Raw genomic sequence first — 126,524 nt, 5'->3', positions numbered from 1 at the left:
CCTTCCTTCCTCTCTCCCTCCCTTCCCTTCCCTTCCTTCCTTCCTTCCTTCTCGTCTTTCTTTCTTTTTCTTTCTCTTCCTTCCTGTCTTTCCCTTCCTTCCTGACTTTCTTTCTTTTCCTTCCTCCTTCCTGTCCTTTCCTTCCCTCCCTCCCTCTCTTTTTCTTTCCTTTCCTTCCTCCCTTCCTGTCTTTTTCCTTCCTTCCTTCCTTCCTTCTCGTCTTTCGTTCTTTCTTTCTCTTCCTTTCTTTCTTTTTCTTCCTTCCTTCCTCCCTTCCTATCTTTTCCCTCCTTCCCTCCCTTCCTTTTCTTTCTTTCTTTCTTTCTTTCTCTTTCTTTCTTTCTTTCTTTCTTTTCCTTCCTCCCTTCCTGTCTTTTCCCTCCCTCCCTCCCTCCCTTGCTTGCTTGCTTTTGCCTCCTTCAGCTGCTGCTCAGTCTCTCAGGGCCACTTTTGGCTCCAAATTGTGGCCCAGGAAGAAGCACAGTCCTCCTCCTCCTCCTCCTTCTTGACTGTGGGAAACGGAGCAGGTGCTCCAAAGGCAGGGTGGCCATTAAAACTCTGCCTGTCTCCCCTCCAAACCCTTGAAGAAACCCATGGAAAGCCCACTGAGGGGGATGATGGGCTATATAGTCCTTACCCCCCTCTCAAGGGGGCGCTGGCTTTGCTGCAAGGTGGCCAGATATGTCCTCTCACTGCCAAGGAGGATGAGGGCACTGCACAACATTTGTGAATTTTAAAGGGAAAGGGAAAGGCAAAGGTCCCTTGTGATGTGGCAGCTAAAAAGGCTTGCTCCCTCCTCAATATGACATCCCTTCAAGTATTTAAACAGGGCTTTCATATCAACCTCTTAACCTTCTCTTCTCCAGGCTAAACATCCCCAGCTCCCTAAGTGGTTCCTCATGGGGCATGGTTTCCAGACCCTTCACCATTTTGGTCGCCCTCCTTTGGACACATGGCTCCAGTTTCTCAATGTCCTTTTTGAATTGCGGTGCCCAGAACTGGACACAGTATTCCAGGTGGGGCCTGACCAAAGCAGAATACATTGGCAGACCAGGGTTGGATTCCCTGCTTGGCCATGAAACCCACTGGGTGCCCTTGGGCAAGTCACACTCTCTCAGCAAACCTCTGAACAGATCTCACCAAGAAAACCCCATCCTAGGTTTCCTTAGGGTCACCATAAATTGGAAACAACTTGAAGGCACACAACATGTAAACACATAGTGCTCTAGACCAGTAGTTCTCAAACTTGGGTACTCCCTAGGTTTTGGACTTCAGCTCCCAGAATCCTGAGCACTGGCAATGCTAGCCGGGAATTCTGGGAACTGAGATTCAAAACATCTGGAGAACTACTGCTGTTGAGTGTTTCAATAATGTCACAGCAAAAGCGACAAAATACATAAGTATTTCATCCCTAGCCTAAAAATGCACCCTGTTAGAAATGCCAAACTAAGGTCTGTTGGGATCTCAGCTTCTCCAGGTCATTCTCTCTACAAGGCGAGTCCCAAATTATTGAACAAAGCCTTCTTTATTTGCTGACCTTTGCCACCTGGCTGAGCTCTCCTGTTTCTGAGGCAGACATTCACTTTCATGCTCATTTAAGGAAAGCCAAAATGAGAAACCTTCCTTCAAAGCATCTCGTTCTTGTTTTCTTACTTAAGACATCATCCTACTCCAGAATGGACAGAGATGGAAACTCAGCTCTCCAGAATCTGGTCAGCTTTCTACCTTCCTTCAAAGTTGGAATGCTAAGGCTGTATCCGCACTTCAGAAATAATGCAGTTTGACACTGCTTTAACTGCCATGACTCAATGCTATGGAATTCTGGGAAGTAGTTTGTCAGACATTTAACCTTCTCTGTCAGAGAAGGTTAAATGTTCTGGTGCCACAACACACTACAGTTTCCAGGATTACATAGCATTGAGCCATGGCACTTAAAGCAGTGCCAAAGTGCATTATTTCTACAGTGTGGGATGCAGCCTAAATGTGATAGGAGAGGAAGGAATTACGTACAATTGGCCCTCCATATTTGCAGCTTTGACTTTTGCGGATTTGATTATTTGTACATTTGATTAATATGCTCCCTCTAGGAATCTCTTGGTCCTCCAGCAAAACTCTGCCAGAAGTTGACCATAGAGTTGTGCAGGAGGACCTAGAAGTTCCTAAAGGAAACACTTCTCTAGGCATTTGTAAGTCCTCCAGCATGATTCTATGATCAACTTCTAGAAAATGTTGACCATAAAGTTCCACTGGAGGACCTAAAGATTCCTAGAGAGGTGTTCTGTTAGGTAAAAAGAACTGTGATTTTGTATTTGCGATTTTTCCACATTCATGTGGGTCCTTCACCCCTAACCCCAGCGAATGTGGAGGGACCACTGTATAGAGAAGGTTAAATAGGGAGGCTGGTGATATTTCTCCCTGTATTTCAGCTTAGGCCCAGGACAGATGGGCCCTTTGTGGTGTGGCGGCAGCGCAACTAGGGTTAGGGACTGCACTGCAACCGCACGGTCCCTAACCCAGCATGGACTGGCGGCACTATAATGGCGGCGCCACATGTACACGGGCGCCACTATTATGATGTAACAAATGCATAGCATCCGCACGTCACGCTGCGCCAGTTATGTCACAAGTGCGCCATTGCTATTGGGGTGAGCCAGCAGAAAAAGAACCCATTTTTTCCAGGATCTTTTTGCTCTGGAGTGATGGCGCATGGTTCGGGGGCTGCTCTGTCCCTCCGGAGTAAAAACAGGCATCAGCAGGCCGCCATTTCTTGGTGGTCTGTACTGTGCCTTAGAATGCTAGATATCAATCGGATGTGTTACAACAGATTATAATAGGGCCCAAACAGACAGGCCAAAATAAGCCCAGTAACATCTGGAAGGACAGAGGTTCTCTGCTTCTGTTTTAATAAGCCTACAATGCCCAAAATTATTTGGGTGAAACAATGAGAAAATTGTCGTATACATAGTCTCATTGGGTGTCCATGGATACATGCGCATGGGTAAATGAGAAGCACACAAGAGATGGTGATACCTAAAAATACAGCTCTTATCTTCACACCGAGTGCTTCACTGGTGCTAGCTCACCTGCAATTTTGCAGTGCAATTAGCCTAATAAAGATAAGGCTGGCTAGCAACAAACCAAAGCTTGTGTAAGTTAATGAAAATGAAAGGCCTGTATAAGTAAGTCTTGTTCCTAAAGTAGGAAAAACACCTGGTTATATTCTGATGACTGTGGAGGAGGAGGAGGAGAAATGCAGGAAGTGAAATCTAAGGTTCTGCTTTGTGTGGCTGGATGGGTGGGTGAAAGCAATGTGAATTGGGCTGGGTTCGATTACAAAATGTACAAAGTGAAGGAAATGAGTTAAAAATACTGGAATGCTGCTGAGATCATAAATGGGCTTGTTTCAGAAGACACTGCATTCGGCACTAGCAAAATCCTTAAAAACTAAGGGAAGCGGGGAAGAGAACGTTTATTGAAGGTTCAGTGTTTTAAACAAATATTTGCCCTGTAATCGATCATTGGATTAACCAGCTCTGTTTCAGCTGATGTAACTGGAAGCCTGTTTTAATAAGCAACAATGAATGTCAATCTGTGGGACTATTGAATCTATTTTGCTTTTGGTGTATCTTGGTCAGGATGACCAGACAGCCTCCTTTTCCCGGACATGCCCTACATTTCAACCTTGCCTAGGACTTGAGTTACCAGAAAAAGCAGCCCTAAATATCAACGTATTTCCCTATTGTACATTTTACTTTGAACATATTTTAACTTCAAGCTCTTTGGGAATCCAGACTTGGAAAACAGGAGATAAATATGCTCCTAAATATTTGTATCGCCAAGCCAATAGATGGGTCAGCTTCCTCAGCCAGAGCAAAATCAAAACAAGCAAACTACTGTAATTTGGCTGTTAATGCTTTTAACAAATGGTCTATTCTGAGCAGAAGGGAAAACTATGAAAGGGGCCTCAAACCAGATGTCTAAAAATCTGGAGGGACTTTTTAAGTCAACACCCCTCCCACTACATACACACCTGCTTCCATTTCTTCTCGCACTTAAACAGGATTTCTTTCAAGACATACTTGGCCTGACATTTAATAACCCAGGGTTGGCTTTGTTTCCTACAATATTACATACGGTTGCTCAACACCATCTCCAAGAGGAAGGCAAAAAAAGCTTTTTAAAAAGGGAGTGATGCTGCCCAAACACTGCAAAACTATTTCCCTTTGACAAAGAGACCATCGTTCTTTACTTGGTAAGAAAGCCACAAGATTCATGCAATGTCTCCACTGCAACGTGACTTGTTTGCCACTCCAGCATGTGGGAAACCGAAGGCTGTACAAATACAGTTTTTGTCTGCGCGTAGCACTGTTTGTCAAGACGTTGCATGACTTTAAAGGTCTGAAATATTGGATATATTTGCCCCAACCATGTAATATAACTGTGAAAGCTGTATGAGAGCCAGTGTGGTGTAGTATTTTGGGTTTTGGACTAGATCTCTTGGGAGACCGGGTTTCAAATCCTTCCTTAGTCATGGATACCCATTGGGTGGCTTTAAGGCAAGTCACATTCTCAGCCTTAGAATAAAAGGAAACATCTGAATATATCTTTGTTCAGAAAACCCGAGTATAACGTCACTATAGGACATCTCGAAGGCACATAACAGCAACATTATAGCTGTAAAGGCAAGTTCTATGAACTACAGCTGCTGATCTACAGGGACTATTCTATCTCATTTCTCCCTTTTACATCTTAACTTGGAAATTAAATTTGAGCTCCTTTACAGCAATTTGGGACCAAGTTCAGAGATGCAGAATTAGCCTTATGAGGAGCTGGGTATGTTTAGCCTAGAGAAGAGTAGGTTAAGAGGTGATATGATTGTCCTGTTTAAATATTCAAAGGGATGTCATGTTGAGGATGGAGCAAGCTTGTTTTCTGCTGCTCCAGAGATTAGGACACAGAACAATGGATGCAAACTACAGGAAGAGATTCCACTTCAACATTAGAAGGAACTTCCTGACAGTAAGGGCTGTTGACAGTGGAACAACTCCCTTGGAGTGTAGTGGAATCTCCTCCTTTGGAAGTCTTTAAGCAGAGGCTGGATGGCCATCTGTCAGGGATGCTTTGACTGAGATTTCCTGCATGGCAGGATAGGGTTAGACTGGATGGCCCTTGAGGTCTCTTCCAACTCTAGGATTCTTTGCTTTTATCAGAACCATAAGTTGGTGCCTTGTACAAAAGACATGGGACCTAGAGTTAAATTCTGAGCTCAGGAATTTGTTCTGGGTACCAACATTACAACTGTGTCCTCAGACTACCCCCAAACAAAATCCCATTTATGGTTACCCAAAACTTTATTTCAGCCTCATAGTCTAGGAGAGACACAGACTGTTGTATTGCTTTCTTGGGAATGAGAAACTCTTACTTGTTGTGGGCAATTGGCTTACACATTGTAAAATAGGGAGTGCTAGTTCACTGATAAGCGGTATAGAAATGTACTTGCTATTGCTTTTGCTTCTTCTCCAGCTCACAAGTCAGTTGTTGGCACCACAGACATAATAATTTTTTTTAAAAAAATCTTTATTTGTATCCTACCCGTCTTGGACATAGAATCCAAGATGGCTTCCAACATAGATTAAAGCAGAATACAACGGAAATCAATATTAGAAACAAGTCAGTCATCATTTTAAAAAACAGCACTAAATGAAGAGGATTTAAAACACAACCCATGAAGAGATGATGTGCAGTCATTTGCATCAACCCAGTTCAAAAGCCAGCAGATGGAGAACAGAAATGGGGGCTAGCCTAGCCCTTTAGAGGAAGTATCTCCAGTTTGGGAGCAGCCATCAAGAAGGCCTCTGAATGCCTATGAAGGTGGTGGGTCTGAGACAAAGTCTAAAGTATGCATAATGTCCCTGAAGTGAGGAGTCCACATTATCTACCAAAATAGGCTTAATAACTGAAAGCAAAGGGCTCTAGCAAGCAGGAGCCCAAGTAATGATTCAGCAAAACAACTCCGAATGTCTGTGCTACGTAGATGAAACCTGGCGGTAAACACGGTGTCAACAGAATGTGTAGAAGCTTCTGTTTATCACCATTTGCAAACACACTGCTCCTAGGGAGAGAAATAGTTATCTCTTTAACCAGGAAGGTACGCCACAGAGAAACATGCTTGAGAGTTTTCAAAGAAACAGCCATGCTTGAGAGAGACCTTTTTATACATGCAGAATCTTTCTGCAACAGTTTGGAAGAGTAGGTTTACAACCCATGTTTCCGAATCTCACCATATTTCTCAACCCTTGAAGAATGGGCTAACTACTACTTAACTACAGGCTCCTGGAACTGATGTGTAGCAGAAATGGGCCAACACTGGCCTCTAGATGTTTTGGACTTCAAGTTACACTGAAGACCAATAGTCAAGGACTCAGCGAGTCACAGGCTGTAATATGTGGAGTGTCAAAAGTTCCCCATCCTTTATTTATTACATTTCCCTTACTCCAGCCTTAGCACCAGTATTATGTGATAGTCTGGACATGTGGAATTGGTTAGTAAAACAAAAAGGTGGGATGGGGAATCGCATGCTCTTAAATAAAAATAGATGTCATGAATGATAAACACTGTTGTGTTGAAACATTTATTTATATATAGATATATAGATATTTCACAAAATTTTCACAAAAAAAGTATTGAAAATCAAAAAAAAGATTGGACTTAAGTTGAATACAGAGATGAAATGTACAAGATAAATGAGAAGGCAAAACTTAAAAGGTCTCGAAAGTTTTTGTTTTTTTACTTCAGGTTGAAAGAAAAATAGGAACAGTTCAACTGTTCGGTTTAAATAAAGATTTGCTAGATATACAGTGTTTCATGAATACAATGCTGGTTATTCGAGGCAAAGTAAATACCTCAGTTTTTCCTTCATGCTTTGTCTTCAGCTTCTTCTGTTAGAACGATAACTGTTTACAAAAAGAAACTTGAGCAGTCCAGGAAAAGTTATTTTTCCATTAAAATTTATGAAAACCATAAATTGAGGCAAACCTAAGATTCCCAATGGAATCAAGATTATCTTCCCGCTACCACCGCATTAAAATAATCAGATACTCATTGGAACACCAGTCTCTGCATCCCGACAGAACATTTGTTTCCAACAAAGAGGGTGATTATTTGGAGAAAAGAACATTAAATAAAAGGAGCCTTCAGTGTGGATAAGTAATACAGATTGGTGTATTACACATTTGTAACAGCATTCAATAACAGCAGCTAGTAATACTGGATTAATATAATTTAGAATTTGTTCCCAAAGCAGTGAAGGTAGTCCTACACAGTTATAAAACATATTTAAACTCAAAAATAAATACTTTGATAATGCATAATGTGACAGCCTAGTTAACAAAAAAAATGGTTGATTAAAAAAATCGAATGAAACGTGTATCTAAATTTAACACTATTGTCAAGTTAACGTCTCCCCCCCCCCTTAAGTTTAGTGTTCTTAAGCATTATGGTGGCTAAGATTCATTCTTTCCTCCCTTCTTTAAGAAATCAAAATGCTTTAGTATCTAGTGTTTTATTGGTTTTCATTCATGACAGTTTTTGGTCGTGTTGCATTATTTTACTTTAAAAGCTTTTGCACTTGATCAGTGCTCATTAAAGGTCAAGTTGGTCTGCAATTTTTTTAAAAAAGAAACATCTAAAAGCTATTATTACTCCTCAAAGAAAGGATCATCATCATCATCATCATTCTCCGGACTGAACTCCCCAAACACATTCTTACATAGAGAACAAACGCGCACACATGCACACACACACTTTCCTCTTCAAAGAAAAATGTTACAGTAATGTCACTTTACATTCTATCAATTAAAGTGCTCCAAATATATATATCTATATCTGTATATATATATTTGCAAAACGATGCAAGTGACTACAACTCTACACATTCCATTTTGCATTTGTAGCAAGAACTTTTTCTCCAGTCTTAAAAATCCACAGCACTGGACTGAGTGAGGAAATGTTCAAACTCCCCCCTGCAAGAGACTTGGGTGAATGGGAGAACTAAATGAAGAAACGTATGGATATGAAAGGTTTCGCCTCTTTACAGACAGCAAATACAAAATTATTTCCATTATTTGAAGACTGTTTAATTCTGTTGAAGGGTAGATTAAAAAAAAAATATCTTAAAGGGAATGAAATAACACCTGGGTTAAAAAAAAAAGCTGTCAACCGTCTTTAATTGTTCTATTTCTCCTTACTTTTTTAAAGAAGGAAAGAAGACACAGCGTTGCAAGAAAAGGGAGAAAAAATAGAGATAAGGATGAAGGCACACATAAAAAGGCATAGGATTTACAGCCGTTCTCTTAACCTGGTTTCTTGTAGATGTGTTGGCCTGTAACACCCATTAGCATTGCCCATGCTGGGTAAGGATGATAGGAATTCCTATCCAATACACATGGGAGTTTATTCATTTCGGGAAGGATGGTTTAGAGCAAATTGCAAAATTTGCATATAACCAAACGTCAGTTGGTTCTTTGAACACAGCTACGTTTGCTCCTGCAGTTAAGTAGCAGGTTTTCTTGTTTTAAAAAGAAAACCTGATAAAAATTAAGCTGGAATAATTGGCTAAGATGATGGCACTTTAAAAACAAGGTGAACAGCCCATTTTTTCTCTCCAAAAAGGGGATTACAAGATTAGAGTTGACACAGGATGCATTTGCACACTTTACAAACAAAACTGTTTTCCCCCCTCCAAAGAAGCAACTTGTGCAGAAAATTAAATGTGCTATTAAATTATTTCAAGGCTAAAAGGAAAAAAAACCACCACAATTCCTAGCCTATGTTTTTGTTGGATGAGTAGCTGACAATTCAGATTAAAAAAATAATAATCCTGAGTTGGGGGGGGGGGGGGAGAGGTGTTTCTACAATTTAAACAGTAATGTTATGTAAAAAGTCTTAACAAATCCACAATTACAAATGTCAATTCTCCTATACGGTCATCTATAGATACACAATAAAATGGCAAATATATGCAAAAATAATTAAAAATTTATCATGCGCAAATTTAGTCTTTCTGGTTTGAGCTTTGGGTTTCCCTCAAAATATTTCCCTCCCCAATTTTTCTCTTTGTAGTTCATTGCCAACCCCTTAAACACACTGAATACTACCCCTACATTTCAGCACAGAAGCTGATGGGAGATATTTATTGTACATTCAAGCTTTTTATATCCTAAACAACCCTGTTGTAGCATATGACTTATCGGATGAGCAGCTTCTTCCTCCCCCCTCCCAACACCCTCCTTTTTTGCAGTTATCAGTCTTCATGATCTGTTCCGTGGCGAGCTGGAAAAGAAAAACTAAAATGTGTTGCTAATCAACATTTTCAACAGTCTTGAGACTCCGGACAAGATCTGAGGAGTCACTGTCCAACTTGTTCTTGTAGCATGAGATCATTGCACACAGAAGAAGAACAGTCACATTTTCAGATAGGAAAACTATCTACAAAGGTCTGAAAGGACAGCGTCCCTCTTGTGTTTCCTCTTTTTGCCATGGTAAAACTGGTGAGATTTGCTGCCTTGGTGCTGTTTGTTTGCCACCAAGGTGCCATGGCTTGAATTTCCTGGACCTTGAAACCCTTTGTTGGAAGAAGTGCGGAATAACCTCGTAGAGCCATGCTGCAAGACAAAAAGAGAGAAGCGGGAAGCCAGCATGAACATAAACTATAATTCATTTATAAACTACCATTCATTTTTTACTGTTACTTGGTCACAGGCACAGAGGCAAGCAGCATGTTTCCTCCAAAGGAGCTAAATCCAATGTTAATTCCACCTAGTACAGACCCACTGACAAAAATGGAACAGACATAATTTCGGACAAAGAAGTCTGATTCTTTTCAATGGGTCTGCTCTGTTTGGGACTAAGATTAGATTTAGCCTAAGGGACGAAATATTTCTGGGCTGTCTGTATTTTTTCTTTAATTGTACAAAAGTCTTTCAAAACTTTAAATGTGATTATGTGTTTGCTTCCATATTACAAAGAAGAAATAAGTGACAACGTGAGGTTTTAACTCATTTTAAAATAGTTTCTGTAGTTCTAATATTTTAATTAAAATAACTTTGAACTGCTGTTGCACATATTAATCTTTTTAAAATTTAGGTGAAAAGGCAACAACAACGAATAAGATTGGCTTTTAATAATAGCTAAAATGATAGCCAAAGGAAATAGTGAAGATGTGCTGACGTTGTGGGGCTGGGAAGTTACTTTTTTGGATGACAAGTTCCACATTGGGTTTTAAAAAGTAACAGTTCCAAGTTCTTGGGTGTGATAGGTCCATTCTTGCTATGCATCACTTCACTTATCAAAGGCAGGTCTCTAAAAATAAAAATGGAGGAATAGCCCAAAGGTCAGTTACATCTGTAGGAACTGTACTATCCTTTGTTTCATTCCTTTTCAAAAAGTTCTGAATTAAAAACAACACTGACAGAACAAAGGAAGAATGCAATTTGATAATGATATCTTATAGATTCTCCTTCGGTGAAACAGAGCGCAGATGCAGCAAACACTTACTGTTCTAGTACTCTAGGCTATACTATTCTGCACATGGGCATATTTCTTTTTCCTAGTATATCTTAAACTTTCCAGTGGCTCATTGAGTATTTTCTTTTTAGTAGCAGAAACAGGTTTCTCCCTATTAGCATCAAATACTTGAAGAGGGAGGGAGAGACCCATATTTATGGATTTCAACCTTAAGGCAAAATACACTACTTCATGTTTAAACTCAAGGTTACAAAATATAACTTAAGGCGCTTATGCAGACTTCAGAAACTGTAGGGAGGAAGGTTACCAAGATACTTAAACCTCATGCTTTACCAACCTGGGATTTGTTTCCAACACTGGAAGTATTCACTGTCTGGCTACTTGGTATTTTTCCGCTCATCTGTGTAGAACCTAGTGATATGTCCTGAGTTGTCATTCTGTTTGTTGTAGTTTGGCGACAGCCCAGCTGTTTAGAGGTTTTGCAAGGAGTTCCATCAGACTCCTGTGAGGAAAACAGGTATCATAATTAAAGGGAAAGGCATGAGATTAAAAAAAAACCTTGTTACTTTCAGATGGGCAGCTACTTCAAAATTACAAGTAAAAGATTGCTCTCAAAACTTAGATAATGTCAGTTCCAATATCTGAACTTGAAAAAGTTACTTCTCTGGATTATAACTCTCAGACTCTCAGAGTGTGCCAAATGGCGATGCTGGATGAGTGATTCTGGCAACTGTGGCCCCAAAGAAAAACATCTTCCCAAATCTGGCCCACACTTCCTCCTTGAATAAATCATAACACTCTGAGGCACCGATTGCACTATCTGGATCCTATAATTTTGAAAAGGCCTCTTTGTCTCCTATCCTCACTATTTAGACTTTTAAATGCTGGGGCCTTTGTTTTATTTAAAGTGAGCCCAGAAATGAAATGGTAGCTAGTGAGGACAACACTAGCATAATGTGGTTAATTGTCAGGGCTTCACCAGACCATATTCAAGCTGCTGTATTTGGAGCTAATGAAGCTTCCTGACTGCCTTCAAGGGCTGCTATGCATGCATTAGTCATCCAGTCTGAAAGTGATAATCAGGGCACAATACTTACTACATCACTGGAGCTGGAAAGTGTAGAAGATGATGATGATAAAGGGCCTGATGAAGAATTGGATGAGTGCTTGCTTGGTGTTTCTGAGGTTTTACTTCTAGGTTTCCCTAGTGACTCACTCTCTTCAGAAAGATTATTGTTGCATTTGTCCAGCTGCTGGTTATCTACGATCAAGGTTACACCATTGCCTGGAACAAAAACAAAACAAAACAATGCAGGATAACTTTCACAACAAAGGAAATGTTCATTACCGGAGAGATAGTATTCAAATACACAATCATCTTAGTTTGCATAAAAAGGTATAAAAATGAAAAGATATAAAGCACCTTTGCAACTGAGAAAAATAAATTTCTGGTTGTATAAGCTTTCATGGACTCTAGCTCGCTTCATCAGAAGTGCTGCAGGATTCCTTTTACATCTTTTTTTTAATAACTATAGTGGGTTTGACTTCTGTTAGTCTGACCACTATGCACAAACGTCTCACGGTTTATCATAGAAATCAATTCTCACTTTTGTACATTCTGCTTACATAGGAACAGATCTACTGCAAGGTCAGCTTAATTTCTTTAACTGACATTCATGGCAAAATTCTGAAATGAGACAGTGGCTTTGAACCAAATAACTTTGTCATGGCTAGATCTCACTGAAACCTATGGAACAAGTCCAAGAATCACAGACACACACACTCTAAATTCTAATAAAACAGCCAATGCTTAATAGCAGTGACTAAGTGATTACTTCTTTTGGAAGCAAATCTGTGCATCTTAATAAAGGGGCAGCCCTAACTTCCATACATTCAGCACAGTCCTATGTATGTTTCCTTGTAAGTGACAACTACTATCAAGGGCATTTACTCCAATGTCAGTGGGCACAGGATAGTCACCTTAACTTGAACAGCATAATTTGAATGGGTCTCTTTCTGTCACCTTTAATACGGTGTTATCCTTTTCCTTTTAGTATCTGCCTGTGATGTATAGTCTGGAATAGCAAATGTGTAGACTTCATACAGGTGTAATGCTGTTCAGAATATCTGCTTCAGTCTGCCTTGATTTAGTAGGAGTGTTTTATTGTAGGGCTTTAGATTTCTTTCAGTTCAAATCAGTCTATAACGTTTGTTAGCAAAATGCCAGATCAGGCCTTTAGCAGATGCCTACAATTTATGCAAAGCAACACTTTGTTTTAAAATGCAAACCAAAAATCTTGTATTGCTGACCGTACAGTGTGACGTCCACAAATCCTATATAACACCACAACCTTTTTTTTTTAAAGCATCACACATGGCTGAAATGATTTTAAGTTGATATATATCTTACCATTGCATGAAGTCTCTGTGCTACTCTGAATTCCCCACTGCTTTGATATCCAGTCTCTGTATGTTGCCACTTCTTGTGTTACTCTGATTATTCTTCCCAATATACTGTGAGCATTTAAAAACAAAGAAAAGATTATTGGATTTTAAAGGGGAAAAATGTGACATCAGTAATAAATCTGATTTGGATACGTTGTTTTTACCTTTCACTTTCATTGTTGGGGTAATATTTAGCTATTGGTGATACTGCATGGCTCAAAACGACATATGCATAATCAAATGCCTGTTTTACTTGCATGGCACCATAAGAACTCCTTCCAACATCATTACCTGAAGAGGGAAAATGTGTTCATTAAAAAAAGTCTTTCTGCTAAACACCTCCATATCTGCCAAGAGAAACAGCTACCAATACAAATGATACAAAGCTAACTATAATCTTAATTCACATGTATGATTTCAGGATTTGTTTTTCTTTAGCAGGAGAACAAAGGAGAGGAAGGACAAAGGGTACATGTTTCTGAGCAATGAATGACTAGAATCAGTGTAGATCTATGCCATTTTTGTTCTCTGACTGAAACTGACCTTTAAAAAAGGCCCACTCCCAAGCAAAGAAATAAGAGGCCAAAATAAAAACAAAATGTAATAGCATAGGTGCCATGTATTCTTTGTCACATTTCCTTTTACGTAATTTTTGTATTGTTTATAATATCCACATTCTTTACGCTAAATAAGATGGAGATGAGACTGCCATTTGATGGATGGTTTACCCATAAATCACACAATAAAGGTCTGGTATACTCACCAAATTCACCCCACTCATATTCTCTAAAGCTATTATTATTAATACAGTTGAAATGAAACTGATTTGACAATTTTGACAATGTTTCCTAACTATCATTCCAGTAAATATAAGAAGATACACGAAGAATACTGTTTTTGATTTTTTACTTCCTTCTATTTTGCATCCTTGGCTTTAATATCTTCTTTTGGCACAACTGAAAAGATTTAATACCTGGTTGTAATGGGTCTTCAATGTATAGCATTGATGGCCTATAACCATCCAGCATATTTTTCTGCACTTCATCCTTGGCTACATAAGAACCACCATCTTTTATTCGAATTCCTGTCTTCAGATAGTTGAAATGACGTCCATATAACTCAAAAAATTCTATTAAAAGGACACCGTAGTTGGCATTGGGGTTGCAAGCATCTTCTCTGGGATGTAGCTATTGGAAAAAACCCAAAGGAACACTTTAAGAATACTTCTGATTTCTTTACAGTCTACTTAAAAAGAAATTTGTAATGGTGAAATGCAGATACACCAGTTTGACAGCTGCAAGGTCAAAGTACTCCACTAATAAACATTTACGCATGCCCTGTAAAGTGGACAGACACGTGCAATACAAAATCCTTCAAACTTTAAAACAAACTTTTCCTACCTATGAATAAAGTAACAGAAGCCATGATGGATTTCTGCTCGTTTTTACAAATCCTGAGTTCATCTCTAACTATCTGTAAGTATGTGTGGGGAAATAATAGCCTTATTCTGGTCCTTGACTATAAAATGAAAGTATTAAATCAGCAGCCTTCACAAAACTACTAGGAAAAATGAATGAGAATTAAAACTAGCATACAGTCTTATCCTTTCAAAGACCTATGCATGCTGTTTCCTCTTCAAAACAGACTGCAAATGCAGCACATTGAACAAACCTAGAAGATCTGAATGCAAACTGCCAGCCCAACTGAGTAAGTACATCTTATCCCTAGTTTTGCATCTTAATAGCCACTTGTCTATTAAGAACCAGATCTGGGATCTGCATCTGGGAAAGTTTATGACCACACTTATAATAAAATAAATGCATACTAGGTAGAAACTGGTATAAAAGTAAATTAAAACAAATCTTAATTTTAAAGAGTCTTAATTGTGAAAGTACTAGAAGGGCTTATAGCAGCAGTGTTCCAAATGAATTATTTTCCCCCTCCATACGGGACTGATTTACAGTCTATATTATTGTGAGCAGTAATACTTAAAAGAAAAATGCCACTCACAAAATAATTTCAGTACATACCTGGAGGAAGCTGACAGCCATTAAAAAAAGACTATAAGATCCAATTCCACCTGTGAATACTTCATTGAGGTCCCTCTGCAATAAGAACTGTTTCAGTACTAAAACTAGATATGGCAATACGGGATACTTCTGCAAGAAAAAAAAGAGATGAGAATCAAAGTTTCACTGATACCACTTCTCACATGAAAAGCATCAGCACATGACTTATACTGATTTTTATATCAGTTTTCTATTAGTAGAAACCATGCATTTTGTCATGAAAAGAGAGCTATTGTTTTTGCTCTTACTGTTAAAATACATAGTCCATTGACAGACTATTTCTCAACTATAGGAAGTCATTCTGATTAGCATTTGATCTATAGGGGTGCACATAATAAAATTAACTGACTAACAGTAACTAACCTAGACACTGACTAGTTGTCAGTCAGTGATACCTGTGCTAGTCAAAGGACAAAAACAGTCAGACGTTGGGATTAAAGTATTTGTAAGAGTAAGATTTGCATTTCACAGAAGCTTCCAAAAGGATAGTTTTGCATGAGCCACCTGCACTGATGTAGTGCACCTAAATCATGCAAGAGGTTTCCAGTCTTGTGGTGATTTATGATCTCTTAAGACAACAGACTAGCAGGCATGCCATAATTCTTGTTCCTGAAGTTCCTTCCCGCTCCCAATTTGAGACGCCAGTTTAGCAGCAGCATGCTAAATTAACCCAGGAAGAACCTGCCACATGCATGTTCTGAAATCAATGGTCTACACTGACTATTTCAATGAAATTCCAACAACAATGGATGAAAGCTTCCTTTCCCTATCACATTATGTTCAGAAAAAGCTCACAGTTTAAATCCAAGATGTTAAAACTGGTTATGGAAAACAACCCAAAAGGTAAATTGTTTGCATGTGCTTACTAAATGCCTTACTTTGTGTCTTGCCTTCAGCTACATGCCTTTATCAACTAAACCGCAGAGTTTTGCCAGCCCATTTACAATTCACCTGAAATTTGTGATACAAGAATTTATTGCCAATGTGCAAATTATATACTAATTAAGGGACAGAGCTGATTTGGCAATCAGATGCAAATCTGAAAAATGGGCACTCTGGCAAACTGCTCAAAAACCTCCTTTACATTAGGAAGTCAATTTTAGTTTTGTATGTACACTGGTGCCTCGGGTTACGAAATTAATTCGTTCCGCCATTCCTTCCGTAACCCGAAAATTTCGTAACCCGAAAAGGCTTTCCGTTAGCACTGGAAAGCCTATAGCTGCACTTTGCAGCATTTGAATTTCGCGCCGAAATGAATTTCGTAACCCGAAAAATATTTCGTAACCCGAAACAGTTTTTGCCAATCCAACTTTTTCGTATCCCGGAAATTTCGTAACCCGATCATTTCGTATCCTGAGGCACCAGTGTATGTAGAATGCTTGCTTAAATAGAATGACTGTTATAAGTAGTTGTAAAATGATACTTGATAATTTGTATTATCATGCTGCGATAATGGTATTGCTGTAATTTTTTATATGTTTTATTATGGGAAAACCCAATAAAATATGAATTTAAAAACCCCATTTAAAATTGCTGAATGTATACACAAATCCATGCACAGCCTCTGGTGCCCTCTACAGGGGACAATTAACAGTAACAAGTGGGGAATGGACCTCATTAGCCTCAACTGCTCTTCTTACCAGTACATGCAGGCAGACAGTACCACTGACTTTGCTGTTACTTGATTCACTGCACCGGCAGTTGCCAACAGGTTCAAACTGTTTGTACTCCTATAAGAGAAGGGTATCCCAGAACACTCTCCCTACTTCACATATGCTCACAGGCTCCAGTCAGGATGATCTTCTATTTCCAAACTGTCTTTCACCAATGAGCAAGCTGCTCTTGGTAAACAAGTTATGATATGGAAAGGATGTTTCATTAGGTCTGACTACTAGGTGCACAAAACCTGAACTGTGTATTCTGCCTACCAGAGTCAAGAAAGGAAGGGGAGAAATATGTCTTAAGCATCTCCCAGACATTTGAAAGATCAGATGCTCATGCTGACACATGACTATTAACGAAGTTCTTGGATCTCCATCAATATCACATCTCAGCTTCTGACTACAATGAAACAGTGTTTGTTCTTTGCAGTCATGTGTACACTACCACTGCAAGGTAGTACACACAGTTGAGCCATGTCTAGCATTTCTCTCCACTGTTCTTCTCGTGTGCATCTTCTTTCTCAAACTGTAAGCCCAAGAGCAGGAACTCTTTTTTATTTTGCTTACTGCATTCTTATTTTTGTTAAGGATTCTTCAAAATTGAAAGCAAGAGGCCACTGGGTCAGTCACACAGTATTTGCAAATAATACCAGATGCTTAATTTGCATACAATACTAAGACTAAGGCCTGTTACAGACTGCCAAAATATAGCTGCTTCAGGTCTCTTTGGAGGTATGCTATTTAAATGATGCATGCATCCTAAGAATCCAGAAGCTGCACCAAAGCTGCACTCCAGTGCTTAGGAATGGAGTGTGGCTTTGGCGCGACCTCTGGACTCTTAGGACCCATGCATCATTTAAATAGCATACCTCCAAAGAGACTCAAAGCAGCTTTATTTTGGCCAGTCTGTAACAGGCCTAAGACTACAATTTAGCACAAGGAGAAAGGAGATTAGGCAAAGCACCAAGCATTTTCCCTTCCCCTCTCTTCCTGCACCAAAATTGGTAAGAGGAATAAACCAGAATTTACCATTTACCATTAGCCAACATTTTGCTTGCCTTTACATGTAAACAACAATTGGTTTATTTTAAACCACAATTCCTGGTATGTCCTCACTTATTCTTCCTCCTGGCTATGCAGAAAGTGAGGTAGGGAGAGATAGTTAGTGATCTCAAATCTTTACCCATGTTCCTTTTTGTTTACATGGCTTACTATTATCTGTCAATCTTCCCAGTATTAATGCCAATACTGGTTACAACTCAGGTTTGCCAAGCCACACCAAAAAGGTGCTTCAGTTTCTATCCCGTACGAGTAGAGAGATTTTAAAACACGGGAAACAGATAAATGCTTGATGATAAACGCTTGAAGGTGCTTAACTGTTTTATTGTATTAAACGTTTAAGGACAAAAGTGTATTTGGCATACACTTTTTAAAAGGATTTCTCTCACCCATGAGGGGAAAACCCAGATTGACACATACAAAAGAATGGGGAGAGGAACAGCTACAATTCTTATGCATGTGCCTCATGCTTGCTGTTGTCAATTCCTGCCCAAGCCTACCAGTGATTACAAACGGCAACTTTCTGTGTTGAGATCACAAGAGTTTACATGTATCATCTAACCTTGATAAAATCTCTGATGAGATCAGCAGCTTTTACACCGTTCTGTACATTGAAGCTGATATCAACTTTTACTTCAGTAAAGGAATCAGTCAGTTTAATTATAGGAACCTGGGAAAAGAGGGGGAAAACACATTTATTTCAAACCAACAGCTTTTTACTCTGCTTAGTCTTAGTCAACTGCAGCACCTGCTTAAAATTAAACAAAACCAATATTTACAAAACTTTTGCTGTAGACAAGAGGTTTAACATAACACTTGAGAGATGAAATTTAGCATTCCAAACACAAAGCAATTGGTTTTATTCATGAACAGACAGCAGAGGGAGACAGAAGGCCAAAGAATAAAAACTATTATTTGAACAAAGTCTTTAATAAAATATGAGGGGGATGCACTTCACAAAATTACTTCTCATGCGTATTTTGAAAGAAAAGTCTGCTCTCAGGAACTGGATAAGCAAACAAAGAACTGTAAAAACTAGAGTACTAATCATACTGAAATCTTAACGCTCAAATCAATCAAAGATTCAAAATACTTTCTGAATAAAAAAAAACATGTGTACTGAGATCAAGATCCAAAGAACCCCATATAAATATGGGCTTGGGAACACTTGGAGAAACTGGCCTTTGAAAAAACAAACCAGCAACGTACCACCACTAGTCCCCCAATCCCTTAATTCAAATTCTTTCTGGTTGTCTTCTCTACTGTGAAGAATAATCAATCTGATAATTTGGGAAACCCAACACCCATGAGGTATGTGCAACCCACTGAGCAAATGTGCACAGTATGATCAATCAGGAATCTGCAAGAATCTTAATTTGCTAATGCCTGATGCTCATCTGCTCTCGCTTGCAGTGGAAATGGCTAAAGAAACTATGGGCCCGAACAGACAAGCCAAAATAAAGCTGCTTCGGGTCACTTTGGAGGTATGCTGTTTAAATGATGCATATGTTCTAAAAGGCCGGAAGCCACACCAAAGCCATGCTTCTGGCCTCTTAAGATGTGTGTGTCATTTAAACAGCATACTTACAAAGTGACCTGAAGCAGCTTTATTTTGGCTTGTCTGTCCAGGCCCTATGAGATCTTTCTCCACAGGTGGCCTGGCATGCTGCCTGGCAGCAGACAGCTTCCCTTCTGTGCTTTGTTCCTTCCAAACAAAGCCAAAAACAAACTCTGGATTACATTTCTGGCAATACAGTAAGTCTAATGATTGATAATATTTGTGACAACTATGAACCTGGAAAAAGATGATACAGTTTGTGTTGTCTGTCCTAGTGGCTCCTCTGGAGAAAGAGGGATGACTCAATTTTCCTTGTCTCTTTTCACTAATGTAACTACTGGAAGGATTTGGTACTCCTTGCACTGAATTCTTTCAACCCACCAATTAACAACCCCCCCCCCCCCCTCCTCCCCATCTCAATCTTCTGCTTGGAAAATGTTTGCTGCCAGAGGAAGGATATACAATTTAGAGACATAGCTGTTTGGAATATCAGTATGCAAAGGAATATTGTAGCTTTTTGAAACCAACTATTCAATAGAAGTTATAGCACAGGCATCTGTAGACTTGGTCTACTTCCTCAGATGCATTGGTGAAATAACATCTGAGGAAATAGATCAAGTCTACGAAAGCTTATGCTACAACTTCTTGCTACAAGATCGTTTTGCATAATGGAAAGGTGTATACTTTTTCCATGACAATAAATGAGCTGAAGAGTGTGTGTGGAGGGGCATATTTACCCCTATTATTTCATAGAAGAATAAGAAATAACTTACAGTTGCTTTGTCTAAAACTTTTACTGAACCTTTATCTGCCACATTGTGCTTTCTGAGAGCTTCTTCCAGAGTCCACAGAGGCAACGTCTCCCATTTCCCAAAAACAACTAAGTCAATATCACTGAAATTAAAAGGCACTCAGTCAATCAAAAAGTATACTTTTGGAAAACTTTGCACCAGCCATCCTTATGAACCGATTTAACCGTATATTACAGAGGTGAAACCAAACTGTTTTACTAACAAAATACATATAAACCTCCTTGCTTTCTGAAATCTCACTGGACCACATAAACATTCTTGCAGTTGTTAACTGTTTACCTTATCTTGTTATTTGTATAGCATTATATATTTGAATAAATAGAAAGTCTATTCCAAATCAGAAGGGGGTTATTTTTACAGCACAGAACAAAGCTCTGAGATCTAAAAACTCTCGTGAGTGCACTGAGCCTGTTAAGCTGTGAACAGAAGTCCTTTAAGCATTTAAGAGTCAATTTTCCCAGCCATTAAGTTAGGGAAGTGTTGATCCACTGCCACTCCTTACATGCAAACTCTCATTCTTCACATAATACAGCCTCCATGGCTTTAAATTCCCTTGAAAACTATCTCCATCCCTCTGGCATGCATCTCCCAGGTCATAAGTTATGGGAAAGCTATAGGCTCCAAGAGTGACCCAGCTTCAGAAACTGAGGTGGGATGGCTAATGCTGACAATACCTGTAGCTTTCAAATCGGTTTTCTAATGAAATCCTGTAGCTCTTCAGCTCAGCAACATCATATTGGCTGCTATGCAACCTCAATGTGACTTACAAGTTAAAAAATATAAGCAGGGGGTAAAATCCATTTCAAGTGACACAAGATTAATCTGGTCTAAGAGTAACAAAAATGATGTGAGTCATCACATATGCTACCTTGAATTCCTTAGATCAAAGGGAAGATCAAAATGTAATAATTAAGTAACTACTCACCTAGTAGGTAAATATAAACCAGTCTTGAAACTTCCAAATATTTGCACCTGTCAAAAATAAAAATAATAAAAAAATCCACAAGCAGGAAGTTAAAAGCCTTGACCAAAAACATGTGTAATAAATAGTTAATATTGACTGTTGCTGCCCTCAACTGGTAGCTTTTGGGAAATATAATACTGTACAGCAGTGGTTCTTACCCCTTTTTTTCACCCTTTAAATATCTTTTGTTGCCAGGACCCATCAAAACTTAAGATCAACAACAACAACAACAATAATAATAATAATACAAGAACAACAAACCATAGCCCAAAAATACTTGCAAATGTTAATTAATTAATGAGAAAGCTGGTGCTGCATTTCACTTACAGGCCTTATTACAGTATATCAGGCCTAGACAACTGAGAGTTGGGGGTTTCTAGGAATCATAGTATAGAAAAAAAGGATGTCCAAGATCTGCTTGCCATTTTACACAAGTGATGTGAAAAGGATATAGCTCAGAGGTAGACCAGGTGCTTTGTTTGTATGAAGTCGCAGGGTTATTCCCCAATAACTCTAATTTAACGGATCCGGATGTAAGAAGCAAGCTGTTGTTAAATTATTTCCAAGGCACAATTTTTAGCATGAGCCTTGGATTCGTATTCAAGAAACTGGAAGGCATCTAATGTTCATACTAACTGTAATTGTTTGCTATTGTTTGCTTAAGAAGATTTACTTTCTTTTATAAAATTAATTCAACACTCTTTCCTTCCTTCTCAGCTGTGATGTTACAACCCCAAGATAATTAAAGCCTCTCTTAGCCACTCTTATGGTGAAGTCCAGTTGATGCCAAGAACAGTTCTCACTTACTAGGAATGTTTCCGTCTAAGCACATTCCCTGGAGCAATAGAACCAATGACACAATTGCTGGCTTCTATAAATAAAATTATAGTTTAAGATATGCTCAATTAACACCAATTTTGTTTTATCCTTTTCCTGAATAGGCTGATTTTATTTTTATTTTCTCTCTCTCTCTCTCTCTCTCTCTCACACACACACACACACACACACAAATAGCTTCTTTTAAAAAAAGAAAGACCCTCCCACCTTTAAAACAAATTCCCAAAACCTTTCTATGAAGCATTCAGGATCAGGAAGTCTGTCTACAGAATATGAGAAGACAACCATGTTTTAGTTTTCAAAATTAGTTGTGTAGAGCAAAGACAACTGCGTCAGATTACTATGAGAAGTCTGCACTGGAGATGAGGAAGAAGATTGTGCAGATGTTCTTCCTCCTAGTTAAGAGGGTTGTTATAAAGTTTTAGCCGGCAAGCAATTTGCTGAGTTTTTCAAATAGCATTTAGAGCAGGCAGCAACTGACTCGCACAAAACCAATTGCTATTCAGTCACCTAATTTTGCTTACTTAGTTTGTACATTGCCCTTTTTCAAATCCCTACAGTTAGAGAATGCAATTCCAAAGCTCACCATGGCCAAAATTCAGCCTTGTGTTTCCTTTAATATTATCCTGAGGAGTTTCCAGTTCACTTTCCTTTGACAGGGACAATTATGATGACTGTAAACTGTATGGAGTGAAGCAGAATCTGAAAGCTATATGGGAGAGATGGAAGACCTACACTCGCTGCCACATTCACAACATCAGTCTTGAGGAAATGGTCAACACCTGTCCATTTATCAGTGGTTTTAGTCCTTCATAAGAAACTATCAGCATCTTTTTTCTCTACTGCTTCCAATAATAAAGACTTGAAGGGGGAAATGTACAATGCATTGAACATAGTGTTAAAATTAAAAAGTTACACAAATCTGGTTTCATACTTTTACTACAAGATTTTCATTTTCTTGTTGGAGAGCTGTAGATTTTATTACTTCTAACTAATAATGCACATATATCAAGTGCATTACAGTGCAATAACTGTGCAAAGAGCAACACCACCCAACTACTCTGCCCCCATCACAAATCCAAAGAGTTTGTTAATCTTACATCTGCATTAGGCCAGAGTTCCTTTATCACATTTTCTATCCTATTCACCACCTCCATTCGCATTCGTTCTTCTTCCGGTCTGGGAGACATATACTTGTAGAAGTCATTGATCTCTTCATGGAGCCTGAAAAAAAGAGAGTAATGAGTTATGTAATAACTTATGTAATAATATGACCAAACACTGTGGTAACATGCATTTTTCATTTAGAAAGAAGTTGACCCTAGTTCAACAGGATTTACATCACAGTATTCACACCAGCCAGTCATGAAAACAACCATTTTTACTGTATCATTTCTTAGAAGCAAGTCACAGCTTGGTTGTGTTCCACATAATTATAACAACAATGATGGAGATATACAATTATTCCTATATGGCATAGAGACAGTAGGTAAGAAAAATATCAAGTTAAATAAAATATCCACGCCTACTGCATGACAACTGAAAACGTCCCTCTCTATGGATAGGAAGGAATGGCTAAATTTTGGGTCATTTGCTTAGGCCAGCCTTGAATTTAAAGACTAGTCTACTAGCCATAACACCTCAATACATCTATTCCTCCCAACCAGGGTTAGTCCCCTAAATCAATGGAATTTACATTGATTAACCAAGTTCCCATTTGTTTGCATGTTGCACCTCTATCCTGCCTTTCTCCTAAAATGGGATCCAGTGTAACTGATCTATCTGGGACTAACAACTGGATTTGGGTCATAGAAAAAGCATATAGGTGAGTGCAAGAAATTCCAGCAGGCAAGTGAAAAAGCTTCTGGAAGAGTCCTCAGCACAAAAGGTCAACAATTAAATCTCAAATCTGGAACTACACATAAATTATAATAATAATTGCTGCCATGGGACCATTCTACACGCCATGGCAGCGCAGTGGAGGAGTGGCGTTTTTGCCCCGCCACCAGAAGCTCCGTCTCCCCAGACCGGGTGACACCACTGCTTAGTAATACCCTTTTTCTGACTCCCTCCAATATGTTCTCCCATACAACTTCCCTCTTTTTCCCTGTCACATAAACTCACTCACACAGTCACACTCTTCATCTCTTTTTTTACATACTCGCATATACGCAAGTGAATGAATTGTTCTGTACGACTATGTGTGAGAGAGTAAATGAGTATGTGTATGTGTGAGTGAAAGAAAGAAAGAACATGAATGAGCGTGCACATATTTCTGAGCACTGGCTTAAGTGACACTGGCTGTGTATGAGACAGTATGTGTAAAATTTACACTTGCATTAAGTACTGAATTTATTTAAATAAAACTGTTCTAATTTGGATGGTGTTACTTCCATATAAAATGTTAAAATGTGAATATACATCAACGTACAAATAAAAATACACATACAGAACAAAGTATTTTTATTCCTATAACTACACTGAGCAGTGGGCAAGATGCCTGCATGTAGATGTGAAGGGCTACAAGGATAGTTTTAGAACCACTGTTTTACAGAGATGCTTTACTTACTGCTGTTTGGGGCCTTAGTTCTTAGGTCATAAGGCGCAAGTGTCAATTTCAACATTTAAAAAATTGAATGGCTAGTGTCAATGTGACTGAATGGGTACTTAACCAGGGGTAGTTGTGTTGACCATATAGCAAAGTATAGCATCATCCAAAATCCACAAAACAGTGATACTTTTATTGGGCCAACCAAAATGCACATTATACATGTTGCAAGCTACTGTAGGTACTGTGTGAGCTCTTGAACTGGCAAGTTCTGTAGTATATAGCCACACCTATATGTTGCTGTCAGTGTGAATACAGCCATTGTACTGTCTATTCTCCTCTATGGGTCTGAAACATGGGTCACCTATCGCCAACACCTACAACTCCTTGAACGCTTTCATCAGCGCTGTTTACGCACAATTCTAAATATACACTGGACTGACTATGTGACAAATGTTGCTGTCCTCGAGCAAGCAGGGATCACCAGCATTGAGGCCATGCTATTGAGGACGCAACTGCGCTGGGCAGGACATATTTCTAGGATGAAGGACCATCGCCTCCCCAAAATAGTATTCTATGGTGAACTTGCCACGGGTCAGCGTAAGAGGGGCGCCCCAAAGAAGAGATACAAGGACTCCCTGAAACAACATCTCAGGCTTGGCCAGATAGATCACCAACAATGGTCCTCCCTGGCCTCGCATCGGGAGACATGGAGACGCACTATCCATGACGCTGCAGCCATCTTCGAAAGCTCACGCCGAACGAGCCTCGAAGAGAAACAACAACGCAGAAAGAACCGCAACCTGGAAACACCCAAGGAGACTTTCTGCTGTGCTTTCTGTAACCGGACCTATTTATCCTGAATTGGCCTTTTTAGTCACCAACGCACTTGTACAAAGCGCGGGATGAGTCCTTCCTGAATCTTCGTTCGCGAAGCAAAGCCAGAGAGTGTCCTCCTTTTATACTAAGCCTGCAAGGACCTTAACGCACAATGAAAATTAGAAGGCTGCTGTTGTAAAAGCCAATAAATAAGGGGGTGTCCAAAGACAGCTAGAAATCTGGGTCAGGCACAGGCTTTTGTGCTTTGCTGCGTTTCCATAATTAATGGCAGCTGCTCTTTCACCTTCCCCAACTTAGGGCTAGAGACTTAGAAAGAAAACTCTTTGTGTATCTTTCAAGGCAGCACTATGGAATGGAGGAAGAGACATGAAGCTGACTTTCTATGTCCCTCTAGACTTAAGAGCTATAACAGAGAAGTAGTGTATCTTACTGTTTGGCCAGCTGGACAAACAGACTTTTCCATTAACAGAGAGAGAGAAAGAGAAATGAGAGACAAGAACAACAACCTGTAGACAATATTTTTGTACCACAGGAAATCAGGTGAGCATTCTGAATGAAGCATAGTCCCAGAGAGAGGATTCCTCAAATAGAAATCATGAAGCAGGATATCAAAAACTGGTCTTTAGACACACCTCTCTTAAACATGAAGTGCTGACTGGACATGTGTAAGCAAGTATTATCTTATTTGGTTTTTTGTGATTATAAAAAAATGCCTGGGTGTACACAGGATATGAAATGAAATTTCAAAAATGCCACAGACAGACAATTAACAAGAACCCTCATTCAAATAAATTAACTTACGGTAGTTGAAATCCATTATTCTAAAGTTGACACTGCACATTTTAAAAGAACTGGTTCTTGGGCTATTATACAGAACCAGGCGCAAACAATATCTTTCCCCTTTCATGTATGCCCATAAAGGATTCAAGGTTATGATAAATATTCCCTTATCAGCAAAGCAACAGAGTCAAATGAGGACTCACAGAGTCCTAAATCCCAAACTCTCTGAACCACATCTATTAGAGCATGATGAAATATTAATTTCATTTCCTCAGCGCTGTAATGGTCTCCTGAAATACAAAGTTGACAAATAATTCACACTATCTGTTTAAATAACAATGCAACAGTGATTTTAAAAAGTCTCATAGCAATGTTCAATAAAGAATTCCTGTCCAGTGAGGAATAACATGAGATTATACTTTTGTCTCTGCAGTCCACCCTTATTGTTTCAGATTATTTCTTCGTTTCTACATCTGTGGTTAAACATGGAATACAGATTATTTCTTAATTTCTACATCTTTGGTTAGACATGGAAAACTGAATCCTTGATAATATCAAACTATCCTCTGGTTTGTCTAGAACTGTACTTTTCTAAATGCCCCCAAATCCTTTAGTCTCTGGAAATTGGCTTCTCAGTGATGAACAGTTTAGGACTCAAATATCAGCAGATGTGAAGGAATATTTTTAAATGAATGACAGCTCATTGAGGTCATCCATCACTGAATGGAAAGCAAGTAAAATCTACATTTGGGGTAGAATCGTTCCTTAATCTTATTCAAAAAAAAGACTTAAAATAATTTTAAAAAGCAATTATTGAAGAAGCATTTGAAAGCTCTTGTATCTTAATTTACTGCTTTTCTATCTAAACAGCTTTATCACAAATTGTAAAAAGTTCAATATGAACTGAATAATATTATCTCGCAACCAACTGAACATGTCTATGGAAGGCATACCGGGAAAATGGGGACCATCCCAACAAGTACTGCCTTAAGCATCCATGCCATGTTATTTCGGCTATCAAAGATGAAAGCAATAATTTATATACATTGCCCACAGATACAAATCTACAATTATTTGAAGCTTTATGTGGATCTTTATAGCTTCAATAATGAAATTCCTGTTTCTTGGAAATTAGCAAATGGCCAGCGGAAGTGGATTTCTCATGCCCTTTTGACTGCTAAAAGATTGATACTTCATTACAAGTTGTCAGAATCTAAAGGAAAGTTGTTATAAAATTTATTTCATATGGTATCTTACACCAGAAAAATTGTGTAAAATCTATAACAATTTCAACAATAAGTGTTGGAAATGTGCGAAACAAAAAGGCACACTTTATCACATGTGGGGGACATGTGATAAAGCAGCCAAATATTGGAAGCAGATACATCATGAAATAAAGAAGGTTAGAAAAGAAGATATTGAATTTAAACCAGGAATATTGTTTGTTGAATATGTTAAATGAGAACTTGGGGAAGGAAATTGTTTTACCACAGTACATGTTATCAGCTGCAAGGATAATCTATGCTCAAACGTGGAAGAAAGAAGATATCCCAACATCAGAAGCATGGACTCTCAAACGTTTGGATTTATTGGAGATGGACAAGCTGACTAGAAGTCTGAAATATGAGAGAACAAATAAGTATCTAGAAGACTGGAACCCTTTCTTAGTATATTTTCAGCAAAATTGGGGAAATGTAGCAACTATGCATATGGGGGCAAAATAATGGGGGGGGGGGAAAGTTTGTTATATAGTTTACTAGTATAGGTGTAAGTATGTAATAATTTTGTCTGTTTGTCATAATAATGGGTGAACATCCAAACAAGAAAACAGAGAAAGAGAATAACCAGAACTCAATAAATGTTAGTGTGTTACTATCTCTGGGGGTAAGCAACTAGAAGCAGATTTGTTTAGTTAATATGTCTATGCTGAAAGAAAACAAGCTGTTTGTCTCCAATCTAGTAAGAGATGCACATTTGTAGTACAATACTAGAAAACTAGCTTGTTTCCGCCAATAAACTGACTAAAACAAATGTGATTATAGCTATTTGATTAAGTTGGTCATGTTTATTAAGTTACGTGAAGAAAAATGAAACTTTTTTGGGAACACATTAAATACATTTAATTTGTTTCTGGATAAGAATTACATTCAGGTATTTAGCCATCAATCATTTATTATGGCACAAACCTGTAGTTTAATCTGGACAGAAAAATCAGTGTGTTAATGAATAGATTCACAAACATTTTTATTGCACCAGTCTATATAAAAAGAGAACCACTATGATTATAGATACTATATTGCAAAGCGCATAAATGAAATAATTACTATAATGTGAAATACTTTCTAAATGTGAGATATTAGGCTATTATTAAATGTAAGATTTTGGTGTCTATGTTGATAGTCTTCTGCAAAAAATGAAGGAACACTAGAATAAAATTCTGATTATTTTCCTTGTTAAATTGTATAATCATATAATCGTATAATTCAGTGATCATATAAACATATGAACAACACTGGAGATTATCAGGCAGGGGGAAATCGGGGAAGAAAACTCCTTGGAGCACAAGCCCGAGATTGGGATCTTGTGTAATACAGTGTCATTCACTTTATTTGTAGACAACTAATAGACAGCATTACTGAGAAATCTTTGGAAACAACTCTGAAAGAAAGCTTTCTCATCTTGTCTCCATCTATTAATAAGCAATATCAAATGGGTTCCAATGCTCCTATATATGAACAGATATAGATATATAGATACACACACACATACACACGCAAATTGTTTTCAAACATGAACATTTCCGGATATCATCTTGCTAAACTTGATACTGTCTTGTTCTTCATTTGATTTAAAAACTGAAATTTATTTAGCAGGGTGGGATAAAGGAATTGCTGCATAAAATATTTTCAAAGACAAAAAAGCGCTACAAGATTACATGTCACCTAAAGTACAGATCTCCAAATGGTATATGTGACAGGGTTATGGCATACAGAATTCTATATTTATTCATATTGCCTTTAGTTGCTATAATTTTAGTTGCTATAATTTAAAGCTTGGCAAGACAGAGATAAATAGATGATGATACAATTGTTCTATCTCCAATCAGACTCTGCAGATTAATGGATGACCATGAGAAAGATCAGCTGAGCTAACTTGAGTGACCTAGTGAAACTCCACACTCAGAAAGGGACTTTTAACTGCTGATACCTGTAATAGATAAAGACAACACAAACAGGAGATGGTTCTTCTCCCTGTAAGAGACCACAGACCATATGTGCTGTATGAAGAAGCTCCTAATTTCAATTTCAAGCATGCCCACTGAAAAAAGATCGCAAGTAAGAGTTAGGCAACACCAGTAGGTCTGGGGGCCAAATTTCTGATCCTGGGGCCTTTAGATGGGGCTCCACAGGTTCTTTCCGCACCCTACAAGAACATTATACCAGAACTTCCCTAGAGTCAATTTCTAGTTACGAAGAACTTAGTTAGACAGCAAACATGGGCCCTGAGGTCTATAAAAAAATTGCACTGCTGCTTCTGGACACTTCCAAAGCAACAACTCATTATTGTATGCCAGAAACACAAGCCAATCTGGTAAAGGTAGGAGCCACAAAAACACATTTGGGGGACATGCACAGCCCCAACTTCGGTATACAACACTAGCTAGCTAGATTAACCAGCAGCATGTTTCAATGTTCAGAATCTATTATGTACTGCTGGGCCACAGGTATGAAAAATCATTATGCAACCTGGACAGCCAAGTTCACCTGATCTCGGCTATCGTGATGTTTGCATTAAATGTTCCGGGGCATAGCCTTCAAATATGACTCAGAACAATCTAAAAGGCGAAGTGGACAGCAATGCTAACACTACAGAGCATTTCACTCAAGGCATATATAATAGGATTAGGGAATTTATGTTAGCTACAGAAGTGACTAATCATACGGCTATACAAGTAAACCGTTTGGTTTACAAAACAGAAAAGTCATTAGTGATACAATAAGTGTAAGAACAACAGCAAATAACTATCTGATAAACAAGAATCAATAAATCAGCACCCCTGTTATCTCAAAGACAACAGAAATACAAAGTACTGTAAAATCCAAGTATGTTCATTACACAAGTCTTCAGAAGAAGCTACAGTTATCACTACCCCTCCTTAACAGACTAGCTTTCTAAGAGTGAAAAGCTAAGTGCAAAGTATTAAATGATTTACAAGTCATGTAAACTATGTAAAAACATTTTTAGAGAAGTAGTGAAACTGTGTGCTTCAATTTTATAAAGTTTATGTTGCTTTTTAAAGAGCATGAACCTCTTTAAGACTGTACAAAGGTAAATTATGTCATTATTAGTCCCATTTCAAAGATAGAAAAATATGACTGACAGACAACAATTTCCTCATGTATACAACATCAAATCCCTGCTAGCGAAAGAACCAAACCCAGTCCTTTTGGATACTCCATTCCATAGACTGACAACCTGTGGACCTCTAGATGTTTCTGGATTACAAATCCCATTATCCCTCCCCATTATCCAGCCTTATGAAATCAAACAGGAATTTGCAGCCCACCAACTTCTAGGGCACTCACCCAGCACTGCCCTGTTTGTATGTGTTTGGGTGTGCATGCGTCTTCAAGTCAACTGTTGACTTATGGCGACCCCAAGAATTTCACAGGGTTTTCTTAGGCAAGGAGTACTTTAGAGGTGGTTCAGCAGTTCCTTTTTCTCAAATGTACAGCTCCTGATATTCACTGATTGTCTCCTATCCAAATTCTAACCAGAGCTGACCGTACTTGGCTTCTAAGATCAGATGGGATCTGGTGCCTTTAGGATATTTGGGGCTTCCCTGTCCTGTTTATTAGAACCTAATTTCTATCATACTAAAAACAGTACTTTTGGTGGGTTTTTTTTTACCAACAATATGTTTTACTGCAAACTCTGCAAGTCATGACATGATGCAAGAAACTCTGTTCATGTTTCAGGATATAGGGCTAAGATTACCAAAATCAGCAAATGTCATTTAATATTTAAAACCCCATTAACAGGATGCAGGGAATCCAGGCTTATGGCTTTGATACACAGAGAAGTAGAGAGACCTTTTCCAGAGCTTCTTTTGAACTCTTTTAAAATCAAGTCAGCCAAGCAACCCAGTAGATGAGTGAAGTCAACCTCCAGGCTGGACATAAGGGATTAAGTCAACTCCATTTCCCAACGCAATGTATTTACAGTATTAAGTTCAGAAATAATTGCCTTTAAAATAAAAAGAAACATAACCAGCTAACCCAAGTTTACTGTCAGGCGCTAAAATCCTTAAAGAGTGGTAACTGCTAGAGTAGGAAATCCAAACTGATCAATCAGTAACCCGGGGACGTGATGATATGGTGCCCTGGTGATTTCTGCAGGGACCTAACTAACTGGGTGAAGGAGGATGTATTTTGAAGGGTGAAAGTTAGAATGGAATCTATAGCAAGAAACACAGAACTGGATGTTATTGCTGCCTGGCTGTGTTACTTATTCAAACATAGATCTAACAAGGACAGGGGAAATATCAGTGCGCAAAGTGATCATGTAGCACCTTTGAGACTAACTGTGCGAAAGAAGTTGTAGCTTAAGCTTTCATAGACTTGGTCTACTTCCTCAGATGCACAGTAGGGCAGGGGAGTTCAGGGACTGTAGGAGCACATGAAGGGATGTAGGTTCCCACCTTAACAAGAAAACATGTAATTGAAACAATGCAAAATAACCTAATCTGCTCACAGCTATGAGAGGAGAAATGGAGGAGATCACATGAGTCAAGGCCTGTGCATGAAAACCACAGTTTAATGTTTCAGCCAAAGCAGGCTTCTCTCAGGTATCAAACCAAATGATGGTTAAGGAACCATGACTATGATGGTGTGATGCTTGAATCGATAAACTATGGTATGGTGTGATGCCTGGATTGAAAAATGTATTACACCAAGAGGCTATCATGGTAAAGAAATGGAAACTAACAGTACATAACTAGTTCTTAAAAACCTTCTGTTTGCCTGGTGAAAGCAACACACTACTTGGGCTGCAAACTCTCTTTATTACTAACTGCTCAACCACTGAATTCAATGTGTATGAAAAACCAAGGGACAATACAAAGGATGAAAGATATCTCAGAATATAAGAAAGCAACATCTGACATACGGCACTTCAGAGATTATTATGGTCCAAAACACACTGGAGAAATAATCCAGTTTGAGGTTGCTTTAACTGCCCTGGCTCAATACTAGGGAATCCTGGGAACTGTAGTTTATTGTGGCACTGCAGTTCTCTGATAGAGGTGGTTAAATGTCTCACAAAACTACAGTTCCCACAATTCCCTAGCACTGAGCAAGGCCAGTAAAAGCAGTCTCAAACTGGATTATTTCTCCAATGCGGTTTGGACCTATAGCTCTCTTTTCCCTATGTCTAATTTTATTCTTTCCGTGTAGAATCCAGCTAGGCCACTCTTAGGTGCAAAACACACTTAAGAAATAATCCAGTTTGAAACTGCTTTAATTGCCCTGGCTCAGTGCTAGGGAATTCTGGGAAGTGTGGTTTTGTGAGACATTTATCCTTCTCTGTCAGACAGCTCTGGTGCCCCAACAAACTACAATTCCCAGGATTTCCTAGCATTAAGCCAGGGCAGTTAAAGCAGTCCCAAACTGGATTATTTCTGCAGTGTGTTTTGAACTTGAGCCTTAGGGTCATGGCACAAGCCTGTGGACAAAGCATTTCAGTTGAAGCTAGGTCTGCAATGGTACTGTTTATAAAATCAGAAGCAAGCTCCAGGTAAAACTTTCTGAAAAGTTTAAAAATTATCCAAGCACCTAAGATTCTTGATCACTTCCCAATGGACTTTAATACAGGAAAGTTAAAAAACAAAACTAACAAACAGGATTTGATGGAGGAACAAAAATGATGTAAGGGTGGCAAGGTATGCAGGTAGGCTATTTTAAGGCATCTTTAAATACCTTACAAATATTTATTAAGTTAAGTGTAACATGCCATGGAGAAGCTGAACATCAGCTGCAGAGAAGACTTTCTTCCACGCCCTCTTTGCTCTGCACACAAGCACATTTGTATTCAGAAAGGCACCTATCTCTGGGGATCCTGCATAATGAAACAGCATGAGTGACAAAGAATCTCTTCAGAAAATGTGGACCTCCACATTACAAAAAAAGAGGCTTTGCAAGAGCTGAGAGGAGGCGATTTCTATGCAAGATTATTATCTGATTCACGCCAAATGTATATTCTCTGTACCTTATGCTCTCTATCAGGCAGTCTGTGTGTAATGTGCTTCCTGGCCTACGCGCGTCCATGTGTCGGAGCACATGCTGCAACATCACAAGGACCACAAGATTCAAACCTGGGCATATCCCTTCGTACAGCCTGTATTTCATTACTGTGGAATTTAAGAATATATGTTGCACATTTACTAATCTTTGCCCTTCCCTGCAAAAAAAAAAGTGCACATCTTTTTCTCATGCAAAAATTAGCAAAGATAGGTTGAAGCAATGATAAAGCAGAAACGCTCCTTCAAATACAGTCTGCAGAAGATCTAAAAGTCCCCCTATACACACACAAAGTATACAGATACTCTACAAACGTGATGATATACTGACACATGAGCAATAAAGCCCTCACTTATCTGCAGCAAGGATATTCTCTTTAAAATGCTGTCTGGACATCTTGGCCCAGAAGCACATGGTGTAGGGAACAAGGACATTGTCCAATCCTCCTCTGAAAGACAAACCTGTCTCTCTGCCTTGACATGATATTGTGACACACACACACCCCTCTTCCAAAGACAGAGAAGTCTGTCTTTCAGATGAACATTGGGAACATGTTCTTGCTTCCCACGCCATGTGCTTCTGGGCCAAGAGTGCCAGACAGCGTTGCAAAGAGACCATCTCTCATTCAAATGCATCACTACACTGCAGAGTATATAACTAATGCCACAACATCCACATACAAGCATCTCCAAACTTGCCCCCCAGCTTCTTTCAAGCCACCAGCCACTCCCAGTAAGTACCAACCTGACTTTGTATTGCAAATTTGCCTAGAATCAATCCTTAGCTATTGACACAACTGGTTTCACCTCCAAGTACAGCACACTCCAAGCACACACAGATCTTACATACCTCTGCAGCATGAAGGCCATGCTCTCTTAGGCCTTCCACAATATAAAGAACTAAATCCAGACACCACTGCTTTGTGCAGCAATCGATTTATTACACAGGAGCCTCAAAGCAATATTTCTCCTCCCAATGTATTAATAGCCAAGAGTGGGGGAAAGACCTTATCACTGCCCACATGCAAAGTCCCACTGCTGCCACTTATACAACCTGAGTCAGGCTTGAATACAGTGGATCCTGGGGTTAGGAGTACAGGATCCCTGTGAAAGTGGGGAAACTGCAAATAACAAAACACTATTTTTTTAACCTGAGAGAACACTTTTCTATAAATCTCTAGGTCCTCCAGGGTCAGGTTCTGCTGGAGGCTGACCATGAAATTGCAACGGAGGACCTACTAACACCTAGAGAAGTGTTCTCTCTAGGAATCTCTAGGTCCTCCAGGGCAATTCTATGATCAGGATCTGCCAGGAGTTGACCATGAAATTGGGCTGGAGGACCTACAAGCGCCTAGAGAAGTGTTCTCTCTAGGAATCTCTAATTCCTCCGATATGACATTTGGCAGAAGTTGACAACAGAGTCATGCTGGAGGACCTAGAAATTCCTAGAGAGAACATATTACTCAAATCCATGAAAGCCACAAATGTGGAGGGCCAACCGTACTGGCTGAATTTCCACTCCTTTCCATTATTTGTCAAAGCATAGGGTTTGAGGGCTACTCTGGAGATATATTCTGGATCTCAAGGAATCACCCCCTATGTATGTGTCTCTGTGTGTTAAGTGTGTATGAAAGGGGAAAGGGTGGGGGACCACCTCTATTTACAAACCTATGTAGAGACACATGCATGTGTCTCGGCACTGAACACTAGGCATCCGGGATGAAACCCATGGGACCTCCAGGTCCAAAGGTATACCTCCCACGCAGGCAGCCATCTTTTAAAAGAATGAAATATATCAACCTTTGCCTAGACTACTTGCTCTCCCCAATCAATTAAGTACACACCATTCTGGAACAACCAGACTGTTTTATAACCTTGGCCAGAGGCTCCTCCTAGCTTCTCAGCTTCTAGTCTCTCAGTGTGCTGCCACACTGCAGAATTAACACAGTTTGACAGTGCTTTAATGGTCATGGCTCTTGGCTACGGAATCCTGGGATTTGTAGTTTGTCGTGGCACCTGAGCTCTCTGACAGAGAAGGCTAAGCATCTCACAAAGGCACAAATCCCAGTGGCAGCGTCAGTGTGCTGTCGTGGTTTCAGTGCTGGATTATGACTCTGGGGATCAGGGTTCAAATTCCAGCTCTACCACGTAAACCCACTGACTGGGTGACCTTAAGCAAGTCACACTCTCTCAGCCTCAGAGGCTGGCAATGGCAAATCTCCTCTGAACAAACCTAGCCATGTTCCCATAAGTGGGGAATGAAGGCACACAACACCAACAGTAAAAGCAGTGTCAGTCTGCTTTAATTCCTCCAAGCAGATCCAGCCTAACTCTCCCCCCCCCCCCGCCATCTCTACCTCCGAAAAGCATGTTACACAACAGGAAGCCCTTTACGCTGAGCCCCAGGAGGCTGAGGGCCATCCTCTGCCATTGGCCCCCGTCTCACCTGGGCCTCCCTCTGAGAAAGAGACACAGAAGGGGGAGAAGGAGGGAGGGAAAGAAGAAGGGAAGGGAGAAAAAAGAAAGAAGGAGAGAGGGAGGAAGGGATGGAGGGAGAAAAGAATGGAAAGATGAAAGGAAGGGAGGGAGGGAGGAAATAAGAGAAGGAGTGAGTGAGGGAGGAAAAAGGAGGGAAAGAAGGAAAGGAAGAGAGGGAGGGAGAGTAGGAAGGAAGGGAGAAAAAAGAGAGGGAGGAAAGGAAGGAAGGAAGGGAGAAAAGAATGGAAAGAAGAGAGGAAGGAAGGAATGGAGGGAAGAAAGAAAGAAAGAAAGAGAAGGAGTGAGTGAGCAAGGAAAAAGGAGGGAAAGAAGGAAAGGAAGAGAGGGGGAGGGAAGGAAGGGAGAAAAGAAAGGGAGGGAGGGAAGCAAAGAGTGTGGAAGACAAAAAGGAGAGAAAGAAGGGAGGGAGGGAGGGAAAAGAGAAGGGAAGGAAGGGAGGAAATAAAGGAGGGAGAGAGCCAAGTAAAGGAGGAAGGAAGGGAGTCTCACCCGAGGACCCCCTGTCCGTAGCCGCCCTTCTCCCGGCCGCTCTCCTTCTTCCAGGGGGTGCCTGCGTAGGCGGGGGGCTGCTCAGGCCCGGCCTGGGGCCTTCCGAGGGGGGCTCCTTCTCCGGGCGCCGGCCCCGTGCTCTCCCCTCCGGGGCCCAGCAGCAGCGTGTAATTGAGGCCGAAGGTGCTGGCCTTGTTGTCGCGCTTCCTCTTGTTGCTGGCGGCCGATGAGGAGGAGACGGCGGGGGCAGGCGAAGGGGCGATCGGGGCGGGAGGAGGGCCGGCGGCGGTGGCGGCGGTGGCCGGTGCCGAGGCGGGGGAGGCCCGCGCTGCCCAAGGCGGGGGCTGGGGCGAGGCCTGCCTGCGGTGGTGGCTGTGATGGTGGTGGTGGAAGTGGCGGTGGGGGCTGCTGTTGCTGTTGCTCTCCAAGGGGAGGAAGTCGGGCGGGGGCTCGCAGCGGGGCCCGCGGGACATGCCTCCGGGCGGCGAGGACGGGGACGCGGCCCCGGAGGAGCAGGGCTGCTGCTGAGCGGGGGCCGAGGCGGAGGCGGAGGCGGAGGAGGTCGGGGGCTGCTGCTGGAGCTGGTGCTGCTGGAGGCGCTGCTGCTCGTGCTGGAAGTAGAGGTTGCGCACCCCTTGCGTGGTCTCCCAGATCTGCATCCACAGGCGGTTCGAGGGCCCGAGCTGCTCTGGCTGGAACCAGGCGATCCGGGGATCCATCAAACGGAGAGCCGGCCCAAGACGAGGAGGGGCGGCTCAGCCCTGGCGGCGCCCGCCGAGAGCCCCCTGGGCCCCGGCGATAATGGCGGAAGGGCGCCTCTCTCTCTCGCTCTCTCTCTCGCAGAGAAGGAGGAGGAAGAGGAGAAACGAAACCCAGCCGGGCGGCGGGGCTCCCTCCCCGGAGGCGGCGGCGGCGGCGGAGGGCCTCCCTTCCCTCTTTCCTCGAAATGGAGGCCTTCCCCAAAGGAGCGGGCGGTGGGCGCAGGGTTGCCTTCCTCCTTGGTTCCCCTTCGCTGCCGGCCTGCCTTCCTTCTTCTTCCAGACTAGAGCCAGCCTGCCAGGGAGCGAGCGAGAGAGCGAGAGAGGCGGGGCCCTGTGGAAGGGGAGGCGGCCTCCGCCGCACGGGCCTCGCGTAATAAAGGCGGGGGAGGGAGGAGGGGGAGGGAGGGAGGCAGAGAGCGACGGAAAGAGACCCAGAGAGAGAGGGCCGGGAACTGGGCCTGGCCCACGGAGGAGGAGTAGGCCTCTGGCCCTGGGGCTCCCCTCCCTCCCTCCCTCGGGAAACGGCGGCGGAGGCGGCGACGCCCCCGAAGCAGGGCCCTGCTCCCCTCGGAGGAGGAGAAGCGCCTTGGCCGCTTGGCTTGGGCTCCCGGCCGGTTCCGCCATCATGATGAAAGCCACTGCAGGGCCTTCGGGGAGTCAGGCGCCCTCAGCCTGAGGCCAATCCTTCTGCCTTCATCGTAGAAACAGAGAGAGAGAGAGAGATGTTTATTTTATGTAAACAAATATAATAAAGATAATAATAATAATAATAATAATAATAATAATAATAATAATAATAATAATAATAATAATAATAATAATAATGGCGATGGAGAGCAAGGTTTGATCCCCAGCTCGGCTCTGAAACCCACTCTCTCGGCCTCAGGGGAAGGCCATGGCGAAGCCTCTCAGGGCCCTGGGACTCCCTGAGGGGAACTGTTACCCCCCCCACACACACACACACTACATATAGATACACACACACGCACACACTATATATATATTATATACACACACACACTATCGATATAGATACACACACTATATATACACATATACATACACTATACACACACACACATTTATTTTATACAAATAAATATACTGATAATTTACTATGGAGACCAGGGTTTAATTCCCAGCTTGGCTGGTTCCATGATGCGAGTTATTGTCCCCTCATAAAAGCGCACAGACATATGTATATATACACACACACACACACACACACACACACACACACACATATATATATACAACAACAACAACTGTGGAGAGCAGGGTTTGATTTCCAGCTCAGCTCTGAAACCCATTGGGTGGCCTCAGGGGAGCCACACTCTCTCAGCCTCAGGGAAAGGTTCCCATGTCTCCCATGAGGAGAATTATTATCCCCTCCTCTCATGTTTAGTTCCCAGCTTGGCTGCGAAACCCATTGGGGTCTCTCAGCCTCAGGGGAAGGCTATGGCAAACCTTCTCTGAGGTTCCTGTGTCTCCTGTGAGGGGAATTATTATCCCCTCTTATAAGCACGTATACGACTTTGATTTGATCCCCAGTTCGGCCATGAAACCCGTTGGGTGGCTTTAGTCGAGTCGCACGCTCCCAGCCTCAGGAAAAGGCCATGGAGAACCTCCTCTGAACTAAACTTGCCAAGAAAACGAAAAGCTAAAAACACTTGTATAAAGACAAATCCATTTCATGTGGTTTATTTACATTACAAACACTGTATTTTATTATGTACTGCACCATATTTTTCTGATGAACTATGTACAATTGCCTATTTTGGCTTGCAATACAGTTATAGAAGTCTTCCTAGCCCTGCTCAAAATGGAGGACATTTCAGATCTCCTCCTGGACAAGAAGCTTGAAATGTAGGACACATCCTGGAAAAAGAGGACATCGGGTCACAATGCCAAGTCAGAAAAAAACTTGAAGGCACACAATGCACAACAAACAGAAAATACGTTATACAGTATATCATAAGAACCGCATACAGTATAAGAAAAGCAGGTTTAGGTCCAAAACACACTAGAAATAATCCAGTTTGAGACCGCTAGGGAATTCTGGGAGATAAGTTCTGTGAGATGTTTAGCCTTCTCTGTCAGAGAGCTCTGGTGCCACAATAAACTACAGCTCCCAGGATTCCCTAGCAGTTGAGCCAGGGCAGTTAAAGCAGTCTCAAACTGGAGGAAGAGTGAAAGTAGGAGGAAGGAACACCAAGAATCTAAGATATGCGGATGACACCATAATACTAGCAGAAAGCATCACAGACTTGGAACAATTGCTACGGGAAAAAGCGCAAAGTTAGGCTTACTGCCGAACATAAAAGAAACAAAAGTAATGATCACGGAGGTTCTACATAAGTTCAACCTAAATAATGAGGACATTGAAATAGTTAGAGATATTCTGTACCTGGACCAAGCATTGACAAGAAAGGAGACTGCGGTCAAGAAATAAGACTAAGGATAGGAGAGGTATTATTATTATTAACCTTTATTTATAAAGCGCTGTAAATTTACACAAAAGACCTAGACAGCCTAAAATGTAAAGATATACATTTGCCCCTCGAAATGAGTATAGGTGGAGGGGCAACTTCTGCTGTTTGCAATGGTGCGCATGCCTGGCGCATGTGCCCTTACTGCATCACGGGGCAATGCTCCATTCAAAGCGTCCCATATACAACAGCCTCAATTTAGTCATCTTGGCTTTCAGGGAGAGTTCAGACTTGGTCGGATCAATGACCCATTTGTTTTTTGTTTCTTTGATATACTCACACTTTTTTCTCACACCTGTAGACAACTGTGGGGTGAAACAGGCCAGCTAAATAAAGTGGTTTCCAACTGCTTTGAAGGTGGGGCGTTTAGACGATGCACACTTTGAAAGCAGCTGGAAACCGGAACGAAGCCAAGCTCCGGGGCTAAAAACCAAAGCAAAAAGAAACCAGGATATTCCAACTTAGCCTGGAAAATGCACATCTTTGCTGCTGTATATAAATGCCCTGACGCAACTGTGGGGCTACAGCAATGCAAAGCAATGAAAGTGTGACAACTCTAATGAATGTAATCTCAACATATGCACACCAGACAATCTGACAGTGAAGAAGAGTGAAGGGGGCATGTGTAGGGGGCTTCCATGATTGTGGTAATGGTGAGTCCTAGAAGGCCACATGCAATAAGCCAAATGTGAGTTTCTAAGCTCATGTAGTAACCTGCCAATTTCTGATCATTCCTCATTTTTAGTTTAATTTTGGCGTCAGTCGGTACAGAATAAGAACAAAATAGCACCCAGAAACAATTCTTCTTGTGATAAAACAAGTAGTAAATGGTGACAGTGTTTTCATAGAAATTACTAATTTTTTATCTACAAATTCCTTTAGTCCTTGTTTTTACAGGGACAGGTATTGAGGGCAGTTTTACCTCCAATATAAGAGTAGTAGGCTATATTCAATTTAGTTTGGTCACACTCTGCAGATCAAGCCTGAAACACGGCTTCCATCACTTCCCAATATTGCTTTCTAATAGATTTCCCCCCCTTCGTGTCTTTTATTCTGTACATGGGTTAAAGAGCTTTCATTCTTTTTTGACTTGTAGTGTAGCAGTATGTCTTTACACTGCTCTTTATTTATAATTCAACCGATGTATCTAGATCTTCCCCAAGCTCTCATCCAATGTTTCCAAAGTATTCTGCTTTCTTAAATATTTGGTTGCCTCTTCTTTGTGCTTTGTGCCAGCTCTTATATGCGAAGGTGGAATGGTAGAAGAGTTGGGAAGATTAAGGGGAGATGTTTTTATTATTGATTATATAATTTGTATTTGAACTTTGCTGTTACCTGCCTCGATCCTCAAAAAGGGAGAGGCGGGATACAAATAAATCATCATCATCATCATCATCATCCCTTTAAAATCTATCCAAATAGTCCATTCATTTTCCTTACCAAATCTGTTTGCATCTAGCTATTATTTTTCAGCGTATAAACAATGTTAAAATCCACATAAAAGTGACGGAAGGACCTAGCCACCAAAAGCATCCCAGTGAAGCCATATTGTTTTCTTCAAAAGATATTTTTTATTACAGACGGACGGACTTTACCACAAGTAAGAGGACAAGGTGAAAAGCAGCAGCTTTGGACCTTCCACAGAACCCCTTCTGTTGGGTATATTAGTACCTTTTACCTTCCAGAAAAATACAGCAACTATAAGTTCACTTAAGTATAATAAACAAATGCAATACTGTTATTGAATTCTTGCCCCCGTTCCATCCCCATCAATGGTACAACTTAAAAATAAAAGAAGAGGCAGCCGAAATCTGTCTATATGCAAAGTCAAATAAATAGACCTTATTTAAGACAGAATTTCAGTAGTTGCTATATCCTTGCATTTAATAATATATCCAGCTGATTTTGCAGGGTTTTAACTTTTTCATCAAATCCAGAAATTCATTTTCAGAAGTCCCATGCTTGATATTCCATGTCTCTTCGGTTCAAGCCTCCCCCCCATAAATTAAGACATATATTTAACATTTCAAAAATATTTTTAAAATCTAAGGAAAGTAGCAAGGCAAGCACACCTTGGACTGTTGTGTAGAACATGACCATCCAAAGTCGATCGATATGACTACATGCAGAATCCCAAAGGTTCACGCAGGTATACTATACTTGTGTTTGGAAGAGGTGTAAATCTTGCACCTAGGTCCAAAACACACTGCAGAAATAATCCAGTTTGAGACCGCTTTAACTACCTTGGCTCAGTGTTAGGGAATCCTGGAAATCGTAGTTTATTGTGGCACCAATATTGTGACAGGCAAGATTAAATGTTTTACAGAATTACAGTTTCCAGGATTCCCTAGCATTGAGCCAAGGCAGTTAAAGTGGTCTGAAACAGGAATATTTTTGCAGTGTGTCTCTGTTTTATACCACTTGCTGGGCTAAAAGTAGTTGCAGATATGAAATTGGACACATAGTGAACTGGATAGTGCAGGGAGCAGAAGGCCAAGACAGAATCTGTTCTCTTTCCTGGAGTTTATTTATTTATTGACATATTTATGAAACTACCTCTGTCCAGAAGAGCCCCCAGGGCCACATTTAAAAAAAAACAAAACGTTAGAACAATCTCATGTAAGCCAAACAAACAAAAAACAAGACAGGAAATAAAAACCAATAAACCAGAGGCTCACCGTATCCTGGCCTGCATGAATGGAGTATAGAAATGCACTCTAACATATTGTGATACAGGTGTCTGTAGCAAAACTTAGTTCAACGGATGCTGCCAGAAACCCCTATCCCTATCCTAGTTTCCATCCATCCCCAGTTTTAAGCCACTTAACTGGCTCACAGTAAAGGGAACTAGTTTAGTGCCACCTATACTGAAAAAAATATACTATTTGCCAACTGTTCAGCAAACACATTTCAAGGTGGCAGGTGTAGGCAGTGTTGCAGAGTGACACCCACAGCTGTTGTTACTGCTCAGCAGTAGGAGCCAATGGTAATCTATCATTTATAGAGCCAAGACTGGAAAAACCCAGGCGACAAATGGCCTACGAAGAGGGTCTAGGATACCACATTTTAGCCACCAGAGGGGAATCCTAAAGAAGAAATAATCACAGGAGTGGGACTTAACTCTTTGAGTTAACCAAGTTCTAACAGAGGTAAAGCTTCTTTTTACTGAGACTGAATTTGGTGGGTTTGGCCTATATAGCACCTAAAAGTTTTTTTCAGATGAAAAGTACAAGGGCGTTTTGAGAAATTCAATGTTCTCGGCCTAAGAAAGGGGCAGATGGCCTCACCCAGGACATAAACAGCCTGGATCTCAAGAACAGCGACTTTTTCTTTTGCTAATGGAGCTGAAATTTTATTGCCTGGGTTTTATAACTCTTTGTCTCCCAGAGCCCATGTGGCCAAAGAGAGGTGAGGCTTCCAGCTGCATCGCTATCCCTCCAGAGCATCCTAACTGACAACAAAGGCAACATCTCAAGAAAATGTAAGCCTGTGAGTCTAACACTGTCATTTGTTTTCTTCTCTTGTACAATTTTCAACACCTTTGTCTGTTGAAGAATCCAGTGGAACTTTGAAAGCTTGCATAATGCAATCTATCTATCTATCTATCTTGCTGTTTTCCCAGGACTGGGATTCATTTTGTGCATTTTTGGTTGACCCAATAAAGGCATCACTGTTTTGGAAATTTTGGATCTTATTGTATATCCAATCATCTATGAAACATTTCATATTTGCCCATCCATGGCACCTACAAGACCAATGCTAGCTACCAGGGACTGGAATTTTCTTCCTCCTAGTTTAGAAAGTACAATAAATATATACTACGAGCTGAAAGAGTTAAGGTTTTTTTGTCCCCATGGACACTCATGGGCACATCACACTCTCTCAGCCTCAGAGGATGGCAATGGCAAATCCCCCCTGAAGAAACATGCCAAGAAAACCCCATGATATGAATGCCTTAGGGTCACCATATGAGGAAAGGACTTGAAGGCACACAACAACAAGAAGATACATTTTAGATTTTCTAATGTGGATAAGATCAGGAACATAACCCAGGTTTGCAAGCTCTCTTCCTTCTCTATTAATAATCATTACCATTGTCGTTAATTTGATTTATATACCATCTTACTTCTTAAGTTCTGAACGTTGTAATCATTTCTAGAGCTAATCAAGAGTACAGTAATGTATCTGCACTGTTTTAATGTTAACATTAAATTTCCTCCATTTACAACCAAGATTAATATTAATGTTAATTCTGGCTTGTACTAACTATGGCTACTAATTAAAACTAGTGCAGACCTAAATGTGCCATGATTAGCTGTAGAAATCAAATGAGGGAGTATCATGTGAAAAGGAGGAAGAAATAAGGGAAGAAGGGTAAAAACCTGTGAGATGCCCTTCCAATCCATGTATAGGTCTAAAACATTAGATGTGTGACAGGCTTTTGTCCATGAATCTCAAATGTTCATTCAATTTTAGGCAGGCAGGCTGCTAGATCTGATGCTGGTTTAACTGATTTATGAATTGAGTTTAAAAGTTTCCAATCATGATGTTAAGGCAACATTCTGGTGTTTGTGGATGCCAAATGCATCATTTATTTCAAATTTTACTTTTCATCTGTAAAAAAATTCTCAGCCAAAGCAAACATACCACACTCCTCTCCTCTTCACTACAAGTTGGTATATAATTCCAGGTCAAAAATGTTTAACAAATAATAACAAAAAATATAGCTTTATGGTCTTTTTATGCTTCAAAAGTTATTTTTTCTTCTCCAGTGTTTCCTGATAAGCAATGAATCTTCTTAAATTCAGCTTCACATTGTCCAGCACACATAACTGATCAGTGCTATATTGTCCTTTTCCTTCTTTCCGTATCTACAATTGAAAAAGAAATAAAGAGAGATCACTTTACTGATATTCTTCAAAGAGCAGCAACCTAAGTCATCTGACAAAAGCAATTGTCCCTTTCAACACCAGGACAAAGATATCACCTGCACAAAGCAATGATATACTTAGGAAGAAAACATTAATTTCCTTCACTCCTTCAGAAACTGTGATAGCTTGAAGATTGCAAACTTCAAACTGGGCAGTTAGCAAAGTGAGCATGTTCCAGGCATTACTTCTTTAACAGAAAACTTAACGTTAGTGCAGAAATGATATGGAAGGAATAGGAATATGTTTTAACACCCCCCAAAAGAAGAGCAGTTCAACACGTTTCAACAAACGTAGCATAAGCTTTCATAGACTTGATCTACATCTTCAGATGCAACCAAATACACCAGGTCTATGAAAGCTCATGCTACAATGTCTTTTGCTTAGTTAATTTCAAAGGTACTACAAGATCCTTTTGCATATTGATATTCCAGACTGACATGGCTACATCTGACTATTTCAAGAAACTTTTTATTAAAAACTGCACACTATGTGCATGTGAAACATCTGGATCAGTTAAGCCTTGCATAAGTAGAACCTTCTAGAGCACACACAAAGGCCTCCTCCAAAATTTATCCACGATGATATTTTCCCCCACCAGTCTCCAAATTTTTTATGATTTCCATTTTAGTAGTCAAAATTATAGAGCTATGCTATGGCCACCTTTGGCCATCTCAGGTTCAAGTGACTTATTGGGAGCTTTTTAATGTAGTTACTGTTAACAGTGGGTGCAACTATAGTTTCTGAGATTTGGGGCCCGACACAGTAAACCATATAATCCCCTCCATTCCTCCCTCTTAACTGTGATACAATACACTTACTCGTGATTTGAAAACTGGCTGGAAATCCCTAAGTACATGGAGCAGTCTTATTTGCTCCGCTGCCCTTTCAGCTTCTTTTCCATCAGCGAAAACGTCAAAGAGGGCATCCAAAGCTTCTCCCACTACCACAAGAGAAGGATCCTTTGTTGTAACATCAAGGAGGAATTTTCCTATCATCTGGAATGACACACACACACACACACATCAAAACAATACAACCATCTTGCAAGCAGTACCTCAATTGCTTTGATTAAAAAAATAGAAATAGAAAGGATGATCTCACCACCAAGTTTTACCTTTAGGGTTTCTGCAGTGTCTTCCACTTTTGCAAGCACACTTCCAGCAATTCCCAGAATGCTAACTACGTTTACACGGACACTAATGTTACTACTGTGAATACCAGCTTCACACAATGTCATCAGCTGCTCAGGTGTCATGCTCTGTTTAAAATAATAAGCATATATATATATTTAAAGTGGGGGTGAAAGAGAAGAATAAAGTGGGGGTGAAAGAGAAGAATAACAATGGAGAGGAGGTGTAATGGCTAGCCTTCCTATTTTTAAAGACTAAAACTTAAATCTTGCTGGAGGCTTCTATCTAAGTTTTTTGGGAGGGAAGGGGAGTAATTTCCCCCCATCCAAGTATCAAACTTACAAAAGAAGAAATATAGCACTTTAGAACTGTCTATGAACCCTTCCGTGTTCTTCTAGCACCAGAGACAGTAAAGAATATAAACTCGTTTATGTACGTGCAGCAGTGCTATTCTGCAGCCCAAGTGCACATTGTTAGAACAGTCTCGACAATGTATATGTATACATAATAATAACAAAGGGAATGTGAGAATCCTTTGGATAGGAAAGGATACTGTCATGCCCTGCCTCCAGGATCCTGGCATGTCCTCTGAGTCTGATGGCTCTGATGGAGAGGATGAGAGCCCAGGGGGCATGCCAGATCTGCAGCAACTCCAGGAGGTGAGCCTGCAGCCAGCACAGGAGCAGAGTTCCCAGCAGCTACAAAAGCAAAGTTCATGACAGCCACAAACCTCAGCTAAAGAAACAAACCTACCACAGAGAGATGCCTGGAAAAAGGAAGACGTTGATGTTTAAGGAAAAAGCACACCACTAATAAAAAGCACCTCCGAGACCCGGCTGGGCTATAAATATCCCAGCACCTCTCTCAGTCTAGTATGGCTGACAACCATCCACTTTCCTTGGGAGAAAGCCACGCTGGTGCCCCGTTCCTTGATTGACTGCTTGTTGCTTGGACTCTGACTATTCTTTCAGATTATCATTTGGACTGCTTTCCTGGACTGCCTATTGACTCATGAAGAACGTAGATTGGATTAGATCACACTGCTTTTCTACAGATGCCTTGGTGAGCTTGAACTCTCTCTCTTTCTCATGCCCTGCTTAAAATGCTGAGGCTTCAGACTGGGAGTTTGATTAGCTTCCCAAAGGCAAAACAGGACAGATATTGAGGTAAAGGGAGACCTCCCGATCATTCATGTCTGCTGTTTCACCTCAACTCTTACAACCCACCATCCCTGCCATACACACGCAGGCAGACTCTTTGCCTTAATATGAGTGTCCAATATCAGATCTCTTTCCTCCCATGGAGCACACAGACTCCTCTTGCTATTATGGATCTCACTTTACAAATACAGTTAAGCTGTATTCCCCTTTGATGTGTCCCTTAACCTACATATGCTGAAGAAGGTGCGGTGCATAGCTTCACCACACCCTCCATAGGCTTCCTTACAGATACGTGTTTGTGTGTGTGTGTGTGTGTGTGAGAGAGAGAGAGAGAGAGAGAGAGAGAGAGAAAGAGTCTTCTCACAGCTATCACATAAATTCCAACAAGAAAAACAGAATTGCCCTTCTCAATAAAAAGATTATGAGGAGGGAGACAAGGAAAACATCTCACCTGAGATATATTATTTGATGCCAACATTTGCAAGAGCGCCCGCAAAGCACTGGTTACGGCTTCCAGAAACTCCACTTGTGTTGAAAATTCTGCCCAACAGTATAAATACCAATAAAGTTAGCTCAAGGCTCATCCTGCCAAGTACGTTTACACACTTACTTAGAATCTAATTTCACTGAAATGAATATTAAATGGACTCTCCTTATTTGGAGGCCTTTGAACAAAGTTGGCTGTTCATCTTCTGGGGATGTTTTAGTTGTGTATTCCTGCATGGCAGGGAGTTGGACTAGGAAACAGAGCAAGTAACAGCAGAGGGATGAAGGGGAGCAAAAGGGAAGAAAGGGAAGAAGCAGAGCCAGCAGTGAGCCAGGTATAGCACAGATGCCCAAAACATACCTGGCTGAGAAAAAATTAACTGGGATAGGTGATGTGAGAGGGACTGAAGGACGGACGCTCCCCCAAGACAATCCACATCAGACACTAACAAGATGCTATGAAGGCAGGTTAGAGCTCTGTACTGAACCATGTTCAATCTGAAGTGGAAAAAATGAAAAGAATCAATATGTACTTTAATCTCTTCTTCTAATCAGCAAATAAGGGGCCTCCCCCCCCCCTTTTTTTTGGTTGATCCTTATATTCCCACATGGGTAATCTGCTGAGGAACACATATTGGTGGGAGGCAGAAACTGGAGAAAAGTTACTGCTGGGAACTACAAATCCATGCTGGCCATGGGACTGAGAGAGACGTAGACTCATCTATACAGGAGAATTAATGCAGTTTAACATCACTTTAACTGCCATTGCTAAATGCTATGGAACTCTGGGATTTGTAGTTTTGTGAGATATTTAGCAACTACTGTACAAATCCCAGGATATGGCAGTTAAAGCAGTGTCAAACTCAGATGGAGACAAAGACTTATGTTTATTCTACCACAGCAAGTTTCTGGTGACAGGGAAAACAAAACACTAAGTCAAAAGGAACTAGAGCTTGGTGACAAGATGTTTGTAGCATGTGCATCCAGCTAAGCGTCTATGCATGTGCACACACTCAAACATACACAAACGATATGTGAATGGCCCCACCTAAGCTATGGAATTTTTTGCTTGGGAGGAAATGTTGGCATCCTCTTTGACAGCATTTTATAGATGGCAAGAACCTTCTTGTTAAGGCAGGCCTTTGGTTTATGAATTTTATTAGAAGTTTTATCTATGGCATCTGCCAGTTTTTATTTTACCTTTGTTTTTGGATTTCATTGAATTTTATGACTGGTTTTGATAGCTATTATCCATCTTGAGTGATGTGTTAAATAAAATCCAACAAACCAGCACACAATTATTTTCATAGAAATGTTTTGCCTAGAGACTTTATCTACTGATTGGCTGAATGAAGTGAAGATTCAGCTTCATCTTATTTGTCCAGCGTATCCTGTGTTTGTAACATGATAACTCCAGCAACACTGAGATATCAGAATGGAGTTTGGTACACCTATTTAGGACACAGAGTTCTATGTTTCACATCAGAATGATCTTTTCATAGCAGGAAAGGGAACATACAATATGCAACTTAAATCAACGTAAACTGTGTGCATTATATGGATTTACATATAATCATTTAAACCACCGATGGGTAATTGCAAAGAAGGCAAGGGGCATTCACCAATGTACCCCCCGTGGGACTTCACCAGACATAATAGGAAGTCGCATCACATGACTACCTGAGTGTTCCCCCCCCCTTGCTCATTTTTGGCCATTCGCACGGGGGTTAAACATGGTTGGCGTACTGGGGGTGACACTACTGCACTTGTCAGTGGTTTTGAACTTGTTTGGGCAAAAAGGTTTTAAAAGACTGGGGTGGGTCTGATGGTCACATCTGCTCCACAGGCTACACTTTACCCATGCCTAATGTAAACCATTGTGTAAGCCAGCATGGTACAGTGGTTGGAGTCTTGGACTAGGACCCTGGAGACCAGGGTTCAAATCTCCCCTTGGCCATGGAATCACACAGGGTGACCTTGGGTAAGTCACATACTCTCAGTTCCAGAGGAAGGCAATGGCAAACCCCCTCTAAACAAATCTTGCCAAGAAAACCCCATGATTAGGTCGCCTTAGGATCTCCATAAGTAGGAAATTACTTGAAACTGATTATCAGAGTTTTCAGGAGTTGAATTCCATTGTTGGGTGGGACAAATGGGTAGGAACCAACAAACCCCCAAAGCATTTTAGCTTACAGCTAACTAGCAATGCTTTTGGAGAGCCATTTCAACCGGGGGGGGGGGGGAACCTAAACCAAAGCTGGGATGACATCAAATGATGTCATAGGGAAGAGGGTGCAGTCAGGAGGATTTAGCCTAAGAAGCCCTGTTGTGTGTGTTGCTTGCCTTCAAGTCATTTCTAACTTATGGTGACCCTAAAAGAGTTTGCCATTGTCATCCTCTGAGACTGAAAGAGTGTGACTTGCACAAGGTCACCAAGTAGGCAGGCATTCATGGCCAAGCGGGAATTCGAACCCTGGTCACCAGAGTCATAGGCTAGCACTCAAACCAGCACAACTCTATGGTCAACTTCTGGCATAGTTGTGCTAGAGGACCTAGAGATTCCTAGAGAGAACATGTTAATCAAAACTGCAAGTAATCAAATCCACAAAAGTCAAAGCTGCAAATATGGAGAGTGAACTGTATTCTTGTTTTCTTAAAAAAGAGAGAAGGTCACAGAATTGGTGACTACCAACCTTAAATGACTTCACTTATTCAGACAATACACATTTTCAGTGCCCTGGTTGGATCACACTAAAGCTTGATCCATTTCAAGTTCTCTTAATCAACAACAGCTAATAGGATATAGCCATTAATGGCGCATAGAGAAACAGTGACATCCTAGCAAGGCAACTAGCCACACAATAAAAATGAATTAACACCTACTTTTTAATCAGTGGCTTCCAAGCTGGGCTATGTGTGCAGATGTCAACAGCAGCATTGCTGGGAAAAGCAGTTTTTTCGAGTATCTAGGAAAAGAAAGAGGAAAAAATACTGTTATGCTTCAGCAAATTGGCAAGAGGACTGCTGTCAAAACATTGCTATTGATAGGATTCTGCAAGACAAGAGTGTAGAACAGGGAGCAAAATTAAGATTACTAGGAACACTGCCTTTCATTTTTGTTTCTTTGTTTCATATTTTCTAAAAAAACGTGTTCTTAGTTCTTATGGCAGCGAAGGAATCTGCAAAGCCTAGCTAGTCATGGCTTTTTCTTTTCCCCCCTTCTCCTCCTAGCTTTCAAGTTTAATTCCTGTCCATCAGATATCCTTCAATAACCAGCTTTTTAAATGAACAGCTCTAAAACCATCACCACCCCAAACACAAACAAAAACAAAACTGTTTTTCATGTGACAGAAAGACTGGCTGGAATGTCCTTTGCTACTCTCAAAAAGTAGACTCACTGGATCAATTGTTGAATCCAAAAAGGTTCTTAAATGTAGATGTATGTTTTATCTGGGTTTTTTTGTATGGTTTTTAATCAATGTTATAGTGTTTTAATGTGACGTTTTAAAACTGATTTTAAAACCTTTTTAAACCTTTTAATTAGATGTTATGGAAGCCGCCTTGGGTCCCAGGATGGGAGAAAGGTGGCATATAAAGTAAACACAACCAGCATGATGTAGTGGTTTGAGCATTGGAGACCAGAGTTCGAATCCCAGCTTGGCCATGAAACCCACTGGGTGACCTTGGGCATACACTCTCTCAGCCTCTGAAGATGGCAATGGCAAATCCCCTCTAAAGAAACATGCCAAGAAAATCCCATGATAGGGTTACCTTAGGGTTGCTGTAAGTTGGAAATTAGTTGAAGGCATTCAAGAACAACAAACAAATAAATAAAATCTAACTGAGGTTAGATCTATACTGGCTAGAATAATGCCCAACTGTTACCTGTATGTTCCAGAGCTATACCAGGTGGCTGTCTACACAGTGTCCCACTGTGCTTTTGCCTGAGGCCAGAAATGAGAAGCCAGAATAGATCCCATGGCTGGGTGTCTCATTCTGACCTCAGAGGAGCGACTCTGGCCTTGCATCATCAAGGGCCGGGGAAAATCACTGCAAATGGCCTGCGTAGTCATGTATTGAACCATGTAGACATGCTCTGCCCCAGTCAGGATTAACAATACGTTTTAGGCCCATCATTCCAGAAAGAAAAGTACAAAGTCACCTTTTGGAGTACAGAATTAACTAGCTATGGAATTATTTACAAAGGGGTGGACACATTCCAGGGTTTCACCATGCTACTGTACAAACCATTCTGAGCAAACAGAGGTAACATGTAATCACTCCTATTGATTGTTGGGGACAAGGCAGCGTTACAAAATGGAATCTGGGTGAATGTTTTTAGCTGAAATTTCTTTCCAAAAAAAAAAAAAAAAAAGAAAGAAAGAAAGAAAGAAAGGGGAGTGGAAGGAATGCCTTGGCCTGCACCAGACCTTCCCTCCAAAGGGAAGCCCTCAGGCTGCAAAATTCTGACCTGTGATTCAGGTCTTGATGGAATCAGGGATGAAAGATGGATCCTACCTTCTTAGGCACAAGGTGGTTCATAAGGGCTGTGTGAATCTCAGCTGAAAGACACAGCGGTGACAGCAACGTCCCTCCTTCATCATAACTGTTGTCCATAAAAGTATCACTCTCATCGCTACTGGATAACTCTTCCCATTCATCATCAGAGGGATCTACAAACGTACAAAACAGACATGAAAAGAAAATCCTGGGTCCCTTTTTTTACATCCAGTTATAGCAATGTGATTACACTTTAACAGCCATGGTCCATCCTATTGAATCCTGAAATTAGCAGTTTATGGAACTTTCTACTAGAGGCCTCCAGTACAGACCCCATGATTCCACAGGACACAGCCATGGCAATTAAAATGGTGGACGTTGACCACAGAGTCACACTGGAGGACCTAGAGAGAACATATTAATCCAATCCAGGAATAATCAAATCTGCAAAAGTCAAAGTCACAAGTGTGGCGGGCTGACTGTATTTTGTTTTTAAAATGAACTAATGAATGCTAGTTAACTCAAATTTGTCTTAGCCTGCAGTACCATGTTTTGATAGGTGTCCCTAACCGCATGTACAGACAAAGCTGGAGGCAGACCTGGGAGATTCATTTCTTCACAGGGCCTCTAGGAACCCCAATACTGTTTTCCTCTGCAGGGCTCAAATAAAATGTATGAGAGAGAATAAATTTCCGCTGAGAGAGAATAAATTTCCGCTGTTTGGTAACTAGAGGAAGGAGAATGAGGGAAAGAAAGGCCAAATGAGCACTATGGTGGGGATTGGGAGGAGAGAAAAACTAGTGAGAAAGAAAAACAGTAGAGGCTGTAGGAGGAAGGGAGAAAGAAAGAGGAAAGGGAAAGAGAAAGAACAGTAGGGTGCTGGTGACTAAGGAATTCAAGCAAAGGTGCTAATTCTGCTACAGTAGCACCAAATAAATGAGAAGACAACATACATACCTTCATTGCAGCACATGTTAACAATGATCTCCAGGGCTGTCTGCTGAGCCAGAAGTAAAGCTGCTACCTGTTTCACTTCCTGTGTATTGCGCTATAAAACAAAGATGATAGGAATCTTTGTTACTATTTTCCAGACTATATTCAGATTACTTTTTTTCATTTGGATGAGTACTGTCTATGCAGACTGGCAGAGGTTTGCCAGGGACTCTTGGGCAGCAGTCTTTCCTCTCAGCTGGTTTGTTGTTGATTGCTATCAACTTAGCTTCAACCTATGGCAACCCTATGAATGAGAGATCTAAAAGATACCTGCTCAGGCCTTGCAAACACAGAAATGTGGCTTCCTCAACTGAATCTATCCACCTGTAATGGGGTCATTATCTTTTCTCACCATTTTCTTCCTTAGCAAAGACTATCACCTTTTCTATCACATCATCTCATGTGTACAAAGTATGATAGCCTCAGTTTGATCATTTGGGTTTCTGGGAAGGGTTCAGGCTCAGTTTCCTCCAAGACCCATTTTCTTCCAGTCAGCTTTTTTCACTGTCCAGCTTTCACAATAATACCTAGAAATCAGAAATACCATGACATAGATGATCTTGGTATTCATCAAAGCATCTCCGACAGATGGCCATCCAGCCTCCGTTTGAAGACCTCCAAGGAGGGAGACTCCACTACACTCCGAGGAAGGAGTGTGTTTCACTGCTGAACAGCCCTTACTGTCAGGAAGTTCCTCCTAATGTTGAGGTGGAATCTCTTTTCCTGCAGCTTGCATTCATTGCTCCGGGTCCTAGTCTCTGGAGCAGCAGAAAACAAGCTTGCTCCCTTCTCAATATTACATCCCTTCAAAAATTTAAACAGAGCTATCATATCACCTCTTAACCTTCTTTTCTCCAGGCTAAACATCCCCAGCTCCCTAAGGCATTCCTCATAGGGCAAGGTTTCCAGACCCTTCACCATTTTAGTTGCCCTCCTAATGCCTAAACAGCATTTCTAAATGCTCAACGGAAGTTTAAAGTAACTGAACTGTCAGAAACTTGGGAGAAAATTTCACTGAGGATAGAACTCTTCTTTGGAGAAGACAATGCTCTCATTTTGCCTCTCCCACAAAGCTACACCCCTGCGTTTAGCACTCCATAAGCCAGCATCAACCCCACTCACTGGAAGTAGATCCGAAACATCGTTTTGCCCTTTGGCAGTTTCTTTAGGCACTTCCTCCATCTCCTCATCTTCTTTAAGGACTGTGTTGTCTACTTCTGTCACATTTGCCTCGGGTTCTAACTCAGCAGAGCTTTTCAATCTTTCCGTTTCCGCTTCCTTCATCCGGATAACGGTCTCACCGGCGTCTATTGCTAAGCATTCCGAGAAAATCTTCAGGATGGCATTAATGGTGCCTGCTTGGCTGGCAGAGGGTAGGGTGTTCTTTATATTCCAAGTGACACCTTAAGCAAGGAAGAGATTAAGGTAGGCATCAACCAATCATGGACACCATAGCATCATCAGGACAGTACAGAATAACAAAACAAAACTTGCAGCCACCATCTGACTCCAGGTATGTTCCCACTAACTTTCTACTATCTTACAGAACCATCTTATGTATTTTTACTAATAAGAAAATAATCAAGCATTACTTATTTCATCTAGGAGACTAGGACACAGAACAATGGATTCAAAGTACAGGAAAAGAGATTCCACCTAAACATTAGGAAAAAACGTCCTGATGGTAAGAGCGATTTGACATTGGAATATGTCGCCTCGGAGTGTGATGAAGTCTCCTTTTTTGGAGGTTTTTCAACAGAGGCTGGATGGCTATCTCTCAGGAGTACTTGATTGTGTATTCCTGCATGGCAAAATGGGGTTGGATTGGATGGCCCTTGGCATCTGTTTCAACTCTATAATTCTATGATCTATTTCCTACCTTTCTGCATTAAAGGACACTCAAGGTAGGTAACAGGGCTGGAGAAATCCTGACTTTCCCTGTTGGGTTGCAGCAGTGTGCTGAAGTAAACAATGCAATAAAATGTGAGCAGGGAAAGAATGGGATTTACTCTAGACGATCCTACTGTAGCCGTGTGTGCTTCTGTTAGACAGGCAAGGTAAATAGCTGCCTCCAGAATCACTAAATGAGCATGTCTGGTATGGGGGGGAAATCATCCCAGAATGCATTTTGGAAGCTTTCAAGTGGTGTCTAGAAGATACAACATATTTTTGTTTACTATTGCAAAAACTTATCTGACTTGTTTGTTTCATTTCAGATGTGCATAATACTAGTTTTGAATAAAAAGTTTCCTGAAACATATTGGGCCGCTTTTCTTTTTTATACTGTAGAAATCTATCATCCTTTCTATGTTATTTTTACCTCTGGTATCCAAATTTCTGTTGTAGTAAAACCCAGGAACACATCTGCTTCATTAACTGAAGCATAGCTTTAAATACACATTAAATGTAAAATCTTAATGGAATTCAACCTTAAAATACTCAGTGCATGCAACAGTGTTGTCCTTCCTCCAGCAAGCAAAGATCTTTTTATTCTGAAGATGTCTCAGCCACTGACCGGGTTGTTTAGAAAGGAACTGTGCTTTCAATGCATTTTGTGCCTAATGTTTTTGGATTTTCAACCAGGCATTCAGAATTTAGCTTTGGCTACTGTGATAATGAATACATTTAACAGATAGATTGTCAACTGACCAATAAATGTTTAAATGTTCATTTTTAACACTGTACAATGGGAATGTACAAACCATTGAGGACATAAACCAACATAAATGGACCAGAAGGGTACAGAGACAGGATCAATTAATATAATAATTGCTTTCAGTGTATGCAGCCCAACTGACTAATATCCCTGATTTTTGCATCATGCATACATAGCAACCATCACAGTCCATGTGGTGCTTATCGCTCAATTGCTAATCTCAATGCATCAAAGGAGTCAAATTTATTTTGCAGAGGCTACAGGAATTTGGCAGGCCCTGTCTGTGTTGCTGTGACATCGACCCAGTTAAAGTGCAGATCAAATTGCATCGCCAGCATGCTTCAAAATCCCAGGAGGCAGGGGTGAACTCATAATTAAAACAACTTCACAAACTTCAGTAAAAATGATCTCCTCTTGAGAATCAGTCAAGAAGCTAAATCCGGGTAGAATTCAATGGTTAAAATCTTTGGAAGCCATTTAGCTAACACCAGGCTAATAGTGTTTTCTAAATGTTTGGGACATGTAATAAACTAATTCCCTGAGCATGCAGGGGGCTAGGAGGAGGGAAGAGAAGTAATGGCTAGACTAGGCTCTTTGTTTTGCTGTCTAGCTTGTCTTGAAAGCCAGGTGTAGTGGTTTGAGCTCTGGATGATGATTCTGGAGACCAGGGTTCGAATATTGGCTCAGCCATGGAAACCCACTGGGTGATCTTGGGCAAGTCACACTCTTTCAGCCTCAGAGGATAGCAATGGCAAACCCCCTCTGAAGACACTTGCCAAAAAAGCTCCATGACAGGGTGGCCATAGGGTGACACCTTAAGTTGGAAGCAACTTAAAGCCACACAACAACAAAACTAATTTGTCTTTACAGCCAATTTACACATCCTATTCCAAAACTGATAGGAAGTAACCTTACATCAACCTAGTTCAGGTACTGCCTACATTGACTGGCAACAGCTGTCTAGGATTTGAGGTACAAGAATTTTCCAGCCTCACCTGGAGATGCTACTGATTAAACCTGAGACTATCTTGCAACCCAGGTACTCTTCCACTGAGCAACATCCCCTCCTGAAATACCCCCGAGCAACAATATATTCAACAATATATTCACTTAAAACCTGCCTGCCACCAGTGTCCGTAAAAGAATGTGCTCCATGTCTTTGTCAGATGACAGCATGACTGTTTCCAGCACCTGATGTACTGAAGCATCAAAGGATAAAAGCAGGTCTGGGTTGTCTTCTGTCACTGCCTGCAAACAGGATGCTGTGGGGACAGGAAAAGACCATCAACTTTTAAACGGAGGCCACAATTCCAAGTTGTCTGTCAGAAATATCTGAGTCTTTAGCTGTACCATATTTATGTCAAGAGAAAAGAATGAGGAACATTAGGCCCTGCGGACCAACCCAAGTCTTGTTGGTTTCAACCTGGCTCTTCTATGGTCCCAATTTGACCCTTCTGGGTTTTCCCAGATGACCTCCATCTCGTTTCAATGACACTGCCATTTGGTGGATTCCCAACTTTTGGACAGATCACACACACACAGTTGAAATGCTTAGTTACTGGCAGTAAAAGGTATCCGATAAAATCTGCAGGTGTTTTTGGCCTCACTTCTTTTACTTTTGTAGATATTTTGGTGCACTGATGGTTGTTATTAATCTAAAGGGACCCATGGGCATACAGACATATGGACAAAAAGGAGAAAGTTCATCAGTGTAAATCTGCTTCTGTATAGCCACCTTTGTTATTGTGGGCTTTTGTCTTCCAAGAACAGTCACACAATGTGATCTCTGTGCTATTCTTATTGATTTTTAAACATCATTTTTAAACCACTCAGTTCTGCCTCTGCTGCTATTGGATCTGATCTTCATCTGCTGCTGTATTTAAGGTGGTTGCATTTTTTACTGTCATTTCCCCCACTATATACTACTGTGGAATGAGGAAAAAGTAATAATCACAACCTTAAGCAGGATAGAAATTTCTGCAGTACATACAAATAAAAAAATCCTGCCCCAAATCTCATCCACATAATTGCTCATTTGGGCTATGTGGCCATGTTCTAGAAGAGTATATACGCACACACCCCAACTCCTTCCAGGCAATCTCTGAAGATGCCAGCCACAGAGGCTGGCAAAACATCAGGAATAAACTCTTCTAGAACATGGCCACATAGCGCAAAAAACCCACAAAAAAACTATGGATGCTGGCCATGAAAGCCTTTGACTTCACAAAAATTTATTTAGATCTTAGAAAAGGTCCTTTTTGGGCTGCAGCTCTCCGAATCTCTTAGCCATTGTGGCTAGTAGCTGTCTGGGAACTGTCGTTCACAAAAGGTAACCTAGTTCTGCATAACAGTGAGAAGTAGATTATATCATATTTGGCTGCATGGTTGTAGTGAGGAAATCAACGCCTTTTTTATACTTACCCACTGCAATAGCAAGATCCACATTTGTACGAAATCTCTTCAGATACTGTAGCAGAACATGTAAGCAGTCTTCTTTGTTGAATATGGATACTGCTGTACTGTTGCATTCACTAACAGAGAAATGAAAGGAGCTTTTGCAAACTTTCCTGAAATCAGGTTGGGCCACTAGTGGGAACTGCAGTATACATTTCCCACAATGCAACTCCTGTGCTATGGCACATCTGCCTTTGCCACTTAAGCCCAGCATAGAGTCCCATTGATGGAGGAGGCACTTTGCCCAGGATGCCTCTCAGATGGCCCTGACATTAAAACTATCCTTTTATTGCTTACCAGACATTCCAGAGCAGGTTCACTGCCTCATATGCAATGTCTTCAATATAGTTCTTGTTGGTGTCTTTGGCTTCCTTTAGAGAGCCATTGCTTTCCTCAAGTCCAGCCCGACACTTGTTTGATGACGACAGTCCAAAAACAAAATGGAAAAAAAAGTGGATGCGAAACCAAAAGGAGAATAAGTCAAAGCATAGCCAATAATCAGCTTCTAGTAATACAGCATCCTCCTTTTCCAGGACACGTCCTACGTTTCAACCATCTGTCCAGGTGGAATTTCAAAATGTCCCCCATTTTGAGCACAACCAAGAACCAAGTGTTTTTAAGCTTTTATTTTGGAATGTGCTACATTTGTCTTGAATGTCTTGTGGTACTTTGTTCTCCTTTGCAGTTAGGACATCTGGTCACACTGTCCATATCCGTGGATTCAACCATCCACGACTTGAAAATGTTAATATATATCCCAAAAGTAAACCTTGATTTTCCCATTTTATATAAGGGGCGCAATTTGACTACGCTATTGTATTTAGTAGAACTTGAGCATCCATGGATTCTGGGATCCATGGAGGGGTTCCTGGAAACAAACCCCAGCAGGTACCAAGGACCTACTGCATACAATTATGTAGATTTCCAGAGGAAATGTTACTTGAATTAGTGGTGTAACAAGGGAGGTACGAGTTCTTTCCCACCTCCAGAAAAAGGCTCATTTCAGGAACAGTAATGTTTTGTACTGCAAAAGCAATCCCTTATTTTGTTATTGCTGCTGCAAGGTATTTATTTCTATATTTTGAGGCCTCTGCTCCTTTTGAATTCTTAACCACCTTAACATTTGCTTCTCACCTAGCAAGCGGTGAATAGTAAAATGCATCTCCTGCATTCTGAAAGGAGAAGGCCTTCTGGGCTGTGACATCCAACTGGTGGAATGTCCTTTCCCTGGAGGCCTAACTGGTGCTAATGTTTTTCAAGGTGGGTGGAGAAAGTGAGCTCTGTGGGCTTCATGAAACTGCGGAACCCCTATTTCCTTCCCTGTGAAGCTCTCTGAGAGACCCCCAAAGTCCACTGTGTAAAACTCATTCAACTTCCCAAAAATACATGGTAATTATCTGATATCAGCCCACAGTACATCTGTTGTTGTTGTGTGTCTTGAAATCATTTCCGACTTATGGCAACCTAGCATAGTACATCCTCAGCACTCTGGTGTGGATTTCCAGCAGCTCCAGTTAGAAGGATCCTAACTGCAAGGGGGAAAACAATATTTAGGAGAACCATTGCCAACCAGAGTAAATGGTTCTAGCATGATTCAAACCCAGGTCTTCCTAATTCACAGTTCAGTCCCTTCCCTGAGCCACCATACTTTCACGTACCTCTTTCAATAAAGCTACAAGAGGAGTCATAACATCTTTGGTGACCATGTCATCACAAACTTCAAATCCTCCACAAGCACTGAGATTTCTGTTAACAAAGCATAAAGACATTGCACCTTGGGATCAGCTGTCTTATATGTATTGTCGTAAGTTGTAGTCAACCTGATGGCACTTAACAACAATAAACAATTCTAGTACATTTTATAATTTAATCATGGACAATATAAATGGAAATGGTCAGTTTGCAAAAAGGGGATGGGAAATGGACTTAAACATAACAAGTTCCGGATTTGTATGGTTGAAAATTTGAAGATCTCCTCCCTTTCAATCCAAATCAGCTTCCCTTAACGAATACTCCTTGAAATTGATACACAAATAGCATCTTACTCCAGTTAAGTTAGCAAGAATTAGAGGCAACATGTCTCCCAAGTGCTGGAGGAGTTGTGATTGTATGGGCACATTTTTACACAAATGGTTACACTGTGACAAGATCTATCAATTTTGGCTCTCTGTACTTTCAGTTATCTTAGGTATCACAAACCAGAGTCTGGTCCCGTGCCCTGGGCTATTACCTTTGACTGTATTTATTGGTGACAATAAGAACTTAAAGTATAAATATACAATATGCAATCTGTTTTCATTTGGAAGAACTGGAAGACTGGCTGATTGCTCATGGAGAATTGTTTTCCCCTGAGTCTGCTCTGCTATTTCACTACCACCACCAACACTCACCGGAGAGCTCCTGTTGCTGTCTCTCGAACTGCTAGGCTCTGATCGAGCAGCATGGGGCCCAAACACCGGACCACATCTCTTTGCACAAAAGCCGGGATTGTTTGTTTCTGCTGCAAGAGTTTGGAAATGCTGGCACAAGCAAATTCCCTGACATCAGCGCTGGGGTGCTGCAGCTAAAGAGAGAGAGAGGGGACACAGTTAGGGAGATGAGAATGCCAGACTGGAAATGCCAGGACCACCTCGCCACTGGATTGCCAGGTGTAGCTGTACTTAACCAGTCATGGCATGATGCTGTTGGTGGTGGGAGACAGACTTCTGTGCTGTGCCACCCATTATAGAATATCCTCCCCATAAAGGCCTGATTGGCACCTACACTGCTGCCATGCCAGCATCAAGTGAAAACATGGCTATTTACACAAACTTTTACAGCCTAACTGGTTTTACACAGTATGTAGAGAGATCTTGTAGCACCTTTGAGACTAACTGAAAGAAAAAAGTTGGCAGCATGATGAAATGCAGCCCAAAGCATTTCCGACTTATGGCGAGCCTATGACAGGACTTTCACAGGGTTTTCTATGCAAGTTTCTTCAGAGAGGGTTTGACCTTCCCATCCTCTGAAGCTGAGAGAGTGTGACTTGCCTAAGATCACTCAGGGGTTTCACAGCCTATAAAGCATGACTCTAGAACGGTTATGGGTACTTCACTGTAGAAATATTGCAGTTTGACAAGCAGCTGGAATATATGAACACAACAAGATGTGGGATTTGCAACAAAATGTTGCCACACTGATTACACATTTAGAACTGGAGCTACAATACTCTCTTCTGTATCTCTACTTTGCAGGATTGCTGTCAAGATTACCAAAATGTTTATGGACATCTTTGAACATTTACCAAGCAAACAAACACAACCCTTGAGTAACAATACGTACAACGGGGAAAGGAAGCAAAATGTTGCCATGTGGAGACACTCTCTGGAGTCTGGGTGGTAAACTGGTAATCTCAGTTGTAATCCCTTATAATATAAAATGCAGCAGACAAGTTTGGAATTACTGTTTTTCTAAATAGTTGGCAACAACGTGACCTGCAAAGCAATCATATGTAACATGAAGAAGAAACCAGGCACTGATTTACAACTCTTCCTTGAGGCAAGATATAAAGAAATATAATAATAATAATAATAATAATAATAATAATAGCCAGCTTCATGTAGCGTTTGAGCATTGGACAGCACCAGTGTTTCCTAAATCTCGACCCTCCATGTGTTTGGGACTTCAACACCCAGAGGCCCCAGCAAGCTTTGCCAACAGTCTGAAATTCTGGGAGCTGAAGTCCAAAACATCTGGAGGACCAAAATTTGGGAAACACTGGACTACAGTCTGGAGATCAGGGTTCAATTCTCCGCTGAAACATAAAAATTCAGAATTCTGTAGGATGGAACCACGGCATTGGTGTCAAACTGCATTATTTTTAAAGTGTAGATGTACCCATAATCTAGACTAGTCATGTTTTATAGGCCATGAAATCCACTGAGTGACCTTAGGCAAGTCACACTCTCTCAGCCTCAGAGGATGGCAAGGCCAAACCCTCTCTGAAGAAACCTGACTGTGATAAGTTCGTCTTAGGGTTGCCACGTCAGACATGACTTTGGAGCATCTACACTGCACGTTTAATGCAGTTTGACACCGCTTTAACTGCCTTAGCAATGTCATTCAGCATCCTGTGTTGGTAGTTTAGGGTGGGGGATTTAGATGTCTTAAGCTGCATCTGCACTGCAGAAATAATGCAGTTTGACACTACTTCAAATGCCACGGCTCAAAGCTATAGAATCCTGGGAATTGTACTTTTGTGAGATATTTAGCCTTCTCTGTCAGAGAGGTCTGGTGTCACAACAATCCACCATTCCTAGGAAATTCTATAGCATAGAGCCATGGCAGTTAAAGTGGTGTCAAACTGCATTATCTCTGTAGTGTGGATACAGTACATCCCTGGAGTGTTCTGAACGCCTCCACATACACTCATATCTACATCCAATGAGATCTGTGGCTGGTGGGATCCTGGGTAGCCATGTTGACCATATTATGTGGCAAAATACAACAAAATCCAAAACCCACATAGCTCTATGGGGCCAAATAAAATGCACAACGTATACTAAGCAATCTTCTAAAGCTGCAAAGGCTGCTTCTTCGTCAGCCAAGGAGGCCAAAAATCATAGAGGAGAAGAAAAGGGATTCAGTCTTCAGAGTGGCAGCAGCCCTGAAGGCACACAACAACAACAACAACAACCCACAGATCCTCACTATTCCCAGTTGGTTGGCTACTTCTTCATTAGTAAACCTTTGCAAGAATCACAAAAATAGACCAGGTTCTGTTGTTGTTGTTGTTGTTTCTGGTCATCTGGCAACCAGGCACCTTACAATTCCTTGCCAAACCCACAACACCTACAACTCTGGGATTCCTTAAAGCAGTTCAAGTGATGTCAAACTGCATTATTCCTGCAGTGCAGATGCCTCCCAAACAATCAAAATGCCCCCTTCCCCCAGTTCTCTTGTCTGCAAGGCTTCCTTTTAGGATGGAGCCAGGACAGTTAAAAGTGGTGTCAACCTGCATTATTTGGGCAGCGCAGATGCCCCTAGCCTTGCTCCAGATCTGCCCCCTGGTTCTCCTTCTGACAAGGCTTCCTTTCAGGATGGAGCCAAAGCAGTTCAAGTGGTGTCAAACTGCATTATTTCCACAGTGCAGATCCCCCCCAGCCTCTCTCCCAATCTCCCCAGGCTCTCTTGCTTAGAAGGCTTCCTCTTAGGCTGGAGCCAGGGCCGTTCAAGTGGCATCAACCTGCATGATTTCTTCAGTGCAGATGCCCCCTTCCTCTCTTCAGCTCTGCCCTGCTTCTCCTGGGGGCAAGGCTTCCTTTCTCTCCTCCATGGCTGGGGCTGCAACAATGCCTTGCCAAGCCCCTAAAAGGCCAGGATCCTTACTTTCTCCAGGAGCTCCGTGGCAGGAGATGCTGCTCCGGGGCCAGGCTGGCTCTCCTTCTCCAGGCTCATCCTCCCTGCGGGGGCAAAAGGCATTGGACGGAACCGCTTGGCCTTGCTTTTGCCCATGATCCCAGGCGGAAAGCCAGGCAGGAACCCAGCTGGAAGGCCCTTTGCACGTGGCCAAGGCCCTACTCCGCCCCGGATGAGCCTGCGAGAGGGCTGGGCTGCAGGAGGAGCAGCTCCGCTCCACAAGCCTTGTTGCAAGCAGGAGAACCAGGGGGGCATCTGCACTGCACTGCACAGCACAAATCACTCAGTTTGACACCACTCCAACTGCCCTGGCTCCACCTGAAAAGGAAGCCTTGCAAACAAGAAAAGCAGAGGGAGATTGGGAGAGAGGATGGGGGTGCACCTGCACTGGAGAAATGACCCCCTTTGAATGGCCCTGGCTCCATCTTGCAAGGAAGGCTGGCCAGAAGGAAAACCAAGGGAGAGTTGGAGAGAGGATGGGAGGCACCTGCACTGTAGAAATAATGTAGTTTGACAGCACTTGAACTGCCCTGGCTCCATCCTAAAAGGAAGCCTTGCAAGCAGGAGAACTAGGGGAAGATGTGGAGAGAGGTAAGCGAGAGGTTCTGAGATGGAAGCAAATGGTTGCATTTGCTGTTACTGGGTCCAACATGGACAACTAGGCTGCTCCACATTGGCTTATCACAATAAGACAGAATTCTAAGAATTGCATCTCCCCCGCTCAAAAAAACAATTCTGGTTTATTATGACATCTGAATAGCCCCAATGTATCCTCAATGTTGGGAAAATGGTGCAGGGCTTCTGTCCAGATCAAACATTCCTGAGATTATATCCAAATTCAGACATATGATCAAATAAAATTCATCATTTTTATGACCCAACTAAAATTCAACAAGAATGTGGGATTTTAGGTCCAAAACACACTGCAGAAATAATCCAGTCTGAGACCACTTTAAACTGCCCTGGCTCAGTGCTAGAGAATCCTGGGAATTGTAGTTTATTGTGGCACCAGACCTCTCTGACAGAGAAGGCTAAATGTCTCACAGAACTGCGGTTCCCAGAATTCCCTAGCATTAAGCAAGGGCAGTTAAAGCGTTCTCAAACTGGATTATTTCTGCAGTGTGATTTGGACCTCTGTTGGTTCTAGTAAAGTTACTGCCTACTTGTCTCTCTTACTTTCTTCTCCCCTGCTTTTATTATTGTGATTGATATTGACGTGTATTGTTTTTTATTGTCCTTTTCTGATGCTGTAACCCACCTTGATTCCCCATGAAAAGGCAGGCTGCAAATAAATTATTATTATTATTATTATTTGCTGAGATAATGTAATTTCAAAAAAAATGATGGCTGGATTTGCTTCTTCTCTGCATCCTTACTGTTTTAATTAAAGCAGTACTACTCAAGAGTGTTAGTCCATGGGTTGCTGCATAGTCCACAAAAAGTCTCCAAGAAAAAAAGAGAATCATAGCCAATGAAATGGTACGGGTCCCTGATGTTTGGGTGGTGGTGGGGATTATCAGTTTTCCAGATCAGAAAACCAGAAAATCACTGGATTAGGCTATGAGCAGAGACTGCATTTTACATACAATTTAATCTTTACATGCATTTCAATCTCTGTACAGTACAGGGATTTACATGAACCAACACCCTCAGAGGCAGTACTCTGCAAACATTTATGGGTGACGTTTCCATTTATTACCCCTCAAAACGAGTTCCGTTGATTCAAAGAATAATTTTTTCTCCGTCTCCCAGGTAGATACTTTAGTGGGAGAAAGGACAGAGGGGATAACATTGTTCTTCTACTTATTTTGGAAAGAAGGAAAATTCAGGGACTACTATTGCCCTGCTCCAGAATACAAAACTTAGGCCCCATACAGACAGGCCAAAATAAAGTTGCTTCAGGTCACTGTGTACTAAGAGTCCAGAAGTTGCACCAAAGCTGCACTCCAGCCCTTAGTACTGGATCGTGGTTTTGGCGCGGCATCTGGACTCTTAGTACATTAGTACATGCATCATTAAAACAGCATACTTCCAAAGTGACCTGAAGCAGATTTATTTTGGACTGTCTGTATGGGGCCTAAGACACATCTCTTAGGGTCTGGAAACCATGCCCTATGAGGAACGACTTAGGGAGCTGGGGATGTTTAACCTGGAGAAGAGAAGGTTAAGAGGTGATATGATAGCCCTGTTTAAATATTTGAAGGGATGTCATATTGAGGAGGGAGCAAGCTTGTTTTCTGCTGCTCCAGAGAACAAGACCTGGAGCAATGGATGCAAGCTAAAGGAAAAGAGATTCCACGTCAACATTAGGAGGAACTTCCTGACAGTAAGGGCTGTTTGACAGTGAAATACACTCCCTCGGATTGTGGTGGAGTCTCCATCCTTAAAGGTCTTTAAACAGAAGTTGGATGGCCATCTGTCGGGGATGCTTTGATTTAGATTTCCTGCATGGCAGAATGGGATTGGACTAGATGGCCCTTGTGGTCTCTTCTAACTCTATGATTCTATGATTCTTCCCTTACCATTGCCAAAATTTCTAAATTGACTGTAATAAGACTTGTTCAACAGGTAGGTCGGTATAAGAAGTATATTTTTAAGTACAGCAAATCATTTCTAAACAGTCTTCTATCGCTGTCATTCCTTTTAGCGGAACTGAAAAATGTACGTTGCACTCTGGCTCTTTTAAACTGCAAGGGTTAAAAAAACCATAGGTCCATTCTAAATTTTGGTTAGTTTTACCTTTATAATTCAGTTGTAATTAGTCTAGTTTTAACTAACCCATCCAAATATCTGAAAGCTTGGATTTACATTTTGATTTTTCTTTACTCTTAAGATCCCCCCTCTGAGTTATTTTTCTAAAATATTGGAGTTAAAGATGAGTATTGCTTTAATCTTACCAGTCAACATTTGCTATATTTTCAACCTCTTATGCTGAAATTGTTCAGAAGTTTCCGCAACTCCCATTTTAGGTTATTTCTTTTCACACTACAAAAGAATCCCATGCGACCACATGCCTCCCAGGACTGTATCTTACTGTGCAATCCTATTCACTGTTACTAAATAATTCTCCCCATATGCAATGAGGCTTGCTCTCAGGAAAGCGTACCTAGGATTACAGCCTTCATTTTTGTTTCAATGATATGCTGAACACATTAATACAAAAAACAAGTTGTTTCTCCCAATAGAATATTATAATGCAAAAAGTCTTGTATACCGTATTATGCAGGTGAGTAGCTGCAGTCAGTCTTGTTAAACTGGACTCGATATTTTTTATCTTTCAGGTTGTTCGGTGTCATGCCTTGATCAAGAATCGTTTCCCATTACGTCCTGAGGTCTCCTTCTCCATTAGATGTCTCAGTTTAAAATGTTCAGACTGCAAGGATGCCTAAATGAGGTTGCCTCAATTACCGGAAGCGGGTGCGACACAGGCATGTCCGGACTAGTCCCTGAGCGATTACGAGCTTGATTCTGCTGTTGCTAGTTATCAAAAAAGGCATTACATTCAACAGAAATAAACAATTTGTAAAACTACAAATTTAGTACCAATACAACATGTATAGAGAGCTAGTGTGGTAGAGTGGTTTGAACAATGGACTAGGTCAAATCCCAGTTTGGTCATGGAAACCCACTGGGTGACCTTGGGCAAGTCACACTTTCTCAGCCTCAGAGCAGAGCAAAGACAAGCCCCCCCCCCGAAGAAATCTCGATAAGAAAACCCTGTGATAGGTTTGTCTTAGGGTCAGCATAAATCAGGAATGAAGGCACACAAAATCAATACATATGTGTTCCCCTCCCATGAGTTGTTGCATTTAAAAAAAAGAAAGAAACTATGGGGTTCCCTTTGATCTCCAAGTGATGGAAAGCAAATAGTTGTTTTTTTCCCACACGCAACACTTAAATATTTGATTTTTGTTAAATGCCAAAGATACCATTATAAATAAAAAATTTATTGGATACACATTGTCTGCAAAACATATAGCAACTTAAAACAGTGATGAAACAAGAGATATGTAAAAGACTCAAAGAGCACAAGGTTTTATTGCTATGATCAAACAAAATTGACACAAGTGCAGTTTTGGTTTCCAGGACCTCTTAAGAAATAATCTTCCTGTTAAGTCTGGCTTGTAATATGACAGGCCATACACCACTAATCCTTTTGTACTCTTAAAGTTTTATACTAATTAAAATAGCTTGAAGCATTTTTTTTAAAAAAGGCACATCATAGATTTAAAATTCTTCTTTGTCAATATTTCAGAATCATACTGTCTACAACAGCCACTATTTTTGTTTAACACTTTCATGTAACAAGGGGAAATTCAGATTGTTTTTTCTTTCTGCCAGAGCTTGGAAATGGTACTTTTTTGGGGACCACACCTTTCAAAATGAGTTTTCTATACTCTGTACAATGTAATTTTTTTCAGGACACTTCCAGCTATCTCCATTTAATAAATTCCATGTTGAAGCCATTTAAGGATCTAGACTTTAGCCCAAAGGCCAGCATGCTTTTGACATGCTTTTTTTTTTTTTAGTCCTGAAAAAAAATAGCCAAATTTCAACAGAGCCTCATAGGTTTAGGGCAAATGTAACAGTGCCTGATCACTTGAAGTATGTTCTGAGTATGCTGCAGGCTAATACATTCCTCAGGGTGCCAGCCACTCCTTTGCAGTTACTGTACTGCTCTGTTGGAACTTCTGTTAACCAAAGGTAGCCTCAAAACATAAGTTAGTGACCATGATTAGAAGAGAATTTGAAAATGGTTTGGGAAGAAGCATGGTTAACAAACCTACCAAAGGAAATGAAAAAAACTTGAAGGTTTCATGTAAGAGGAGAAAGATAATGTAAGCCTGTAGGATACTCCCAATTTCCCCCTAATGTTTGGGTCGTCAAGGCGTTATGTCTTCACTAGACCCAAGTAGGACACAGCCCAAGTCAACCTTAAGTATAAATACACTTGTGGCACTTTCCTTTATAGTATAATTTCAAGTTGAGCAATACTAGTTTCATGGGGAAACAATCACAGTGTAAATTTCAGACACAATGCACTGTACTTACATATGCTGAATGCAAAATCTAGTACTGTATTCTGGCCACATTTACATGAACTGATAAGCCAGACTTCAAGTTACATCATTCACAAGCAAATATGCTACTAGCTACTGCATGCTGTCCAGCTTTTCCCAATTAGTTCCTCCCACCAACAGTGGTCAACAATGAGCAATTCTTTATCAAGAAGCAGCTCAGCATTGCTTACTAGTCAATCCAAAACAGGGTACGATGCAGAAACCAACTTATATCCTGGCTTGTTAAGAGAGTGACAAAACCCAAGTCCCAGAAGAGATACAGAGCTAAGCTTTTTCCTCCTGGTAAGATCCCAGTAATTGAGCCACTCATGTTGGCAAGATAAGACAAATGGAAGTGACAAGACAAGTTGCACCAACACACTTGCTCATGAACAATGTAAGATGCAAGTTCTGGCTTACTCGTGTGAATGAGACCACTGTATCCTATGTGACAAAATTAAACTAACATGTACAAAGAAGTCTGTCCTGAAGACAGGTCTTTGGTGGTGGTGGAGGATGGGATGAGCCATGATTAATAAATAATTGTACAGGTAAAAGCAGTGTGAATGGCAAATTTAAGTACTTCTTCAAATACTGGTTCCATTTCCTATTTACAGTGATTTCTACATTATAAAAACAAGTGAACCTTATATTCTGCATTTCCGATGGTGTTGAAGGGGTATCAATACTGTTAAGGGGGGAAAAGATCATGAAGGGACACAGAAGAGAAGGCAAGACGATTCTGAGCCACTGTAGTAGATGTTTCCTATGTCTGCTCTCACCCATTAAGACACCTTCACTCACAACTGAGCATACCACGCAGTCCTATTTGGCTTCACTACACTGACGAAAAGTCTTTTTTTCATGTTTGCATGACAGCAGACAGCGTTAAAGGTAAACCATGTGTTACTGGACATGAAGCCGGGGTTTCAATATTAGCTTTCCAGTCTGTGGAGGAAAGAAACTACTTTTACTTTACAGCAGCTTTGTGATTATATCATTATCAAAAAACAAACAATTGCTTTCCACTTGTCCCATTTAATGATTAGAAATCTAGCCCAGAGTTTATTAATAATAGCTATAAATCTGAGAGGTCAAGAATGAGTAGCATTATATATCTCTTACCACCTTAATTTCCCAACCCTCTGGATTAAAAAGCTGAATGAAGGTTTTGCCAGAATTGGTGCCCAGCAGCTCAAACCACCACATGCAACATATCCACCATAGGTGCTCTTCCATTCCATAGTAAGATCCTGACATTTTATGTAAGGTAAGGGATATGAAACAGGTTACACTCTTAACATTATATGTGTGGAAGCCACATCATTTAAATGGATCACTATATAGGTGAATACACTCAAAACCTTCCTTCACATGCAGAATGTATAATCCTATATCCCACTCCCAATAATGGAGAGGTGGACACCAGGAGCATATAATGCCAACTGTTAGGAAAAAGACTTTAAGGAATGGATGCTGTACAGAAAGGGGAAAAGATGGAGTGATCTGTTAAACCTGCAAAGCAGAACAACTGCCCTTTCCCACAGTGTAGTTCTATTTCCAGCTCCAGAACGTAACACATTCAGCCATGGAAACCAAAGTCACTTACGTCATCACAAGACATGTTGTATTCTGCCAAGACCGTCCGACATCGAGCTGCTATGCTGTACATAATATGTCAAAGAAACATTACAGACTTGGACATTAAACTAGCTGAAATGAAAACTTACATGCATCTCTATTACAGTACATCAACAAAACAAACTGATATAGGTACTTCAACTGGGATTACCGTAAAGCAGAGTAAGTATTTTCTCTCTATCTCTCTGGATGTTTTGAGTCCATGGCCAGTAACTAGTATTAAAGGAAAGACACTCTGAGAATGTACGGAAGGATAGCTGGCTCCATTAGCCTTAAAGGTGGTGGCATTCATTTATGGGCAGTCTTCCAGGAGCTATGCGTGGGCGGGATATCAAACTACAGATGTAGCCATGCTGGTGTAGCCAAAGCAGCATACTCTCACACCAGCTTCACTGCCCCATATTTATCTCTCCTCATTCCCTTGGGGATAAAGAGAAGAGAAAAGCAAACTGGCAGGAAGGAAAATATCCCTCTTTCTGCCTTACCAGTTCACTGTGTTCCCATTTTGCACAGTAAGGAAGGGTCTTTCTTGCCTTCTCACAGAATGAAACAAACTCATGGTGCTAGATGGGAAAGTAGTCTTCTTCCTGCATCACCATCTCTCTCTGCATTTCCCCATTACTGAGCTGATCTAAAGGCAATAGCTGATAAAGAGGGGAAATGGGACCAAGGACAGAAAGAGAATCAACTCATTTGAAAGGTAGGACTGGAGGACAGTTCTGTGGATACCCTGGACCACCAAAAAGTCAAATAAATGGGTCCTACAGCAAATCAAGGCTGAACTCTCCTTAGAAGCCAAGATGACTAAACTGAGACTATGGTACTTTGGACATATCATGAGAAGATGACTCACTAGAAAATACAATAATGCACAGTTTGCACAGTTAGAATAGGACTGTTGATGACAGGGTGATTTGGAGTTGTCTATAGGGTTGTTGTAAGTTGAAGTCAACTTGATAGCAGTTAACAACACAAAAGTCAGCCAAGGTCTGTGGAGCAGTCAGTGAATTACATGTAGCCTGCAGGTCAGAGGCTCCGCACACATAAAGACTTCTTATGCTGAAATCACAGCCTGTGTGAACATGGTTAAAAAAAATAACAGTGTCTAATACACATACTTTTGTGTCTAATACACATAGTTTTCTAAGTAAAACACTATGAAAAGGATACATCGAGGGTGCCACCACTCTTTTATGTATTCCAGCAAAAAATAAGCCTATCAGAGTAATACAGCTAATTGTGAAGAATGGATGATTCCACAAAGATGTGAGAAAAGATACCTAGAAGGGAACCAAACAATTGTCAAAATATACCTTTTTCAACAGATGATCATGAAACGAAAGTATTGTAATTCTTCAGAGCACAATGCTCATTAGCAATAGATATTTAAGATTCACTGCTGTCTGCCAGGGTGGTGGTGTTGCATGGGGAGAGGCACACTTTTACACCTACATGCCAGATTTTAACATTCTTCTTTTCCCATTCTATTAAAAAAATGGAAGAAACCCAATGTTCTGTTTTGCTTAGAGCACTGACTAACAAACTGAAGGCAAAATGTTATCTTCAAATACATTAATATGATCATAAAACAAGTGGTATTCTGCATCCCTTAGAGATGGATTGACTCAATCAAGGAAGCAGTCTTGAATCTGCAAGACCCAAGCAGGAGGAGGAATTCCTCTGGGAGGAATTTGTTACAGCCTCTAAAAACAAGATTTTCTTTAACCATCCAGAGGACCTTTTCGGCTATCGCTCCCAGATTATGGAACAGCCTGCCGGATGAGACCCTAAACAGCTTTAAGAAAGCCATTAAGACGGATCTCTTCTGGCAGGCCTTTCCTGAATAAATTCCTGGCCACCAAAAAAGGAAATCCAGCTTCTGATCCGACCTTGCTAAAGCCACTGTTTATCGGTATTTGTGAATTTTAACTATGTTTTAATTCTAATTTGTTTAACTGCATTTTAAGGGGGGTGGGAATGATGGTTTGGGAATGTACATTTTAATGTTGTAAGCTGCCCCAACTGCATTTCAGAGAGGGGCGGGATATAAATAAATTTATTATTGTTATTGTTATTGTTATTGTTATTATTATTATTATTACAAGGCCCCTCATTTATAGTGTGACCAAAAGTCTAGGTCAACTTGACAGTAATTAACAATAAATTCTGCATTCCAACCCAACCCCCAAAGTTATTTGACATGACATAAAGTGTTTTGGCATCTAGTCTTGTTAACAGTTAGTATCTTTTTGTATACCCAACAGAAAAGACATTAGAGGGAATCACAAACCACAAGGACCATCCATTCCAACCCCCTGCCATGCAGGACTTCTGAGAACACATTGGCCAACCTTTGTTCACAATAGGGTTGCTTTCTTCTGGGAATAACTGGTCAGGAGAGGGTTTTTATGCTGTGGGTAGGAAGCTAAGAGGAGGTAAAATCACTCCATCGTTTGGCCAGATTCCTGCTTGAGTGTCTAGCCTTGAGCAAACAGCTGCACTTTTTTCATGCACTATATAAGTGGAATCCCTAGTATAAGCCAATCATTTTGCATATACATTTACACAAGTCCTTTCTCACTTTGGGTTTGGTAGGTAGGGAGCTATTTAAGCATTGCACAACTTAAGGCCCTGGTGCCCATTGTAGTATTTGCTATATACCCATGATCCACCATAACTACACTGGCTGATATTATAAGTGTATAGGATCTTGGCTTTTTCTTACTTTGCTTCCTTTTTCTCCCTTCTTTCCCAGTGGAGGAGAACACACTCCAAATATCAGTACTAGCATCTGCAAACAGCTTTTAAAATCATGTCAAAAGCTGCATGAAATTAAACCGAAGGTCACAGATTACTCATTTCTTATTTGGAGAAATGGGAAAGCAAGGATAGAATGACAGATGGTAAAAGAAGCTGCTATTATACAAAGTTCTCTACTTTATATTATCTAAGTTCTTAGTCAAAATAGGCCATCTAATCTGACTTTTTTTTCATGAAACCTTGAAGGTTAGGCAAAGTGATCCATACAAAAAACAAACCAGGCAGAAAGATATAGCCTTAAGATCACATCAGTGATTAAACTATAAACTATAGCCTAATGAGCCCCAAAATATGATGTAGTCAAAGATTGTTAGCTTCCTGTTTGTCACCCAAATAATCTTCTATCCCTCACTGATCATAGATTTCCATGACTGATACTGACCCCAACATGCAGATTCAACACAAGGAGACTTGTTGAAATTTTCCACAGGTACACAAACCTTAGTAACATACACTGAACACAAGGCATGAACATATAGTACAGTACAGATACTGCAATACAAGTTCAAATAAATGGGAACATAGGATTTCATCTATATAAGAAATATATTGCCTACCTTCTGTGTTTCAGGATCTATTAGCCAGTTCCATGCACCTGTTGCTGTACAGACTGATACCACTATAAGAATTACTAACAAAAATTGAAAATGTTAGAAGAAATGTATTTGCTGAGCATACAGTGGATAATGTACAGAACAGCCAAAGTTGTAGCCAGTATGTAAGAAGGCACATGTATTCTGTGAAACAGTGCTACATGTGCCTTTTTCTTTATTTTAAAAGCACTTACACAGGAACACACCTCAACAGGTAACACTGGCAGAGTGCAATCTTTTAATGGATTAATTTAAAATGTTAATAAACTCTAAGCCAAAGAGACGCTTCTTGTAAGTATTCAATAGAGTGCCACTATAATGCAGCATCTACTAGATGAGAGAAATCCAGAATGTGAACTCGTTTTATTAAATCATTCTCTCCAAATGTCTTATTAAACTTAAATAAATAAATAAATAAATAAAATTGCCATTATCATTCCTTCAGTTCAAAAAATTACTCCATCCAGAAATCAAAAACACCTTTGTTTTATAGTCCTCTTTGGCAATACCCCATTGGTTTGTTTTCTTAGACAGAATGTTGCAGGCATTCTTATATGGAATGTTAGTGTAGCATACTGAATATACTCATGTATAAGTCCAGAAATTTAGTTCAAAAAATTGACCCAAAAAACCTTATTCAACTTATCCACCAGTCAATGTAAGTACAGTATCTTAACTCTCATTTGAAAGAAGAACCATCCCCTGGTGAAAAGCAGGAGTATAATCTGTCCTGGAAGCACTTACCCTCTGTATTCTCTCATCCATCCTTAAGACTAAACGCATAGAGTTATGCCTGCTGGAATTCTGTAAGTTCTTTGACATTATTTTAGTTTGCTTCATCCTTTAGATCCTTTGCTATATGCGCCTTAGTTTTACCTTTGACGTATCCATGGGTCATAGCAAAATCCATAATTTTGGCCCCCAAACTTGCCCTTGACTTATACATGAGGTCGACTTATAGTCCAGTATATACAGTAGCTAGGTTTCATTTTATATACTGAAGAATCACAATACCATGTTACAATTTTGCTGGCACTGGCCATCTTTACACATCATGATAATGCATATTATGATACACAAAAACTGGGGAAAGCCTCAAACTAATAGCACCACTACCATATCCTCATGCACCAAGAGATATGCAAAGGTGGCCATTATTTTATATAGTATTATAAAATAGATATTGTTAAATGATTGTTAAAAAAATTAGTCCCTGTGAACTATCTAGGTAAAAATTGATCCCAGCATTTTGGAGACACTCCAAAATGTGGTTGGAGACCCTGTAACTTACTTCTCCACCGTCCAGTAGCTGGTTGTAAACAAGCTATATATTCAGTAAGCCTTCTTTCAAAAGCCTTGAGATCTGAAAGAGAGAGACGGCTGAGAAGCATGGCAGACAAAACATTCTAGAATGTGTGGATTTTTTCCCTTTTGTATACCCCTCAGTTTCTTTCCGTGAGAGGGAAAGCAGTTAGACGTCCTCTGAGGCATGTCTAAATTTCTCTTTACCCTGTTTACTATATGAACTATTAGCGATCCTTGTCTTATTCTTGGATGCCAGTACTGAATCTGAGATCTTTCTAGGCATGTGTTCTATCACTGCCCTACAATTCTTGCCCAAATGACATATTCAGTCCATTTACCTGTCTAATACATTCTTCTACCAGAGCCAGAATGTCTATAAATGGTATCAGTCAATATATATATATACTTCTGCTAAATCTAAAATAAATTGGTAAATGAACTGAAAGAAGCCTTTTCCCAATCACAACAACGTGCACATATTACAGATGTGAGGAAGTAGACTACGAAAGCTCCTGCTGCCAACTTCTTTCTTTCAGTGGGTCTCAAAGGTGCTACAAGATCTCTCTATGTACTGATTCCACAGACTAACATGGCTATGTCTTTGAATTCTACTACAGAGCAAAAGCATTTATTAGGCTAAAGAGGTGAGATAAATGTGATGGAGACCCTCAGTTGCAGGTAATAAGGGATAATAAAAGAATACTGCCCGCCCAAATGCTTACAGCCTTTAAACACTGACAGCCAATGTGATACAATGGATAGTGTCTTTTCGCGAAAGAAATATCCATTTTACCATGCCAACAGGGTGATCTTAATAATAATAATACTATGATTTATTTATATGCCGCCCAATCACTGGGAATCTGGGCGGCTTACAACAGAGGGGATAATAGACTGTTCTTAGGCTACATATTCCCATAAACCCACACAGTCTCTCACACCACCTATCCTACTTCACAGGGCCGTTGTGAGGATAAAGAGGAGGGTCAGGCTAGGGTCCAAAACATTCTGCAGAAATCCTCCAGTTTGAGAACCCTTTAAGCACCCTGTCTCAAGGCTAGGGAATACTGGGAATGGTCCTTTTGGGAGATACTGAGCCTTCTCTGTCAGAGAACCCTGGGGCCCCAAGAAGCTACATAGAATCATTGAATAGAATCTAAGATATAGCCATGTTCGTTTGCGGAATCAGTCTGCAGAGGGATCTTCTAGCCCCTTTGAGACTCACTGAAAGAGTTGGAAGAGACCACAAGGGCCGGCCAGTCCAACCCCATTCTGCCATGCAGGAACTCTCCATCAAAGCACTCCCACTGACAGATGGCCATCCAGCCCCTGTTTAAAGACCTCCAAGGAGGGAGACTTCATTACACTCCGAGGAAGGAATGTGTTCCACTCTTACTGTCAGGACGTTCCTCTTAATGTTGAGGTGGAATCTCTTTTCCTGTAGCTTGCATCCATTGCTCCATTGGGTCCTAGTCTCTGGAGCAGTGCCCACTATGTTGAGAGACCTATGATTCTATCTTGTGGCACCTCTGAGACTAACTAAAGAAAGAAGTTGGCAGTATGAGCTTTCGCAGACTTCAGTCTCCTTCCTCAGATGAATGTCAGACTTATATCAGACATATCTGACTTTTCTAGTTCCTGCTGTCAACTTCTTTATTTCTGTGAGTCTCAAAGGGGCTAGAAGGTCCCTCTGCAGACGGATTCCGCAAACCAACATGGCTGTATCTTAGAATAATGTTAATACGTAATATTGGACAGTGCAAATTCCTGTTGCTTCCGCCTTGCTCCCTGTCTCTCTAAGGCTGCATCCACACTGGAGAAATAACCTGCTTTGACACCGCTTTAACTGCCCTGGCTCAAGGCTATGGACTTCTGGGAGTTGGAGTTTGTTGTGGACCCAGAGCAAAGCAGAGGCTTGAGCCAGGGCATTTAAAGCGGTGTCAAACCGGGTTATTTCTCCAGTGTGGATGCAGCCTGTTGGCTTGTAAGTTATTAAGAGGGCTTTGAGGAAAATGAAAGGAGGGTGGGTTGAAAAGGAAGAACAGAGAGTGAGGCCACTAGGATCATTTAACCCCCCCAGAAGAGACCCCTTTCTCCCCAGTTACCTTCTGCCTGTTCCAGGGAGTTCATTGCGAAGGAAATGGAGTTACAATAAGCAAGCACCTCTCAGCCCAGAGCAAGGGCCCCAACTACATAGTCAAAGCCAATGGAGCTTCTGCTGGGGCTGCTTCGACGTCAGCTCTCTCCAACTTCCTTCCCGTCAATAACAATCAACGCGGCTTCCTATTGGACAGCGCGTCTCCCGCGGCGCGCCTCTCCCCACAAGCCTCGCTCTGATTGGACAGAACGCTTTGTGGGCAAGAAGCCGAAGAAGAGAGGTTAAGGGAAAGGGCGAAGTGCAGTGCGCATGCGCGGCTTGGAAGCGCTGCTGCTGCTGCTGCCCCTTAAGGAGGATTCCAGAATTATGATTTAACACTCTTTTGCTGCCACTGGTCCAAAACACACTGCAGAAATAATCCAGTTTGAGACCGCTTTAACTAACTAACTAAATAATATAATTAATTAAATAAAATAAGTAAATAACTGCCCTGGCTCAGTGCTAGGGAACTCTGAGAATTGTAGTTTATTCTGGCACCAGGGCTCTCTGACAGAGAAGGCTGAATGTCTCACAGTACTACAGTTCCCAGAATTCCCTAGCACCAAGCCACAGCAGTTAAAGCAGTCTCGAACTGGATTATTTGTGCAGTGTGTTTTGGATCACTGTTTCTTGTCCGAAAACGGAGCTAGGAGGCCTAGGCTGCGTCAGCACTGCAGAAAATAATCCAGTTGAACGCTGCTTTAACTGCCCTGGCTCAGTGCTGTGGAATTCTGGGACTTGTAGCTTCGAAAGCTTGCAAGATATGGTGATGCATTTTGGTAGACCCCAAAAACGTAGCACGGTTTTGTGGATTTCGGATGTTGTTCTACTAAGGTCTTTTTAAAATTTAGAACGCCAGATTCCTATAATGCCTGCATACATTTTCATATATATATATATATATATATATATTTGTTGTTGTTAATCACCCTTGAGTCAGTTCTCGACTGATGGAGACCCTGTGGATGAGACATCTCCAAGGACATTATCAGACAAGGGAAATTGGAAGTATAATCCAATGGCAATCCAAATGCAATCATGGGGTTTAATGTTATTGCGTGATAGACTACCACACGCAAGTTTGGGCAATGGGACGTCAGTCCGAATGCAATCACATTATTGCTTGAGAGGTAATCACACGCAATTTCAGGCAATGGCAAGCTATTTTCGGGCAAAGGGAAGTCAGTCTGAACGCAATTCCAATTCACGTAAATTCGCTGAAATAGAGAATTCACATGAATGTGTTCTGGCCCCACTTTCTTTTCATTTGAAATTAAGAGAAATTCCTGCCATCGTGTGATAAACTCTCAGGACTCCTTGCTCTGCTCAGGTCCTGCAAATTCAGACCCATGGCCTCCCTAATAATCCATCTAGCATGCGGTCTTCCTCTTTTTCTACTAACGTTTACCTCTGCTAGCATTATTGTCTTTTCCAGTGTCTTATTCCTTCTCATGATGTGGCCAAAGTACGACAGCCTCTTGGCTCCAGGGAGATGTCCAGCTTGATCTGATAAAGGACCTATTGGTTTGGCTTTTTGGCCTCCCATGGGATCCTCAGCACTCTTCTCCAGCACCACATCTCACATGAATTGCTTTTCTTCCTATCTGCTTTCTTCACTGTCCAGCTCTCGCATCCATCCACACAAGGCAATGGGGAATATAGTGGCTTGAGCAATGCTAACTTTAGTGTTCAGTGTTATTATATCTTTGCACTTTACGATCCTGTCTAGTTCATAGCTGCCCTCCCTGCCCATTCTTAGTCTTCTATAGGTAGCTTCTTCTCCTGTGGGATTTTTAACACCTTTGCCTGATGAAGACAGCCATCTCGATGTAGTGGTTTGATCACTGGGCTATGATGACTCAAGAGACCAGGGTTCAAATCCTGGCTCAGCCATGGAAACTCACAAGCCACACTCTCTCAACCTCAGAGGATGGTGATAGCAAGAACCCCTCTGAAGGAACTCGCCAAGGAAACACCACAATAGGATTGCCATAGGTTAAACATGACTTGAAGGGCAGGCACACAACAACAGCAGCCAGGTGAAGAAGCCAACGGAGCTTAGAAAGCTTCGGAGGTGCATATCTCTGAAGATGCCAGCCATAGATGCTGGCGAAACATCAGGAAGAAAATCTAGAACATGGCCACATAGCCCGAAAAACCCACAAATAACGATGGATGCCGGCCATGAAAGCCTTTGACTTCACTTCGGAGATGTATTCTATGCATTTGTCTGGCCTCATAAAGATATCCTTGTTTTGTGGATTATAAAGATATCCTTGTTTTGTGGATTCTGGGTGTTACTGTACATTCTTGTATCCAGTTTAGCTCTTGGCTTCTTCACAAGCTTCGAAACCTTGCAAAATGTATTTGGTGCATTTGGGTTGGCCCCATAAAAGTATCCCTGTTTTGTGGATTTGGGGTGTTAATGTACATTATAGTAACCAGTTCAGCCCCTGACTGCTTCAAAAGCATTGAAACCTTGCGCCTTGACTTTGGTTCATGGGGTCAGTCCCTGTATTTCTGTGGATTTTGGGTGCTACAATCCTTTCATGGTCACCTTGTGGCATGGCTACTTTTGTTCATGTGGGCATCCCTGTGTTTTGTTTTGTTTTTGTGGATTTCGGACGTTGCTGTCCTTTGCTGCGTGGCTGACAAGAAGGCTCCTTGGGGATGATGTGCTTGTACTCCCCTTCAGAGGCCATTACAGTACTAGGCTTTCAGGGCAGCAGCAGCAGCAGCAGGCGCCCCGTTGCCTAGGCAACCGACTAGGCCTCGAGTAGGCCTCCTTGGCTGCTGCGACTAAACCTGGCACTAGGCGGCGCTGTGCCGGCGCTGTACTGGCCTTTCCTTCCGACTCCTCGCTGCCGTTGGGCCGGTGGCGGAAAAGGAGGAGCCGGCGGTGGGCGGTAGGAGCCTGCCTTCGGTCCCCAGCGCCTCTTTTCCCTTGGAAGAAGGGGAGGCAGGCAGGGAGGGGAAGGAAGCCAGAAGTAACGAAGGCCCCTGGAGCCTCCAACGGGTCAGTTTGGGACTAGGGTCTTTGGAGGGGTTGGGTCAGCAAGACAAGGGCTTAGTATCCTTCCTGACTTATTATGGGGACCCATAAGGGTCGCTCATAATAAACCATTGCCCTCCTCTGAGGCTGAGAGAGTGTGGCTGAGCCGGGATTCGAACCCAGGACCCCAGACTCCTAGTCCCAGAGTAGCAAAGGAAAGGGCTTGGGCTGCCATTTGGTTGAAGAGCGGAGGATAAATAGATTATTCAATAATAATAATAATAATAATGCACAAATAAATCTGTGGCTAAGTCAACCCAGCTTTTTGCAGTCAGTTTCTAGACCTATACATGAGTATGGACCGTAGTTAGGATGGTCCTTGCCATCCCATTTCCATATGAAGGGTCATGAAAGCTGGGCAGGGAGTCTACATGAATCGTTGGAAAAGGCAATAATGGGATATTATTAATGCAATAATATGAGACAGAAGGGAGAGAGGAAGAGTGCATGCTTGGTTAGACTCAGTTGGGGAAGTCACAGGCCTGGATCTGCGGGATCTGGGCAGAGAAAGGGAGGACGGGGGTCTTTTGGCAATGCTTCCTCCACAGGGTCAAAATGAGTCGGGGTTGGCTTGGGAGCAGGTAATGACCACAAAGCCTACCTCATCGGACTCTTGGGAGGAGAACAGGGTGGCAGGGGAAAGAAGAGACGGTTAAGAGGTGATATGATAACCCTGTTTAAGTACTTGAAGGGATGTCATATTGAGGAGGGAGCAAGCTTGTTTTCTGCTGCTCCAGAGACTAGGATCTGGAGCAGTGGATGCAAGCTGCAAGAAAAGAGATTCTACCTCAACATTAGGAGCAACTTCCTGAGAGTAAGGGCTGTTTGACAGTGGAACAGACTCCTTCCTCGGAGTGTAATGGAGTCTCCCTCCTTGGAGGTCTTTAAACAGAGGCTGGATGGCCATCTGTCAATGGGGATGCTTTGACTGAGAGTTCCTGCATGGCAGAATGGGGTTGGACTGGATCAGGGCCCTTGCGGTCTCTTCCAACTCTATGATTCTATGAAACAGTGCATGCTCCACTGAGCTTCTTAAGAGGAAAGATAATGGGATGTGAACAGCATATTTTCATACTTCCTTCCTCTGAGTCTAATCATGCTTTTCATATGATATTTTTAGCACACAGGTTAAACAGATCGGGTGCTAAGATGCAGCCTGGCCTTACCCACTTGCCAACTGGAAATTATGCAGGTTCTCCACATTGTGCCCTGACAATGTTCCCTTGAGTACAGGTTCTGATGTTGCAATCCATAGTTTCTCCATAGTGTTTCATGAGCTATACAGTCAGAGGCTTTGCTGTAATCTGTAAAGTACCTCTTTACCAGTGGAAAATTTCTCTTGCCGCAGATCCTGCCCTGAACACCTAATCAAAGGATTGCTTTGTTTTTGCAAACATCAACAAAGTAGGCATGTGGTCCTTGAATTAAAGCCACAGGGAAAGAAGTAAACAATACTTTTTATCATGTAGATTCATTGTATTATATTATATTAAAGCATGTCTGCAGGAAAGAAATTTGCTCTGTCCCACTTCCATCAGTGTTTTCATATTTGTGGCTAAGAATCTAGTGCTAAAATTGCAGGCTCTCATCAGCTGATTTGAATTGGAGAACTCATCTTCCTGCTACCAGAAAAGCTCAGAAGACTTAGAAAGTGAATCAAGAACATAGGGAGAGTGTATCTCAGAAGAAACCTCTAATAGAAACCAAGTCCTTCCGACTTAGTATATAGTATCCGTTTTTGTAGTTACCAGTAATGGTAGTGAAAGAACAGTTTGTTTCATTACTGTAATGTCGTAAACAGAAGAGAAATCAGACTGAATTGTTAACTGTTGCCACATTTTTGGGAAAGGAAGGCAGATAAAAGGCATTTGGGAGGTGTTCTTTAAACTTCTAAAAAATATCTTTCCCCCTCTATTTAGAAATTAAAATGGCTTCATGGGACAAAGTCACAACAGATCAAGCGCATACACCTGATGCCGAGAAGAGGTAAAGTTAAACTTCGTATCACGTTTATTCTATGTTTTTGTTTTTACCATTTACAAAATGATTAAAATTTCTGTAATCCCATTGTTTTATAAATACTTGCACTTTAGAGAGTTGGTAAAATGCTCTTAACTCTTCTTACGCCAATTTAATGGTTTCATTTTAAAAAAATAATAATGCAGTATTTGCTGGTTTGATAGTTTTAATCTCAATAGCTTGAAGTTTGCATTACTAAAGATAATCCTTTTGACGTCACTGAGAATTCAGCGCATAGATTTTTAGTGCAGATGTAACCCTTTTAGGAACAGAACACTGTTGAAAGTGCATAACATTATGCTTGTCTCCCTGACCACTTTGTTAGCAGCCAATATTGGTTTACCATGAACAAGTTGCGGTCAAATTATTCACTCCTCCTTTTTTACTCCTAGTTTTGTGAAAACAGGTAAATTACTCAGCACATGATAGCTGCACATTACATCTAAACATGGGATCCAGATGGTTGCCCCAGAATTCATAAACCATTAAATTGCTTGGAAACAACAAAATGGGATCTCGGGTTCCAACATAATAAGCAGCTATGACTTTCTAGCTGCTTACATAAGCTGGAGAAAGAAAACAAATGAACAAACTACAGTACATACACCAGTGCATTCACTATAAGAAATGGTTAGCAATGAATTCTGGCTATCTTTTAGATTTGTTTAGCGAAAGACAATGCCTTAACCTAAGAGCTATTGCAAATTGTTTTAAATACAGTTGCCCCTCCGTTTTCATGGGGGATCTGTTCTGGACCACCACCACCCCTGCGAAAACGGAGGCGTGCGCATGTTCAAGCCCCATAGGCTTGAATGGGGCTTGTGCCCGGGCGCACACCCCATTGAAAATAGTGGAGGTCACCCCTCTGCGGATTTTCAAAGGCCCAGATCCAAGATCCGCGAGTTAGGAGGGGCGACTGTAATAGCAGCAAAACAATCCAAGTATAGTGTGAGGTGTGATATATTTGAGAAGTTGGTTCCCCATGTCGAGGCTACACAGTGAGATTTAATATCACCAGCAAACAGAATTGGGTCTTTTGGATGCTGGAGTTGAGTGGGATGTTCAAGGCAAGCAGCCTTTTAAAATTAGAGCCCCTTCCCACGCGGAAATGTTTGAGAGAGATAAACAAGTTCTTGCTGAGGAGAAGCATTTGGAGTGTTAGCTTTACTGAAGAATATTAGTGATGTCCTTCCATTTAAAAAGTTAAAAATAGCTTTTTCACTAGCTGCTAGCAGTTGGTGTGCTAGTGAGGTATCCTGTTAGATGAAGATAGATCTTCATAAGAAGTCTTGTCCAATAGATTCCTTATTTGGAACAGCAGCTCCTTACAAGTGATTCATATTGGTCTTTGTGAGGTAGCTGTCATTATTCCTCTATTAATGGTGGTTTTGGATGATCTTCCTACCTTGTTTTCTAATTGTTTTAACCTCCAGCTGTTGCATATGAAACATCTGGGACATTTCAGAACACAAGAATGACTCAAACTGAAACTTTAAGTTGAACGTTATATTGAGCACCATCACCATGCTTAACACCCAAATGAACATAGACCAAGGCAGTCCTCCAGAAAATCCCAGCAGCCCTAGCCAGCATAACCAAAAGTGAGGAGTCATGGGAGCTGCAGTCCAAAAACATCTGCATAATTCCTACCACTGACATAGACTTTGTTGGCTCTTGAGGGGCCTTATCCTTGTTTGTGTATTGATCTCTGCTTCAGAACTCTGAAGAAGTCAGACGAGATCGGGCGTGTTCAGGGTGGTATGGCCACTGTAGCTGCTATGGCTGCCCTCATGTGGGATTCTGGGGTTTTAATTTAGTGAGGCCTAAAAGCTCTCTATCTGAGGATACTAAAAGCCTCTCCCTAAACTGCAAATCCCAGAATTTCACAGAAGGCAGCCATAGCAGTTAAAGTGACATAATAGCACTATAACAGTGTCATGGGATATTGTTTTTAATCTTAATCAGTTTGGCTTGAGGGAACAGAGTGTCAGTTTATTGATGTAAGTAGCATATTGCTATTTCCTTAGTCGTCATTTCTGTAGCTTCTTGCTCTCTTTCAATATTTATTCATTCAGTTTCTATCCCACATTCTTCCCAACACAGGACCCAATATAAAGTACAATGTAGTTTAAAACAAAACATAGATACAACTGTAATGTCTAAAAACACATTTAAACCATAATAGAGATAAAAGTATAGCAACCACATGGATGAATTCGTCTGTGTCCACATAGCATTCTGTATTATCCTACCAATATCTCATTCTGCCCTTTGCAGTTGTGTGAGGGATATGTGTTCATGTAACATTGATTTAATAACTGCTACTTGCAGTATATCTTTCACAGAACTTAACCTTTCCCCATTTTCATTGTTGAAACCAGGTATAGACCAGGATGGATTCCACGACTTCTGGAGTAAGTAATCCCCAGTGGATATATTTAAGTTGTCAAATGTGGTTTCTATTGAAAACAACACATAATATACTTTCAACCAGTCTTAAGTATAAGTTTGTCTTTTTAACTGTATGGAAGCTAGTGTGAACCTCTCCTTGTTCTCCATCTGTCTTGAACAAAAGGAAGAGAATTAGTCTTTTCTCCAGTTCTTATATCTTGTATTTGTCATCTGAAATCAGCCAGTTCTGTTCTCTAACTTATCTTTGAATAGAGCATAAGAATTGCTAGAGCATATGAATCCAGATTTAACAGCTATGAGTTGTGGAACAAATACATGCATAGTCATGCAAAGACATTGGATAATTTGCTATAGTTTTTCCCTAGCTTTTAAGTGATGGCCATGCAGCACTTTGCACAGTAATATCTAGATGTGCAGTGTTGTAATTTTTAGCACACTGAAATTATAGAGCTGTGGAATATCTCATTTTAACAAGGTTTTGATAGATTAATGGCTTTGTTGACTGAACAGTGACATCTCTGATAGTGACAGGATGGATAAGAGTTCTTGGGATATTTAGTCTTTTAATCCTCAATAATAATTATTTAATTTTAATGCAATTAATATTTACTACCTCTATGCTTATAATGTAGTAATCTGCATTTGTCTTATTTTGAGTTGCTGATCCAGTCAAGAAGTTTAAATATTTTTATTTATTTATTTAAATTAATTTTTAACATGAACACTCAAAGTACAGTAATATGCACTTGGAAAAAAAAGGACAAAGAGAAAAAACCCAATTAAACAACTTGATTGGATAGCAATAGTAGAATCAAAAGACTCTTCTGAAAATACTTACATATCATTTTTTGCTTCTAGTATAAATCCCTATAAACCTTTTCAGAAGACCTCATACTCTCCCCCAGATGGTTATTCAAAGGACTATGAAGATGCAAACAGGTAAGAAGTGTTTTCTCTATACTTACTTTTCATTATAACAGTTCCATATTTCCAGGATAAGCAATGATGAACTGAATGTTCTGATTTGTTCTTTGTTGTGGAAAGTAGCTGATAACTTCAAGGCCATTTTGGGCATAACCTTTCTCTCCCCAAAGCAGTCCATATGATTCTTGTTACTAAAGGTTAACACTGATTCCTTCGAAGCTGCTGCTTCCGTGTGTGATGCCCAGTACTAAATAAACAAGACACAGTTTGTTAGTCTGTTAGTACACATTAGAATTAACTCTAAATTAGAAAGGCCATAGATCAGTAAAAGAGCACATACCATTCAATGCAGAAGATCCTATGTTCAATCTCTAGCATCTCTGATTTCAAAAACAAAGTAGGAGGTAAAATGAAAGATCTCCACTTGAGAAGCAAGAAAGTTGTTATCAGTGTAGATTATATTGAGCTAGCTGGACTGACTTATGAAGCAGCCTTTTATCTTCCCAAATGTTACTTATCATCTACTACATTTATAAGGATCCACTATAGTTTGAGTGTTGGTCTAGGACTGTGGGAGATCTCAATTTGAAACTGCACCCAGCCATAGAAATCCCATTGGATAACATTGGGCGAGTCACACATTCTCACCCTTCCTTCTCTGAAGAAATCATGCCAAGAAAACGCCTCAAGTTAGAATCACTTGAAGGCATAGAGCAACACAAATATGTCTAATGAACATTCAGCTTAAACTTTGCAGAATAGTGTACAAAGTGAATGAAAACGAGAAGCAAGAGTTGAAGTATCTTAAACAAATTGAAGTAAACAAGGAAGAAACAATAGCAACTGTATATGTATGCACACTCTGAATATTTAATCATACTGTAAGTTACATAAGTTAAATAAGGCCCCATACAGACAGTCCAGAATAAAGCTGCTTCGGGTCACTTTGGAAGTATGCTGTTTAAATGATACATGCGTTCTAAGAGTCTGGAAGCCGCGGCAAGACCATGTCCCAGGCCTAACAACTGGAGCGCAGCTTCCTGACTCTTAGGATGCATGCATCATTTAAACAGCATACCTCCAAAGTGACCTGAAGCAGCTTTATTTTGGTCTGTCTGTATGGGGCCTAAGTTAGGCAAATCACACTCTCTCAGCCTTAGAGGAAGGCAATGGCAATGGCAAGCCCTCTCCCCTGAGCAAATATTGCCAAGAAAACCCCATGACAGGTTCTTCTTAGGGTCAGCATAAGTCAGAAATGACTTGAAAGCACACAACAGCAAAGATTACTTATCATTTATTTTATTTTATACCCATGCATTAATCAATCCAGCTTTAAATATAGAGCCAAACTTTTCTCAACAATACAGTCAACAATTTAGGATGAGCCTGATATTAGCATTACTTGAGCTGACATGCAGTTTAGTTTAGTGAGAATAATAACAAGACACTAAGATACCTCTCAGGTAAGATGCATGATAGAGAGTTTCTCGTAAATGGCAGGAATTTGTTTTTATTCTGTCTGATTTTCTTTTGTGTTTGTGACATGCTTAGCTTTGAAGAACTCTTTGGGCAGCAGTATCATTCATCAGCAGGGAATGAAGATAACTATGAGAGATATCATTATTCTCAGAAAGGTAAGATGGTTCCTCTGTTGCCTTGTGATCATACAATTGCAGGCATGCCAAATATTGGCATAATTTGGGTTCTACTTTCAATTGTTAACATGTCTTATAAGGCTCTTCAGGCCTTCCAAATTCCAATTCTTATTATCAGTCTCACATTACCTTTGCTGATAAAGTGTCCAGAATATATTTCCAAATCCTAACAAATTATTTGGAAGCTATCAACATTCGTTTTCTTACTTACTCTGAACTTGCTGCGTCTTTTCAAAGTGCATGAGAAGTGTTTTAAGTTTCATCTATGCTTTGCTGGCAGCACTTTTGCAGTGTATGTGTATTTGTTATTATCTTAGATGATGACTGTTCTAAGGATATTCGTCGGGAGAAGCTGTACCTGCAGTTTTACCAGCAGATAGAGAAGGAATATGACAAGGATAGACCTTCGGACTGTGTCATTGTTTCCTTCAGCAAAGATCAAGCGTAAGTCCTCTCCCCCCCAAGAAATACCTAAACAGACCCCAACGAGATTTGAACTAACATCTTAATGTTTGTTTTCATGTTTAACAATGCAGCTAATCAGTTCAATTTCCTTGTCAAAGGTTTTCCTGAAGTGATGCAAATCTGTGACACATATTATACATTCATTTGCCCACATTATAGGCATGCCTTGCTTGTGTCTTTGCATATGGGTTTGCCTCAAAGCAAGGAGAGAGTGATATTTAAAAGACATGGTGAACTCCCCTCCTCCTATTTTCTCCCAGCCAGGCTTCTTTCTGTAAGGCAGAAAACAGGGAGGGACAGACAACAGAGGCAAAAGTAACTTGGCTGAGGATTGGGTATCTACCTTACACTCTTGTGAAACTTTTAAACTGTAGTGCCACCCAACTATTTCACATATGAGTGGGGCTGCGTTTAAAAATGAGGGTCTGTCACTATGAAAGATAATTTGGATACCAATACATGATTTAGGTCCAAAACACACTGCAGAGATAATCCAGTTTGAGACCGCTTTAACTTTCCCATCTTAGTGCTAGGGAATTCTGGGAGCTGTGGTTTTGTGAGACATTTAGCCTTCTTTGTCAGAGAGCTCTGGTGCTACAATAAACTACAGTTCTCATGATTCCCTAGCACTGAGGCAGGGCAATTAAAGTAATCTCAAACTGGATTATTTCTGCAGTGTGTTTCGGACCTAAGTACAGTCACCCTTCCAAGTCCGCGGACATGAAAATCCTCAGAAGGGCAACTGCCATTAACCAGTGGGGCACATGCCTGTGTCACATACCCCACATGCACACACCCCATTCAAGCCCATGGGCTTGAATATGCGCAAGATTTGGAACTCATGGGGGGGAGCTCTGGAACAGACCCCCACATGTTCCATGCTTGATTCATGTACTTTTTGCAGGGTTGCAACTATTCGCTATAATTCTGAATTTTGTGATCAGATTTAACAAAGAGGTCTGTTTGAAAGCATTTTTGTAAAAATCTAATCACAGTAATACCAAACTTTTCTAATCAACTAGGCAGTTCTTGGTAAAACAAATTTCCTACATAATTTGCCTGCTGGTGTAAATTAATCTGATATGCACAAAAGTAATTAAGATTTGCTGTTCTTGCATATTAGAAGTGTCTACTATGACAATCTATGATTTTGATGGTGTTTTGAAAGATTTCCTTTACAATGTTATTTTTTCTTGATTGTGTAAACATAATTTGAAGGTCATCATAATTCAGTACAGTTATTGAATTTTTAAAGTATTTGATATTCTAACATCCTTTATTTTACAGTGGACCCTTCCTATATGTGGGGATCCATTCTGGACCCCTTCCCCCGTTCATGGATAAACCGCATATGCTGGAATCCTATGGATTCCTATTGCGGCATGCTCCCATGCACCATTTTGTTCACTGGGGCTTGCCGTCCGTGTGAGCTGAAGTTTGCAGATGGCAAGCGCATGTATGGTGTGGGCAGACTGTATATGAAGGTTGAATTGTGTTATTACCAAATGAAGCCAATATAGTAAATGTAATCTAAAATTATAGTGGTTATGATATTTATATAAAAAGGTGGAGGGGAGAACTGGAAGTGGATTCGATGATGACTTCATTGATGAGGTCTCTTCAAATACTCTATATCCACAAAAGTTGACTTTGAATTTCAGGGACCTTATTACAATCACTGTCTTTACCATTTCATATTAAGCATCCAGTGTTTCTGTTTAGATGGTTTTTTCTTCTGTTCTCTCTTAAACAAAATAACTGTCTCCAACCACATAAACAAAGCTTCTTGTTAGTATCTTTAATTGCTTTTACCTCAACGCATCATTTTGCTTTTCTTCCACGTTTTCTAATACGAGGATTCTTCAGTGTTTTCTAGTATAAAGATGTCCAGTAGTTCATGACAAATATGATGGCTCAGTATTTGTTAAATAACAAAAGTGTGGGAGTTCAAACAATATTTCAGTCAAACTTTTCTCACTTTGTCCTCTTCCCTGGTTTTTTAGTCTGTTACGTTATTAACATTATCCTCAACTTCTTGGTATATATCCTCAAACCATCCCCTGAAAGCTATTTTCTGATTCTCCAAATAATGTTCGAGCACACTTGAAAATATGTAAATAGTTGCTATCTGTATTGAGGTTTGATAAAAGTTTTCACTTAATGGGTAATCAAAACAATTTAAGCAGCTTATTCATGTGCAGCACAGTGAGTCTACCTAATAGTGATTTTAAGCATGGCCTGCAACTTTCTAACTTTCCTTAGATATTTCAGCTCTAAAATTACATATGGAGTCTGTATTAGGTATTTCTAGTAAAATATTTCCACAACCTCTTCTGTTTCCTGTCCACTAGGAGATAGCGGTATTAGATACATTTCTTCCCTTCATCCATTTAATCTTGACATTTGCATGCTGTACTTGGGAGTCCATTTACAGCTGAACATATTGGAAGTCTTCATCATTTAGCTTCACACTAAACTCCTTGCAGTCTTCAGAGATGTGGCCACTTGGCCATCTTTCTTTCAAGTTTATTCCCAAAGAGTTATCCCAACATCCTTCACACTAAAATCCTTGTTCAAACCTAATAAAATGTTAAACTCAACTGCTTGTACTTTCAGAGGCAAGTGAGTTTTAATAGGTGTTTTTAAAGCATTCTTATATTCTATCACTAGTTTCAGCATAAGTAAACCATTGCATTTTATGGACACAGATTTTTATTATCTCAGATGCAGGATTGGCTATTGCAATAATCCTTTTTTAAAAATCACTGAAGGTCTAGATAAGTCAAACAACATTTGTTCAGAATGGTTATGAAGATCAGGGCATTCATAGTTAATCACATTGCATCACTTTCTTGACGTAAATAGTGGACATCGTGTGTCACCTAACTGGATAAACGTTTGTGTTCTTGTTCACATGGCTTTACATTTTGTCATGGAGATAAAAGTAAAACCTCTCAAAACCAGTTCATGTCTTTTGTTAACATAGAATGACCCAGAAAGGAGACTTAATTCTATACTGACCTGATTTCATCATAATAATCATTATAAAAGGTGACATACAAATATATATATATATATATATATATATATATATATATATAGCATGATCTAGTGATCATTTACTTATTTACCTTGTGTAATTCTTATTTATTTTAACAAAAATCAAATGCATTTAAGATCTTATTAAATAAAGCCAATTTATATTTGATTACTCTTTGTGAGTTATAGTCCCATTGATCACCTGTTGCTAAACTTGTAGGCATGTAGCAATCCACACTTTAAGTGTTTTGTCATAAATTGCCACATATTTATTGATGTCAAGCAATTTCTTAGTAGTACAAACATGAGACACCCTTGCAGGTGTTGTTCAAATGGAAGCTGTTCAAGAACTGTTCTCTGTTCTTGTTCAACTAACTATATGAAAATGGAGCTTGGTTTTCATATTTGTGAGACTAAACCAGTCTAGTCCAATCAAGAATTTCATGGAGTTTTGCTTATATATACATCCTTCACACAATCAAGGACTTCACCATTCTGCTTGGTATTGTGTGCTCATTTCCTATATGAAAGCCCAGACCTGCCCCCCCCAAAAAATAGGGGGGGGGGAGATAGTCTGTAACCAACTATCAATGTGTTGGTATTTTACAGGGTAGTTTTTAAAAAAGTATCATAGGGGCCTGAACAGACAGGCCAAAATAAAGCTGCTTCGGGTCACTTTTGAGGTATACTGTTTAAATGATGCATGCATCCTAAGAGGCCAGAAGCTGCGCCAAAGCTGTGCTCCAATCCTTAGGACTGGAGTGTGGCTTTGGTGCAGCTTCTAGCCTCTTAGGACACATGAATCATTTAAAAAGCATACCTCCAAAGTGACCCAAAGCAGCTTTATTTTGGCCTGTCTGTTCAGGCCCATCTGTTACCAGAGATTGTTAACTTTCAGTGATAGCTTTTAACCCAACTGTGGAATACATAGCTCCATTTGAGACAGTCTTCATTTAATACAAGGCTCTGATTTGTAGCAATGACTGTTTAAGTCTTAACAATCCTCAAAATCACACCCATTCATTCTTGCCATATCAAGTGGGTTGGGTGAATTCCAAAGACACTATCAACATAACTAGCTTGTATTCTTGAGTCTTCACAGAATTAGAACACTGGCGCTAACTTCTTATTTTTAGGAATTAATTGTAAAATAACCTACTTCTTCTTTTTTTCCTTCAAGGGAATACTCAACAGCCATAGGCCATCGGTTGCAGGATCATGGCCTTGTGGTGGAAATGATATACCTTACATCTGAATCAGGTCTTACACGTGCCCTCCAAGAAGTTAAAAACGATGGTTCCCCATTTTGTGTTCTTGTTGAGCCATCTAATGTAGCACTTTCCTCTTGCACCGTAATCATGCTTCATCAGTCTATCAAAAGTAAGTTTAGCTTCATTCAGAAGCAGTCCCCACGCAGAAAAATGCTTTCTAGAACTTTTCTTCAACACACACAATATTAAAATATATCACATGTTAGAATACGTCTAACTGAAAGATACACATTTAACTGAAACCCCTTCGAAATACTGCTGAAGGTGCTGGACAAATAAAAACAATACCACTTGAGTTAATTAAACAAAATCCCATACACTGTACAACACTTCTTTGCCAAAAGCCTTTTTTAGGCTTAATGTCCTCTTTCTGTCTGAAAATATGGAAAAACCCATTAGACTACTGTCTTTGTTAGATTAAAAATATTACAACTTCAGCAATAGAAATCACAATTTATAATTTACAGTTTACATTTACAAATAATAATATTGTTCCTCGTTTCAAGAACAGTTGCATAAAATAATTCCAACCATGAAATTTATTTATTTTAAATGAACTACCAAATGAGATCTTTTCAAAAGCACACATTACATCTACTAGAACCAAACATTTTGTGTGGAGTCCTGAACATATAACATTTCAGTTAAAAGCTGGAACTTAGTAATGTTGAATCAGAAGTTGGCTTTTAACGTTAGCATTTGAATGGTACAAAAACACTGCACTTTTCTGTTTGGTTTTGTCTTAAAGTAACATTTTAAAAAGCAAGGTATCTCTCTTCTCCATAGTACATCGTAATATGCCCATGGAGGATGCATTGGCTCTCATAGCTAAAGAGTTTGAGAAAATTATTGCTGAGCGTGAAGAACAGGAACGTACAGAGATTTCTCACAAAGCAGCTGATCTGGCGGATGACTACCTAAAGCGGGAGCTTTATGAGAGTTACCATGTGCCTCTAGCCATTAGACATCTCTTCTTTCTTTTAAGTGAGGGAAAACATTTATATCTGGAAGAATTGAATTCAATAAGTGACTACCTGAAGACCAGGAGAAATAAGCTTGAAGGTATTCATGATTTCCCCTCCTGTTCCTTAAGAATATCCCTATAAATTCCACTATTTCAAAAATGACCCTTGAGCACGATCTATATGTATTTAAAAATGATAAGATACAGAATGTGAAACATAACCTTGGCCCACCATATTAATGCAGACCTTCTTAAAATTAGCTTAACGTATCTCTTTTTAGACAAAAGATTCCATGTACTTTTTTATAAAATGGTAGCAGTGGGTAATTATTGACAGTAGGTCTTATCTGGGTATATGATGGTGATGGCGATGGTTAAACTGGAACCAAACACTAGTATGTTCTTTGTGCTGTCAGTGCGCACAGCCACCTTTTTATCCAGAAGTCCTTTCTGTAATTCTTGAAAGAATAATGTTGTTGCTGTTTTTTAAACTCTTTAAGTTCCATTCACATAGGGAGGGGGGTTGCTATCAGTCCCTATTGTATGGGATGGATTTTGATACTTACTGAGAGTGTTGGACTGTGACTCTTGGGGCCAGTGTTTGATTCCCAGCTTTGCTATGACCCTCTCATCCTCCAAGGAAGGCAATGACAAACCTCCTCTGACCAAATCTTGCCAAGAAAATCCATAATAGGTTCATCTTAGGGTTGGAAACTACTTGCACACAACAACAACAACAAAAGTTACTTTTAATACTGAAGGGGCAGGCTGAAGGAAATAAGGAGAAGAGGTTTTTTCCCCCTCCTGTACAGGAGTGGCTCTAAGGGGGGAAATTGTCACATGATAGTATAGCAAGAAATACTCTGTTCTAATTCCAACTCTAGGGTGGTAAAAAAACACTGCGTCTAAATGCCCCGAGAATACATTTCCCTTGCTCACTGCCTGTCTTCTTGTTGCAGTCACATTTCACATAGCAAAACCCATTTCTTGTATAATTAAAATCAAATTAAATAAAATCTTGACACTCACAAAAACAACTCCAGCCCCCACACTCTTGATTCTGTATTCTGCAAACTGGAAAGTCTAAACGCCTACTACTTTAAATAAATCCTACAACTTCTGTAAAACTAAATCAAGCCATCCTCAAAAGATCTTAAACATTTGCTTGCATTAAAGAATAGTACAGCTAAAGAGAATGTGTTGTTCCCATAAGTGAGCAGCAAAACTAGTCTTTGCTGTGAATAAATTGGCTGTTCACTAATTGGTGTGTGTCACTTGATGACTCTTGATTCTCCAGGCTTTGTTGCAGAAACAAATGCTTTAGCTGCCTCATCTGAAGATGCTGTGTATGCACCAAGTGTCAGGCCAAGTACAAGCACTCTTCCCCAGACTCTAAGCAAACCGCCACCTCTTCTGCCAACCCCTGGTCGGAATCCTGCATTAGGCCAACCTGCTGCATCTTCAACTAAGCCAGCTTTGTTGGGTGAAAGACCATTGGGTGGCCTTCTTCCAACGCCAGGTTGGTATGACTGTTAATCATATTAATTTAAATGGTTTTCCAAGTAGGCAGGTGAGGTAAGAGGGAACAGTTGTACACATGGAGAGCTTAGAAGGAACAAAACACCCAATATTACAAGGTAAAATGAGTACTAAATATATAATTTGCATGTTATAGTGTTTATATCACTGTACAATCGCTATTGGCTTCAACAATTGTAGTATTTGATCTGCTCTTTTCCAGCAATGGAGGGGAAGGATCCTCAATTGGGTTGGTTTCCTCCTCTCACTCCAATAGGCAGGGACTAGAGACTTGTAGGTGATGTCATCGGAGGAAACACCCCCTGTGTCTCCAGTTGTTGAAATAGCTGAAGCCAACAACTCTAACTTAACTCAAATATCTTGGATGAGGTGGACTATTTAGATCCAATTCAGTCTGGATTCAAGCCTGGTTATGGGACAGATGGTTCTTATTGCAGTGGTGGACAGCCTGTGCCAGGATCTGCATGGAGGAGTGTGTCTCTGTTCATTCTGTTGAACAGCTGTGCAGCTATTGAAACTGTTGAACATGGGACCTTTCTGGACCACCTTACTGTGATAGAATCTGGAGGCATCTGTTTTACATTCCATTGCTTCTTGTAAGGATGATTTCAGAAGCTGGTGTTAGGGAATACCCATATGCAGAGAGGTGCTCTTAGTAAAAAAAAGGAAATTAGGAATGGAATTCAGCCTGTTTTGTAAGGGGTTACGCTTGCCTTGGAAAGTGGAGGTTACATTTTGGATGTCCTCCTGAATCTGGATATCCAGATTTCCAGGGTGGTCAGGAGTGCATTTGCGCAATGAAACACCTATTGCTGCAAATGTCTGATCTGGGTATGATTATGCATATGCTTACTATGTCTGATTTGGACTTCTATAATGGTCTCTGTGTGCCTTTGCATAGTGTCCAGAAACCGCATCCTGTCCAAAATTCTACTGCTGGACTACTGACTGCATCAGTAATAGGAAGCAAATAGCTGCCTTGCAACCGCTTGACTGTTGGCTGATCGGATTGACACAATTCAAAGTGCTGGTTATAAACTGTGAAGCCTCATGTGACTTGGGATCAAGTATTTTGAGAGATTACATTCTCCCATATAAGTGTGTCCAGGTTGTGAGACCTTCAGGAGTGGCCTTTCATCTGTTCTTTTGTCACTGGAGGCATAGTTGGCAGGAACGTGACAGAGGAGCTTTTTAGTGGCTGTTCCCAGATTCTGAAACTTCATAGCAAGATGGGCTATCTTACCTTCACCTTTGATGACCTTATGCTCACAGATTAAGATGCTCTCATTCAGGCAGGTTCTTGGCCCTTCAATTGACTAGTCAGTTTACTGAGAATATGTTTGAATAAGTAGTTCCTTTTTGTTTCTTTGCTTCTTGAATTCTGTTGATGTGTTTTAACTGCTCTGCTTTTATAATTGGATTATAATTCTGTTTTTTTCCTTGTATTTGATTGTGCATCATTTTGGTCTATTATACATTTTAGTAAAGAATTAATCGTAATAGAAAGTTCCGCATACTTGCAAGTAAAAGCCCTAGCTTAACACAACTTCCATTAAATTATTTGTTTATATTTTTTGCTTTGAAACAGGACTGACTGGTCCAAAGGGTAAACCTCCGCCTCTCCTGATCAAGTCTACAAAAAGACCCATCCTCCTACCTCCTTCTCTACATCTGTCTGCAAAGCGACCGCTGCTTGGTGGCAGACCAGGCCTTTTGCCAACACCAGGTGAGAACTGGGGGAGCTTGGAGGAATGAAGACAAGTGGTTTTGCCCTTCAGATGGCTCTCATCGTAATTCATGACAGACAGAGACAAGTGTAATGGGTAGTGTGTTGCATTTAGAGTTGGGGAAAGTTGCTTTTTGAATTGTAGTTCTGAAACTCTCCTGTAGACTTTGACCTTCAGATCCCCTACTTAGCTGTGAAGGTCACCAGGTGACTTTGGACAATTGTGATCTCTCAGACCTGTTGGCTGTTCATGATGATGGTAAAATCTAGGAGTGGGTAATGGGTATCTCTACGGAAGAAGATGAGAAGTGTGTAAAACTTAGTAGCCATGCATTCTGCTCCATGGCATGTTTCAGGAAGCTGTTCTGTAATTTAGGTCCTTTTGAAAATATCTGCCAGACCTCGGTCCTATTTTCAAGTAGGAATCTATTTTCTTTTCCTAACCGTTTCCTTCTGGGTGATAGGGATCTTGAGTTCATCACATTTCCATGGTAAAACATTATGCTTGCTGGGTGGTTAGAGCAGAATGTTGCTGTAGTCCAGATTGTTACACTATTCATTGGAGGTGGACGTTTACAAGTCTCCTCGCATTTAATACTCTTCAGAGGTTAAGTTTGGCCTAAGTGTAACCAAATAAAAAGTTCCAAGAGGGTTATGGCCTCAGATATTTTTAGCTAGCTGTACAGTTTTCTGGCTTGACATGATGGATACTATTCCATCTTATATGATTAATGCTTGTCTGGGTGTTCTCCTGAGTCTGAGTATTGCAACTGAACTTCAGATACCTCTTTGATACCTCTTAGTAATAGTGAACTGAAGCAGCGTTTAGTTACGATCTAACTGGAGCTGGAGTTTAGTTATGAGACAGTGCTCTTTGCTTGTATATAACTTTAAACAGCACTAAAAGTAGCTCATGTTTCATATCAAGCAGTATATGAGAGAACTGAGCTTTATAGTACTCTGGATGTGGGCCAGAGCCATTTAAATCTGCCAAGTGCTTGGAAATACATTTTAGCGGTATCAAAGCTCAAAAGGTCAGATGGGGGAATTGCTGTTCTTAGATTATCTTCCTTCTCCCTATTTAAGGCCAAATTTTTTTTAAGTAGTTACATGTGTTTAGGACATGCTCAGGAGCCACTGTGACTTTTTGATTTCATTTGTCAAGTGAAGATTTCATGTGTTACATGATGTTCTCCCCCTTCCATTATTTATTTAGCTGTGTGTAACTCAAAAGGCCAAAAGGTTCAAGACCCAAGCTCTGCATGATGGAGTGAGCTGCCATCACTAATCCGAGCTTCTGCCAACCTAGCAGTTCCAAAGAATGTAAAAGTGCACATAGATTAATAGGTAACACTTTGGTGGGAAGGCAGCAGCGTTCTATGCGCCTCGGCGTTTAGTCATGCTGGCCATGTGACCATAGAGGTGTCTTTGACAATGCTGGCTCCTTCAGCTAAGTAATGGAGATGAGCACCATCCCCTACAGTTGGACACAACTTGATAATTATGTCAAAGGGAAAACTGTTACCTTTCTTTAACTCAAAGGAACAGGAAGGAGAGGGAAAGATGCTGCTTTTTCAAGTATAGCTGCATACATTTCTCTCAGCTTCATCACTTTCACTACACAGGTTGCAGAATTATAGAAATGTTGCTGCTGCTATTATTTATTTATACCCTGGATTTCTCCCAAAATTGGGACACAAAGCAGCTTACAGATTAAAAGGACAATACAATACAGTATTAAAACATCTCATTAAAAGAATAAAATACAATTAAAAAGCTGAGAGTACTTAAAACAATACATATTAAAACTATATACAGATCCTTTAGAAACTTCAAAACTAGCACCACAAAGCATTAAGTGCCCAACCTCAACCGTTTGTAAAGGCCTAGTGGCACCTAAATGTTTCAAATCACCACCAGAAAGCTAGCAAGGATGGGACCATCCTAGCCTTTCTGAGGAGGCAGTTCCAGAATCTGGGAGCAAGACCCTCTCCCTTGTTCCCACCAAACAAGCCTGAGAAGGTGGTGGGAAAGAGAGGAGGGTCTCCAGGTGATCTTAAAAGGAGATACAATTTTTAAAATAACCTAGACCCAGGCTGTATAGGGGTTTATATGTCAACCAGCCTTTGTAGTGTGCCTGGAAATGGACCGGCAGCCAGTGGAGCTGTTGCAACAGACAAGTTGCATACTCCCTGTAGCCAGACCCAGTTAGCAACTTAGCTGCAGCTCTTTAGGCCATCTGACCTCTCTGAGCACTTTTCAAAGGCAGCCCCATGCAGAGAGGGCATTATAGAAATCCAAACGGGATGTAACCATGGCAAGTACCACCATGGTCAGATTCAACTTCTCCAGGAATAGGTGCAGTTGATGCACTAGCTGTGCAAAAGCATGATGTCAGGCTGTGCGATCCTAAGCCTTCCTGGGCTTGATGCGTATCACTGAACCATGACTGCTTTGAATGATCCCCTTTTCCAATCTTGAGTACAAGCTGACTGAAAAGAAAGAAGGAGAAAACTAAGAGTTCCTCGCACCCTTTAGGATGCTAGAAAGGTGGGTTAGGGTGCTCTAGAAAAAAATGGAGAAAGCGTATTTGATTGTGGCAGCAGTTTTCCAGTTTTGTACCAATAAGTTTGGAAGAAAAAGAATGATTTTGTTACTGAGTTTTGGCCCAGTCAGCACATCACTGAAAGAAGGGCCACTTCACAGTCTGAGTAGCTTTGTTCTGCAGTGTGAAAAAATAACAGTTGGATCATGTAACTGTTCCTTCTTTTTGCAGCTGCTCAGGCGAGAAAAGCACAACATCATTGGGTACCCAAGCCAAAGTTTCTGGCTTGATGGAACACCTGGATTGATAATGGAATAAATGGTCAGCCCTGATGGCAACAGCCCTCTTCCAGGACAGCAGAGCTTGACATAAGTATGTTCTTAACATACCAAGCAAGCTTAAACACACATCACTTTTTGTTGTACACATTCCTAAGAACTTTGGTTTCTTTGTTTCTTTTTTTTTACTTGAGTGGAAGAGTGAAAATAAATGTTTGTGGAAAGGTCAGTTTTAGAATCCTAGTACTATGATGTTTTGAATTAGTATAATCCCCAAATAAAGAATTTATTTCCAGAGTTGGTATTTCAATTTCTTTGTGGCTTGCTCTTCACTTAGCCGTTCCATATTTATCCTGTGAGAAGTTTTTTTGATGCGCTTCTCAATCAGACATGGACTCTTGCTAGTCTCTTGGTGAATTGTTTTGAAGGACTCTGACCTGAGGAACCTGTACCCATGTATACTTTGCTTAGGAACTATGTTACTGATTTCTGTTTATCTTCTATAATTTTACTTATAATTATTTTTGCTTGATTATGCAGAATAATAGCCAGCATATATACATATCAAACAGAGCAATAGGAAACATACCACACAAAGACAAATATTGCAACATATATAAACATTCCACAATACAAAAATACACTAAATAATGTGACAGATGAAAAATGACTTCCCACTTTCTTACTAGAATTGTAAGTGCATATTTAACCTACATTACATGTTAATTTAGTAATCTACCAGTTTGTCTCATGAATTTATCTAGTTTTCAAAGCCTGTTATCTTTTCTCTGCTCTCAATAATTATATGAAAGTTTCCCAGTCTTTCAAAACATTATCAATTAATTTATCCCTTAACAGCATGGTTAACCTATCCATTTCTACCATCTCAATTACTTTAGCTGTCCAATTTTTCATTCTTGCAATTTCCACATTTTCCCATAGTTTTGCGTAAGGAGGTCTTGTTGCTATTGCTGTGTAGAGTAGCATGTTTTGATGGCTCATCAGATATTTCTATTACAAAAAAAATCTAGTTTAAGAGGAATTCTGTATTTCAGTATTTTTTTAATCATCCCCTGTATTTGTTTCCAATATCTTCTTATTTTATCACAAGTCCTCCAAACATGATGAAATAAACCACCTTGCTGTTTATATTTCCAACATAAATTACTACAATTTTTATACATTTTACACAATCTGTACTTCTTCAGACAGGTATTTTACACAGACAATTTAATAATGTAAACATGTCATTCCATATTAGCCACGAACCTGGAGGCAAAACAAGAAACATCTCTTGGGACAAAGGTGAAGTAACTATCAGCTGTTTTGTGTATGGTTCCTATCCTCCTCCCCGTCCCCATGTTCAGACTAGCAATAGTTTGATAATCCAGTGTGTGGCTGTCTGTTGTGTTCTCCTGTTTGATTAGCATAACCCTAACTGCTGATGTCTAGAACAGTGGTTCCCAACCTATGGGTCGGGACCCCTTTGGGGGTTGAATGACTCTTTCATGGGGGTCGCCTAAGACCATTGGAAAACACCTATTTAATTACTGTTATGAAGTAGGAATGAAAATAATTTCATGGGTTTGGGTCACCACAACATGAGAAACTATATTAAAGGGTTGCTGCATTAGGAAGGTTGGGAACCACTGGTCTAGAAGCAGCCTTGAAAATAATTGAGGAATACAACATTCTACCCTTCAAATAAAATGGCAGATCTCCCACTGAGTTGGATTATACCATAGCCATGCCAACAATATATAAAGATCTCAGTTCTTTTCCATCTCATGAAATTTTCTTCAGCAGAACTTTCATCTTAGCAAATCTTAAAGAAACATTCTCATCGTATTTTTTACAGTTCCCATTGTGTATTTAAGAGCTTTGTCAAACTCTGCATAAACATTCATTAGCCAGCTTTGTTCCTTCACAGAGGAGCTATAGCTCATACAAATAATCGCTCTGAAGATTAATCACAATGAAGGGAAGTTTCCAGCCTCTTCTTGCATTTCTCTCTTTACTGGAAAAGCTTGCCTTTCACCAGAAGAGGGCATCCCTTGCCTTTAAAAAAACAACCCCTGCCCTCTTTGAATTTGCAAAAATAGTTGGAATGAGTAAAGGAGAGTGATAAAATTTCTTTAGCAGCACCTATTGCATGAATACTAACAAAAGGTTTTGAAACACTTAAAAGGTAAGTTGTGACTGGCATATTTTTTGTGGATTGCAGCCCACTTTCACAAAAGCTTATACTAAACAAAAGGTTTTGGTCTTTAAGGTGCCACAAGACTTACTGTTCTTTTTGCTGCAGCTCAGCAAGGCATAAATCCTGTTAGTCTCAGCCTACTGAATCAATGCCATTTGACATATTTACATAAGTGAGTTTCCAGGTTCCCATTAATTCAGTGGGCTTACATTGTTTGGGTCTGATCATTGGATTTAGATCTAAGATGGCCACCTGAAAATTGAATAACGTGATCTTGCACTTAAGGCAACAAGGAAGAGATAGGGATGTACTTACTAGGTTACAGTATGCCTTAAAGTGGTGTTTCTGTGTTAGTCTCTGATTCTGATAGCCAACTGTTGAGAAGATAGTTTGCAACAATAAAAGCAATAAATACACCACACTGCTTGATTTTGTTTCTCCACAGAATGTAACAAAACTAGTCAATGAAAATGTCAGCACAGAATCTTAGGCCTGTTACAGACAGCCAAAATAAAGCTGCTTCGAGTCACAGTGGAGGTATGGTGTTTCAATGATGCATGAGTCCTAAGAGTCCAGAAGTCGCACCAAAGCCACACTCCATCCCTAAGGACTGGAGCGTGGCTTTGGTGTGGCTTCTGGACTCTTAGCATGCATCATTGAAACACCATACCTCCACTGTGACTCGAAGCAGCTTTATTTTGGCTGTCTGTAACAGGCCTTGGTCAGTACTCATATGTTTACCACAAAAAAGGTGGTTTCAGTCTCCAGCAGAAGAAAAACACAGGGCTTTTTTGGGAAGAGATCATTCCAGAGTCCCGAAGCCACCACGAAAAAGAAACTCCTGAGTGTTTGGATTTGAAGACAAAGTTAGATATTCTAACAACCTTGGGGGATTTTTTTTTCAACTACTGATATGCAAGATGGATGGGAAATATGTAGCCCTTCAGATCTTGCTGGAATGTAGCTCCCATCATCTGTCACCACTGGCTATGGATAAAGGTAATTGCAGACCATCAGGGTGGGAGGCCACATCACAAGTTCTCTACTTTATTAATATGGTGACGTAAGCCAGAGCCTTCTTCCTAAGAACACAACAATCTCAGTTTTCTAGGGAGAGCCTTTAAAAATACAGTGAACCTTGCTGGATTAGACTAATTTTATTTAGGCCAGGGTCTGGCATCCCTTGGTGGCCAGCCAGATGTTTTGGGAAGCCTACCAGAAGTATATGAGGGATGTGATCTCCATCTGTCTCTGAATCTGGGCTTTCTTAACCTTTGGCATTCCAGATGTTTGTACTTCAGCTCTCAGAATATCTGAATATTGATTAACCTGTCTGGAGATCCTTTCAGTTGAAGTCCAAAACGTCTGGAGGACCAAAGTCTGTTTCTTTCCTGTAAACTTGCAGTGGACCAGCAGCTCATGGATCAGTGCCAGTCCACTCCGAGTAGCACTGCCTGAGGACAAGAGACGAAGATGCAGCATCTATGTCATTGTTGGAGATGGCACCAAGCACCATTTGACTTCCCTTTGGAGAACTGCCTCCAAAGACATTTCTGCTTATCTACTTGTAATCTGGAAACGAGACACTTTAGAAGCATCCCAAAACATAAACCTGGTTTTTCAATGGTTATACAATCCCATCTACAACAGGTTGAATCTGTGGTTTGCCTGCTCTGAGGGCCTTGTGATCTAGAGCTCATTTGTCTTGTTTGGATTAAGTTTCAGTTCATTAGCCTTTGTTCAGCTCATTATCACCTCCAGATACTGGCGAAGAACTGTAACAGTTTTCTTGGTATTAGATGAAAAACAGAAATAGAAAGTGTCATATTCATATGGGTAGCAGTACTTTAGAGAGCTTTAGAAGGATCTTTCCACTACACTCGCTGGTTCCATATAGATATTTGATAACATGAAAAACAGAATCAGTTCCTGAGGAATACCATACATCCACAGCCAAGGCGTCAAACATCATCTTCTGCAACTAAACCCCAAAGAAGGACCAGAACCATTACAAAACAATGTCTCTAAAAAGATACTGTATTTGATGGTTTGGAATGCCACTAAGATGGACAGTGGAACGAATACTTTGCCTGATTCAGTCTCCAAAACCAAAAGCAAGATAGTAATAGGTCTAGAAAACATTGCCTAATGTGTTTTACAACAATGTCTAGAAATTATATATCAATGTGCACTCAAGGGCCATGCCTTAAAAATGATGAAGCAGACTGGGTAGTATAAATGATTCAAAAACAGTGGCATCCAGAAAGCACTCTCTCTTCCAGTCAAGGTTTCACTACAGCCATTGGACAGATGAATGGAACTACCAGATGTAGACTCAATAACTACTTGGACTCAGGTTGGCATACACCGACTTGACTTGCGACTTGTATATTTTTAGTGACCGACTTGCTGGTGCCATTCACTTTGAGCAGCAGTCAAGACCTGCCTCCAGAGTGCAGGACGCGTTTCTCAGAGAGAAACAGCAAATACAGGTATGGTATGTTAAGCAATGGGCTTGAAGTGGAAAGATCCTTCTAAAACTGTTGAAAAGCTTTCGAAGACTTCTTCGATGTGCAGCAGGAACAGGGTGCCAACAACTTCAACCCTCAGCCACTGCCTAATGTGTTTGTTCCCATCGCAGAAACATGCCTCACATCCTTTTTTTCTGCTAAAGGTGACTCCCAGGCTGGAGACTTGACTCTCAACTTGGAAGTACCATGAAAGGTAAAGTTGAAGGCTTTCATGGGTGGCATCCTTGGTTTTTTTTTTTGGGGGGGGGGGGGTTCGAGCTATGTGGCCATGTATTAGAAGAGTTTCTTCCTGACGTTTTGCGAGCATCTCATCTTGTTGATCTTGTACGTTTTGTGTATGTTTTTGTGTATGCTCATTGTTAAATGTTCAAATGACTAACTTGGTATTTTTGTCAATATACACACACACACCTCAGCACCATTCCTGCTCCAAAGGATGTTGTAGTTTTTGGATGATGAATTGTATTGATGGCATGCTAAATATCCCAGCCCTTACAAAATTACAGTGCCCCAAATCCCTTATTGTGAAGCCCCAAACCAATATAGTTGTGGTATAGACCAATGGTAACAGTGTGATCTCCCGAGGAAGACTTGTAGATGCTAATCTGAATGCATTTCTTGTTTGACAACCTTTAGTATTTCATTGAGGTTTTGAGTTTCTCCAAAAAGCTGCCATAATTACATGTTTGCTCTTCCTTGGGATAATATTTCCTAATGCCTGCAAACATTTGGATGGCAAGATTCTCAAGGACAGCATTATGATCATGGGGTTTGTTAACTGGAATTACTATCAATATCCAAGCCCTCTGAAAAGTCAAGGGAAAGGCAGTAATCCCCTAAAGGTTTCTTTGTTTAAAGTATTTCTATGCTGCCCCCACACATAACAGTAAACAGTAACACAGGCACATTATTTCAACTAGAATTTGCACAACACATTTGGGGCTGATGACTGGCGAGTGTTACTTGAGGAAATACATATAGAAAGGAGCAAGCAAACCTCCCCAGCATCTGCTCTTGTCTGCTCTTAATGAAAACACCAGTGGAGAAAGGGGTTGAGGGAGAGGAAAGGGAAAGAAAATATCACTTTTTGAGTTTTGAAAAGTATGACCTTTCCTTGAGGGCATGTGGCAGCTGTTGTATAGCAGGAGGCCTGTTGCGAGTGGGGTTGGCCACGGACGACATCTTCCTCCGAAATGACCTTGTGGTCATGGAAGTGACTACCATTAGTTCTCTCCTCCAGCACTTGCAGCTGTCTGAAACTTCTTCTGTATTCAGTGGGGATCACTTCTCCCAGAATACTTCTTCCCTCCGGAGCAGTAGCTCCTTCATTATAGCTTACTCTATCTCCTCTTAGGCTGCCCTCAGAAACCTCTCTCTCCTAGACCAAAGCCTGCTAAGTTCTTACTAGAATCACCTTCTGTTATGCTTCAAAGCATCTGCCTGGCGGAGACGCCATCACTTAGACAATGTGAGGCATCGCTAAGATGCAAGCGATTGCGGGTGTCTTGGTACAGTACAAGAGATAACTCGTGCCCATCCCAAGTGTAACTTCCCTGTCCATTTGCAGCTGTAAATGGAACAAAATCAAAACATTTACAGAGAGATACAGGAAAGTAGTAGACTTTTAGTTCCCAGAATGCAAGAAAGATAACGAAAAGATGTTCTTTTGTGGATCACTTAGCTAGAGGAATGAATTGAGCCATAGATGAATGTAATACCCACAGTGGGTGATGACACTAATATAGAAATGAACCAAGCCAATTTTGCAAATCAATTGTGCTAAAGGTGACAATTATAGGAATGATGGGAGATGCCACCACTAAGTCAGATGTAACCACTGACACATCCCAGATGGGTTTATTTTAGGAGAGGAGAGAAAAACATAAAACACAGAAAATCAAAGCATATCACAAACATCTCAGCCACAAAACTCAGCTGTTGTTTTAATGAAGCTCATATGCATCATTTAATGATGTGAGCATTTAATGATGCGGACATGCATCATAGCAGATTATGGCTTCCATGTTAATGGGGCACTGAATTTTCTTGGGGTTCCCCCCGCCCCCCGAAATGTAAAGGAGACGTCAAAGGAAACTATGTTGACCAGCTCCTTTGAAATTTGAGCTGAAATTCAGAGCAGATCCATTGCCCCAATGACATCCGCTGCCACTGCATACCATCCACACTTGGAGGAAGTCAACAAAGTCACAACAAGTAATGTTCCAACCAGAGTTGTGATGCCATGCCTGTTATTGCTCTGGCACATTTGGTACTATATCCGTCCATTGGGCCTTCCACTATATCCTGTAGCCTCTTGAGATGTCACATCTCAAGGGAAATTTTGTTCAAGAACTGCATGGAAATGTTCTACTAGCTTTTAAATGAAATCAAGTAGAACCTCTGTTAAGCCAAACACCTTTCAAGGCCAAGGAGTGAAGAGGGTTGGGCCTTGCATGGGCAACCCTTTCCTTGTTTTTCAGTCCTTACACATTGTTGGTAATTTGGAGATTTCTTGCCTGCTTGAAAATTGAGGCCAGAATCTTCTTGGGTAACGTATGTTTGTATTACTTCTTTCAGCAACCCTCCCAAGTTACATAACAGCAACTGGACAACACTGGGATGCATCTCTGCCCCCGCCACCCCAAACTGACTGACTGAATATCATGCCTCAAAGTGTGGTGGAGGAACCTCCTTTGGAGGTTCTTAAACCGAGGCTGGGTGACCATTTGTCAGCACTGCTTTGATCGTGTATTTTTGCATGGTAGTGGGTTGGACTGGATGGCCCTTGGGGTTCTCTTCCTACTCTATGATTCTATGATGATTCTAGCTATCTTGTGGCCTCATCCAACTAGTTGCCACCCCGCTCCCTCAGAGTTAGCATGGTATCAACACTTGCATTGTTCAGCTTCACCAGCATCCACCCATGTCAAAGAAGATCTCAGCCTGATTCTCTTGTTACCCAACACAGGCAAAGATACATTTGATACCATCCTTTAGGTGGAGTGTGCACCACCTTGCTGAAACTTGATGGTTTTCCCAATTAAGATCAATCTCTGTTTCCTAGCCAATGCCTGCCATTCCCCTAGGCACTTTGAAACAAAGGCAAAGGTCTAATTCATAAAAGGCACGGCTGCCCTGGCAACCCTTATTGTTCAGTGATTTTATGTTCTTTATTAACTAGGCAAAATAGGTTGCAGCCTCTTTAAGAATATTATTTATGGAGTATTGTTCTACACTCCTAAGAAATAGTCCTTCACTCCTAAAACCTCTTGTTTTAATCCTCCTGGAAATCAAACACATTAAGCTCCAACATTATCCTGCCTTCCACTAGCCAACAGACTGGGAATTTTAAGGTCATCCCCTGAACTCAGGTCTCTGAGCATAACTGTTCAATAAACAGTTATGGCTTTGCTGTGCAAAGTAATTTTGCCTAATTGATTTTCTTGTTCCACTGAGTTTGTGTGTAAAAGTAAACAAAACAACAACCCCAAAAGCGCAAGCTTTATTAAAGGCATTTTTTAAAAACATCTACCGCTCTCCTTTCTATATAATGCCAAATATTGCTCAAGGTATGCAAGTTGAGAGTCTGGGGAGAAAAGCTAAGTTCCTTACACATTTATTGCACAGATGAAAACTAATTTTGCTTTTCTAATCTGGTCCAGAAACTTCAGTGGGATGGGAGGCCTATTGTAGCAGGAGTGGGAAACCCATGCCATTCCTGAAATGGCTGGATTCCAAATCCTATCAGCGCCATCCAGATAAGGGATGATGGAAATTTAGTCCAACAATACCTGAGTGGCTACAGACTCCCTGTTCCTGTATGGCCTGTTTGAGCCTACATGGCAACTCATTTCAAATTGTTGGTGGCAGCTTAATATATGAATTTTGATACCTTCCCAAGGTCTCTGGAACAAAGTGGATGTTGTCTCTAATACACATGCATGCATATGCATGTGCTTGGAAGAGAACAGACTGGGAAGGGATAGTGCTGGACAAAAGACTGTAGGATGGACAATTATTTTTCCTTCTGTTCTTTAGATTAAACAACTTCTTGGCTTTTAACTAAACGAAGGAGAAACTGTGATTGTATGATCAGTATGTGTGTTCCTTCACTGTTAATGGAACATCTCAAGGCCATGATGATGTGCTTGGGGCTTGTTGAATGCTGGATTTCCCCCCACTTGAAACTGCTGACACCATGCATTCACATACGACAGAAATGCAGAAGGACTGATACAGTGGTTTGAGTGTTAGACTATGACTCTGGAGACCAGGCTTAGAATCCCTGCTCAACCATGGAAACCCACTGGTGACCTTGGGCAAGTCACACTGTCTCAGAGAGAGGCAAAGGCAAACCCTCTCTGAACAAATCTTGTCAAGAAAACCTCATAATAGGTTTGCCTTTGGGTCACCATAGGCCAGAAATGACTTGAAGGCACACCACCACCATCACAACAGAATGCTATAGACGTGAGTTCTGACGGGGGTAGTTTGGACTGAAATCCTATATTAGCTGTGTCTGGTTTAGCAACATATTTCTACCATTTCCTCACAGTGGATTGGCTTCTTATCCAGGAAGAAGAGATCATCCTCCTGGACCTCTGGTGAAGGTCCAGGAGCATGACATTTTCTTGCCATGGGTGGCTACAGGAAAATGGCTGTCTGTCTTGACTGGCCTTCATCTTCCCTGCCATCCCCTGGCTATGGAATAGCCATGGTGATGGGTGCCCAGCCAGAAAACAAGTAAAGGGGTTGAGAAGGGAGTCGTAGCAAATAGAGGTCCTGACTTTATCCGCCAGGATCAAAAAAGTTACGTACCTGTTCACCCAACCTTTCATCCATCTCTCACATTCACTTATTCCTGCATATATCACTAAGAGGATGCCAGTCTTGGTCTTGTGGAAAACTGAAATTTTGGTTTCTGGAAAAGAGGACAGAACATAATAAAAGGATCTACATGGAAACAAAAATGTCTAAAAGGAATCATTTCATTTATATGCCGCCTTTCTCCTGGCATGATACTCAAGACAGCTTCCAAAAAAGCTGAAGTAAGATAAAGCTAAACATCTGATAATAAAAAAGTTAGAAGGCAGTTAAATATCACATTAATTAGTCAGAACTAAGACAGTTAGCCTTGTGATTTCAATCCATTCTCAGAACAAACAAATCTGAAGTAATAAGGATATATATATATATAGGCGCACCTTGAAGATCCAAGCTTCAGAATTGGAAGAGTCTGCTAGGATGCAGCTCACTGGATAAGAGAAACTGGGTTGCTTTGGGGGAGAAGTCAGTAGTCGGGAGGGTTAAAAGGAGTTTCTGACAGACTTTATGACAAATAATGGTTTTGCTTTGTATATCTGTCAAATATTTCCTAACGAATACTGAATTACTGCCAAGGCTCCTGGGGTGTTCGCTTAAATTCTCACCTGAATAGCCAATGAGGGTATGACAGTGAATTCTTAATAGATGCATGATGGCTAGATGTTGAGAAGACTAGGAAGGAGGTGGTTTTTTTAAAGCCTTTTGTTTGATTTGTTTAACAGCATTCTTGACAAACTAAGCTGACATGTGCTTGGCTGTCTGTATGAAACGAAACTGGTTGCTGTCAGTCATTGTTACTGCTAGTCTTTTGGTAGCCAAATAGCGTTATTTGTTAGGAAGCTCCTAAGCTGGTATCATTAATATAACTGACAGGTATGAGCAGTGAATTGTAGAAGAGGCCAGAATCTGAAAGAGGATTAGGACTTGTGTATCCTTGACCAACAAAGTCAAATTATTAAAGAGAGCCAGCAAGACTATGGTCAATATCCAGTGTGTCATTGCACAAATGACACTGTGCTCACAATCACCCTAGTTTTTGACTATGTGCAAGATAGGAATCCAATGTTCAAGTTGTGCAATCAATTGCATAAGCAGTTGTGTAAGCAACTGCACAAACAACAGTGTGTCTTTGTTCTTGTTGTTTGCCATCAACTGGACTACAAATGGGGACCCTATGAAAGAGAGCTCTACATGAACTCATCTTAGATGATGAGTAAATCGAAATAGTCAAAAGATTTCCCATACTCCATTCATCAGAATGGAGACTGTGATTAAGAAATCAGAAGAAGGCTAGGAAGAGGGGTAGACAAAATCCTGATGTGCAAAGATATAAAACTGAACACTAAAGTTAGGATTGTCTAAGCCATTGCATTCCCCATCACCATGTACAGATGTGAAAACTGGACAGTGGAGAAGGTGGTGGACAGGAAGAAAATCAGGTTGTCTGAGATGTAGTGCTGGAGAAGAGCGCTGATGATACAACAGACAGCCAAAAAGACAAAGAAATGGATCGCAAAGCAAATCAAGCTGAACTCTCCCTGAAAGCCAAGATGACTAAATAGAGCCTGTTGAACTTTGGCTATATCATGAAAAGGCATGACTCATTAGAAAAAGGCAATGATGCTAGGAAAGGTGGAAGGAAGTAGAAAGAGAGGAAGACTGAATGCCAGATGGTTAGACTCAATAAGAGAGGTCACATGCCTAGAGCTACAGGAGCTGAGTAGAATGGTTGAAGATAGGGAGACTTGGAGATGTCTCATTCTCTGGGTCATCATGACTCAGGTTGACTTGAGACAGTTAACAATATGAAGGAAAGACCTCCCAGAGTCAGGGACGTCAACTGCCTTGCTCAGGTCCTGGAAACTCAGGGCTGTGGCCCTTGATTTAATCTGGGATGGCCATCCTCTTCCACCAATTGTGCTGCTTTGGGACGGAAGACCATGGGGCAATGAGGGGGAAAGGGACATCCACCCAGCCAGCCAGATCAGCCCTGACAATCAATGGGGTGAAAAATGTTGCAGCCAGATTGCCCTCATATCTGCCATGATTTAATGAATCCACTTGTGATGCTGTCTTCCTCCCCCCGCCCCCCATTGTCTTCCACTTTACCAAACATTATTGCCTTTCCAATGAGTCACACTGTCTCATGATATAGCCAAGGTACAACAGCACCAGATTAGTCAGTAGGGTGTCCAGGTGGTCGGTTTAGTCTAGCAGTGTATCTAGGTAGCACATGACAAGTGCGCCGCTGCTTGCACAGCTGGAAAAACCAAGATAATTCTGGTAATGCACTATTTTTCTCTGTTGACATTATACTGGATTTATGCCTATGACACTTCAGGTCTACCTCACAGAGGTTTGTTTTGAGGGGAAAGGAATAGATTGTATAAGCCATCCTGTGCTTCTTAGAAAAGGGTTGGAATAAAAATATAAGATTGAAAATTAGAAATAGTGGTATCCGACAGTTGGCTGGCATTCTCTTCTCTCATTTGTTTCCAGCATATATAAGTAACATATCTGTCAAGCTGAATGCAAGATATAACATATCAAGCCTAAAGCTATAAAATAATCCATCAAGGTCTACAATCATACCTAGTCTGAAAGTGAAGGAAGTGACACACCAACATGCCAGCACCAATATTGTGGTGCTGGGAGCCCTACACCCACATCCTTATGTGTGATGAGAGAACTATCACCCTCCTCTTTTTAGGTGCACACCCTAAGAAGGTGTGTATCTTGAACAAGAAACTAATCACTGTTCTTAGCTATTAGTATACATCATATGGATTCATGAAACTACAAAAAGCTCATGTAATAACCCTTGGGGTTCATGGATTCACAAGACTCAGAAACCAATGTGCCAAAAGAGAAGTCAACATACCCAAGTGTCACAGACCCCTAAAATCACAATACTGGAGATCTCTGAACTCAAGTCCTCTGAACCTGAAACTCATGACTCCTGAATCCAGTTCCAGTTCTTGCTGAATCTAGGTCCAATTCATTTTCCAAGATCTCCCTTGTTCCTGGAGGTGACATGCCAACATCAGCAGCATATCTGGGATGATCTCTCAAAAAGACAGAAGAGTGCTAGGCACCAAGCCACAGGTCTGTCCTGTTAAGGCTTCCCACTTAATATGAAGGGTAGATTGGAAAGGGTTGTGTAGCCCATGAAAAATAAAAGGACACAACTGAGTTAAGTCTTTGTTGGAACAACTTGCTTATTTGAGCTTTCTCATATTTTTCAATATCCAGACCTCTTTGTATCTTCTAAGGTCAGGCTACCAGCCTAAACATGGTAGTTGGCTTTTTAAACGTTTTGTTTGTTGATGTGTGCCTTCAAGTAGTTCCCAACTTACGGTGAGCTTAAGGCAAACCTATCATGGAGCTTTCTTGGCAAGTTTCTTCAGAGGAGATTTGCCATTGCCTTCCCCAGAGGCTGAGAGGAGGTCACCAAGGGAGTTTTATGGCTGAGCAGGGAATCGAACCCGGGTCTCCAGAGTTGTAGTTCAGCACTCAAACCACTATGCCACAGTGGCTCTTTGCTAAACCAGAAATCTAGGGCCTTATGAAACACAACATGCAGTGTACCACTAAACTATTGCTCAAAAAGTCAAGGAAGCTATCAGCTCCATCCTTGTAGATATATCTAATACAATCAACACAATAAGCTATTATGATTTCTATGTGAATAAACACTCAGAAACGCTCCCTCTCTTCTTTCACTTGCAAAAGTAGAAGACTGGAAGCTTCTTCTTCCAATTTTTAAATGTTACAATTCCTCATTGCATTCAACTTGATGAGTGTGGTATAGGTGCTAAATCCCAAGAAGTCCATTCTGAGAAAATTACAATTCACAAGATTTGGGGAGGATGCCACAGCAATCCAACTGGCATAAAAACCATACAATTTGTAGTGTAGCTTGACCTCCACACCAGTCAACAACTGCAAAGTCTTTCCGCATTTTATTCCGTTATTGAGAGCCGTTTTTAAAGAGCTATCACTCTGGTCCTAGTGATGGCTGTTTAATTGAACTCCATCATATGGTCTTTTGTAAGAGGACCCTTTAGGGGTCAGATCCTGTCAGATCTGACATCTATTTTCAAATCTCACAGGTAGATTTCTTTATAGTTTCTTCACTTGTCTTTTGATAGACGCTGACCTCGAAGTGGAGGCACACACACAAAAAATGAAAACAGTTTTGTATCATTTTCTCTGTTTTTTTTTCTTTTTTTTTTTGGGGGGGGGCGCTAATGTCCATTTATCTTTACCATCCTGTCTCTCTCTTTCTCTCTCCCTTGAATTGCCGGCTGCAGAGTGACTTTGTTCGGGAAGTGTCGACAAAGACCTAAAAAGTCAACCTTCCATCCCTACTTGGTTAAAGAACCATCTCTACAGAAAAATCACAGGACAAAGTAAGAAAGGACAGTGACAACAAGAAAGCCGCGTGCCGGGGAGAGGAGTATGATGAGATAAAGAAAGACTCGCGTTTGATGTATTCGTTTCCTCTTATTAGTCCGTCTATGTAGTTAGTGCTCAGGCAGAGATGGCTGACCTGTCCAGAAGTTAGTGATCCACGCACAATCCACTCCCAATCGTGTAAGAAGTTGCAGACTTCACAGGATGGGAAAAATAGCAGGTCAAGATGAAGGAAGAGACTGTGTGCTGTGTAAGGGATGAACAGGATGTAACCTACATTCACCCAAGTGGCAAGAGGTCTATCTTCGTTCGTAGAGAAGAGGGAGGGCATTTCTTAACAATCTAAATTCCCTCACCTGTACTCACGTCGCTTATTCTGTTTTCTGTGTTGTGGCTGATAAATGGGTCAGGCATCAAAGAACCTCAGAAGGTACAAGGTCAACCTGATACAATTTCCTTTAATTGTGTAGGTCTGCCTTGCCTTTTCCTTCTGAGACATGACAGCAGATAGAAAGGCTAAACGTTTCTTAAAACCAGACTAGAATTTTTCCCATTGGACCATTTGGTAGTAGTTTGATAGATGGTGTAATTATATAATTCAGTCACTAGATGGCACTGGACTTAGTTTTACAGGGGAGGAGGATTCAGGAATTTCATAGTGAATCCTCTAAGCCTCCTATCAAGCCTAAAGCATTAATACATGAAGCATACAATAAAAAGGAAATATAATATTTTTCCTGCCGAATGGCAAAATTGAGACGTCACTCGACTCAAGTGATCGTATGTCATCAAACTGAGAAGGAATAGAGTTGATGATAACCAGAGATCTTGAAAAAACACAACAACGTAGAAACTGCTGTTCTTGTTCACATTTTGTAGCATCTGTCCTTTTCTAACAGTACATAAGAAGCACAAAGTATCCAGAAATTTAATATAACAGAGCTATCAAACAAGGCAATTAAAATGAAAATAAAAGGTGTGTGGTATGTTGAAGGTCAGCATACCCTTCTCAAGTGCCATACCCTTTCCCAGATTAAAGCCCACTTTACAGATACATTAAGTATGATTTTCAACAAATACCCATATACAGTGGTATACGCACTGAGTGGAAAAAATGGACAAGGAGATATTCTCCTATTATACTGGAAACCTGGGCCATCCAATGAAGCTGAGACAAATTCTGGTAACAAATTCAGGACTGATCAGAGAAAGTATTTCTGCACACAGTGTCTCAATTACAATGGTTAGGTACCACAAGACATGGTGAGGGCTACCAACTTGGACTGATTTAAAAATGCTTAGAAAAAAAAATAACGAAGAACACAAAGCTTTCAACATCTACAAGGCACAATGCCATACCCTCCAATCACTCCCAGTTTGGCAAGGTCAGTCATCATAAATCCTCTATCATCACACTCTTTTTTCAGCTGCTTCTAAAATGCCCCACTTTCTCTCTCCTCCTCCTCCTCCTCCTTTCTCCCTTGGTCTTCAGTTGGTACAAACCGATTTCAATATGCAAGTGTAGTTTATACTCAGAGCTTTATCGCATGACAAAGAAAGCCAAGAGGAAGCATGAGGGAAGTGGTTTTCTCCTTGCATCTCCTCATGCTGTCAAAGCACTTCCATTTTCTTCCCAAGGGAGATGGTCATAAAAGCATGCTTCTTGTTGCGCTGGAAAGATCCAGCTTTTACGCTTCTGGAAGGAGAATGGAAATGCTACAACAGTATGCGGAGAGGTAAGGAGAAAGCTGCTTATCTCTCGTTGCCTCTTGGCTTCCTTCTTTCTTGTGATAAGGCTCTCAGTTTATTCAGCAGAGGGAGAGGAAAGTGATGGGGCAGTGATGCAAGAACTAGACAAGTTCCTAATGTGCAAACCATGGTATTCCCAGACACCATTTATGGATGTGATAGCTGGACCATGAAGAAAGCAGGCAGGAAAAAAATCCGACTAATTTGAGATGTGGTGCTGGAGAAGAGTGCTGAGGATACCATGATCAGCCAAAACGGCAAACAAACAGGTCCTAGGACAGATCAAGCCTGAAATCTCCCTAGAGGCCAAGGGGCCTGAACAGACAGGCCAAAATAAAGCTGCTTCGGGTCACTTTGGAGGTATGCTGTTTAAATGCTGCTTGAGTCCTAAGAGGCCAGAAGCTATGCCAAAGCATTGCTCCAGTCCTAAAGACTAGAGTGCAGCTTTGGTACAGCTTCTGGCCTCTTAAGATGTATGTGTCATTTAAACAGCATACCTCCAAAGTAACTCGAAGCAGCTTTATTTGGGCCTGTTTGTTTGGGCCCAAGATGACTAAATTGAGGCTGCCATACTTTGGTCACATCATAAGAAGGCCAGACACATTGGAAAAGACAATAATGATGGGATAATTAGAAGGCAGTAGAAAGACAGGAAGACCACATGCCAAATGGTTTGACTCAATCAGGGAGACCATGGGCCTGAGACTGCAGGAGCTGAGCAGAGTGGTTTAAAATAGAGGGACTTGGACATGTCTCATCCATAAAGTTGCCACGAGTCAACATTGACTCAAAAGCAGTTAACAAGAAAACAACAACCTGGTATTTATTGACAGTCTCTCATCCAAGAACTAACCAGGCCTGCCCCTGCTTAGCTTCCAAGATCAGAAGAGATCTTTATGGTATAACTAATGAATAATAATTAAAAAGGGCTCAGTGGAAATGGGTGAAAGCCAGTTTCTGAATCATTCTGAGTCTAGATGTGACACCAGATCAGTGGGATGGGAAGGAGAAAAGAGTGACAGAAACAGGGATATTTCAAGAAAGAGTTTCCAGAATTGTAGAAATAACTTCTATGCTTCATATGATGAGATAGTCCAATGTAAAAATTTGAAAACTTTGACCTGCAAAGGGTGGTAGAAAAGGAAGGAATGAATTGTAAATGTATGGCTGTATTTATCAGCTATGTTATGTTGTGTTGTGTTATGTGCGCAAATACTATATTATTCTGTATAAATATCAAGTTGAGTTTATATGTGAAAATGCTTTATAATTAATTTTTTTTTCAAAAGAAAGAGTTCAGATGCAAAACCATTAACAGGCTGGTAAAATCAAAACGAAAGGAACTGGGAAGTCTTGATACTTCCAGGGAGTTTTTCCCTTTCTGGGTAAGTCCACAGTTGTACTAACAGTTGTATTTCCTCAGAGACTAAGTACGGTCAGTAATAGTGCAGCCAATTATTCCATAACCACACATGCACATCTCTCTCATTTTTCCTTGGTAAGCAGGGAGGTATTTACCTGTACCACAACAGATGAACTTAAGGCCATGGTGCCAATTGCACAGCTGGTTGTACACCAGCCTAAACTAAGCTGATGTATATTGGCACCAATGCATAGGATGCTAGCCACAATCTTCTTCTGGCCTCTTTCTTTATAACAAACCAGCACTCTGTGTATATATGTGCGTGCTTCCCTCTCTCTCTCTCTCTCTTTCTGTAAAACAAAACAAAAAGCATTATCCCCTTTTCTAAAAAGTCCCATTATGAAAACAAAATGTCACTTTCCTAGCAGCTGTGGACAGCTCAGTTCTGTTATTGTGGTAAAAGAAAATATGTCCAGGACATGGGGGTTTGCTCTTCTAAATGCAAAAAGTCATCTATGTACTAGGCCCTTTGATGCCCCAGATACATCAAACTGCATAATGTTCTCTCCTAATAGGAGCACTGGGATTATACGGGAGGAAAATTTGCAATATTTGATCTGTCACACCCCTCCAGAAGGATTGAATACAGAGAAAGGATCAGAAAATATGTCACCGTGTGCCCCACCTCCTCACATCCTTATGCGCACGCTGGGGAATCCTGCAGCCTGGCTCCTCAGACTCCGCTTCAGGGTGAAATATAGTTTCAGAGTAAGTTTAAATTGGATGGCCTGAAAGCTCCTGCACAAGGGATCCCCAAAGTATTGAGCGCCTTCCCTAAGGATCTCCAGTAGCTTTAATATATATTGTGCCATCTCTGCAATGTATCCGCTTGAGAGAACAGTTTGTAATGGAGTCGGAAGGGTGCTGTAATCCATAAGAAAGGGACAATAGGCAAGGTGTTGTGTTGTTATATTTTGCCACCTATCGTTCTAATGCCATTTGTAACAGATGAATCATACCCCCATTGTGTGTAATTAGATTTCTCCTCCCAACACCTTTTCAAAGTATGGTGAAGAGGCCGGTGTGATGTTAATATTAAAAATGGCACATCTTTTGCAAAGTTAGAGGTCATGCCTTAATTCCTAGTGCATGAAGAGAGTTAATCAAAAGATGATGGGAGAAGAATGAGGAGAGGGACAGAAATACCCTGTATTATTTCTGATGGAATTTAATTAGAAAGGAGGTATTAATAGCATTTATTTCTGCAACTCATTTTTTTTAATCTTGCTGTTTGAATTGCTTTGCCGTTAACCACATTTTTCAGAGACTCGTTTAAAATTTATTTTATTTTTCCTTTCCCAAAAAACAATAGCAGCAGAATACTCTTCTCAATGAGCCAAACACCCTGTGTGTGTTTGTGTGTACATGTGTGTGCACACAACAATAACAGAACCTAATTGTGATCCCCATCATATCTGATTTGCTCAGAGCTTCTCCTTTAGGTCAAGACACACAAGTATCCATAATATCCAAAACCAGCCAAGTTATTTTCACCCATAAGATAGAAAAACTCACAACCAAGGTGCCACTGTGGTCAGATCTGACTTCTTCAGAAACGGACACAGTTGGTGCAGCCAAGTTATTTTGATCCATAAGACAGAAAATGTCACGAACACTTCTCTCAACCATGTCAGCAACAAACTAAATACCCAAATTGCTGCCCTTTCATGACATCTCAAATCTGCTGCCTGAGGCAACTGCCTCAGTCTCCCCGGCCCAATGATATGGCCGGCTCTGTGTCTTACAGTTCCCAGTATCAGCCACTATATTACACCAGGTTGCACCAAGAATAACAAACAATCCAGTCACATAGTTTAGCCAAAGGACTTAATTTCTGCGTATAGAGCCTCCATTGTCTCTGTTTACCTCCCTTCAAAGCTCACCTGGATCCTATCAGTGACTATTTGCAAAATCAAAGGTGACTTATAGAAAGCCTTGCTAGCAAATCTTCACCCTGGCACAGAAAAGCAGAATACATTCCAGCTCCTACTTTTTCCCACTTTACTGTTGCGATGCTGAAACAAACCAGACTCACCATCCAAGCAAAATTGAATTCTTGAGCGTTTCAAGAGGCTTTTGGCTTCCATGTTAGTTGGGAAGGCGGCTGTGCGGGGGAGGATGTGGTCGATTATTCCTAGCCTCCTACCCAATCCAAATGCACCATGTGTTGGGCATTTCCAGAAATAGGAAATCCAGTTCTCATAATATTTTTTGCTTTAACAGCTTTGCCAACATGTGTGTTGAGGACTGTTACAGTAAGAGAGCTGCCTTTCATCTTCCTCCCTCCTGATTATTTTTTGAAAACTTGGAGGTACAATATGTGTGCCATGGAATGTTACAGCTCCCTTTGGGTTTCATGCGGGGAAAGACATTTTGCTTAATTTACTGCTCCTGCACATGGCCTTGGGAAGCAGTAATTACAACGGCAAACACCTGGTTTATACAGCCATATATGAATATCCTTTGTGGACTTGTACTCACAATTTTGTGTAGCTTCAGCGAGTCCGAATAAAGCTATTGCCTTATGTTGGCTTTTTGGAACATGTGTTTCACCTCCTTTCAGCACTAAGTTGTTGGTTTCCCTACAATTCCAAAGCAAGTGCGATGCGGCAGCTAAAAAGGCCAATGCAATTTTAGGCTGCATCAATAAAAGCATAGTGTCTAGATCAAGAGAAGTAATAGTGCCACTGTATTCTGCTTTGGTCGGGCCCCACCTGGAATATTGTGTCCAGTTCTGGGCACCACAATTTAAAAAGGATGTTGAGAAACTGGAGCGTGTCCAAAGGAGGGTGACTAAAATGGTGAAGGGTCTGGAAACCATGTCTTATGAGGAACGACTTAGGGAGCTGGGGAAGTTTAGCCTGGAGAAGAGAAAGTTAAGAGGTGATATGATAGCCCTGTTTAAATATTTGAAGGGATGTCATTTTGAGGAGGGAGCAAGCTTGTTTTCTGCTGCTCCAGAGAACAGGATCCAGAACAATGGATGCAAGCTCCAGGTAAAGAGATTCCACCTCGACATTAGGAGGGTCTTCCTGACAATAAGGGCTGTTCGACAGTGGAACAAATTACCTTGGAGTGCGGTGGAGTCTCCTTCCTTGGAGGTCTTTAAACAGAGGCTTGATGGCCATCTGTCGAGGATGCTTTGACTGAGATTTCCTGCATGGCAGAATGGGGTTGGACTGGATGGCCCTTGTGGTCTCTTCCAACTCTACGATTTTATGATTCTATGATTCTATGATCCTCTGTAATTATTTTCATTCCACTCCTTTTCTCCAAACCCACAAAGTGTCTTTGGTGTAGGATGGTGTGTTAACCTGGAGTCCATTGATCCCTTACAACGCGTGGTATCAGCCATTGTTAGGGTTGCCAGGTGCCTCTTATATTTGTATGAGATGTCCTTTATTTGAGGGCCAGCAAATGTGACCCATATAAGACTGGTAGGTGTCCCTTATTATATATATAAAAAAGCTATTTAATGGTTGAAAAACTTTCTATTTTATATAGATCAGAATGCGATGCCCCCTTATTTTGAAATGTGAACCCTTCCTAAAGACAGAAATGACTGCATTATGTAATTTATGATTGTGGACAATCTGTTCATTTTGTAGAGAAACCTAAGTTCATTGCAGAGAAACATACCTAAGTTAATTGAAATCAATACTTCCATTTGGCATCTAGGCAGAGCACAAACTTATTAATAGCTACTTCCTGGTTGTCAACCTTGAATGTGATTCATTTTGACTGCCCCTTATTGCTATTTTTAAAGCTTGGCGACACTAGCCATTATATTGCATAAGATCCCAGCAAGAATAGCAAACAATTCAGTCACACAGTTTAGTCAAAGGACTTGGCTAGGAATAATGGGCCACATATGTATACCCTCCCAGCTGCCTTCCAGCAATGGGCTTCAGGGGTGTGTATGTGTAAATGTTATTTTATTATTTATATATTATTACATGTATAGTCCAGTGTGACTTAGCTGGTTTCAGTGTTGGACTAGGGCACTGGGAGACCAGAGTTCAAATCCCCAGTCAGCCATGGAAACCCACTGGGTGACTTTGGGCAAGTCACACTCTCTCAGCCTCAGGGGAAGGCAATGGCAAACCTGCTCTGAACAAATCTTGCCCCCCCAAACCCAATAACAGCCCATTATAGGTTTGGGTTAGGGTTGCAATAAGTCAAAAATAACTTGAAATTACACAACAACAAAGTCCACCCGACTATCATGGAAATCAGGTATTTCGCCATTCCATGTTCTCTGGTTATCCTCAAAGCAACCTTGGGAGTTGAACTTGGCAGAAGCAGAATGTTTGATCCAGGGTCTCTTATTTGAACCCGAGGGCTGAGTAGGAATAGTAATATGATTTCAGAGTGGTTGGATAGCTGTTCCAACTCTGTAATACAGCATCCGTCTAGGCAGTAACATAGCCTCATGATTTGATGACCTGGACTGCTAAAAAGACTATGGATCCTAGAATAAATCAAGCCTGAGCTCTCGCTAGAAGTCTGAATGACAACATTTAAACTGTCATACTTTGGTCATATCATGAGATGGCATGGCTCATTAGAAAGGACAATAGTGTTTGAATAGGCAGTAGAAAAAGAGGAAGACTGCATTACAGATAGATAAACTCAATTAAGGAAGCCATGGCCCTGAGTCTGCAAGCCCTGAGCAGGGCTATTAATAACAAGGGCTGGCACTCTATTGGTCACTCCCAACTAGAGTAGATCTATTAAATCAATTGTTGAATGGTGAATCAACATGTAAATAAATCCCATTGATTCAATGGGTCTACTCTGGTCAGAGTTAATAACAGGATTTAGGCCAGAGTGTCTTGGAGATCTCTAATTTATAGGATCATGACCACTAACACCTATATGTGGCTTTCAGCTGCTCGATATACAGGAAGTGGCACATGTGCCTGTGGCACATGCATCATGCACCGCCGCGTGCACAAGTCCCATTATTTTCAATGGGGCTTAAGCATACGCAGAACTTGCCTTACCGGGGGGGGGGGGACCTGGAATTGGATACCCTCTCCTGTACTGTTTTCTTTTTAAAATTTTCTGTTTTCTAGTTGGTACCACTACATTCAGAAACTGAAATAAAAGTCCTGAATATATACTCTGTCAGGTTGCCTCTCCTAATTCTGAAAAGGTGCTAGGGATGGAAACTTGGGAAGAGCAACACATGACTTTTGTGGTGTTTAATATTATAGCAGAAGAAGGTCGTGTGGTCCATGAAACGCCGCAGTATTGTAGTATTTCATCTAGTTCTTGGTTCTCTGCCTTCAGCAGACACTTGGGCTCCAATTATTCTTGTATCTTGCTCTCAGACAAATTAAAATTTCATAATCTTTCTACCAGCCTTGGTGGGCAGAGCGCTATGCTAGGTCAAGTAACAACCGGCAACACCACTTCTCCAAAGTTTTGAAGCCCTCAAGGAATTTGTACCTATTGGAAAGCCACAGAAAACCTCTTAAAACACTACACACACACACACCCTTTGCTGCATATTCTACAAGCTGTTTTGTTTGTTGTTTAAGGGCACAGAAATGTAGGCTTTGAAATATGGGTAGTGGATAAGGCTGCTAGGAACCTTAAGTATTAGCCTTGAGTGAAATTAAATCTGGAATGCATAATGCCCTTCTGGTTTTTAGTTTCTGTGTGTGTTTTGTGTGTGATTGCAATGATAGAGGAATTTGGAGGAGCTTCAAGGAAACTTGCTTTGGAAGGCTTTATATTTGCCAAGGCAAAATGCACACTTTTGACTGTAGAAAACATGATTACGTGAGTATTTTAGGTAATTTACCACTCTCTCATTTCAGTCAGCACTTGGGTACTTTTCATTAGAATCAGAATCTCTGAAGGTACCTGAAGGGTCACCTAACCCAATCTCTGCCAATACAGGAAACTCATAGCTAAAGCACCCCTAACAGAGAGCCATTCTGTCTCTGCATCTGCACTGCAGAAATTATCCAGTTTGATACCATTTGAATTGTCATGGCTCAATGCTATGGAATTCTGGGAACTGCAGTTTTGTGAAACGTTTAGCCTTCTCTGTCAAAGAGCTCTGGTGCCCCAACGGAGTACAATTCCCAGAATTCCATAGCATTGAGCCATGACAGCTAAACTGTTGTCAGACTGAATTGTTTCTGTGATGTGGATGTCTCCCCAATGGCTGAGCGAGAAACTGAACCCTTTTCTCCCAGGGTTTTAGTCCGACACTCAGATCATTATGCCACACTGTGTATATGTAATAGTTTAACCTCTTTCACAAACTGTAATGCAGAGTTATTTTCTTTTCTTATACTGGTGGGGAGTTTCTTTTTCTTACTCCATTCAATGTATTGTTTTTATTTTTGGCTGAAGCTGTCTGCTCAGTCTGTGGAGGATTAGCCTGTGTTCTTTTGCTTGGTGGCCTTAAGCGAGGAACTAATGTAGATCCTCGATTCCTGTACATCTCCTGCATTCCTACAGGTACATTATCCATCTCTCTGCTTTAGAGCTTTAGCTTTGTCTGCCTCTCATGTTTTATCCATGTGTCTCAGAGTATGAGGAAAGTTTCCTCTAAAACAGGAGAATCTTAAAAACTGTTGAAGTAATAGAGATTCAAACCAGGCCTCTCCAAATGGAATTTTAATGGTTGTCTTAAAGCAAGAATGCAGACTTTGCAGGGATCTGCTGAAATCCCTTTGCTGGCTGGGGAAGAGGGGGGTAAAGAGTCTCTGAACAGCTGCAAGTGTGAGCAGATGCAGAGGAAGACAGAGGTTCCGATACCTTTCAGCTTTCCAGAAGAGACAATTTCCACAGGTGTAGCTTTTGCAACATGATGAGAGGCTGCACCTGTCTCAACTTCATCTTATATAAAGGTAGGGTTGGAAACCAGTGCTCTATGTCGTTAGTTTATCCTAATGTCTGTCATTGTTAAAAAAGATTTATATCCCAGGCATTTCTAAGCTCTTTGTTGTCATTAAGACAACATGAAACCAGGCAGATGTTAAAGACTGGTTTGTTAGCAAATGTGGAAGCCTGACTGCATGCTGTACCCCTGAAAAGGAAACGTCATGAAGACAGAAATTGGTCTGTCTATTTTATTTTGGTCTCCAGTATCCTGAACAAAAGGACTACAACTTCTATTGCCCCAGAATAAACAATGGAGCATTTCAAACACCTATCAGAACAATTTATCCTCATGGGAAATTTGGAGGACAACTGGAGGAGGTGGGAACTGGAGGTAAGAATGTACCTTGCAGTCACTAAAGTTGAAGGAGAGTCCAAAAGTGCTGCTTTGCTTTGCTGCATTGGGGATAAGACTCTACAATAGATTTTGTAATATGCAAAGTGTGTAGAGCCAATGTGGTGTAGTGGTTTGAGCATTGGAGCAACAACTTTGGAGTTGTTGTTGTGTGCCCTCAAGTCATTTCTGACTTATGATGACCCTAAAGCAAACACCCATCATGGAGTTTTCTTTGCAAGATTTGTTCAGAGCAGGTTTGCCATTGGCTTTCCCTGAGGCTAAGAGCTTGTGACTTGCCCAAGGTCGCCCAGTGGGTTTCATGGCTGAGCTGGGAATCAAACCATGGATCTCCAGAGTCACAGTCCAACATGTAAACCACTATGCAATGCTGCCCCCCCCCCTCTGGAGACCAGAGTTTAAATCCCAGCTTGGCCATCTAAGCTCAAAGAGTGACGTTGGGCAAGTTGCACTTTTTCAGCTTCAGAGGATGGCAATAGCAAAACCCTTCTGAAGAAACTTGCCAGGAAAACCCCATGATAGATTCTCCTTAGGGTTGCCATAAGTCTGAAATGACTGAAGGCATACAACAACAAAGGTGTGTTTGCAGAACTCAGAAACAAAACCTGCATAGATGTTCTTGCAGCATTCAAGACCTATGAGGGCAGAACAAATCTTATGCTTGAGAGAGGCCAGTTTTGCCAAGATAAATACAATGAGGCTGCAGGCACAGATTAACATTGCATGGCTGAATTTATTATGCCTTGGCTCCCCAGGCAGAATGAGAAGAAAACCCAAGTGTGATTTGAGTTTGGTTCTCTTCCCTAGGAGGAGTTCTTCCAGGCCTTCAGAATCCAAAACTCCTTTACTTATGTCTGTTTGGGCTGGTGTAGTTTTCTTAGTTGTGCTTACGTGTTACTTTTCTACACCCGCACACACTCTGCAGCTTTTCACCTGTTTCCCACTCCTCTTCCACTCTTTCTCTGGTTGCTCTGTCTTGACCTTCCTTTACCCCCTGCTTTCTTGAACTTCTGCCTACCATCCCGCTGTCCTCCATCTCCTCCTTGCCTCCTTTTGTCTGATCTTCCCTCCCACTGTTTTGGATGCCGTGCCCCCTTTCTGTTCCCTCTGGATGCCCTTACTGTTCCATCTTCTCTATCCCCTCCAGCATTTCTCCCATTCCTGCTGTTGCCTTCCATCTTTGCAAAGGCTCCTGCTGTTTGATCTTCTCCCCTTTGGCTCTTGATACTGTACGATGCCTCCTGCCCTCTGCTGCTCTTGGATCTTTGCTGGGTCTGCTGGTCTGGTATGCCACATTTGTAATAAGAAATACATGTATGATTAAGAGTCAATCCTCTTTTCTCTCACATACACTTATACACACATACTCTCCGACCATTCCTCTCACTCTTTTCCACACCCACGGATTCAATAAAGTACAGTATTTGTCTTTTGCATCATCTTTTCCTCTTTAGATGAAGTGTGATGGGTCATACTTTGACTGGGGCTTTGCAAGCACTCAGCAATAAATAATGAATTTCATGACGTTTTCCAAGTGATGTCTTTCTTCCATTTTGGCAACTCCAAAGATAATCAAGTTGCAAGGAATTTAATGGATGTCTTCTGACCTGAGTCTCCGCACCAGTTATATGGTCTGAATATATGTTCTATTTGGAGTGTTATGCAGTGGGTGTGTCAGTGCAGAAATGATTGTGTAAGAAGATGCACTGCTAAACAAACAGTTTCAAGTGGGTTTTTCAGGCTATGTGGCCACGCTCTAGAAGAGTTTATTCCTGACTTTTCAGTGGCATCTGTGGCTGGCATCTTCAGAGATTCAAGTGTCATAAAGTCTGTAAAATCAGAGACAAATACTTTGAAGACAGGATCTTTTTAGGGGATTACACAGCAATAAATTTGGCATCAAAGTACATTCCACAAATTGATGCAGCCGATGTTGGTTCTCTGCTAATATGTCTTTTATTTTCATGCACCTTTATATTTTTGGGCTTGTGTTGAAAATATCTTAGTTGTCTACCTAGAGGATGTAAACAGTCCCAAAGTTTATGGATGCCTTGAATGTCATTTTTGACAGAAAATAGGAGTGGAAGTGTGTGTGTGAGAGGTGTGTGTGTGTGATACCTAATGTATTCAAAACATATTTATGACTGAGATGGTGGTTTCAGTGAACCCAAAAAGAAGTAAGCCAAACTAACTCTAATTAGTCAGTCAAACTAACTTTAGAGCAGTCCTATATGAATCAATGGAAGTAAACACATGAGATAATAATTTTGATTGTTGATCCTTGTCTATTATGCGACAACTCCATTTGGGATCAGGGCTGTAGTGTTGGAGGAGAGGTGACTTTCTCCTCTTGATTTTTCTTCATCTTATTTGTTCTGTTTAACATAGATACTAATCTACCATGCCACAACCATAACTCAAATTACCTTAAATTGATTCTACCCTGTTGCTGATTTTAATTAAACATATAGGCCTGTTATAGACTGCCAAAATAAAGCTGCTTCGGGTCTCTTTGGAGGTATGCTGTTTAAATGACGCATGGGTCCTAAGAGTCCGGAGGTCGCTCCAAAGCCACACTCCATTCCTAAGCACTGGAGTGCAGCTTTGGTGCAGCTTCCGGATTCTTAGGATGCATGCATCATTTAAACAGCATACCTCCAAGGAGACCCAAAGCAGCTTTATTTTGGCAGTCTGTAACAGGCCATAGAGACAGGAGATCTGGTTATAACTCTTGCATAACCATATCTCAGGGTCACTGGATATCCTCCTTTTCATGGACATGTCCTTCATTTCAATCTTCAGTCCAGGAGGGATTCCAAAATGTCTTCCAATTTGAAGATGGCTAAGGAACATGATTTATATTTATATGAATGTTTTTTTAGCTTTTATTTGGTAATGTCCTTCATTTATCTCAAATAATAATTATAATAAATTATTTATTGATAGCCCACCCAATCACAAGGAATCCAGGTGGGTTACAGTATTAAAAATACACACAAAATACAATAAAAATTCAAAGTTAGCCCCTTCCCACCCTAGTTTTGTGGTGATGTGTTTTCCTTTGTGGTTAGGACATCTGGTCACCCAGTCAAATCTAGTAATGTGTCCTGGATAAAACTAAACCCAGCCAGCTTTCAAAGGCTATGACTAAATGTGAGTGCGAGATGTTGAAAATGATCTATCAGAAGAGGTGGATTGTGTGTTGATGCATTTAGAACTTTTCCAAGAGGCAAAGCATACAAACACAAGCACAAAGGTTAAACGTTCTCCGATGGATGCCACCCACTCCAAACTACAGGTTTGTTGAAGTTATTGCCATTTAGAAGAGGCGCTGTGTGT

General features: G+C 40.8%; 4 protein-coding genes and 1 long non-coding RNA gene across 8 annotated transcripts; 2 read left to right on the top strand and 3 right to left on the bottom strand.

Annotated features, from left to right (window-relative positions):
• Window positions 1–5,556: 5,556 nt before the first annotated feature.
• On the bottom strand, window positions 5,557–37,465 carry TENT4B (terminal nucleotidyltransferase 4B). Its single transcript, XM_042437614.1, has 12 exons — window positions 36,383–37,465; window positions 23,030–23,153; window positions 21,054–21,100; window positions 20,090–20,210; window positions 18,321–18,428; window positions 15,000–15,128; window positions 13,943–14,156; window positions 13,134–13,260; window positions 12,935–13,038; window positions 11,622–11,809; window positions 10,862–11,026; window positions 5,557–9,662 (listed from the first exon to the last, which is right to left on the bottom strand). The coding sequence occupies exons 1-12, from the start codon at window positions 37,099–37,101 to the stop codon at window positions 9,483–9,485; spliced, it is 2,226 nt and encodes a 741-aa protein (XP_042293548.1). The 5' UTR covers window positions 37,102–37,465; the 3' UTR covers window positions 5,557–9,482.
• Window positions 37,466–43,166: 5,701 nt separating this feature from the next.
• Window positions 43,167–66,692, bottom strand: HEATR3 (HEAT repeat containing 3). Of its 4 annotated transcripts, none has more exons than XM_042437446.1 (16): window positions 66,554–66,677; window positions 61,264–61,415; window positions 60,333–60,505; window positions 59,601–59,688; window positions 58,240–58,352; window positions 57,910–58,019; window positions 56,610–56,750; window positions 53,955–54,235; window positions 52,797–52,887; window positions 51,858–52,012; window positions 50,223–50,305; window positions 47,701–47,837; window positions 47,305–47,393; window positions 45,678–45,821; window positions 45,382–45,558; window positions 43,167–44,503 (listed from the first exon to the last, which is right to left on the bottom strand). In XM_042437446.1, the coding sequence occupies exons 3-16, from the start codon at window positions 60,383–60,385 to the stop codon at window positions 44,387–44,389; spliced, it is 1,779 nt and encodes a 592-aa protein (XP_042293380.1). In that variant the 5' UTR covers window positions 60,386–60,505; window positions 61,264–61,415; window positions 66,554–66,677; the 3' UTR covers window positions 43,167–44,386. The 4 variants fall into 4 exon arrangements, with proteins under 4 accessions (XP_042293380.1, XP_042293381.1, XP_042293382.1 ...); XM_042437447.1 differs by lacking the exon at window positions 66,554–66,677 and adding an exon at window positions 63,310–63,445; XM_042437448.1 differs by lacking the exon at window positions 61,264–61,415 and having other exon boundaries at window positions 66,554–66,692.
• Window positions 63,505–66,870, top strand: LOC121914218. The gene is made up of 2 exons (XR_006100490.1): window positions 63,505–63,930; window positions 66,621–66,870. It is a non-coding gene; the product is annotated as an uncharacterized LOC121914218 (long non-coding RNA).
• A 477-nt stretch (window positions 66,871–67,347) lies between these two features.
• Window positions 67,348–77,007, bottom strand: CNEP1R1 (CTD nuclear envelope phosphatase 1 regulatory subunit 1). The gene is made up of 6 exons (XM_042437450.1): window positions 76,864–77,007; window positions 74,745–74,816; window positions 73,418–73,491; window positions 71,211–71,320; window positions 70,009–70,063; window positions 67,348–69,347 (listed from the first exon to the last, which is right to left on the bottom strand). The coding sequence occupies exons 1-6, from the start codon at window positions 76,886–76,888 to the stop codon at window positions 69,306–69,308; spliced, it is 378 nt and encodes a 125-aa protein (XP_042293384.1). The 5' UTR covers window positions 76,889–77,007; the 3' UTR covers window positions 67,348–69,305.
• Window positions 77,008–79,757: 2,750 nt separating this feature from the next.
• LOC121914684 (nuclear receptor coactivator 5-like) lies at window positions 79,758–99,081 on the top strand. Its single transcript, XM_042438302.1, has 11 exons — window positions 79,758–79,911; window positions 81,867–81,933; window positions 84,348–84,380; window positions 85,237–85,317; window positions 86,854–86,936; window positions 87,275–87,401; window positions 91,642–91,841; window positions 92,519–92,794; window positions 93,994–94,215; window positions 95,824–95,961; window positions 98,738–99,081. Exons 2-11 carry the CDS (start codon window positions 81,875–81,877, stop codon window positions 98,794–98,796), a joined length of 1,278 nt encoding a protein of 425 aa, XP_042294236.1. The 5' UTR covers window positions 79,758–79,911; window positions 81,867–81,874; the 3' UTR covers window positions 98,797–99,081.
• Window positions 99,082–126,524: the final 27,443 nt, after the last annotated feature.

The sequence above is a fragment of the Sceloporus undulatus genome, chromosome 8 (genome assembly GCF_019175285.1).
Source record: "Sceloporus undulatus isolate JIND9_A2432 ecotype Alabama chromosome 8, SceUnd_v1.1, whole genome shotgun sequence".
NCBI classification, from domain to species: Eukaryota; Metazoa; Chordata; class Lepidosauria; order Squamata; family Phrynosomatidae; genus Sceloporus; species Sceloporus undulatus.
Note: the sequence above shows the minus strand (reverse complement) of the source record. Positions and strands in the feature narration are given on the sequence as shown.

Bases quoted from the DNA above. Each gene is read 5' to 3' on its own strand.
- TENT4B (XM_042437614.1), bottom strand. From the start codon at position 37,101: ATGGATCCCCGGATCGCCTGGTTCCAGCCAGAGCAGCTCGGGCCCTCG. The intron at 20,211-21,053 runs GTGAGTAGTTAC...TTTTAATTTCAG, and splicing joins GGTTTATATTTACCTACTAG to TGATATTGACTTAGTTGTTT. The intron at 18,429-20,089 runs GTAAGTTATTTC...CTCTTTTCCCAG, and splicing joins AAGTTTTAGACAAAGCAACT to GTTCCTATAATTAAACTGAC.
- HEATR3 (XM_042437445.1), bottom strand. From the start codon at position 63,435: ATGGGCAAAAGCAAGGCCAAGCGGTTCCGTCCAATGCCTTTTGCCCCC. The intron at 47,838-50,222 runs GTAGGTGTTAAT...TTTCCACTTCAG, and splicing joins TGGAAGCCACTGATTAAAAA to ATTGAACATGGTTCAGTACA. The intron at 44,504-45,381 runs GTAAGTGTATTG...TTTCAATTGTAG, and splicing joins AGCCAGTTTTCAAATCACGA to ATACGGAAAGAAGGAAAAGG.
- CNEP1R1 (XM_042437450.1), bottom strand. From the start codon at position 76,888: ATGAACTCCCTGGAACAGGCAGAAG. The intron at 74,817-76,863 runs GTAACTGGGGAG...TCTCTCTTTCAG, and splicing joins CTCCCTGGAACAGGCAGAAG to ATCTCAAGGCTTTTGAAAGA. The intron at 69,348-70,008 runs GTAAGTGACTTT...TTTCCTCCACAG, and splicing joins ACAACATGTCTTGTGATGAC to ACTGGAAAGCTAATATTGAA.
- LOC121914684 (XM_042438302.1), top strand. From the start codon at position 81,875: ATGGCTTCATGGGACAAAGTCACAACAGATCAAGCGCATACACCTGAT. The intron at 81,934-84,347 runs GTAAAGTTAAAC...TGTTGAAACCAG, and splicing joins ACACCTGATGCCGAGAAGAG to GTATAGACCAGGATGGATTC. The intron at 92,795-93,993 runs GTATTCATGATT...TTGATTCTCCAG, and splicing joins CAGGAGAAATAAGCTTGAAG to GCTTTGTTGCAGAAACAAAT.